Source organism: Suncus etruscus, chromosome 3, assembly GCF_024139225.1.
Source record: "Suncus etruscus isolate mSunEtr1 chromosome 3, mSunEtr1.pri.cur, whole genome shotgun sequence".
Lineage (NCBI taxonomy): Eukaryota > Metazoa > Chordata > Mammalia > Eulipotyphla > Soricidae > Suncus > Suncus etruscus.
Genome location: NC_064850.1, coordinates 120,670,133 through 120,792,028, shown reverse-complemented (window position 1 = coordinate 120,792,028; position 121,896 = coordinate 120,670,133). Strand labels below are relative to the sequence as shown.

At 48.1% G+C, this 121,896-nt stretch overlaps 3 protein-coding genes and 1 non-coding gene across 4 annotated transcripts in view; 2 read left to right on the top strand and 2 right to left on the bottom strand.

Moving 5' to 3' along the window:
* Positions 1-828: 828 nt before the first annotated feature.
* On the bottom strand, positions 829-33,727 carry SETD7 (SET domain containing 7, histone lysine methyltransferase). The gene is made up of 8 exons (XM_049770105.1): positions 33,459-33,727; positions 27,002-27,131; positions 20,129-20,330; positions 17,530-17,719; positions 14,890-14,971; positions 12,652-12,769; positions 10,505-10,662; positions 829-5,676 (listed from the first exon to the last, which is right to left on the bottom strand). The coding sequence occupies exons 1-8, from the start codon at positions 33,496-33,498 to the stop codon at positions 5,496-5,498; spliced, it is 1,101 nt and encodes a 366-aa protein (XP_049626062.1). The 5' UTR covers positions 33,499-33,727; the 3' UTR covers positions 829-5,495.
* Positions 33,728-59,059: 25,332 nt separating this feature from the next.
* Positions 59,060-59,167, top strand: LOC126005683 (U6 spliceosomal RNA). Its single transcript, XR_007494723.1, has one exon. It is a non-coding gene; the product is annotated as a U6 spliceosomal RNA (small nuclear RNA).
* Positions 59,168-88,181: 29,014 nt separating this feature from the next.
* On the top strand, positions 88,182-108,924 carry MGST2 (microsomal glutathione S-transferase 2). The gene is made up of 5 exons (XM_049770873.1): positions 88,182-88,236; positions 91,830-91,929; positions 98,983-99,053; positions 108,271-108,352; positions 108,792-108,924. Exons 1-5 carry the CDS (start codon positions 88,182-88,184, stop codon positions 108,922-108,924), a joined length of 441 nt encoding a protein of 146 aa, XP_049626830.1.
* A 5,058-nt stretch (positions 108,925-113,982) lies between these two features.
* MAML3 (mastermind like transcriptional coactivator 3) overlaps positions 113,983-121,896 on the bottom strand; it is a 219,232-nt gene continuing 211,318 nt past the window's right edge. The window contains exons 3-5 of the mRNA XM_049769993.1: positions 119,223-119,414; positions 118,979-119,051; positions 113,983-115,552 (exon numbers count right to left, since the gene is read on the bottom strand). Coding sequence (XP_049625950.1) covers positions 114,522-115,552; positions 118,979-119,051; positions 119,223-119,414 — 1,296 coding nt within the window. The 3' untranslated portion in view covers positions 113,983-114,521. The remainder of the gene's footprint in view (positions 115,553-118,978; positions 119,052-119,222; positions 119,415-121,896) is intronic.

Below are 121,896 nucleotides of genomic sequence, written 5' to 3'. Positions count from 1 at the left end.
GACCCTTGCCTCACCCAGTGGCTTCCATAGCTTCCTAGTCTGTGGTGCCTGCTCGGGCCTTTTCTCTTCCCTTCCTCAGTACATCTGAAGGCAGTGGGGTGTAACTGCGGCTCCGTGAGGGAAGTCGGAGGGGGGCACCGAGGGTGAAAGCCCACCATGCCCCTGCCCTGTCACAAGCCCCCAATGCAGCCCCGCTCCCAGGGCGCCCCCCACGCAGCAGGACTTGGAGAGACCCCACCCTGCCTTTGTCCTCCATGCCTGGCTCTTCCTGCGGGTCCTTGCAGGAAGCTGTGCTGGTGAGATTGGGGAATCCTGCACACATGTCTTATGGGGGATATGTGTGAGGTAGTCTAAAAAATTTCTTTTTCATGAGAGGCCACAGCTGGCCTTGTTCTGTGGTTACTACTGACTGTATTAGGCATCACTCTTGGTGGGGTCAGGGTACCCTAGGGGAAGTGCTGGGAGTTGAATCTGGGTCAGCACCATCTAAGGCAAACATCTTTCTGCTATACTATTACTCAGGCTCTCATTAATGATAACTTTTTTTGGGGGGGGTCACAGCTGGTGGTGGTGTTTAGGGGTTACTCCTGGCTCTGTGCTCAGAAATTGCTCCTGGCTGCTCGGGGGACCATATGGGATACCAGAATTTGAACCACTGTCATGGGTCAGCTCTGAGCAAGGCAACCACTCTACCACTATGCTATCTCTCTGGTCCGGATAACTTTTTTTTTTTTTAAATTGCTTAGTGATTTGAACCTAAGTATATAGGACAATAGCAAAGTTGACCTGCCTTTCACCCTGGGCCCCCCCCAAAAAAGACAAAGACAAGATGGTCTATTTTGTTTAATACTTGCGTTGTTTCTATAGCGCAATTAGAGCAATCTTTAAATTTACTTTTCATTACAAATATTTGTCAAGTTTTGTTTCAGAAACAGTTTTCCCTGCTCTCTTGCACATGCACCCAGACACACTACAAAAAAAAACTCATTCATAACACAGTAAGGGCAAACAGCATCCATGTAAACATCTTTCATAAATTCTCCATAATTTAAAAAACCATAGACTTAGAGATATTGAGTAAGGCTCAAGATTTAGTTCAAATTGCACAAGAGACCAATTGGAGATGCTCGTTAACTGAGATGGGGTTAACTTTGGGTTAACTGAAAGAAATGCTGAAAGCGTACCCCAGGCTTCCCCTCCTTAAAACAGTCTTCATCACCTCACGAATGCGTTTCAGGAGAGAAAGAGGACATAGGAAACTCAGAAGGGAAACATTTTGAATTGGGAGCATAGAGCCCTGACCCTACTTGTAGGACAAATGAGCCTCTCCCTGGAGAGGGGATCCGAGTGACCCCAGAGACCCAGAGCAAGCCAACAGCTCCCCATGAATTGGCCTGTGTACGTATTGCTAGTATCCACAGTGAACATTTGTCTTCATGTGTGTCATGACACCCAGGGGCCGAGCAGAAAGAAGCCGCATTGAGGTGCAATATTGTAAAGGGGTGTACTGGGAAAAGAGGGGTATAGGAAGTAAGGAGGCTTGTCCTAGGGATGATGTGCTTGCTCTGGCTAAGAAAACAGCTCAGAAGCTGGGACATGACATCACACAGGAGGTGTGACATCACACCAGCAGCGCTCTCCATGGATGTATGTCTTGGGCTGGAAGTTTGCGGGGGGAAGGGTGTGTGGTGTCAGTCCCAGAGCTGAGATGGGAAATGACTGTGCTGAAAATTGGGCCCCTGGCCAGCTGCTCTCTGCTCCATCCTCTCAGGCGGGGTGGGGAGGGCAGAAGGCAGGGGCTGCTGGCAGAAAGGTGAAGTCGTGTGTGTGTGTGTGTGTGTGTGTGTGTGTGTGTGTGTGTGTGTGGTCGGGGGAAGATAGGGGACTGAACCCCAATTCCACTGAGGCTGGCCTCCCTGACGAATGAGGCTAGGCAGTCAGGGTGGCGGGGTATGGTGGCCTTGGCCACCTCTGGCTTCTGATTCTGCTGCCCTGCAAAGAAAGTGACACTCGCTCCGGAAAACTGCACCCGCATCTGGAATGCACTCTCCGGCCTGAGGACCCAGAGCGAGGTCCCAGGATGCACCTCCGTGAGCACCTGACTTATACCAGGAGGCACTGGGGGAGCCTACGGAACTCTCCACTGCAAGGCTGCCAGGAGGGTTGCTGGTAGGCTTGGTTTGGATTTGTACAAATCAAAGCTTGATCTGCATCGTATCTCCATAGACTCCAAGAATTCTCACCCGGAATTGTGAAGTTAGTTTAAATAGCACTGGAGTGATTCCACTTCCTTGAAGTAGAGTCATCCTAACCAGGAAAAAGTTTCATACAAACATCTATTTACATACAAGGGCGTTAAAATTGGTGAAAAGGCTCGCAGCCCCCTGTGGTCATATGGCTTGAAATCTGTTCATTGCTTTGACTATGTACGTGCACACGGCTGGCAAAGCAAAACTATTAGAAATGAGTAGTAAAAAAAAAAAATACCAAAAAACAATGTGGCATCGAGGCTCCAAAATCCAGAAGAAAAGCTCAAAATCAAAATCAGAGTCTCTCGAGGTACCTTAAGACAATGTCAAGTTAATGTTTAGATAACCTTTGATCTGTGGCTTCAAAACTTCCTAACTACCAGTCTTGCAACATATTTTTTACTTATATTTTGGAAGCAAAATTTTTTTTATTTTTCAAAAACCAACAAAACAATAACTCAGGATTCTAACTCATTACTGTAACTCCTAAAATAAGCTGGAGGCAAGTCTTCCAACAAAGCCCCACAGGAAAGAGAGATACCTTCTTGGAAGATCCTAAGTGCATTCTGAAGGGAAGTGATTTGCAATTTTATACATAAAAGGGGAATTTCTCAAGTTACCACTCAGGTCTTATTGAGGAGACCCTGGGTTCTCAGTTGGGTAGGGGATCAATCACTTCCTGCTCTTTGGAGAATACAAAGGAATTAGGGACACCAGGCTCTCCCCTGAGTCTTTGCAGGACTGTGAAGAACCTTGGGCCCAAAGGAATCCAAAGAGAGGCTGGAGAAGGAAGGTTTTCTCCCAGGTCCATCAGGGCTGCCTGGCCTATGGCTTTGGCCCCTTCTCCCTGGCCTCTAAGACCTTGTGGGTGTTTTTCTGAGTGCATTCAAAGGCATTCAAAGTTCATTCAAGGACACTTCTTCGGATGAACCTATTCCTGATTAGCAGAAGGCAGTATTTGTTGTAGAAAAGCTGCTAGGAAAAGGTGGAGTCATGCAGGGTAGGGCAGAGACAACTCAGAGTGAATATTCCTGTGACCTCAGCCTTTTCCACCACCTGGGAAAATTTCTGTGATCTCCCTGCGGGCCACCAGGGAGAGAGGAGGATCAGAGGGGGCTACCTTCCCGACTTGGGCTCCCTGTAATGGAACTAAGTAGGCTGCCACGGGAAGAAGTCCCTGGGCAATGAAGGCCAGGAAGTCATCAGAACAGTAATGCTCTGGAATTATCCAGCCCTGTAAGAGGCTAAGACTGAGGTTGCCTGCTAAAGCCAGAGTAGGACCCTCTCAGAGATAGCACAGCCTTGATAGCCAAGGCTTGAGGAGCCAGAATGAAGAGGACCACGAGGGCTACGCCCTTTTCCTTGACATGATCCTAGTAATGATTTTTACCTGCACAGAAAAGAGAACTTCTAGCTAAGGTAGCTTGGAAAGGCCTAGAGACTCCAGGCAACTGGTGGTACTTCAACTCAAGGTGGGGTGCCTTTTTTTTTCCCCATTGGTCACACACAGTGGTATTCTGGACTCCCTCCTGGCTCTTTGCTCAGGGATCCTCCAGGTGGGGCTTGGGGACCATATAGGATGCCTGAGGATCGAACATGGGTCCACTTTGTGCAAGGCAAGCACCTTGGTTGTTGTATTCTCTAGCTGCTGGGCTGTGTCCTATATGCTGGCCCCTTCTCTCCCAGCCTGTTCTCTGGAGAAGCACTCATGCTTCCTTGGATACATTTCATTTACCTCAATCATTTTCAAGAGTCTACTTCACTCTCCTTCACTTCATTTCTGTGAGACATACATGAGCCTATAAGATCCAGGCAGAGGTCAGGACTGATTCCTCCTCTCCCTGAGAAGAGCATCACCTCATTTCAGCTCCCCAAGAACCCAGGTGCTAGGGGCCTGCTCCTACCCCATCAGAGGGTGTCAGGGACAGCCTGATTTTGCCTCAATGAAGCTGGCAGGGCTTCGGGAGCACTGCCATGTGGGAGCCGGCACCAGTTCCCTTGGTCAGTTCCCTTGATGCTTCCTGGAAGCTTGAACACTCAGAATTCACCCGGAGCTGTCCTGTGATAGTCTATTCCTAGTGAGCTAAACTCAAAACAGGGTGAGGTGGGGTGTGTTTCTCCTTATTTCTGCGTGCTGATTACACATGGCTAGCAAAATGGCAGGAAAGGCTATTGCATTGTTGCCTTTCAACTATATAGGTGTTAACTTGGAACTCACAATGAACTCACAAAGCAGGTAAGAGCTCTAAAATTATAATGGCCAAAGAGTGCACATTAAGGTTTGGTTCATAAAGTATGTCTCTCTTGACAGTAGCAATGAAAAACAAAACAGGACAACTTCTAAATTCTGGGTTAGAATTCAAGTTTGCCATTTGGCTTTGAATTCAGTGCACGGTGCTGGCAGGCCAGATGACTCTATGCTATGTACATTTAATGTGCACCAAGGAGAAAAAATTCCTACCAAGGCAAAATCTCCATAGACACTGCTTCAAAAGGCTAATTTTCCCTCTCTTCTTCAAGTATATATTACAACTCTACCATAAATGAATGCAAACAAATTAAAGGTATGTCTTCTCACATCTTAAAGCAAAGGTATCTTTGTTTCCATGCGAGAATAAAAATGCTATAATAATGCCCTGGCTGTAGGAGCCAGTTCCTTATATTAGACATGATAATGAAACAATCATCTAAAAAGTCAGCGAGATCCACTCTCTAGCTTGAAGCCCCAATTCTTTTGGAGGTTCTCGCTTGTAAAAGAGAATCTAAGATATAGAGCAGGACTGGTGTGGGGTAGAAAAGACCCCCCCAAAACAGGGATTTGTTCACAAGGAATAATAAAAAAAAAAAGCCATTCTATTGCAAGATACAGACCAAAGGTTAAAAGGCAAATGATACTAGCTCTAGAAAATGAAAATAGATTTTTCTCCTGACAGGGCGCGTGCGCAAGTGAGATCACACCAATCTGGCATTTGCGGTGTGAAAAAAATATCAAGGGGGAAAATTGCCAAAAATGATCCTCCCGCCCCACCCCATCTTGGCGCTGTTGTATGTGGCCGGCTGTAGGGGGCAGGCTGACTACTTTTGAATCTGGTCTGAGTAATGCAATCAAACCTAGTTAGGAGGTGAGAATGTTGTGGCTAGTGCAGGGTGAAGGATGGGGGACGCGGGGTCTCAGTGGGGCGTTCCTGGTTGTCCAGCGCTGTCGGATGAACACGGTGCATAGATGCGGGTCAAGATGTAGGCCCCTCACTTCTGCTGAGCAGCCTGGAAGGCCTTCAGCTCCACCTGGTACCACTCGGGGGCCTCGGGCCCGCTCTTCCCCGGGGGGCTGTGATCATAGCCATAGGCCACTGTCAGCTCCTCATCGGCCTCCACAGCTCGCAATGTGCGGATGCACTTGATGGGCCCGAAACGGGGATGCACAAACCTGCATCAGGATGCACAGTCACTCGGGGTTAAGGGCAGGTCAGAGACAAAATAGGAGCTGGTGTGAGCACTGACCTGTGACCTCCCCCAGACCTGCAGGATTTGGCATCTTCCTGTATAGGAGATCCCATGAGCCCTGGGATCACCTGATGTTTAAGTCTAAAAAGCTTGGAAGCTGGAGAGACAGTACCATGGGGAGGGAGGGCACTTGCCTTGAACACACCCAACCAGGTTTGATCCCCTGCATCCCATATGGTCCCCTGAGCATCACCAGAAGTGATATTTGAGTGCAGAGCCAGAAGTAACCTCAGAACATCAGCAGGTATGGCTCCTTCAAACTCTAAAATGCAAGAGCCTGCTCTGCCTATAGTCCTGTGACCCTGGCCAGCACCAAGTGACATGCAGCCCCATATAGCTGGCCAGCATGTGGACACAAGAGCCCTTCACCTCAGGTCTTCATCCACACAGAAGCATCTTCCGAACACTGAGAATTGTATGAAAGAGCCCCAGGCACCCCAGAGCACCCTCAATGAGAAGCCCTTCTCTTGCATCAAAGGTGAAGAGTCTGTCTCCAGAATGTTCTCTCACAGTCCTTGGAACCATCACTCCAGTCCCAGGAAAGTAGCCTTGTTTCTGCCATATTTGTTTTGGGGGCCACATTTGGTAGTGATCAGGGGTTACTACAGGCCCTGTGCTCAGAAATTACTTTTGGCAGACTAGGGGGACCAAATGGGGTGCTAGGGATCGAACTGGTTCAGCTGTGTGCAAGGCAAAAACCCTATCTGCTGTGCTCTGGCCCCTTGTCTTTGCTTTTGGCATCTCAAAACTGTTTACAGGGCCTGGAGAGATAGCACAGCGACGTTTGCCTTGCAAGCAGCCGATCCAGGACCAAAGGTGGTTGGTTCGAATCCCGGTGTCCCATATCGTCCCCCGTGCCTGCCAGGAGCTATTTCTGAGCAGACAGCCAGGAGTAACCCCTGAGCAACGCCGGGTGTGGCCCAAAAACAAACAAAAAAAAAAAAACAAAAACAAAAAAAACCTGCTTACAGCCTATGACCCAGCGATCCCATTTCTGGGTATTTACCCTAGGACACAGATATTCACTCAGAAAAAAGTATACACCACAGTGTTCACTGCAGCACTTAGTACAAGTGCCAAGGTATGGACTCGACTTGGGTCCAGAGATAGGTAAGTGGATGAGGAAGACATACACACAGTGGAATGGTTGATGGCTGCTAGGGATGATGCAAGTGTACAATTGGCTGTGACATGGCTAGAACCAGAAGATATCTTGTTAGACGAAGAAAGGCAGAAGGACAAACAGGGTGGTCTCACTTATGAGTGAACTGCAGAGTAACTGGACAAGGGATGCCCTATCATACTTGGTCCCAGAGTACAAGAGGAGAAGGACAGAAATTGAGGTGGGGAGTAGAGATAGTGGGAAACAATGGGGAGCAGGGTCGAGGGGATCCAAGTATATCATTGATCTAAAGGAGTGGGAGAGCTAAACCACCAAACCACAGATACAACATGTAAAAACAAGTCCCAAACCTCAGCAATCAAATTTAAACATGACCCCATCATGGTGGCAGGCTGGGGCTGTGGGAGCCTGGGAAACCGATAGAGGGAGGCGGATATGTGGTGTGATTGGTGTCTAAAACCCAACTAGAAATGACTGATAATTTAAAAAGAAAGCAACAGGGGCCGGAGCGAAGGTGCAAGCTGTAAGGCATCTGCCTTACATGCTAGCCTAGGACAGACCGAAGTTCAGTCCCCCAAGCCAGGAACAATTTCTGAGCGCATCGCCAGGAGTAACCCCTGAGCAACACTGGGTGTGGCCAAAAAACCAAAAATAAAGAAATAAAGCAACAAACAAAACCAGCTGCTTACAAAGAGTATGTTACAGCATACATGGATGGCTGTGTAGATCATTTAGATCATTCCAGAAACAAAATAAGATCGTGAAATTGGGACCTGACTTTTGTATTTAGTTTATTTCATACTCTTCAAGTCTATCATGGTGGGCTAGAAACTATCCCAGGAGGGCTCAGACTTGATTTTGCATGACTGATCCCTGATCTGGCTCTTGGTCTCTCTTTTTTTAGTGGGGAGGGATATGGAGGAAAATCATGTCCTCGCCAGAAAAGCACAGAGCAGCCATTGGAAGAGAGGAGCCAAAATAGCAGTTCCTCCAGTTTCAGCTGTGCATGATGACAGGGGGGACTCGAGGTGCAGTTGGGGACCTGCTCCAGCCCCCTTCGCACAGGCTGCAGGAGCCTTGGCATGGTGTGAATGCTGTCGGCTTCATTTCCATGACACATGGCCTTTGCCATTTCCACCCACCCTTCAACAGAAGCTGCAGCCTCAGTACATGGCCTGGCTGCCAAGAAGAGCGCGTCCCTGCCAGAACCAGTCAGGAGCCCTCTCAGAACACAGGAAGGGACCTGCTCATCCTGGCAGCGTGCCTGCCACTGACTGAGGCCTGAGCTGATGCAGCTTCTGGGGAGGGGGGGAGGGGGGAGGGGGGAAACGAGATGCATGGGAAGAGGCCATGCACAGCGTTGGCAGCATTCCCAGGAGGTACTGAGGAGCGAAGGGATGGTGGCCCAGGAATCCTACTATCTCCTTTCAGGAAAGGTCAGCTCTTCTGGGCTTTGGAAAGACCACATGCAGAGGCTCAAGAAACAAATGCTTTTGTGGGCTACTGTGTAAAAGAGTGAGAGAACTGTCTGAGAGAAAGAGAAGGAGGTAATAGGGCTCCAGACGGTTAGTTAAAGTGCTCCTCTTGTACAGGGCTGACCAGTGCTCCAAACCTGGCACCACCCCAAGCACTGCCAAGAGTGATCCCTGAGCACAGTTCCAGGAATAAGCCTGAGTACAACCCTCTCCCCAAACTAACAAGAACATTAACCAAGGCCAAGGAGGAGACATGATGAAGAAAACCAGCTGGGCTGCAAAGAAAGAACTTTTGAATCACCAGAACCCAGAGACTGAGTTCCAAAGAGCCATTTCTGTCTGCCTGGACAGACAGAAAGACAGATGTCTTTGTGGATAAGGAAGCCCCATTCACAAAGGTGGCCTGGAGATCCCAAGAGCTGGGTTCGTTTGAACCCCTGGAGGGCAGTAGGATAACCTAATTTCGATTGAGTCCAAATTTATTATTATTTTTTTATTTGGTTTTTGGGCCACAGTCGGCAGTACTCAGGGGTTTCTCCTGGCTCTGCACTCAGAAATCACTCCTAGTAGGCTCATAGAACATAAAGGATGCTGGGGTTCAAGCCCAGGTCAGCCGTGTGCAAGGCAAATGCCTCCCTAACTTTGTTCTGGCCCTCATGATCTAGTAAGAATTTTGGTAGGATGTGGTTCTCCATGTGCAGTCCATCTGTTTAAAGTGATAATCCATTTGTATAGCTTACTTAACTGTCTAGTTTTTTTTTTTTTTTTGGTTTTCGAGTCACACCTGGCAGCACTCAGGGGCAGCACTCCTGGCTCTATGCTCAGAAATTGCTCCTGGCAGGCTCAGGGGACCATATGGAATGCCGGGATTCGAACCATTGTCCTTCTGCATGCAAGGCAAATGCCCTACCTTCTTGCTATCTCTCTGGCCCCAACAGTCTAGTTTTAATACGTTTTGCCCTAAAATCACCTAGTCTGCATTACATCTCCCCAACCTCCCAGTACGTGCACCCCTCTGAGATCAGCCACAGAAGGGGGGAATCCATGCAGAGGCTCAGACAGGGCATCTGGCCTTAGTCCTTGGTTCAATGTGTTCCGGGATCCCTCATGCTGGGCAGTGTCAGACCGACCATCTTTTATAATAAGATAATCAGGTCTTATTTGATTGCTTACTTGATTAGGTTTATTTGATGGCTGAGTGGTGAATACTTGTCGGTGCTCAGGGCGTTTCTATGGGGGGGAAGGGGTGGCAGTGCTCAGAGGTTACTCCTGGCTCTGTGCTCAAAAATCGCCCCTGGCAGGCTCAGGAGACCATATGGGATACAAGGGATCGAACCCAGGTCAGTCCCAGGTTGGAAGCATGTAGGAGAAACACCCTAGCACTGTGCTATCACTCAAGCCCCAAGGTCTATTTCTGACTTTGCACCGGGTCACTTTTGGTGGGGGGTTTGGGCCATACCCAACAGCACTCATGTTCCTCCTGGCTCTGCAGTCAGAAATCACTCCTGATGGTGCTTGGGAAACCATATGGGATGCTGAAGATGAAACCTGGGTCAGCAGGTTAGGCAAACACACTGCTCTGACCCATCGGGGCCCACTTTTTTTTTTTTTTTTATCTTCTTCTATCTTTTTCTTTTAGGGCCCACTTCTGACTGAGCTCAGGGGACCATATGTGATGCCCAGACTGCTTCTAGGAGTCAATTGTGTGTAGGACAAGCTCTACAACCACTCCAGCCCAGGGCCTTGGGTTTAAGAAGCTGTTTCCAGCCCATGTACCCCTCATGCCTGGGCTGAGAGGATCACTACACTCCTTTTCTTCATCAGACGAGGTTCCCTGAGCTCCTCCGTGCAGAGCAGGGTCAGTTTGGACTGAGATTCTCGAGAATAGAAATTTGCTCCTTCCAGAAGGAGGCCAGGGAAGGAAGAGCTGAAGCCCAGCGCTGAGGGTGGTGGTGGAGTCAGTGGCTGAGCACAGTATGGTTTGGGCTCTGTCCAGACCCCTAGATAAGCCTGAGACAATCTGCAGGGAGGCCGAAAACCAAACCTCTGGCAGGTTACTGTAGCATCTTTTTACAGCTCAGCTAGCCATGCTGGAAGAGGGGCTGTCCTGGAGACCAACCCCCTCCACCTTCCTCAGGCCTGTTCCTACTTACATGTCATAGGCGCAGTTGGGTGTGAAGGAGTGATTGGCCTTGTGACCCAGGGAGGCGCAGTACTGAGTCACGTGGTTGTAGGGCTCTGGCACATCGATGACTGTGTCCTCATCTAGTGAGAGTGTATTTCCGTTCAGGGCCCAGTCTCTGCTGTCCACCTGCGGGAGAACACTGCACTCAGAGACCCCTGCCCCTGGGTCATCCCTGTCCCCACCTCCCTCTTCCACAGGCATTTGCCTAGCTTTGACCCCCACATCCTGGGGCCCCTCCTTGTCCCAGACCAGCAGAGGAAGGCAAAGCACTAGGGAATGTTGCAGAATTCCTGTCTCCTTTTTCTGTCCACCCATGTTCTAGGTAGGTAAGTATCCAGGACCTCATGACCCGTCTTCCTTCCCCTGCCCTTTCCCTCCTTTTATCGTCATTGGTCCAGGGCTCAGACATTTTTTTTTTTTTTTTTTAGTTTTTGGGCCACACCCAGCGATGCGCAGGGGTTACTCCTGGCTGTCCGTTCAGAAATAGCTCCTGGCAGACACGGGGGACCATATGGGACACTGGGATTCGAACCAACCACCTTTGGTCCTGGATCGGCTGCTTGCAAGGCAAACGCCGCTGTGCCATCTCTCCAGGCCCAGGGCTCAGACATTTGAAGTGACATGGGGGACTAGGGAAAGCAGCCACCAGGATCACAGCCATCGTGCGGATTGGGATGTCCCTCAAAAATGGGGTGGGCTTAGCCATGGCCAGCACCGCAGCTCCATTCCCTGTGCTAGCTCACCAGCCATGTCAGTGAATCATCATCACTCAAGTCTGACTGGGTCAGCTTTTCAGACACCAGGTGCTGCCTAGGACAAGATAATGAGGATCTCATTGAAGGAATCACCTTCTTTGTGTAAAAGTGTTGTGGAACTTAAAAAACAAAGTCAGACTAGGGGTCAGAAGAAAGAGGAAAGTAAAGAGGAAAGTGGGAGGCAGAGCTTATCCCCCCACCAGAATCTATGTCAGATCTAAATCAGGATAGGGTGCCTGGGAGAGGTGTTGTGAAGCCTAGAGCAGAAGGGACTCCATTTTGTCAACCCAATGTGAAGTTTACACTTAAGGCTAATAAGGTAAATTTCTATCCCAACAATAATGACACAAACCTCAAGCCCCTCTAAAATACAATATACCACCTTAAACACCTAGCCATAAAAGGACACAGTGAAACACTCTAGAAACACCCCAGACAACAGCCAATTAACTTAAAGACCAAGACTTCCTGCTTCCTGTCCTATAAGACCTGGCCTGTGACCCCTCCAGAGGGGTCAACTCCTGGGGTCAACACCCCAAGGCAGGTGGTGGCCTTGACCAGTCAGTTTGTAGCTTGTTGGTAAATGGAATGAAGCTTTGCTTTGCTTGATTTCAATTGTGTGGTCTTGCCCTTTGACTTTGGACCCTAACTGTCTTTGGGGATCAGGATTGGAGTCCTAACAGAAGAATTCCCAGAAACTCCTCATTCCAGGGCTACTGTGGTTTATAATCTACCCTCAGATTTGTTGCAGAGCAAGGAGAAAACATTTTATTTTTTGCTTTCTTTTGGTTTTGTTTTGGGGCACACCCAATGGCACACAGGGTTCTGTGCTCAGGAATCACTCCGGCAGGCTTGGGTGGGGGGTCGACCATATGGAGTACTGGGGATCAAACCCAGGTCAGCTGTGTATAAGGCAAATGTCCTCCCTGCTGTGCTATCACTCCAGGTACAAGAAATCATTTTCGGGACTGGAGAGATAGCATGGAGGTAGGGCATTTGCCTTTCATGCAGAAGGTCATTGGTTCGAATCCTGGCATCCCATATGGTCCCCAGAGCCTGCCAGGAGTGATTTCTGAGCATAGATCCAGGAGTAACCTCTGAGCACTGAGGTGTGACCCAAAAACCAAAAAAAAAAAAAATCATTTTCTCCCTGTGGTTTACACGCCTTCCAAGTGCTAGTATTTTCATTCCAGCAACAGGATCCTTTGCAAAGACCAGATACCACCCAGCTCACAAAACTTCCAGCTGTCTGATGGTGTCTGATGGTTCCTAAAGTGAGAGGGATAAAGTGACAAGGAAGGGGGATTAGAGCAAAGCCCTTTATCCAGTGAAGTCAGTTGCCCACAGCTCCCTCACTCACCTCTTGGTGTGTAATCCGGACTCCGTTATAAAAAGACATAATGGTGCTAGGTTCCACCGCCACCTTTGCAAACAGCCCTTGGCCAGCACTGGAGATGAGCGACTCTGCCACATAGACCCTAGAGAGCGAAGCAGACAGTGAGCTCTGCAGCCTTTTCTTGTCAGACCCCAGAATAGCACCAGGGCTCCTGCAAGTGGAATAGCAGTTCACAATCCAGCCAAGAGGGATAGATGGAAGGGCGAACAGCAAAACCACAGTATGTGGCACTGGGAAGGATCAAAAAGGTACTTCTGGGGCCAGAGAGATAGCACAGTAGTAGGGCATTTGCCTTGCACGCAGTTGACCTAGGATAGATGGTGGTTCGAATCCCGGCACCCCATATGGTCCCCTGAGCAAGCCAAGAGCAATTTCTGCACCAAGAACCAGAAATAATCCCTGAGCATATTTGGCTGTGAACCAAAAACCAAAAAAAAAAAAAAAAAGGTACTTCTGTCTCTTTAAAGAGCATCGCTTGGAGCCGGGTGTGGCTCGGGGTTGATACAGGCCATGTGTCTACATCCACACTTGGCCTAGACTGCCAGGTGAGGCACTTACAGAAATGGATAAAAGGCACTGCCACAGGTGCTTTTTATTTGGGGGTCACACCCAGCAGTACTCAGGGCTTACACCTCACTCTACACTCAGGGATCACTCCTGGCAATAATCAGGGATTCCGAGGATAGAATCCGGAACAGCCGTATGCAAGGCAAGCTCCCTTCCTGCTGTACTATCTCTTTGGGCCCTGTAATGTTTTAGTTTGTTTTTTTTTTTTTGTTGTTGTTTTTTTGGCCACACCTGGCAATGCTCAGGGGTTTCTCTTGGCTATCTGCTCAGAAGTAGTTCCTGGCAGGCACAGGGGACCATATGGGATGCTGGGATTCAAACCAACTACCTTAGGTCCTGGATCAGCTGCTTGCAAGGCAAACGCCACTGTGCTATATCTCCGGCCGATTAGTTTGTTTTCTGGGTCATCATATACATTGGTGTTCAGGGCATACTTCTGGCTGTGGGATCACTCCTGAAGTGGAGGACATGAGGGGTGACAGAGATCAAACCCAGATTGGCCACATGCAAGGCCAGAGTCCTACCCACTGTGCTGTCACTCCCAGGGGTCCTCAAACTTTTTAAACAGGGGGCCAGTTCACTGTCCCTCAGACCATTGGAGGGTCTGACTATAGTAAAAACAAAACTTATGAACGAATTCTTATGCACACTGCATATATCTTATTTTGCAATGAAGAAACAAAACAAATACAAATACAATATGTGGCCTGTGGGCCATAGTTTGAGGACCACTCCACATTTGCTTTCTGATGAGGAAGAAAATGGAGTTTTTGTATGACAACACAGTACTTGGAATAATGTTTGAAAATGTTTAAAGGTAGCTGGGGAAGATGCTACAGGGATTAAGACACTTGCTTTTTAGCATGTGGTGGATTCCAATTTGATCCCTGGCAATACATACATTTCCCTGAGCACCTCCCAAGGTCACTCCTGAGCACACTGCTGGATGTGACCCCAAATCTCAAAAAAAAAAAAATCCATAAAATAAAGTTTTTAATTAGGGGCCAGGGAGACAGTACTGTGAATAAGGTGTTTTCTTCGCTTATAGTAGATCCAGGTTCCACCCCGAGCACCCCATATGGTCCTCTGGGCTTACCAGGAGTGATCCCTGAGTGCAGAACCAGGAATAAGCCTTGAGCACAGATGGATGTGGGCCAATAAAATAAAATAAAATAAAATAAATTTTTTAATTAATGACAACATTTTCACTGCCTTCCAATAAAAATTTTCCACTGCTAACTAATATTATTCTCAAACTTATAGAGACCAATAGGAGAAAATAAATTTTTGGAGGGAAGGTATTGAGCCACAAACAGTAATGCTGAGTGCTCACTCCTCACTCTGAGCTGCCAAGGATCGAACCCAGGGCCAGCTTCATGCAAGGCTTCATGCAACCCACTGAGTTATCTCTCTAGTACTATGCTTCTGACTCTTGACCTGGGTTCAATTCCCAGCATCTCACAGTTTTCCACCTCTACTGGACATGGTACCAAGACCCTGAGCACGGCCAGCATGACCTAGCTGGTCTTGATATCTCAGGGCCAAAGAAATCCCATGGCTGAGAATTGCCCATGTGGCCTCTAAGCCTCCTGAGCACTGCTTGAGGCTGCCCCCTCCCATCCCCTGAAAAATTACCTTTCTGATTCATAAGGGTCTGGAAGAAGAGCATTGGTAGAAATACAAGATGAAGTTGACTTGTCAAAATGGTACACAGCACCTGGAAAGGATCCACATAGGGTCAGTAGGTCAGAGCTCAGGATTTTTTTTTTTTTTTTTTTTTGGTTTTTGGGCCACACTCGGTGGTGCTCAGGGGTTACTCCTGGCTGTCTGCTCAGAAATAGCTCCTGGCAGGCACGGGGGACCATATGGGATACCGGGATTCAAACCAACCACCTTAGGTCCTGGATCAGCTGCTTGTAAAGCAAACGCCGCTGTGCTATCTCTCCAGGCCCAGAGCTCAGGATTTGAGTTGGAGTTTGGAGCTGGGGATCCACCCAAGCTTCTGGCAGTGAAAGCAAAGACTGGGTTTCTCTGGCCCAGGCCCCGAATTTCAGCCCATCTTCTTTCCCCTGTAATCAGAGTTCCAAAGAAGCAAATTCAAGCATGGAAAAGAGTCACTTGGGTGATACTCCTTTGCGGCTGTCAGCTGGGCCTTGCCCCCCTTTTTGCTGTTCTTTTCTCCTGGGGTCCCCATGAAGCCCGAATAATTGGGACATTTTGAACAAGAAAATGCTTTGTCACGCATTTGTGTGCTCGCTCGGGTTGTCTCTGGCTGAATAATGGTTTTTACACTTTTGCCCTCAATAAAAAAAAAAAAAAAAAAAAAAAACAAGAACGAAAGTTTCAGTCTCCAGAATGAAGAACAGAAGCGCTTTTGAGGAAGTGGGAACAAAGTCGGCTTCTTTCTGAAAGGGCCTTCAGAAGCCTGGCAGGCACTTATGCCTGATGCTATCATGTTATAAGTTCTGGGGGTCCCAAGATGAAGCTGCTCTTCTGCTCAGGGTCAGCCTCAGATGCCAGCAGTGGAAACGGGCCTTGCCCTCAATACTAGGACACCCACACTATCTTATTTATTTATTTATTTATTTATTTATTTATTTTTGCCACAACTTACAGTGGTGCTTAGGGGTTACTTCTAGTTCTGTGCTCAGAAATAACTCCTGGCAGGCCAGAGGGCCATATGGGATGCCGAGAATCAAATTTGGGTTGGCCATCATTGGCTGCGTTCAAGGCAAACATCCTACCTGCTGTGCTATTGCACTCCCCACTATCTTTGTCCCTCAAAATCTTCAGTCCCTGGAGGAGGGGTCATGTCTGACTGGGTCTGGGAGGAAGGGGGTCATGGACCCTCCTGGTTGCTCTGCGGAGCTACACATGTCTGCTCGTCACTAGAGGAAGTAGCTTCTTTGAGGTCCACTAACCCATCCAAGGCTGCTGGCACAGTGGCTGAACCTCAGGGCTGGACTTCGGTCACACAGGAGGGTCCAGCACCTCCAGGGACCCGCCTCAGCTGTGTCTCCTTGCTGCCACACATGAGAGTACATAGAACTGAGTGTGTCCTTTGGAAATATAGTTTTCCTCAGGAAAGTGAAAACCCTTCAGAGGCTGGAGAGACAGGACAGTGGGGAAGTCACTTGGCTTACACATAGCCAACACAGGTTTGGTCCCCAATACTCCATAAGGTCCCTCAGACTCCATCAGAAGTTATTCCTGGGCCCAGAGAGATAGCACAGCGGTGTTTGCCTTGCAAGCAGCCAATCCAGGACCTAAGGTGGTTGGTTCGAATCCCGGTGTCCCATATGGTTCCCCGTGCCTGCCAGGAGCTATTTCTGAGCAGACAGCCAGGAGTAACCCCTGAGCACCGAGCAGATGTGGCCCAAAAACCAAAAAAAAAAAAAAAAAAAAAAAAAGAAGTTATTCCTAAGTGCAAAGCCAGGAGGAAGCCCTCGCACTGCCAGGTGTGGTCCCCCAAACAAAAACCAAACAAAAGGAATAAGTAAGCCAGGGCCAGAGTCATAATACAGCAGGCAGGATGCTTGTCTTGCACACAGCTGACCCATATTTGATCCCTGGTATCCCATATGGTCCCTCAAGCCACTTCTAAGAGAAGAGCCAGGAGTAAGCCTGAGTACAGTTGGGTATAATCCAAAATCCAATGCCTCCCCCAAATAAATAAAATCACCCTTCAGGGACAGGGAGATGGTGCATGTCAGAGCAAATGACATTGAGCTTGGTCTCTGCTTTCAGAGCTTATACAAGGCTATCACCAGTGTCAGACATTACTCTTTGTAGGTTTCCCCTTTTATGTCCCTTCTTCTTCCAGGACCCACTTGGATTCTCATAAAGCATCTGGATGGGCTCAATTTTAACTTAATTAAAAAAATAAAAACAAAAAAACAAAAACAACACATAAAAACAAACTTCAAAGTGGGACATTGAAAACTACCCCCAAATTGGACCTAAATATAAAAGTCCAATTTCTTGGTTTGGACCACTGCCCTTTCCTCAGAGCCCAAATAGCTGCACAATGTTGGCTTCTTCACACCTACATCTATTAGCTTTTCTCTCTCCAGCCTAACTGGGAAAGAAATTCAGTGCATATGCTGTTTTCAAAGGGTCATACCAATACTTTTTGCCATGCAAAAGGAAAATCTTGGCTCTTCCTCGCTCCCTTCTTCCCTGTGTCTGAGTCAAGTTGCCACCGTCTCTGTGGACACGAAGGCACTGAGAGCCTGGACAAGCAGGTGTCCATCGAGCCACAGAGCCGGCACTCACCTCCAGGAACCAGCTGGAAGAGGGGTCGCCCTTCCTCCTCGACCAGTAGAGTGGCCAGCTGCCCTTCTAGCATCTCCCCATCCACGAACTTGCCATACAGCGCCGTCCTGCCGTCAGGGTAGACGTAGGCAATCTTCTCCCCAGTCATCTCCCCATCTTCATTCACTTCTCCTACGAGGCTGCCGCCATCCTGACAGAAGAAACCAGGTTCTGGTTATATTACATTGTTGGAGACAGTGTCCTGTCAGAGATCAATTTTTCTGTCTTCTGTCTTTTATGCAGCCTTTCACCTAAGGCTGCCTACCTGCAGACTTTGCTGTAAGCTTTTGAGCTAACAGGAAAGGTATTTCGCAGCTGAAGGAGATTTTCTTTGAAGCCAAAGAGAAAAGTGAACACCCCAATGCCAGTTCCAGATTTAGGCCATTCCCTTTAGCTTCTTTCCGGAGTTAATAGCTACGCTTCAAAAACCTGCCCCTTCACAGACTGATGTTAGCTCCAGATAAGCGAGCTGCAGATCCCACTTTGGAGACATAAGGTCTCCCTCCCCTCTGGAATATTTTACTGCCTTTGTTCTATAGCCTTCGCGCCAAAAAGTATGATTGACATGTCCTTTTTACCTGCCCATTTCTCCTCCTCTATATAAGAGATGCTGGACCAATAAATTTTACCTCTGACCGGATATTTCGCCTGAGGTCTTCATTACTAACCTCTCTCAGATTTTTTACAGGTGTGGTTGTTCTTTTAACCCAGCCAAATAAAGGTGCGGACGTCCAAGAGCCTCCCAGCCGCTTCCCCGCTGGCCGGGCCCCTCCGGGGGGCTTTAGGACCCCGCATTACATTATATTATATTATGTATTACATATTTAAATTTCATACAGAGCCTTTCTCAAGGGCCCACAGCCTTCCTAAGGGAGGGAGGCTGCCCCCTTCTCCCTTTCCAGCTTTGTCCAGAGAAATTTTTAGATGCTGGAGGCAAAGCAGGCAACATGCCATGAGTTGGCAGTAGAGCTGGGCACTATGATTCTGATGAATCACTGATCCTCGATTTGGCTCTGAGACCTGAGGAGCTAATATCCAGTGTCTAGGATCTTGGTTGCAAGATCTGAGGTGGTCAGAGATGTGCTTGGGGCTGCTATGCAGGACACTATGCACTGGTTTTGCTTATTCTTGCTTATTGCTTATTCTTCTGCCTCTCATGTGCAGTCTGTGTTCTGGGCTACTGAGCAAATCTGGGACTGGGACTGAGCAGAGCTGCATATGTGTGTGTGTATGCATATATACATATATATATATATATATATATATATACACACACATACATTTTTTGAAGGAAGGGGCCCGAGTTTATTCTTCTTTTTATTTTTTTTTCTTTGCGCCCGCCCCCTCCCTCCCCGAGTTTATTCTTGACCCTGAATTCAGAGATCCCTCCTAGCATGATTGGAGGGACCATATACATATGTGGTACCTAGACTCCAACCCATGTTGGCTGCATGTTAGGCAAGCATCATAACCTCTGAACTACTTCTCTGGCCCCTGTATTATTATTTTTTATTTCAACTACTACTTCACGTAACACAACATGATGGTTGGGAGGGGAAAACTTATGAATCATATTCTGGAGGGGAGGTAGGGTCCTACCTGGTGAGGCTCAGGGCTTATTTCTGGCTCTGTGCTCAGGAATCACTCCTGGTGGGCTTAGAGAGACTATGTTCAGTGCCAGGGGATTAAACTAGTGTTGGCTGCATGCAAGGTACTCTGTACTATTTCTCACGTCCTTTTGCAATTTTTGTTTTGTTTTGTTTGTACCATACCCAGTGGTGCTCAATAGCAGTATATTAATTTTGTCCATGAGAAGCAGTGAAACCTTTTTGCTCCTCTTTGTTATGACATGGAATCATTCCTTTCTCACACCACACTAGAACAGGGCCCAACCTCTCTGCATCCCTGGGAAAAGGGCTGGGAGCACCCACTGTCAGGTTGTTGGGCCCGCGGTGCCCCAAACATGGCTTCACTTTTTTTTTTTTTTTTATTTAAACGTTGAGATTACAAAGCTGTTTAGGATTAAGTTTCAGTTTTACAGGGTACACCACCCTTCACCTATGAATATTTCTCACTTATCAATGGGCCCGGTTAAACCCCCTGCCTGCCTCCAAGGCACATCACTTTATCTCCTGTCAACAGTTAGTTCTTGTCCCAAGTGATCATCCCCAACTATCACTGTCACAGTGGTCCCTTCGCTGCCCTGACTGCACTTTGTGGCAAGCTTTCTACCTTAGACCTATTATCTCTGGATATTACCACACTAGCTTCACCTGCTTTTAAAATAAATTAATTAAATTATAATTAAATAATTAAAATAATTTTAATTTTGGTTTCTGGGTCACATCTGGCTATGTTCAGGGCTTATTCCTGGCTCTGCACTCAGGTATTACTCCTGGTGGAGCTTGGGGAACCCTTTGGGATACCAGAAATTGAACCTGGGTCTGACATATGCAAGGCAAACACCTTCCCTGCTCCACTATGGCTCCAGCCTACAGCTTCACTCCTCTGCCCAAGAAGCCATGGACAGGCGTGGGGGTACCACCAAGGCTGTACTTACTGGGTAGTAGACCCAGCACACCCCATGCCGGATGTTGTCCTTGTACTGGCCCTGGAAGACTCGCCTTCCATCGGGATCATACTCTTGCGCTGGCCCGTTCAGCTCGCCGTCCACGTAGGTGCCCTGCAGAACGCCCCCATCCTCGTACGTGTAAACGCCCTGGCCCTGCAGCGCGTCGTCCACATAGTAGCCCTCCAGGGTGCTGCAGAGGTTGGGGACACAGGGAGCACTTCAGGCAGGGCCCTGCCCCCACCCTCTCCAAAGCCAGGCCCCCACCCCAGCCATCTGTGCTGCCCAGGCATCTAAGGGGGCAGCAGTGCATTAGGCCAGCACCTTCCCCACCAGTACTGTCTCCAGCTCAGCAATGGTATGTCTGAAGGGCCTTTCTGAGGCCTTGTTTCTATTGGTGTTTTCTCTGCAGCAGATATAGTGATGTGCCCATCTCAGTCACAATCATTGTTGACTAGTTCATCACCAAGTAAATCCGGAGCAAGAGTCCCCTTCCATCTCTTTGGAAAATAGTTAAAGATTTGCTCAAGTAAATACAGGGCTAGCACATGTGCATGCATGTATCTATAAACATATATGTACATGTAAGTATGTGCATATGAAGGTGTGGATGGGTCATCATGAAAATTTTGGCAAGGAAGACTGTAGACCAAACCCCACCAATCTTACCAGAACCTTGATAAAATGTGCTCAAGTTACAGAACACAAGGAGGCTTGGGGTGGGTTTTGCAGCTTAGATAATTCCTAAAGGGGCCAGAACCTTGCATGTGGTGAATGAGGTTTGATCTCCAATATCCTATATGGTCCCCCAAGTACCACCAGGTATGATCTCTGAGCACACAGCTGAGCACATCTGGTGTGGCCCAAAAATGAAAGAAGGGCGTTTGCCTTTCATGCAGAAGGTCATTGGTTCAAATCTCAGCATCCCATGTGGTACCCCGAGTCTGCCAGGAGCGATTTCTGAGTGTAGAGCCAGGAGTAACCCCTGAGTGATGCCGGGTGTGACCCAAACACTAAGAAAAAAAAAAATGGGAGGTTTGCATGTGGAAATTTCTGAACCTGTTTTATCCCCTTAACTATGTGTGGATTATTTCCTGTGTCAACATTTGCTTTCAGACATACGTCCCTCCAATTCCCTGAAATTGGAGCATGAGTTGTTAGACTCTCATAATATGGGTGGGGGGAATGTGGGTGTGTGTGTGTGTGTGAGAGAGAGAGAGAGAGAGAGAGAGAGAGAGAGAGAGAGAGAGAGAGAGAGAGAGAGAGAGAGAGAGAGAGAACACAAGAGGCAGTCTCAATGGAAGATAAGCAACCCACCTATGACGTAACCCCGTGCAAGAAACCTTGTCTTCCTTGTCTGCCTCTCCAGGGTGGCCACATCAAAGGCAAGATCACAGCTCAGTTTCCCTTTTAGATTCGTGGCACAAGAACCTTTTGGGCACACAGCCTGAATATGGTGGATCTGAAATGCCAAGTTACCTGGTGCCCTGCTTTTCTATTTGCTCAGCCTGAACTCTGTTGACTTTGGATTCGCAACAGCTCTCAAAATGTCACAGTGCATGTTTGGGGAGGATTATCCCCATCAGGCTGGCCTGGCAAGTCTCTCCGATTTATGATTGAACTTACAAGGCAGGGTTCTTTGAACCAGGCTCACATTCCTAAGGACATGCTGCTCATGAACCCAGGGGACAGCTTATCTGAGAGCCCCCTTTCATGGAACCAACCCTGGGAACATGAAATTAACACATGAGATCACTCTCTGTTAGCTGGACAGACCTAAGATGTGTGGGGACACACATACACACACACACACACACACACACACACACACACACACAGATGCACTTGTAAGATGCACAACACAGCCACAGAAAACTTCCTACATTATTTGAAATTGATTTTTAGCGTCTGCTGGAGGAAACACTTTCTCTTTCTAGGTGGTTGGCTATAACTTGCACGAAATCCAGTGAGGAGAGGAAATTTTTATCGTTAGCACTGGATTCTCCAGACAATCCAAAGAATCTGCCTTGAGACTGTCTTGAAGGAAATCAGCTGCAAGCTTGAAGTGTGTGAGAGCTGCAGTCTTTCTCCCGCTTAGACCTTCGTTCCTTTCTGTGGCTTCTTTATTTTTTCTTCTTTCTGTGGCTTCTAACTGTTGCCTTCCTGCTAAAGCAGCTGAGTTGTTACTGAAGAGACCAGATGTGTCCTGAAAAATTCTAAAATATTGACTACCTCACCCTCTCCAAAAAAAAGCTTTGCTGTCGTGTTCCTGCTGCTTGCACAGAGAGGACTCTCTCTGTAGACCTTTCTGGATTTCACCCCCCCCAGGAGCTTTTCTTGAATCTCACTTGGGCACTACCAGTCCCAAGGTTATATATATAGGCAGGGGCAAAACCTTTTCCTTTCCCATCCCTCATTTCAAACAAAACCCATCTTGGAATACTAATGAATATCCTAAATTAAACTACACCTTATCTTACCCAAAACAAAGATCATCCCTGGTTCCTGTTTGTTTACAACTTGGATTTACCCCAAAACAGAGATTGTCTTACTTGTAAACCTCAGTAGAACTGGCTCAGGATAGCCTGAGCTATAATATGTCCTTACTGCCCCACTCAGGGGTGGTCCCTGTATTAAAAAAAAAAGGCAGTTCTGGCTAGCAGCTGGGGGAGATAAGAGGTAAAAGACTGCCAGACTACACATGTTTCACCCTCAGTCTGTTTTGAATTATTTCATTAATTATTTCATGAACCCAGATTCAGACTCGTTCACCTGGGGTTGGAGATACTGCCCATGGGGTGATTTTACACTAAATATGACATAGCCCCATTTAAGAAAATAAGAAAACGGGAGCTGGAGAGATAGCATGGAGGTAGGGCGTTTGCCTTGCATGCAGAAGGATGGTGGTTCGAATCCCGGCATCCTATATGGTCCCCCAAGCCTGCCAGGAGCAATTTCTGAGCATAGAGTCAGGAGGAACCCCTGAGCGCTGCCGGTGTGATCCAAAAACCAACCAACCAACCAACAAACACACACACACACACACACACACACAAAAATGAGAAAATGGCACTACTTTATAGCCACTGAAACGTTTCTATTGGAGAAGTTGCTATAGAGAAGTAACTTTCTAGCCCTAAGGACCCACAGGGAAGCCTCAAAGGAGGCCTTACGGGAAGTATCACAGGCTAGGAAGACATGGTTAGAAAGGCTATCCCATCTCTTGTGTATCCTTCACAGCACTAAAGCACACACCAACCTAGATGTTCAGAACAGGTGACTGGGGAAAGAAGAGCGGCATTGACTGTCACTAAGAACTGGGCCTTGGGAATAAAATTGTTATGTCCTGGGGCCGGAGAGATAGCAAGGAGGTAAGGCGTTTGCCTTTCATGCAGAAGGTCATTGGTTCAAATCCCGGCGTCCCATATGGTCCCCCGTGCCTGCCAGGAGCAATTTCTGAGCATGAAGCCAGGAGTAACCCCTGAGCACTGCCGGGTATGACCCAAAAACCACACACACACACACAAAAAAAAGTTGTTATGTCCTCAGGATAAGGTGATTCATGCTCAGGCCCATCAATCAGAAAGGGAACCAGAAGGATCAGCGCCTTCACTCCTCCGTGGGATCTGAGTAACTGACAAACCAAAACCACCCAAACAAAACCAACCAGGACACCAAGCAAGGTGCCCTCGTAGACTTCAAAAACTCTAGAGGTTGCAAGGTTGGGAGGGATTGGTTTGTTGGTGGAGGGGTCACGGTCACATACATAAGGGAAAAGGGAAAAGAAAAAAGAAAAGAAAAGAAAAGAAAAGAAAAGAAAAGAAAAGAAAAGAAAAGAAAAGAAAAGAAAAGAAAAGGAAAGAAAAGGAAAGGAAAAGAAAAGAAAAAAGAAAAGAAAAGAAAAAAAAAGAAAGTCGTCATCAGGTCCCAAAGCTCCCTAAGTTTTTCCTGCTGAAATTGATGGAGAGTCTGAATGCATCTGGGGGAGCCATTATAGGCCTGGCAGTGACCCAAACTCACTGCAAAGAACACCCTGACTTCTGATCTTTGTGCCGTTGCTCCCTCCAGGGTAGCCCACAGGCCCTTCTACCTTCCTGACTAACCTGAAAACCCTTCCAGAAGCTGAGAATGACTGTTTCCACCATGCAATCGCCCCAGTCAGAAAATATGCCTCCTTCCAGGGATGTTTCTTTGAGAACAAGTGGGATGGGAACCAGGAGAAACAGTGTGATAGCTCGTGCTCTGGGAGAGAAGTGCTGGAGTGAGCAGCCTGCATGGGGGTCCATGTGCACAATGTGGACATCTCTGAGCTGCAGCTGGAGCCCCATGTCTGAGGGATTCAATGGGTTTCCCAGAGATCGCGAGCTGGGGTGGTTTGGTGGCAAGTGGCCCATCTTTCTCTCTCCTGAAGGATTGGGCACTCTTATCATCACGTATGCTCGCCTGTGAATATGCCCTGAGCTTCCCTCTGAGGACCGATCGCACACCGGGGAAGTGAGGAGACCTAAACAGAGTCTGGGAGATTCCATGGCTGCTTTTGGTGGATCTCTGAGAAACAAGCCAGAAAGATTCTCCCCTAGAATAATTTGCCAGTGGCCCACGGATGAGGGACTGGCGGGTAAAGGCTGTTTGAAGCAAGGGGAGTCAAATGTATTCATGGAGATGCAAACAAGCCAAAGCTCAGCTGGCATCGCTAAAGCTGGAGATCCCTGGGCTCCAACCTGATATGGCATTTCCCAATGAAGGTGTTTTCCTGCTTTTGCAGCAGGGATTCTCCTACCCTTCTTGCTGCTCTAATAGAAATGAAATCACATGAGACACCATAGCCTGGGCTCATCTTTTCTTTAAGTCCTCGGGAACATCTTGGCAGCTTCCTAAGCATATTAGATGTCTACAAAAATGGTCTCTCATGTTGTGACTGATTCCCTGATACCCAGTCTCTGAACCCAATAATGGGACAATGTAGAGGAACTGACATAGACTTTAATGAAATCCCTTTTCTGTACATACACCTGGGCCATGTTTCTCTGTTCTATTGAAGTGTTTGTTCTGAATTAAATTTCTAGTAATAAAATAAATGAGGGAACTTAATGGACAAAGAAATGAAGAATCTCTCATAATTGCTTACACAAATACACCTGCTTTGAATCCCAGTATGATTGTAATTTAGAAACTGAAAACACAAAAGGAAATGGTCTTGTCTTCCCTGATAGTGTCATGTCTACAAGGCTTTGAGTTTTGCACTAAAATGAGTCAGAAACTGCTCCCTCCTTTCTGCCAGGAAGAGAAATGTCAACTTGCCTGCTCAGAACTCTTCTGAGTGAATTCCTGAGCTAAACCTTCCTTTCTTCCATCTGCCAAGCTCCTACCACACTGTTCAAGGTTCTTCAAGGAGGCAATGGACCAAGGACACTTCTGAACTTTTCTTTAGAGACAGTTAATGAGGGAACTCAAACTGTTAGATTGCACCTTGTTTTACCCAAAATCAAAGATCAGGGGCCAGAGAGATAGCACAGTAATAGGGCATTTGCCTTGCATGCAGCTAATCCAGGAGATGGTGGTTCGATTCCCAGCATCCCATATGATCCCTGAGCCTGTCAGGGGTGATTTCTGAGCTCAGAGCCAGGTATAACACCTGAGCATCGCTGGTGTGACCCAAAACCCAAAAGAAAAACCCAAACAAAGATCATCCCTGGTTTCTTTGTATATGTATATTTACAATTTGGTTTTACCCAAAATAGAGATGTTCCTACTTACCATCTTGTTTTACATGACTTAAGCATACCTGAGCAGGATTGGCTCAGGATAGGCCTTTTGGCCTCACTCTCCTGCCTGGGGGTGGTCTCTGTACTCAATAAAAATGACAGTTCTGGCAGGCAGCTATCTCTAACTATGGGGCAGAAGATTGCCAGACTACACATGTTTCACCCTCAGTCTAGTTTGGATTATTTCTTTTTTTTTTTTTTCGGGCCACACCCGTATGATGCTCAGGGTTTACTCCTGGCTAAGCACTCAGACATTGCCCCTGGTTTGAGGGGACCATATGGGACGCCAGGGGATCGAACCGTGGTCCTTCCTTGGCTAGCGCTTGCAAGGCAGACACCTTACCTCTAGCGCCACCTCGCTGGCCCCTGGTTTGGATTATTTCATGCAGTGACCCTGCTCCAGACCTGCTTTCTTCTGGGTGGAAATATGGTGTTTCAGGCCTTACACTCAAACAACATGGCAGCCCAGAAACAGTCACCTTGGCCTATTTCCTCACATAGCACCCCAGAAACAGCACTTGGGCCTCTTTTCTTGCTTCCTATCTAAGAATGGCAGGCGACCCTGGGGGAGAGGAACTGGAACAAACACTGGCTTGACTGTCAGTTTCTGCTCTGACTCTCCGAGTCACCCTGTGGCCATTATCCCATGATTTAACCTCCTTGTGCTTCCAGAGTGGTGGGACTCCAAGACCTGCTTCTCAACAAATGATTCAAAGGCCGCAGCCAGCACTGATGCTGGTTGGTATTCAGGGAACTGTTTCTTTACTGCCTCCTCCTGAGTCACATCAGGGTTGTCTGAATCAAGCTGCCTAGTACCTCTCGCCCTCGATCTGAAATCTTTCTCTTTTTGTTTTTTGTTTTGGGGTTACAACTAGGGATGCTCTGTGCTCAGTCCTGGCGCTGCTCAGGGATCACTTCTGGCAGAGCTCAGGGATGCTGGGGATGGAACCCAGTCAGATGTGTGTAAGGCACACATAATGTGAATACCCTGAACCCCCTGTGCCACCTCATAGCTCAGAGCCTGAAACCATCTGTTGGAATCATTCACTGGGTTTCGGCCATTGGACCGTTTGCTCCATTCCACACCTAGCCGTGCTACCTGCCATCGAAGAAGAAAAACTTCCCCCGGCCATTCTTCTCGCCGTGGATGAAGCTGCCCTCGAACCTGTCTGTGGAGGAGTAGGTGACGGTGCAGAAGCCATGCGGGAGGCCATCATCATCGAGCTGCCCTGTAGAGCGGGGGGGGGGGGGGGAGAGAGAGAGAGATCCATTTATCCCTGTCCCACAGACTCGACCCTTGGGTTCACACCCTCTGGCCAAGAGGGGCTTCCCTGCTGGGACTGGAGCCACATAAGGGTGCTCTGGGAATCTAAGTGCGAGGCTGGGTCTGTGAGGACCCAAGGCTTTCGTTAACCTGGGGGCCCTAGTATGTCAGCCCTGCAGCACACACAGGCACATCCAGCCAGTGTTCCCCACACAGCTGTCCCCACTTTTGGGGGACAGTGAAAGGTGGGGAGCCTGCCCATCACCAGAGAGATGGCCAGATGGGTCACTAGGTGGCACTGGAAACACGCTGCTCTTCCCTTCACTAAGTCTCTAGTTCCCAGAGCAATAGCACAGCGGGTAGGGCATTTGACTTGCATGTGGCCAACCTGGGTTTGACCCAGCATCCCATAGGATCCCAGAGCCTGCCAGGAGTGATTCCTGGGTGCAGAACCAGGAGTAACTCCTAAGTGCAGCTGGCTGTGGCCCAAATAGAAAAAACAAAACAAAACAAAATAAAAAGAGTCATTAGTTCTGCCTCAGCATAGGTTCCCTCACACATAATCAGTGTGAGGTGACTCTCCCGGCTAGAGGTCCTGTTATACTCACAAAGGCTCAAGATGTTCCTTAGAACTGAGCACCACCCTCCAATGAGGTCTGACACATGGCCCCATGCCAGCTGCTACCAATGGCTACAATCATACTGTTATCTAAACTGTGGGGCTGGCTGGTGTATCTTAGGTTTATCATTATCCTCAATAGATCACTTTCTCTGTGGCCTATGTGTGTCACAAAACCCCAGAGGCTCCTCTGAGCGACTCCCCCATGTCCTGATGAGATGACCCTGCAGAGAAATGCAGGCAGCCATGACTGCTTTCCTGAAGAACATCCAGGACTGGCTTTCTTGGAAAACATCAGTGGGTTTAGAACACAACTGAGATAAATGCATCAAACACGGCCTGACACATTAGACAATGTCCACCTGCCAATGAGCCTCCCAGGTGGATCAGATGGGAAAGGGATCATGGACCAGCTCTCCATTAAGGCCTTAACCCCCCAAACGAACTCTCCTAAAGTGATCAAAGACTTTTTTTTTCTGATCAAAGACTTTTATCGTACAGAAGAGTTGGCAAGTAAGCACTGTCCTAAAGAACAAAAACTCTCGACTTGTATTATTGATTGTATGAACACAGAACACCAGAACAAACCTGTTTTCTCTCTCACTACTGACCCTGGAGAGAATGAACATAGAGAGTGATGGCTTAAGTGAGCACAGTCAAATACAGTTTTGGTTTTTTTACCCTAAAAGGGCAGGAAATGAGTATGTATGGGGGTTGTATTTCCTTTTCCTCAGACAGTAAAAAGACCCATATTAATGGAAATGAGGATAAACAAGTGAAGCTGATGGATTTTGTGATGTTTTTGTGCCCACTCGGCAATGTTTGGTGGATCCAGCTGGCTCTGGGCTCAGCAGTTGCTCTCAGCCATGGCCTGGGATCCATGTGGTAGGGCTGGAACCTGGGCCTCCTGCATGCAGACCAGCAGTCGGTCCATCCAGTCCCCTCTCTGACCCTAGCCCATTGGGTTTTCAAACTGTAAAAGCTGTTCTCTAAGGATCAGCACTAGAAGAAGTGTATCTTTTTCTGGGGAAAGGGGGAGGGACACATCCAGTGATGCTCAGAGGTTTACTCTTGGTGATGCTGAGGGGACTACAGGGGATAACGGAGATTGAACCCAGGTTGGCTGTGTGCAAGTCAAGTGACCTCCTCACTGTCCTATCACTCTAGCCCCCTAAGAGATGAGTCTTTTGGTTATTTAGTAAAAGCCATAAACCTCTTTCCCTGGATTCTTCTTTTTTGTTTGTTTGTTTGTTTGTTTGTTTGGGTCACACCCGGCATCGCTCAGGGGTTACTCCTGGCTCTATGCTCAGAAATCGCTCCTGGCAGGTTCGGGGGACCATATGGGATGCCGGGATTTGAACCGATGACCTTCTGCATGAAAGGCAAATGCCTTACCCTCCATGCTATCTCTCTGGCCCCTTTTCCTCTTAGTCACAGGGATAGTTAGGTCTAGAACTTTCTACCAGTGATATCTGTTTCATTGAAACTAGATCTACTTATCTGTTGTTTTCATAAGAAAAATAAACAATAAACTCAAGAGCTAAAGAGACAGTACAAGGTAAAGTGCTCTGTTGAACATGGCAAACCCATATTCAATCCCAGCTATGCATGTGGTCCCCTAATCCCCTCCAGAGCAATTCCATGAGTAACACCTGAGTGTCCCCGGGTGTGCCCCCCCCAAAGCCATATGGGCTGAGATGACCTGCATCACCCTGCAGCCCTGCTAAGAGAGCTTCTGAAGTTCCCTCAACAACATCCAGAATGGTGGCTGGTGGCTGGCAGCACAGTTCCATGTCTTCCTCTGCCTTTCTTTTTTTTTTTTTGGTTTTTGGGTCACACTCAGCAGCGCTCAGGGGTTACTCCTGGCTCTACACTCAAAAATCACTCCTGGCAGGCTCGGGGGACCATATGGGATGCTGGGATTCAAACCACTGTCCTTCTGCATGCAAAGCAAATGCCTTACCTCCATGCTATATCTCCGGCCCCTCCCTCTGCCTTTCTAAGGTGGGGGTAAGAGTCTCTCCTGTTACATCCTCTGAGAGTTGCTCAGATCTCACAGCCCACCTCTGCATAACCCCAGTCCTCAATAAAGAGGGGTTCTCTTCTGACTTAGTATTTAGCTGTTGCTTTCAAATTCGGTGTTCCAGGGTCAGAGACATAGCACATCAGAAAGGGTGTTTGCCTTGGCTGTGGGCCAACCTGGGTTCAATCTCCAGCATCCCATATGGTCATATTCCATATGCCAGGAGCGATCCCTGAATGTAGAACCAGGAGTCAATCCTGAGCACGGCCAGGTGTAGTCCAAAAAAAAACAAAACCAACCAACCAAACTCAATGTTCCAGGGCTGGAGAGATACTATAATGGGTAGGGGGCTTGCTTTGCACATGCCAATGCCAGTTTGACCCCCGTCATTCCATATGGTTTGCTAAGCTCACAAAGAGCATGTCCTGAGCATTGCCAGGTGTAGCTAAAAAACTAAAAGCTAAAAACAACAAACAACTTGGGTGTTCCTGTATTGCAAATACTTCATAGATCTGACTGAAATGTGACATGTAAATAAGAAGCATTCTGTGTGTACATGTATGTGTGTTTAGGTGGCAGTAAGGTTCATTCGTACTGTGTCTTTGGGTCTGTTCTCGCCTTTCTCGGCCTCTGTAAATTGGAGAAACCAGCTTACCCTCCTCCCGGGGCTGAGTGGACAATGCCCATAGCAAACAGTGCATGGAGCCTGCATGTACTAGGACCTAAAGTGGATCAAGGACATGTGGAGCCAAGCCAGGAACACAGAGACTCTGGGGAGGGAGAAGACAGAAAGCTGATGAGCTGTAATTGGGGTTTAAGGGAAATTCCTTCACCCTGGAGGGCACTAAAGCCAGATAAACAAATTCATGTAAGACAGGTGGCAGGTGAAAGCAATCTACTTAGTCATATTTGTGGAGAGCACACTCACAGTAAATGAGGCAAAAGGGCTTAAATCCTGGGCCAAAGGGCACAGGGCACTAAGGAAAGAAAATAGGGTGCCACCAAATCCTTGTCCCTGGATGCTGGCTGTGCCGAGAATGACTGCTTTTGGAGGCACTCCTGCAAGGTGACTGTCGTTCTTTTAAGTCCAGGTAATAGTTTCTCCCAGAAGGGCCCTTGGCTTTAGTCCCACATGTTGAAGAGAACAGGGATCTGAACAGGCCTCCTCTGGGCATCTTGTGGAGATCTAACACTTTGGGGAGACTGAAAATTTCACTGGTCTTAAGCAGCAAGTCAGCCTCGCTTTCTGCTAGAGCGTCTATGTGTTAGATGGACGTTCAGACCATCCCTGATGTACTGAAACTCAGAAAGGGCTGGAGGCCCCCAGGGGTGCAGCTTAACGTGGACACCACCCTGAGTGGTTTGCACATGAAAGCCTGAGCAGCCCCTAAAGACTCAGAGGGATTCTGCTCCATTAACTCCTGACTTAAGTGCTGCCGAGCTGCCAGTCACATGTCCCAAGCTGCCCCTGCGGCTCCAGGTTTCAGCGGGTGGTTCCAGCACAGCGAGCACTGTGGGTCATGATGAACTCCTGCTTCTGTGCTCAGGAGTGGCCCTTGATAGGGCTCTTGGGATTATATACGGTTGCCAGGGTTCAAGCCACTTGAAGCTGCACACAAGGCCTTCCCTCCTCCATCTCTAGCCTGGTATATTAAGTGAGTTTGGACAATCAGGTATACAGTCACCCCATGAAACAGAAAGGTTCTTGTTTGGATAAAGAACTTTCTGTGCTTCGGTACTGCCACATGGGTGGAACCAGAAGATCCTAAGCTGAATGAAGTCAGAAGGAAAGCGACGGAGAAACAGTGATCGCTCCAGTGGAATATAAAGAGACCTCGTGAGGGAGCAACAGATGGCTAAAAGGAGCAGGGCTGGAGACATGATCTACGATACTGAGCTCACCCGAGGGGGTGTGGGTCAGAGGGAAGTGGGTACAGGTGGTGGGGATGACATTGAACAAAGCTTGCAACTGTCATCCACAGTATTATCAATAATAGTAAAATAGTAATACTAGCAATATAGTAATAATATAAATTATCTGCTTCAACATTACTATATTTCAAACTCTGCCCATTCTAGTAGGAGTCTTGGACCAGACACCTCCAGGGTCTTTTGTTGAGAAGCAAGGAACAGGGCTGGCATTGCGTCCTGGCAGTACTAGTGAGATTGGGAGTAGGGCAGCCTGCGAGGCCTCGTCAGCAGAGTGGGCTCCCAGGAGCATTCCCCAGCGCTGTGGCCGCTGTCATAGGGGGCTCTGAGAGACAGAGCACCCTGCAGAAAGCCTAGTTCCCTTTCAGAGTACCCTGCAGAAAGCCCAGTGCCCATGGTGCCCAGAACACCCAGCCCTAGTTCTATTTATCAGGTAGCGAACCTTCCTGGGAGTTCACCGCACGATGGTGAACAGAAAACATCAACATGAGCCCAACAGTCACTGACAGCTGGGCAGAGAAATGTTCTGACCCTTTCAGCCGGGCCTGATGTTGTGCAGAAAAGGTGAACTGCCTCGGTGGAAGGAGGCCTGGGTTTGTGCAACCATGAAAAATCATTCTCTTCCCTCTCCATAGACCCGCTATCTGCTTTAGAGAAACAGCTCTGCTTCCCCCCTTCTCTCTCTCTTTCTCAGTCTAGCAGAGATCCATGAAGATAGAAATGAGCCCAGATCCGTCCCCCAAGCTCCACACTCTCCACACTCTCGCTGGATCGAGAATAGCATCGTCCAGGCGGGCAGAACAGCTCGGCCGCTGTGGGGGGCGCAGAGTGTTTTCCAGAGTCCTCGGCTACAGACACCCAACAACACCTCACGCTTCGAACAACCGGATTGTGTAACGTCGCCGCCGCCTTTCTCTCTAGAACCCAGGGGGAAGGGAAGGGAAGGGAAGGAGAGGGGAGGGGAGGGGAGGAGAGGGAAGGGAAGGGAAGGGAAGTCAGGGAAGGGAAGGGGTCGGAAGGGAAGGGGGCGAAAACAAACACACAAAAACAAGAGGTGGAGAAAGTCGGCAAAACAAAGTGGGGAGCAGCCGGGGGAGGGCGCCAGCGCCGAGGGGCGGAGAAACACGACACCAGGGTGAGATCACCGGCTACGGCCGATCGGGCTGCAGAAAGTTCCGTGTCACCCCACGATTTGGGTCCGGCGCGCGGCAAGCTCGCGGCCGAAGGGAAGGCCCCGTGCCCAGCGCCCCACGCTCCGCGCGTTCGAGCCCCGGCTCCGGAGCGTGAGAAAGGGCCCCGCGGTGCCTGTATCCATCGCGGAGCCTTCTTGGGGCTGCGAGGCCACAGGCCCGCCCCGATCGCGGGGAGCCCGGCGGCCGCGCCGCGGTCACTGCGGGTCAGCGCGTGGTGCCGCGGCGGGCGGGCAGGTGCGCAGAAGGCCGGGGTCGGGGCGCCCGGTCTGCGCGCGCGAGGGGAGAGTGTCTCCAGCGATCGCGGGGTTCGGGGCGGCTGTTTTCCCCCGCGGGTCCCCCCTGAAGGGAAAGGGGAGGCCGGACCGCGTGGCTGCTCGCTCTGACAACTCCGAGCACCACGGCAACCCCCCGATCCGGCCTGCGCCGCGCGCGCCCCGGGCCTCTGCCCGAGCCCGGAGCGGGGCCCTGAGCTCAGGGGCACAGCCCGTCACGGCCACGGCTTCCGCGGCCCCCCGAGTCGGTCGGTACCTTCCACCGCCTCCTCCACCGTCTCGTCATCGCTGTCCATGGCGCCGCTCGCGCCGCGCTGCCTCCGGTCCCTGCGGGCGCTGCCGGGGCTGCTCGCTCCGACTTTGGAGGAGGAGGACGAGGAGGAGGAGGAGGAGGAAGAGGAGGAGCCCTCGGTGGCTGGCGCTGCCTCCCCACGCAGTCCTGGCAATCCCGCGGCCTGCCTGCGGCGGTGGCGGCCGCCGTCCCCTCGCGCCCCCGCGGATCCAGGCTGCCGCGGCCCCGGCAACTTTGTGCCGCGGTCCCCCCCGCTTTGGGGCCGAGCAGCTGATCCGCTGACATCACCCCGCGCCGGTGCGCTCCCTCCCTCGCTGATTGGCACTTCCCTGTCCCTTCCCAGAAGTGGGGCTCCAGCCAGGCACGGGCGTTGCGGGGGCCTCGCGGGGACCCCACGGTCCGGCCGGTGCCTCCGGGGCTTCGGTGCGCAACACCCGGTCCCGGGCGCCGGCCACTTGGGGCCGAGGAATGTTCCGGGCTATGGGCACTGAGCTCCCGATCGACCCCCCCCCCCAGGGTGGCCGGGGAAATTTTGGGGAGCCAGTGGAAGCGGCGTGCAAGCGCCCCCGGAGACCACTCTCGCCAGAGCCCCCGCGTAACCCCGATTTCCACCAGGGGCTGCGCGAACGCTGCGCGCACGGGAGCAGGTGTCCCCGCATCACCCGCTGCTTTCCCTTCCCCAGGAGGGTTCCGAGGGGCACCCCAGCCCCCAACCTCATGGGGCGACCCAACCTGTTTCGGGGTGCTCGAAGAGGGAAGGGAATGGTCCGCCCGCTGCCCGGCCTGCCCCCACCTGCCCCCGCCCCCGGGTGGCGCGTCCCCAGCTGTCTCCTGTCTCGCCAAGTGCCAGCCGCGCCGGGTTCCTGCCGTTCGAGTGAGCGCACTTGGTCTCTGGCTCCTGCTTGCTGGCGGGTCACCGAGGGTCACCGTGGGCGGCCACTTTTAGGGGCCCTAGGCAGGAGCGCCGGGGGGGGGGTTGTTGAGAGTGATGACCTCTCCATTCTCTTGTAAACTCTGAAAATCCATCACCGACTGTTCCAGCGCCCAGAATCTCTATTTGCATTTCGGCTTCATGCTGAAATGCTGTTTCTTGCATCCGGAGCAAGGCATTTCTTAAAACGCAGAATTTGCTGCTGAGGCCTGTGTTATTGCCTGGTGCCAGCCCTGCCAGCCCCTTCACACCGTCTCAGAGGACAGGGAAGGAGATCCTGACTGTTCGCCGTGCCATGGGGCTGAACCTGGGCGGCTGTGTCCCAGCCCACCCAGAGATTCCAGACTATACAGAGACCACTCAGCTCAGGAGACACACTCAGAGCCTCAGAGCGCCCCCACCCCCCGTCAGATGACCCTCTCTAGTGTGCTCATCTTCTTCCCAGACTCCCTGAAGTGCATGCAGAAGATCCCAGGCTGCCCAATGACCGGCAAACTGACCCTAGGCAAGGGGTTCTCCAAGGTGAGCCCAGAATTATGTCTGTTCCTCAGAAACCTTCAGTGCCCCAACCCTTCCATGATCTCATCATTTCCTTTTAGCCCCTCATCACTGTTTGATAAACACACACATGCAACCTCTCTTCTGCACACTTTCCCCGCTTGTTTTCAGGGCACCCAACGACCAGGTAAGCTCCAGGAAATAAAGAGAGCTGATTTATTACTGGACAGGCAGCCTGAAAGCGGGGCTCCCCTCAAAGACCAGAGCTCAAGATAGAGAATCTCACAAGGCAGCAGATTCCAGCTCCAGGGTCCTTCTGGCAGGTCGACAGGCCCAGCCAGAGGAAGTGTACAACTGTCCTCTAGAGCTGCAGTTGCTCTCACCAGAGACACCCCCAATGCCTTCATATGGCCCAATTGCTGAGTATCACCTCTGGCCTCCAAGGGGCAGTATGCAGGGAAGCTGCTAGAATCTTCTTCCAAAAAGGGCAGGTGGGGGTGGGGGGCGGCTAAGCAGTTGCGAAAGCGGTAAGGCATCTGCAGGACGAACCACAGTTCAATCCCCTCGTGTTCCATATGGTACCCTAAGCCAGGAGCGACTTCTGAGCACATAGCTAGGAGTAACCCCTGAGCGTCACAGGGTGTGACCCCAAAAAAGAAAAAAAAAAGGCAGATGATGTGGGGGGGAACCCACTCTATCAAGGTGGCAGCTGAAAAGCAACTCCTCCAGCTTGTCCATCCATCATCTATCCTTTCGTCTACCCACCCACTCATTTACCCCTCCCCATCTATTGACCCATCCACCCACCTACCCACCCATCCATTTATTTAGTCCATCCATCCATTCCTCTCATCCATCTTCCTGCCCACCTATCTATTGTTCATTCTATATGTCCATATATCCATCCATTCATCCTTCTATCTATACACCCACTCACCTACCCATCCATTTGTTTGCCTGCCCATCTACTCATCCACTCATCTATCCATTTACCTATCCATACATCCTTTCATCCATCTGCCTGCTTACCCATCTACCTATTCACATACCCACCATCTATCCACTCATCATCATCCATTCCATCCATCCATCTGCCTACCCATCTACCCATTCACCCGTTCACCTATCCATTATTCATCCATCCATCCCTATACCTGTCCACCCATCTATCTATCCATCCATTCCATCAATCTACCTACCCACCTGTCTATTCCATTAATCCATCCACCTATCTATCATCCACTCATCCATCTACCTGCCCACCTAGCCACCTACCCACCATCCATCCACTCACCATCATCCATTCTATTCATCCTTCTACATCCACCACCAATCTACCTATCCACCTACCCACCATCCAACCACCCACTATCATCCATTCCATCATCCATCCTTCCAGCCATTCATCGTTTCGCTTATCCACCTGCTCATCCATCTCCCCATCATCTATCCATCCACTCACCCATTCATCCAGCCAGCAAGACACTCACTCATCCATTCACTTATCCATTCCATTCATACATCCACCTATCCCATCCAATAATTTGTCCATTCCTCCATCCATCTATTCTACTCATCTGTCCCTCCATTCCACCTGCCTGCTGTTTATGGGCCCCAAGTTCCAGTGGCCACTCTCTTGATCACCTTCAGCTATTTGTCCCCAGTCATTTTCTTACATTTTTCTCTCTCCTTCTTTGGATAAATCAACTTTTCTCAATGGCACCAGATGAATTCAGGACCTGGCTCAGCCAACTCAGAGTCTGGCTCAGAGCAAAGGTATCCTGGGCATCCCGACCTGTGACTTACCAGCAGAATTTCTTTCTCAGTCCCTCAGAGCTGGCCTTTGTTCGCAGGTCTCTCTCACTCTGACTGAAGAGGTTTTGAATCTTTCTGCTTCTCACATCTGTGCACATAATTCTGCTGCCCTCCCAGCCTGGCCCACTTTTTGCTGTTCATCATATCAACCTGATTTTCCCGTGTTTTCCTGCCAGGGTCCTTGATAGCTCTGTGATCATGGGTTCAACAATAAATGCTGCTCTTACCCAACTTACCCAGGGTGTCCCAACCTGGATGGCATCTGAGGGCATCCAGCAGCCAGGCAGGGTGGGGGACTTTCTGGCATCTCAGACAGGCTTGTCTTAGCTGCCCTTGTCTCTCTCTGTACATGCAGTGATCTGGCCAGCTCTTGCATTCACCTGCAATCCTAAGTACTCTTCCCTGGCAGCAGGCAGTGGAAATGCCAGGGGACTTGGATTTTACCAGTCTTATCTTACTCCAGCCTCAGTTAGGTGGCATTTTTGCAACACGCTTATTTTCAGAGGAGTCTTTTGTTTGTTAGTTCTGTTTTGGGTCCACACCTGGCAGCACTCGGGTTACTCTTGGCTCTGCTCTCAGAAATCTCACCTGGCACACTTGGGGACCATATGGGATGCCGGGAATCAGCCAAGTTGGCCACGTACAAGGCAAACCTCCTACCGGCTATGCTATCGCTCTGCCTCTCCCCACCCCAGGCATCTTGTACTTCTATACCTCCCTCCACTCGGGAAGCAGTTTTGTCGTCAATTTCTTTTCTTTCTTTTTTTTTTTTTGGGGGGGGGGGTGGTTCACTCCTGGCTATCTGCTCAGAAATCGCTCCTGGCAAGCATGGGGGACCATATGGGACACTGGGATTCGGAACCAACCACCTTAGGTTCTGGATCGGCTGCTTGCAAGGCAAACGCCCCTGTGCTATCTCTCCTGGCCCAGTATTGTCAATTTCACCCACTCACCACTACACATGCAGGGGAACTCATATGCTGCTGAGCCCACAGCTGGCTTTTGGATAGGATGGAGTGTTGGTTCCAGAGCCCTGGGATCCTGGCTGTCCTGGCTCAGACTCGCTGTATTACTGACATTGTCAGTGTGGAGGAGACAGACCAGGCCAAAGATGCCTTAAAGAATCAAGTTTCTTGGGCCGGGTGGTGGCGCTAAAGGTAATGTGCCTGCCTTGCCTGCGCTAGCCTTGGACGGACCGCGGTTCGATCCCCCGGTGTCCCATATGGTCCCCCAAGCCAGGAGCAACTTCTGAGCGCATAGCCAGGAGTAACACCTGAGCGTTACCGGGTGTGGCCCAAAAAAAATAACAAAAAAAAAAAAAAAAAGAATCAAGTTTCTTATGGACATTGCTCAGCCTGGAAAGAATCTACCTTCCCAACCATACTACCAATTTGATTGCATATTCACTGTATTTATTTTGGCTTCTCCGAGAATTAACAGCGTCACAAGCGAATTCAACCACCCCAAACTTACTTTTCTAGCCAGCATGTCAGTCAGCAGAGGGGACTGCAAAATATCCAAGTTCCTGGCTCCTTCTGCAAAAAAAAAAAAAAAATTCTACAAAAATTCAAGTTCCTGGCTTCTTTTTAGAAAAGCCATGGAGAGCAAGCAGGACTGCAGGGCCATGCCCAGGAACAGGGGAAGGACCTGGTCAAGGCCTTGAGCAACATGCCAAGTGGCCTGGGCGGAATGGCCAGGCCAGCTGGGGTGGACAGGGTTGGGGAGGGGGGGGTCTGTGTGGATCTCTTGTGGCAGCCTAGTGACTCACTAATCCAGTGCTAACTGTGGTCAGAGGAGAAGGGAAAGGCAGGGAGGAGAGAGGAGAGCCGAGCTGTGTGGAAGCGAAGATGCCACAGGCCACATCGGGCCCTCCCTGAAGCTCTGGCCAAGACTGAGAAGGAAAATTCCTTCTGCTGGAAATTGGAGTGGCAGGGCTGCAGAGGAGTGGGATTCTGGGTGACCTGATTTAGTGACAGCCGCAGGGTGCAGGGAGCATGGGGTAGGGCAGCCCGCTTGACCCAGGACTTGAAGGCAGTTGCCATGGTGCTCAGATTCCTCTCGCCACAGGAGGCTGCTTTGCTCACTCCTTGATTCAGTTGCTTGTGACCTGTTTGTGGTGTCATTGCTTGCTACCAGGGAGGCTTAATTTAGATCTTCAGGGATGGGGGTAGGCGGAGGGGAATGACACAACCCAGATTTCTTTGTTGGGGTCCACTTTCGGCAGCTGTTCTGACTCTGTAGAGAGCCCGCCTGCTGGTCTGGTGAAGATGCTGAACAATGTTTGAAATGTCCACCAACTTTGTATGTATGTATATATGTATGTATGTATATATGTATGTATGTATATATGTATATATGTATGTATGTGTCTGTCTGTCTCTCTCTCTCCTCAATCATTTATCTGTCACCTATCTTGGAGAAGGAACGATAGCACAATGGGGAAGGCACTTGCCTCACACTCAGTCAACCTGGGTTCCATCCCCGGCAATTCCATAGGGTCTATACACACACCCCCAGCACCACCAGAGTAATTCTTAAGTTCAGAACCAGAATTATACTCTGAGCATCGCCAGTGTGGCCCCCAAAAAACAAATGTTTACATACAAATGCACATGTGGCCTTTTATCAAAGCAGCAGTTGCTTTAGAAATTGCTCCAGGAAAAAACGATGGGATGTAGACATTTGAACACTACACCATCATCAAAAAAAGAGTATTTCTAGAGCCAGTGCGATAGCGCAGTGGTAGGGCATTTGCCTTGCATTCAGCAGATCCAGGACTGACCTGGTTTGATCTCCGGCGTCCCTTATGGTCCCCCTAGCCAGGAGAGATTTCTGAGTGCATAGCTATAGGCCCCTGAGCATCACCAGGTGTGGCCCAAAAACCAAACCCCCCAAAAAAATAAGTATATATGTTGGGAAAAAACTGGGAGGAGTCAGTCTACAGGTTATAAATATCAATTTAAAAGAAGAAAGGGAAAAACAACAAAACAAAATAAAACTAGCAACAAGGGCCCGGAGAGATAGCACAGCGGCCTTTGCCTTGCAAGCAGCCGATCCAGGACCAAAGGTGGTTGGTTCGAATCCCGGTGTCCCATATGGTCCCCCCGTGCCTGTCAGGAGCTATTTCTGAGCAGACAGCCAGGAGTAACCCCTGAGCATCGCCGGGTGTGGCCCAAAAACCAAAAACCAAAAAAAAAAAAAAGAAAAACTAGCAACAAATAAAAACAACAAAATAACAACCATAAGAAAAAAAGAAGAGGAAGGAGGGCTGGTGTGGCAAGGTTTTGTGCCTTTTTTTTTTTTCCATAGGCACAGTAAGCATTAGGGAAATTAAAAAGGGAATTCCAGGGGCTGGAGCAATAGTGCAGTGGTAGCGTGTTTGCCTTGCATGCAGCTGACCCAGGACTGACCTCGGTTCGATCCCCCGTGTTCCATATGGTCTCCCAATCCAGGGAGATCCTGAGCTCATAGGCAGGAGTAACCCCTGAGCATCAATGGGTGTGGCTGAAAAAAAAAAAAGAAGGAGGAATTCCCTTGGCCTAAGAGATTCAGGGTTTCTCTGCCTTTGAAGCATACTGTCATGAAAACAACTACAGGCTCTGTATATGCCAGTTATTGAACCTCAAGGTCCTTTTATGGTGTCAGAAAACTTTTAACTCAGTTGTGGTTGATAAAATCAGGCCCCTGTAGTTAGAGATCTTGGTATTTACACAGGTCATAGGACGAAATCTAGGATAGAGTCTTTATGGTTCTAGAAGTTCTGTTCCATCATGGTTGTTGTAATCAGTCTTCTGTAACTAGTGGTCTTGGTTTTTGCACAGATCCTAGGACAAAGCCTAGGATAGTCTTTTATTATGGTTCCAGAAGTTCTTCTCAATGTGGTTGTTAAAGTCAGACCTCTGGAATTAGAGATCTGGCTTGAACAAGTCCTAGGCTGGGGTATTTCTTATTGGTCCCAGGATAAATTCTGCACAATCATGGTTGTCCAAGTCAGTCTTCTGTAATTAGTGATCTCAGTTTTTGCACAGATAAAAGAATGACATGTCTTCTGATTTCAGCTTACCATTAGGTGATGAGGTAGGGCAACCAGCTCTTAGATTAAGTTATTGGTATTTCTTCATTGTCTGGATGTCATATCAAAACTGGAACAAGTTGGTGCCAGAGCGGTATTAAGAAATCCCCAGGGGAAGTTTGATTTCTGGTGCTATTACAGGGAACTGTGTTCATTCTATGTTTGGGACCTACATTGCAGGGTTGGACGGTCTCTGTCTTATCACATGGAGTCTAAGTTTGGTCTACATGACACATGTTTAGGGTGGGAGGCACCCCTTTATTATAACAATGTTGGATTCTTATCCCTAGCAGATAAGAGCTTGTTTCTATACATAAAATTTCCCCCTTTTTAGTATGCCTTTGGAAAAGGGAATAGTGCTGTATTATATTGCTGGTGCATTTGGGGGTAAGAATGACAGGCTACACAATCTCTGTGCCCTGTTTTCGACCAGAGCTTTTATCCCAAGCAAAACTTTTACTTCGGGCCTGGAGAGATAGCACAGCGGCGTTTGCCTTGCAAGCAGCCGATCCAGGACCAAAGGTGGTTGGTTTGAATCCCGGTGTCCCATATGGTCCCCCGTGCCTGCCAGGAGCTATTTCTGAGCAGACAGCCAGGAGTAACCTCTGAGCACCGCTGGATGTGGCCCAAAAACTAAAAACAAACAAACAAACAAAAAAAAACTTTTCTTCTAGATTTTTGTACCAAGCAGAACCAAAACAGATGAAGTTAAGAATATATATAAAATAGAAGAAATAAATAAAAATAAATTTTGGGGCTGGAGAGATAGCATGGAGGTAAAGCGTTTGCCTTGAATGCAGAAGGTCAGTGGTTCTAATCCCGGCATCCCATATGGTCCCCTGAGCCTGCCAGGAACGATTTCTGAGCATAGAGCCAGGAGTAACCTCTGAGCGCTGCCGTGTGACCCAAAAACCAAAAATAAATAAATAAATTTTTAAAAAGTAATTAAAGAAAAATTATGGAGGAGGCTACCTTTACATTTGGGAATAAACACATTGAGAGGTATTATTATAAAGGCATTAAACATACAAAGGAAATATAGGCATCCTCATTAAGTCTTTTGAGATATTCTTGTGGTGGGTGAAATCCAGGGCACAGTTTCATCCCACACCATGAACTTATTGAGTTTGAGAAATGATTTGCAGCAGTAAGGGATCAGGTAGTGTCCTTGAGCTGGGGGTCCTTCTGGAGCATACAACTGTCCACATTTGGTGGGTGGGTGAGAAGAAAGGCCACATAGAATGAGTCAGCAGCAGTGTTGGTTGCAGTTTCTTGTCAGGGCCTGAGATGTGGAACTGAGAGGGTGTCCTTTCACTTTAGGAGCTGAGTGGTGGCTTATTGGGGCAGGAGGTTGGTCTTGGTACCTGGTACCTAATGAGTTAAGAACTGATGGGGCTGGAGAGATAGCATGGAGGTAGAGCGTTTGCCTTGCATGCAGAAGAATGGTGGTTAAAATTCCAGCATCCCATATGGTCCCAGGAGCGATTGCTGAGCCAGGAGCAACCCCTGAGTGCTACTGGATATGAACCCCCCCCCACCCAAAAAAAAACAAAACTGAGGGTAAAGAGGGTTAAATAAGGAGGGATGAAATAAAGAGGGATCAGGATTGGGGGATGAGAGGATAGAAGGATTTCTGAAGGGGGGAGGAGGGATAATATATAAGAGGGGCTATAAGAGAGGCTCTATACACTATAGGCATGGATTGTTTACAATTGTTTTTTTTTTCCCCAATAGGACCACATAACTTGAATCATCTGTTCTGCCTCATAAATTGAGGAGGGAAACTGGATGGTACAGGGACCAAACAGATGTATGAACATTGAGTGGAAATAAAAAATCAGACTTATGGTGGCGGTAGGGCATTTGTCTTGCTACACGCTAACCTAGGACGGCAGACCACAGTTCGATTCCCCGGCATCCCATATGGTCCCCAAGCCAGGAGTGATTTCTGAGCGTATAGGCAAGAGTAATTCCTGAGTGTCACCGGGTGTGCCCCCCCCCAACCCGCAAAACAAAAAGATCAGACTTAAACATCAAACCCAAAGTCAGTGACAATAGAATCGATACCCAATCTACAGCAAGTTATACACAGAGAGGACCAGTTACACTAGCAGTCCAGGGTGGCAAATGAGGGAGATGTGGAATGCATGCTGAAAATAGGGGTGAAGGGAGGACAACATTGGGATGGGAATAGTCCTGATTCATTGTTACTATGTACCTTAAATATTACTGTAAAAGATTCATAATTCACTTTGGTCAAACAAAGAGTATTTCCTCAAGTGTCCTATTGGTTTGTTTTGTTTTTGGGTCACACCCAACAGTGCTTAGGGCTTCTTTCCTCCTGGCTCTGCATTCAGCAATCACTCCTGGAGGTGCTTGGGGGATCCTGGGGAGTGCTGGGGTAGGAACCTTGTTGGTTGCATACAAGGCAAATGCCCTCCCCACTGTGCTGCTGTTCCAGGCCTCCATGTAGAGCATATTCTAAAGTCAGTAGTAAAGGGGCTGGAGTGATAGCACAGAGGGTAGGGTGTTTGCCATGCATGGAGCTGACCTGAGACCTATCCCGACATCCCATATTGCCCCAAGCCTGCAAAGAGTGATTTCTTTTTTTTCTTTTTTTTTTTTTTTTTTTGGTTTTTGGGCCACACCCAGCGGTGCTCAGAGGTTACTCCTAGCTGTCTGCTCAGAAATAGCTCCTGGCAGGCACGGGGGACCATATGGGACACCGGGATTCGAACCAACCACCTTTGGTCCTGGGTCGGCTGCTTGCAAGGCAAAGGCCGCTGTGCTATCTCTCCGGGCCCAAAGAGTGATTTCTGAGTGTAGTAGTCAGGAGTAACCCCTGAACATCACCGGGAGTGGTCCAAAAAAACAAACCAAACAAAAACAAAAAGTCAATAGTTGGGGCCTGAGTGATAGCATAGCAGTAGGGCGTTGCATGCAGCCAACCTAGGAAGGACCGGGGTTCAATCTTTGGCATCCCGTATGATCCCCTGAGCCAGCCAGAGGTGATTTCTGAGTGCAGAGCCAAGAGTAATACCTGAGCACTGCCGGTTGTGACTCAAAACAACAAACAAACAAAAGTCAGTAATAAAACATAGAAGGCCAAAGTCTAGGGCACTGTGGAATCTGCCTGTCCCTCTTCTCCAGCAGCTGCTCCTGCCTGCCTCCATGTTGGCAGAGAAATACTAGCTGCCTTCAGATTGGGCCTTGCCCTGTAGGTTGCTGTTGGTTTTTCCTAGAATTCTCTGTCCTGTGTTTTCTCAGAACCAGTTTGGGCACAGTTAAAACACTGCAGCCTGTATGCAGGTCCTTTCTGTTTCATGTCTCTCCTGGTTCATTTTAACTCCTCCCAACTCCCCTTGATCTTGTGTGTTCATTAATTTTGTTGTTTTATTTGGGTGCCACACCTGGCAGTGCTCAGGGCTTACTCCTGGCCCTGCAATCAGGAATTATATGGGGGAAGGGGAAAACCATTTGGGATTTTGGGGATTGAGCCAAGTCTGCCAAAATGATTACACAGTGGTATGGCTTTTGCCTTGCATGTAGCCCACCTGGGACAGAATCCCGGCATCCCATATGGTCCCTGAGCCAGCCAGGAATGATTTCTGACCGAAGAGCCAGGAGTATGTCCTGAGCGCAGTGAGGTGTGGCCCTACAAACAAACAAACAAACAAACCCCCCCCCCAAAAAAAAAACAGTCTGCCATATGCAAGGCCATGACCCTCCCTGCTGTACTATTGCTATGGCCCCTAGTTTGGCCATTCTAATCCCTGGGGCTGTCTCTGTCATAGAGAAAGTGAAGGCTCGAGTGCCTCTAATTATGTCCTCTGAGTGGTTTCTGCGGAAAGGAACCTCTTCCTCCCGGCTTGGTTTTTATCTGTCACTCTGATGAATTCTTTTGTAATCAGAGCAACCAGAATTTCAAAATCTCTTTTACTTGGGGGCATGATCGGTCAGACTGAGGAGAAGCAGTCAGGATGGGATATGGAGTTTCTGGGAGGGTGTTACGGGGTCTCTGCCCTGAGTACAGAGACCACGCTTTAGGCTTGAGAACCATCAATAAAGATCTGCCCCACTGAGGACTGCTGGTGGCCGTGAATGATTCTTACTCGCTGTCCCCTGGAACCCAGACGGTCCATTTATTCTATGTGTAGCAGGACAGCCCCTGAAGAGGTTGACTGATGGAGGGATGGAGAATGAGGCCCTTTTCTTCCAGCTCGGAGCACGTGTCTGCCACCCTGTCTAGCCCACAGTTCTGAGGTGAAACGGCGGGTAAACAGCTCGCAGACAATCAGGCTCGTGGAAATATTTGCTTTATTCGGATGGACAAAACTGAAGTCCAAAGACTCCGATTCAGTTCCATCCAGCAAAAGCCTCTCGCCTTCCACAGGCCCTTGCTCTTATAGTCCAGAGTCAGGTCCCACCCAATGGTGGGATCAGATACCAACCAATGGTGGAAGCAGAATCAGGTCCTACCCTAGGGTGGGGGCAGAATGCCAGGTCACACCCTAGGGTAGGGCACAATCACCTAATCAGATTAGGGTGAGCAACATAGTAATCCCCCAAAATATTTACATACACAACAATTCCCCCTTTTGTTTTTAGTAAACAAACAATATTGTCTACAATTATTAAAAGAAAAATTAGTCAATAATAAAAGAGCGGCTGTTTGCATAAGCGCATCACAGGAAAATGTAAAGAAAAACTTCTAACCTAAGCACAGGGTGTCTAAAACCAGAAACATGTATCAAGGAATCAACTACAAGCTCCTGAGAAGATAAATCTAAGACGTACATAGATCTTTCGAAGAGACACCAGAAAGGTTGTGTAGCAGGCAAGAAGAAGCACCTTTTCTTTATTTGTTGTTGTTGTAGGTGGTGGTGGTGGTCGTTTTTGGGTCACACCTGGCAGTGCTCAGGAGTTACTCCTGACTCCACGTTCAGAAATCGCTCCTGGCAGATACCGGCATTTGAACCAATGACCTTCTGCATGAAAGGCCAACGCCTCGCCTCCATGCTATCTCTCCAGCTCCATTTTTATTCAAGTTCAGGTAGACCAGAAAGCCCATCTTTGAGGGCATTGAACTAGGCCTTTATTTCGGAAGAAGTGGCACATACACCCTCTGCACAGTGGGGAGCCACTGCAATGATGATCAATAGGTATCTGAACTTAGTCCAAGTTCTTAATCCGGTCTGAAGTCCATAAGATGTCTGAAATTGATGTCGACTATTTATAGATGGGAGCTTAAGTCACAAACCAAAACAAAATGTTTAAGGCAGAGACCCTCCCTGTGTAAATAAACAACTTGAGGGCCCATCCAAAATGGATGGAACCTTCTATAAACCTAGTATTTTGCCTATGATGCGCCCACGCAAAAAACCCTGAGAACAGACAAAAATATCATTTGGGAAATTATAGACAATAATATATAACTCACAAACCTAAAGTCAAGAAAGCAAAACCTTAATGTAATACAACATTGATTCCTAATATTAAAAACTAAAATAGAAAAACATTAATTACGATAGTCAAAAGAAGCGTAGTACCAAACATAACTTCAAAGGATTACAGTTATAGGAAAAACAACAGATGTAATTTCTACAGAGTTCAATACCAATCTGTAAATATGAGGGGTCTGGAACTCCAAAAAGACCGGCAGAAGACACTTGATGGGTCTGGAAAAGCCGGTTGAAGCCTTGTACAGGAGATAACATCAAGCTGAATGAAGAAGGAAGGCCAGTACAGTCATCCATGTGTTGGGGCATCCCCAAGCGTTACATCATTACATCATAAGTTGGTTGGGCTTCTGTATTTCCTTTGGGATTGGTGCAATCTTGGGGTAGCCATTGTAGAAACGGTCAACAATAGCATTTTGTATGTGGATAGAAAACCAGAAATTCAGATAGCACAGTTTAACTGGGATCCAGAGACTGTGGGTCTTGTCCATGGATCTTTTCTCTGGTGTTACATTGTGACACAAATCCCAGGTGGCTTCATTTCCAACAAGTTTGCAGCATATATGGTGTAAAACTCCAACAGTCATGGATTTCTTCTTCCCGCCGAGATCAGGAAGCTTGTAGTTGTGGGTGAAGGAGATGGGTTGCACATGTGAAATCCTGAAAATTAAAATGTTAAGGACTAGGAAGAGAGAAGGAAGGATAAGGAAGACTAATTTGGGGAAGATAAAGTTAGGAAAAAGGAAACTATATACAAAATATGCAGAACAGACAGACACTAAACAAGACATACATACACAGACTTCACAAAAAATATGGCCATAACACTCACTCATACTAAAAAATATTTGTTGGAAAGGATCCAAAATAGAGCAAAAGAAAAGAGAATTCAGCTGAATCAATTAAAAGCTCCTTAAAATGTAATAGCCGGCAATTGTTTAGATAAATCATTTCAAATTCACAAAAAAATTTTTTTTTTTTTATGGTTTTGCCTAGCAGATCTGAAAGAGAATTTCATGCATAATACAAACATGGACAACTCTACTATACGTGTATATCAGTATATATACAAAGTTATTGTATAACAGTAACTTTATGATAATCAATCATAGGCAAGAAGCACTGTGAAGAAAGTCCACCTAAAATTATCATTATGTAAGCGTCTTAAAACCTAAATTGAGGGAAATAAAGCAATGATGTTAAAATAAAAAGAGTGAAAGTCGTTAAATGAGTATACCTAGAAAGAAAAACAACATTAATATGATGAGAAATTTCTCTTTCAGGTGAACCTTGACTAAATTAATTTGTAAAATTTCATGATTAACTGAGACCTAGAGCAATAATGAAATTAAGACATAAATCCATCCTACAAGGAAACACATTGGGGATTCATGATTTTCAATCTATATTCATTGATCATGCCTGTGGAAAGAATCCTAGAGCATTAATAGCAACTGATAAGGAAGTAAAATGATTATCTGGTGTTCATTGTAGATCTCTAAGAAGTATAAAACAGGATGTATGCTGCTGTGGATTTCACCAATGTATTAGGGACTTTTTTGATCTTCTTGTCATCAAAATTGATCCAGTGTTGTTTTGCAGCAATTTTACAGTATGAAGTACAGTGTCCATAGTGAACTTTACCATAATGGTTTGACACCGATGATAAGTTGTATTTCTTAATCTTGCTTTTATTCTCTGAAGTGAATTCCTCTAAATTGAGGTCTTCTAAAGGAAAATCTACATAAGTATGCAATTTTTTTATTTGTTTGCCATCAAAAGCAAAACGTTTCAAGTGTATTATAAGTACTGGTGGCAGTTTCCATAAATACGTTTTCTTTGAAAAATCCCTTCTATTTTTGCAACTGTTGCACAGAACTTTGTTGTCATTTCTTAATTCTTCTTCTTTAAAAAATTCAGAGAGGCATTCCTGTAATGTACATTTATCTGTAGATGTAACAGCCAAAGACAAATGAACAAATGTCTCATAAACCTCAGACTTTTGGTGGCAAGTGAGACACTGGAGTATAGATTTGAATTGTCCTTGAAAGAGATCATAAATAATAGATTTATGAGCCTTTTGGTGTTCTGGACTAAATTGTTCATAATTTTCATTTCCCATGAGATGTGTAGTTTTGTCTGTCATTAGATTTACAGTAAGCAAGTCCTGATGTAATCCCTCTATTAGGAACATCAGTAGTTCGTGAGGATCCTGCTGATTGTGTCCAGCAAACTGGTCATTAAGTAAACCAATTGTTACTTTGAAGCTTTCAGGGTTAATATATCTATGAAATCCATTTCCCATGGTTTTGATGAGCCGACCAAATTCTTCGGCTAATTTACCTTCATGCCCCATCGGATTTTTCTTGTTAATATCCTTTTTATAATGATCTTTATAAAAATACTGAGTTAAGTCTGAAATATTATACAAGCATTGCAATATTGAGTTCATGTAGCAAGAGTTTCCTATATTTTGGAGCCCAGTTAAGACAGGTTCCTGTCTTTCCTTTTGCATCTTGGAGTGTAAGGGTTTATCACTACCATCAGTCTCACTCATTGTATGGTGTGTGACAGCTAAATCGTTCCCTGCCCCAGAGACCTTAGTAATATTACTGCTGTTAGTGTCTGAAGTATTCTGTTTTTTCTCTGAAGGGGAGTTTGTAGTCTGAACCTGATCATTTGTGCTAGCCCGATTTCTAACAAGACGTAATGGAACCCAAAATTTCTTGGGAGGGTCATCATTTATAGAAACATAGGCATAACCCCTTCCTCTTAGGAGAAGATAGCCAGCTATCCATTTTTCATCCTCCTTGATCCAAATAGGTTTATGGGTTGTTTCTTGTCTCTGAATATCTTCTTTAAAATGTCTTTCTGCTGCAGTGTAGCTTTCCCCTTGGGGTAAGTTAAAGTAATTTAGTGTGATAAGAGTCAAAGATAGCAAATCCGTTGGTGGTAAACCTCTTTTTCTATTTTTTTGCAATTGAGTTTTTAAGGTTCTGTGAGTCCTTTCTACAATGGCCTGTCCCCTACAATTGTAAGGAATTCCTCTGAGATGTCTTATCTGCCATTCCTTACAAAAAAATTCAAAAGTTTTGCTAACATAGGCTGGCCCATTATCAGTTTTTATAGAATATGGAATACCCATCACAGAGAAACATTGTAAAAGAAAACTACAAGCAGCCTTAGATTTTTGAGAAGACATGGGAATTGCCCACATAAACCGAGAATAAGTGTCCACCACAACATGAAGATAAGGTTTCCTTGGAAATAAATCTGTTTGAGTTATATCCATTTGCCAAAGTTCATTAGACTGTAAGCCTCTTGGGTTTGCTCCTGCTATGTGAGTCTTTTTTGTTAACGGTGCACATACGTTGCAGTTTTCTACGATTTCTCTAGCTTGCCTCCATGGAATTTGGTAATTCACATGTAAACGGCGAGCATTTGTGTGTAGGGCTGAATGTTCCTCTACAGGTGATTTAAATATAGGCATTGCTAGCAAGTCAGCAGTTTTATTTCCTTGAGCCATAGGTCCTGGAAGACCTGAGTGGGCTCTAATATGCGTGATGAAGATGGGCTCAGTTCGTTTTTGAAGAAGCTGCTGTAATTGTTTAAGTAAGTCCTGTATGATCGGGTTATTAGCATTAAGGGATGCAGTGGCTATCACATGACATAAATTTACCACATACAAAGAATCAGAAACTATATTCATGGCTTCAGATACATTTTCTAATAGGTAAATTAACGTTGCTAATTCAACTTTCTGTGCAGATTTATATTTGGTATCTATGGTCATATTAATGTTGTCTCCAGTTATTCCTCCTTTTCCATTTTGGGATCCATCAATGTAAAAAACCTTGGCATTGGGGATAGGGGAATCCCGAACAATTGAAGAAATAACAAACTGAGTTTTCTTTAAAAAGTCCCAAATTTTTCCTGCTGGATAATGGGAGGATATTTCTCCTGTGAAATCTGAGAGGGCCCTTTGTAGAGATTCATTAATTGGCAATATTGACTCAATTTCCTTTTTTGGTACTGGCAAAACTATTATATCTGGGTCAAAACCTAGTAAAGATATAGATCTGAGTCTTGCCTTGATAATAATCTCTGAAATCAGTTGCAAGTAGGGGACAACTGAGCGAGGTTGTTTGTTATGTAAATACACCCATTCCAAAGGTCCTGACTGTTGCATCAAGGCCCCTGTGGGGGTTTCTATAGTAGGGAAGATTAACAGTAATACCTTTTCTCCTGGGATGAATCTTGAGAGAAACGATTTTTGTAATCTGCTCAAGAAGATGTCCAATTCATTTTTTGCAGCTGTTGTTAAATTTCTCGGGCTATCTAAAGCAGGATCACCCTCCAACATTTTAAACAGATTAGATAACTCTGCATTTGGGATTCCTAGTGCAGGGCGGAGCCAATTTACGTCACCTAAAAGTCTCTGAAAATCATTAAGCGTTCTGAGGTTTTCTTTTTTGATAGAAAATTTTTGTGGACGTATAGACGTCCGGTCCAAAATAAAACCCAAATATTGATACGGTGGCATTATCTGTATTTTTTCTAAAGCTATTTTCAGTCCTGATGTTTGTAAACAGTCAGTAACATAAGAGTATAATTCCTGTAAATCTGTTTCGTTGTTCATTGTGAGCAAGATATCATCTGTATAATGAAATATCATGGCTTGAGGAAATTTTTCACGAGCAGGGCTCAAAACCTTATCTACAAAAAACTGACACATGGTTGGGGAATTCAGCATGCCTTGGGGGAGAACAGTCCATTGGAAACGTCTGCAGGGATGGGTATTATTGAGAGAAGGAACTGAGAATGCAAAACGTTTTTTATCATCTGGGTGGATAGGAATATGGTAGAAGCAGTCTTTCAGATCAATTATAATTAGTGGCCATTCCTTTGGAATAACTACAGGTGATGGTAAACCAGTCTGCAATTTGCCCATAGGTATCATGGATAAATTTATAGCTCTAAGATCCATCAAAAGTCTCCATTTACCGGATTTCTTTTTTATAGTGAATATAGGTGAATTCCATTGAGAAAAAGATGGTTCAATATGTCCTAAACTTAGCTGTTCCTCCACTAATTCTGTCAGCACCTTTAATTTATCAGTTTTAAGGGGCCACTGACCTGTCCAAATTGGTTCATCAGATTTCCATTTTATTTTTATTGGTGCTGGTGTTTTTACGGTAGTGGCCCCCACTAAAAATTTTGGGTTTTTAAATCAAAAGAAGGTTCGGGCTCTTCTGGAGCTAATGGGATGTGGAATTCTGCTTTCCACTGTTTGTGTAGGTCACGGCCCCACAGGGATGGTGAAAATGGGCCCACGTGAGGTCTGATTATTGCTTTTTGATTTTCTGGGCCGTAAAATAGTATAGTCCTCGTACTCAACAGACAGGAACTCAGGCCTCCTATTCCTTCTAGGGAATACGGGATTTCCTGAAGAGGCCAATTTTCTGGCCATTCTTTATCAGAAATTACGGTAACCTGAGCACCCGTATCTATCATTCCATCAAAGGGTTTGCCTTCCAAGTGAAGTTTGATCATTGGGTGTTCATCTTTACATTTAGTAACCAGAGCCACGATTGGGTTTTGAGCAGCACCCGGATCTGTGCTTCCAAAACCTCCAATTCTAGTCTTATCTGAAGTCCCAAATTTGACATAAGGCACTATTACTATCTGGGCAATCACTTCTCCTTTTTTAAAGGTCCATGTAACTGGTACAGTAATAACTACAATGATTTCTCCCATGGAATCTGAGTCAATGACACCAGTGATTACTGATATACCCTTTATGTTGAGGGAACTTCTGCCAAGAATCAAACCCATGGTATCTGGGGGTGGCGGGCCTACAATGCCAGTTTCTAACATGTAAGGGCATGCTCCTGGGTAAATTGTAATGTCCTCTGGGCATAATATGTCTAATCCGGCACTCCCTGAAGTAGAGTGGATTAATTCCCTTATCGTGATGAATTTTCTTGGGCTGGGCTTGGAAGGATTATTGTCTGTGAACTTTGCCCCTGATTTGGAAGGGCCTGGGGGGAGGCCCTGTGGGCGTTTCCCTGCATCTTGTATGTGTGTTCTTGGGGAGCTGAATTTATAAGGAGACGACAATTTCTTTTGATATGTCCCTGTTTTCCACAATGGTAGCAGGCGATTTGCCTCCTGGGGACTGTGTTGAAACCTCTACTTAGGTTATTATTAATGAGGTTTCTGGATCTGCAATCTTTCGCCCAGTGGCGACCCCTTTTGCATTTTGGGCAAAGACCTGGTTTCCGGAAAGTGTTCTGTCCCCGAGGGGAGTAAGACATTGTTCCCTTGGTAACTGGGAAGGTTTGTACTGAGTCTGAGTGGGGTGGGGGTTGGGGTTCCACATAGACATTCCGGCAGGCATAAAGGTAATCATTCAGATCTGACTTTTCATTTAATGTATTCAATACTAATCTACAGGCTGAATTTGCATTATGATAGGCCACAGATTTTACTAGGAAGTTTCTTATCTCCTCATCTTCGACTTGTAACTTCAGAGCATCTTTAATCTTACCTACAAACTCTGCAAATGACTCATAAGGCCCTTGGGTAATTTTTAAAAAGTTTCCTCTACCAATGCTGTTAGAATCAATTTTTTCCCATGCTGACAATGCAATCTCCCTGATTAAATTTAAGATTTCCTTAGGTAAAGCTGCTTGTGTCTGAATATTTGCAAATTGATTTTCTGCCATCAATAATTCATACGATAGAGTAACACCTGCCACTTGCTTTTTCATACCATCCGGACTATATAATTTAGCTTTTACGCCTTCTGAATAGTACATTTCCCATTCAGTTCGCTGTTTAGACGACAGGCATATTTCAGCGATTCTTTTAAAATCATACAAAGTCCAAGATGAGTTATGACTCCAAAGTCTTAATAACTCCACACTGTATGGCGATTTTGGCCCATTTTCTTTACATGATCTTTTAAACCGATCTAATTCTTCCATCTGATAGGGTACATAGTTAGAAACATTTACCCCGTCTATAGGGGATAAGGCCTGATTAGCAAAATTACTCTGAATAGAGCTCTGAGACCGAGCATGTGGTTCATTTTTTGAATCTGCTCTGCTCTGCGATTCAATTTTGTGACTAGAAGGAGGCATACTTCGTGGAGTTAGCACTGGAGGTAGATCATTATCTGAGTCACTACTGTCAAGCAATTCACTAGAATCAGGCTTAACATTCTGAGTTGTTTTTCTTCCAGCAAAAATTTCTATATTGTTGATGGTGGGGCTGGATTCGTCAGCCTGCACCTTGGTCTGAGTTTTCGTCAGATAAATTTCCTTATTATCTATACTGGTTTTAGCCTCACCATTTCTACACTTTCTATTTCCTAAATAGAAATAACAGCAAATAACTATGCTCATAATAATAACGTTAGTCAACACAGAAATTCCACAAACTATGATGGCTAGAGACACTACACTTTTCATTTGAAATATAGACCACAACCATCCAACTGCAGTGATTGTCCTTAGATCAAAACCAATTAGTTTTAAACAAAATGGAATGATCCACTTGTATACTAGAGCACCAATGCGTAAGACTAAGGGTGGTAAAATCCACATGACTAACCACAGAAACCATTTGATGGTCAGCATAGGAAATTTCCAATGAAATATTTCACTTACAGTTCTGAGGGTCCAGGGTTCAGGTCCCTGTCCGGGCGTCATTATGTAGCAGGACAGCCCCTGAAGAGGTTGACTGATGGAGGGATGGAGAATGAGGCCCTTTTCTTCCAGCTCGGAGCACGTGTCTGCCACCCTGTCTAGCCCACAGTTCTGAAGTGAAACGGCGGGTAAACAGCTCGCAGACAATCAGGCTCGTGGAAATATTTGCTTTATTCGGATGGACAAAACTGAAGTCCAAAGACTCCGATTCAGTTCCATCCAGCAAAAGCCTCTCGCCTTCCACAGGCCCTTGCTCTTATAGTCCAGAGTCAGGTCCCACCCAATGGTGGGATCAGATACCAACCAATGGTGGAAGCAGAATCAGGTCCTACCCTAGGGTGGGGGCAGAATGCCAGGTCACACCCTAGGGTAGGGCACAATCACCTAATCAGATTAGGGTGAGCAACATAGTAATCCCCCAAAATATTTACATACACAACACTATGATGTTTCTTTCTGTCCTGTTTGTTTGGCATGTTCTATGGGACACCCGAACTGTTCAGCACAAGGGTGATGCTCCCACATGCTGCTCTGCTGAAGATGGTTTTTATTGTGTGTTTAGTGGTGCCAGGGAGCAACCCAGGGCTTCACACATGCCGGGCAGGTCTATTGTTAAGCTCCTCATGGCTGCTGTTGGACGATTTAACTCCAGGTTCTTGTTCTTTGTCAGGAGGTTGAAGGGTTTAATGGCCACCCACAGCCTTCCAGAAGGCTGGTGTTTTCCTAAAGAGGAAAAGGCAGTTCTCTCACTTTGTTTCTACACCTTCGCACCCAAGTAAAAAAAATGAATAATTAAAGAAAAATAAATCAAGACATTTCCATTTCTCAGGAACCTTCCATGTGGCCTTGCTCTGCACTCAGAAATCACTCCTGGCAGGCTCGGGGGACCCTGGCAGGCTTGAGATTGAACCTGGGTAGACTGCATGTGAGGCAAACACCCTCTGTACTGTGCTATGGCTCAGGCCCCAGACCCCATCCCAGTTTTGACACTGTTCAGAGCCAGCGGCTGAGGCTAAATTCTGACCTGGGATTTGCAAGGGAAAACCTTTGTAGGCTCCTCCAGGCCGGGCCAGTAGCACCGCCGCCACACAGAGGTGTCTCCAGAATTTCCTTATGTATGGTGTTTATTTCTAACATAGGAGTATTTTTTTTTTTTCACTATAAACAAGGATCCTGGATTAGCCGGCAAGTGTCTTATTTTTTTTTAACCCATGATGCCCAGTATGGGCCAAAAAAGTTGACATCGTAAGGGGGAAAAGGGAAACCGAGTAAGAAACACAGCTGAAATGGTTGCTTGTTTGGGCTGGGATGACAGAAGCTAAGGCTGAGATTTTGAGATTCAGGGGTGGAGGATGAACTTGCTAAAACCAAATTCAGCTTTCAGAGCCACACCCCAGCCCATCCCTGGGAGCACTGAGCTATCAGTGTCTCAGGGCGGGCATAAAACATTCTGGAACTTGGACATTCCACCCATTCCATCCAAAGGCCGGAGAGGAGGAATTCATGCCACAAGCCGAGATCAGAGGCCTGGTGGCAGTTGGCTTTGACTCTTCCAGGGAATTTAGGCCATTTCCTAAGTGTATTGAGAATCTTTTTAGCCCTGGAACCTGCTGCTGTGTTGTGTTAAATAATTAACAATGGGGCTGGAAGGTGGATGATGCCATCCAGCCCACATGGCTCTGCAACCTCCATGCAGCCGGCGAGTTCCAGGCCCAGGTGAAATCACTCACACGCAGGCTTCAGGAAGAATCATCTTTATTTATGCCCTAGCCACCACAGGTGTGTGGCCTATGTCAACCTTTTAAGCATTCAGCTATATTTTGCTAGCCCTGCATCTTATCTCCTGTTAGCCATCTTCCCTTTGGGCTCCATGCGGCCCAAAGATTCAAAAGCCAGGAAGCCAAGCCGGGCCAAGAGAGAAACGGCAAAAGGCAAAAGGGGCCGAATCCCTTTCGTCCCAGGCTTATCTAACTTTTTCCCGACCCCTCCCAGGAATGGGAGGTCTTGCAGGTAGGGTCACACCTATTATCCGGTTAAGACCCCTCCCAGAAATGGGTGGGTCTTAGGGTACACCACACTGCTGCTTTGAGGCTCAGCTTTTCTCTCCTCAAAGGCACCGAAGACTCTCACAGGGGAGCTCTGGAAGAGTCATTTCATTTGTTATTTTGCTGCTGCTGCTGCTGGTGTGTGTGTGTGTGTGTGTGTGTGTGTGTGTGTGTGTGTGTGTGTGTGTGTGTGTGTGTGTGTGTGTGTGTGTGTGTGTGTGTGTGTGTGTGTGTGTGTGTGTGTGTGTGTGTGTGTGTGTGTGTGCGCGCACGCGCACGCAAGCAGTGCCGGGGATGGAACCCACATTACCTCACCCTGCCAGATCAAGTGTCCCACAGAGTGATAATCCTGGTTCACTCCTAGAGTTATGTGAACAGCAATGTGCGGGAAGGACCTGCTCCCCAGAAACATCCTACCCACCCTCATTTTATTCTGTGGTGAGGGGCTTCTGATGGAAGTAGTGAAGGAGGAGGCAAAAGAACACCTGAGGTTGATTCATTAGTTCCTGGGAACTAGGGATTAGGATGCAGAGACAAAGCATCACTGGAAAGAACCTGAGGGGCTGTATCATGTACAAGGACAGTTCTTTGATTTGCGGCCACAAAGAGCTTTAGGAAAGGGCAGTCCAGTGGGGTAACTTCCCAGTGATCTTGTCCCATATGAAATCTTTCTCAGTTTCTTCATGCCCTGTCAAACTGAGTGAATAAAGTTGAGCCAACTGAATTTAACCAATAATGTCCCATGAGCTGTGAGGTGGGAAGTTGCAATATATATTTTTCTTTTTGTTTTTTCGGGCCACACCTGGTAGCACTCAGGGGTTACTCCTGGTAGACTAAGGGGACCATAAGGGATGTAGGAGACTGAGCTCAAATGGGCTGTGTGCAAGGCAAATGTCCTCCTTCCTGTGCTATTAACAGCTCAGGCCCTAATTGCAATATTTCTAAAGTAGTTCTTTGTTTTGTTTTGTTTCGTTTGCTCTTGGGTTTCTTGTTTATGTTTTTGGTCTACACCCAGCAGTGCTCAGGTGTTATTCCAGGGATAACACCTAGCAGGCTTGGGATCCTGTGGATGCTGGGAATGGAAAGGGGGCCCTCCCCTCTGTACTATGGCTCCAGTCCCTGAGTTTATTGTTTTGAATTAATTTTTGATAGTTATGCATTCAGAAATAGTTTACTATCAAGAAAGTTTTTTGTTTGTTTGTTTTTTGTTTGTTTGTTTGTTTTGTTTTTTAATTTTGGGCCATGTCTGATGTGTTAGTCTTGACTCTGTGCTCAGGAATGACTCCTGGCAGACTCAGGAGATCATATGGGATACCAGGGATTAAACCCAGGTTGGCTGAGTGTAAAACAAACACCCTCCCCACTGTGCTATTGCTCCAACCTAACAAAAATAAAATTTTGTGACCCTCCACCCTATATGGGTTTGCAAATACCTTTAATTGTTCCACAGTGTAAGAAGTGAGGCAGTAGGCCAGTTGCTTAGTATTATAGGCCTGAAAGTCGAAGACATAGTGAGCTCAGTCCGAAGGATTTATAGGAAGCTAGTGTTCAGCCTTAAAATTTATTTCACAGTGGCATCGATTTGTTTTAGTTTGGTTTGGAGACCACACCCGGCAGTGCTCGGGGCTTCCTCTCTGTTCTGCAGTCAGGAATCATTCCTGGCAATGTGGAGGATGGGACCCAGTTTGGCTACATGCAGGCCAAGTGCCTTAACCCAAGGAGCAATCTCTGGGGCCTCAGCATAAGTTTGCCCCATGGGCTGGAACCCATCTTCGGTGCCCTGCACACAGTGATGGCTTCTGGGTTGAGTAGAGGCCCCCTCCTGGCCATTTTCTGCTAGGGGGACAGTGTGTGTTGTCCAGGGGGCATGAAGGATCTCAGCCCTCACAGTTTATCTGGGGTGCTGGTAGAAAGGTATAATGACTTTGAGTCCACCGATTCTGGTTCCCCACATCTGGTGAATTCATTTGGGAGTTCTCTGCTTGGTGGGTGGAAAGAGCTTTCAGCCCTGCTGCATGGTGAAGTGTACCTATGCAGGATTGTATTTTTTGGGGGGTCACTGAGGACTTTGTCATCACCTGTTGGAGACTTTCCACACCTCTTACAATAGCAAAATTTTTATATTGATTATAAAAAAGTATCATAGCTTAAAAATAAAAAAAAATAAGCAAAGAAACCCAAAATAATTATAGTCCCTAGGACACTAGGAGGTACAGTGAGAGTTAAATGTATTTCATTTGGCCCCATGCAATTTCTCCACAATAAGGCATCGATATTTTATGACATTGTGTATTTGAGTCAGTGAAGAAAATAGGACTTTTAGATCCAGAGAGAATTTCTGTTTACACTAAAATATATCAACCTATAGCCCAAGACTTACTCTAACACAATATTCATTGTGACTTTTATGCTCCTAGAATGATTTCTTTGCATTGTGCCAGGAGTATCCACATTCTGATGAAATAAGAACCATTCTGGGAGCCGGAAAGATAGCACAGCGGTAGGGCGTTTGCCTTGTACACAGCTGATTCAAACAGATGGTGGTTCAGCTGGGACTTAATACAAATAATTGTACTGCATTTAAAGTTCAAGTCAATTGCTAGCTGAAGTTCAGTGTCAATTCAGGTGAAGTCTTTTTTTTTTTTTTAATGTAGGATTGGCTCTTACCTTTATTTATTTATTTTTGATTTAGGGGCCACACCCAGCAGTGCTCAGGGGTTATTCCTGGCTCTGTGCTCAGAAATCACTCCTGAAAGGCTAAGGGGATCATAGGGATGCCAGGGATCGACCCGGGTCAGTCCTGGGTCAGCAGCAAGCAAAGTAAACACCCTACTGCTGTGCTATCTCTCCAGCTTGTCTTTTTTGTTTTCTGTTTTATTTTGAGGGTGCCACAACCAGCAGTGCTCAAGGGTTACTCCTGATGGGACTCAAGGGACTGTATGGGATGCCAGGGATCAAACCTAAGTCAGCAACATGCAAGGCAAGTGCCCTCTTTGCTGTACTATTGCTCTGGCCCCTGAAAGGTGAAGTTTAGTGCTCGCTTTGGCAGCACATATACTAAAAATTGGAACGATACAGAGAAGATTAGCATGGCCCCTGCACAAGGATGACACGCAAATTCGTGAAGCGTTCCATATTTAAAAAAAAAAAAAAGAAAGGTGAAGTTTAAGGTCAGCAGTCAATCCCTAAGAGAGACTATAAAAAGGCTGGGCCTGTCTTTCTTTAATCTGTGGGTCTATTCGCTCCCTCATTTCATTAGGGTTAGGGATTTGGGACTGGGGATAAATTTCTTCTTAGCTTTCCTCCCTAAAAACAAAAAGGGAGTTCTGGGGAGATAGGACAGGGCTAAGGCACTTGCCTTGCACCCCTGTTGAATCCCAGCCCCAAAGAGGGTCCCCTGAGCACCGCCAGGGGTGACCTCTGAACATGGGGCCAAGACTAGGCACTGCAAGGTGTGGGGCAAAATCTAGATAAATACAAGTGTCGCTTCACATGTGCTGTTCCTTTTCTCAGAAATAATCGCTGTGACAGAAGGCGGTAGAAATTTCCCCAAGTGGGCACCCTTGTTCCCTGGGCCATTGGTATTCCGTGGCAGCTGTCTTGGGAGCCGGAACCCCAGCAGTTGTTGAGCAAGTGCTATTTATAGCGTGGGGGGTGCAGGGAGGTGGGGCTTAAAAGAATGGAATTTTCCCCTCTCACTTGGGAAGCAACAACAGGAACTGGGAGGCCACTGATTGTGGTGACAGAGTGCACTGGAATACTTGCCAATGTCTAAGGATTTACTGGGCCATGGTTTGTGCTGGTAGAGCTTTTGAGTTACTGTGTAGGTTCACTGAGCTTGGGAGATTTCTATGGAATGTTTCCATTAGAATGCCACTGGGTTGTTTCTATGATGAAATTATGAGGTGTCGAGGGGCTGCATAGTCCAGGATTTATAGAATTGATCTGAAACAAATTTAGTAACTTGGAAGTTTGATAATGTTAAGTTGAGGTATTTGGCTGCTCCTGTGGGAGGGTGTGTAGGGGGTGGTGCTGGGCTGCTGCTGTTCATGCAGGAAGGGGACTCTTTCATTCCCCCTCCCCCCCCCTTCCTGAGTAGGCCCCAGAGAGATCAGCATGGACCAATGGCTATTATTTTCTTATGAGCTTGGTGGAGGATCAGGGCTGTCTTTCTGCTGGAAAAGATGGAAGCTGTATGCAGGGTCCTTTTATGTTATAACTCAAGTATTCCATTATCTGTATGTACAGTCATCTCTTTAGTTACTCATCTGTTCTGGGATACTCTGCCTGCTTCCGACTCTGGCAATTGTGAATATGCTGCAATGAACACAGGAGTGCAGCAGGACTTTCTGAAAAGTGTGTTTTGGCCCTTGTAGTTGATGCCAAGAAGTGGACTGCTGGGTCACATGGGAGCCCAATTCCTAGTGTTTTGAGAAGTGCCCATATTGTTATTCCAAAAGGTCAGAAAAGTTGACAGATGATCCCGATCTCTCTGTCACAGGGTCTGAGATATCTCCCTGTCAGCTAATAGGCTGGTGCACTGTGGAACACACAGGGCCTGTAGGGCTACCTTCTAGGATCTGCAGTCTGGGCTCTCCCAGCAGTGCTCTTACTCCATCTCCCACAGGATGTGTGTTAGAGTCTCAAGCCATGCTGGGGACCCAGACCCTCCTGTAATGCAAACACTCCTTTTCCCGAAGTTGTTTGCAGCTCAAAATGACTGGTCCAAGTCAAGGCAGCTGGTCCCTAAACCTCAAAGATCGAAGAGCTGCACAGAGATGTACAGAGACACACAGAGATATACAGAGACACACAGAGATACATAGAGAGGTCAGACTCTGTTCACTGCTTCCCCAACTGAGCATATTCAGCCCTGGCTCCAGCAAGCAAGGGCTTGCACTTTCCTGCATTTCTTGAGGCCAGTTCTCAGAGGAGAGACAGGTTCATGTCCACACCAAGCCACAAGCCATGAGCCTGCTCTGCTGGTCTGAGCTTGAGAAGGCAGGCGAAGAGGACTTTCTCTTTTCTGGCATTCTCTAGAAATTTCCACACTTCTTGAAGCAGGGTAGCTAGTCCTGTTCTGGAACCTGTTTGAACTGGCTCTCATCCTGCCTCTTGGGGCACAGTGGGGCTTCCAAGCCTCATGAACATCTACTTCTTCAGTTCCTGCCAGTTATTCTCCTTGAACCCTGATTTTAGGCATCAGTGAAATAGTCGGTGTAAAGCACTTGCCTTGCAGTCAGCCATGTCCGGTTTGATCCCTAGTACAGTACCCCTCCCCACAACAGCTGTCTTCCCACCCTCCTGCTTTTTCCCTAGGCTGCTTCATCCTGAATCAGAACCCAGAAGACTAAACTATAAGGGACAAGATAGTGCATAGTTGAGAGTTTGTGGACCATGTTTTTATTTGTGTGTGTGTGTGTGTGTGTGTGTGTGTGTGTGTGTGTGTGTTCGTTCACATCCGGCAATGCTCGGAAATCACTCCTGCCTTGGTTGGGGAACCTAGATGGAGAGCAAGGAATCAAGTAAGCACCCTCCACAGTGTATCATCGCTATGGTCTCAGCCACATGTTGATTCTTTGCATGTTCTTGGAGGTGTGGCTGTGTATGTGTTTTATACTCCTTGATACTTCATTCTTAGTTAGAGGGATGTAAAAAAACAGGCTGGTCAGGATTTAGCCACACCAGCTGATTATTTGCCAAGCCATGCCAAGGTCTCAAATTAAAAAAGCAAAGCACAGCAAAACCAAACTAAACCCTGCAAATGAGCAAAACAATCCCTTTGGTGCAGCAGAAGAAAGTGCCACTTTGAATGACAGGGTCAGGTCTGAAAAGCAAGTGATTATTAAACTATCTTCGTAACAAATTCTTTTGCAAACACATTCTTTTGCAGCCGGTTTCAAATTATTTGCTCTCAACTACTGGGAAGGGAAATATAAGCATGTTTTTTTCTCCAGTAGGTCCTGATAATAAAATCACATGCCAGAACACAGGACAGTTGTCATGGCAGCATCCATGAACTAAGTGAAATTGCAATTCCAAGATTCATTCCATTTTACTTCTTAATCATGTCAATATTCCTGAGTGCTTGCCTCTATGAAAAAAGAAAGCCAGAAAGTGAATTCCTCTAAAAGGCTGTGTCATGCTACCAATAAGTGACACTAATCAAAAAGCTGCCAGTGCTGGGGCCGGAGTAATAGCACAGTGGTAGGGTGCATACCTTGCACATAGCAAACCCTGGACAGACCCGGGTTCGATTCCCGTCATCCCAAAAGGTCCCCTGAGCCTGCCAGGTGCGATTTCTGAGTGCAGAGCCAGAAGTAATCCCTGAGCACAGCAGATGTGGCCCAAAAACAAAACAAAACAAAACCAAAACCAAAACCAAAAAAAAAACTGTCAGTGCTGGGGAAAGACTCAACTGATTAAGATACACATTTCTGATGGTTTTGCTTTTCATTTTTTTTTGTTTGTTTTGTTTTGGGCCACACCCAGTAGTCCTCAGTGGTTACTCTTCCTGGCTCTGTGCTCAGGAATCGCTCCTGGCAGGCTCGGGGGACCATATGGAATGCTGGGAATCCAATCACCATCCATCCTAGGTCTGCCACTTGTAAGACACTCTACCATTGTGCTATCTCTTCAGCCCTGCTTTTCATCTTTAGTAAGCAATCACGTATGTGACTTCATTCTACTCTAGATTACTAATTGTTCTTTTTTTTTTTTGTATGTGTGTGGTTTTTTGGCCACACCCAGTAACGCTCAGGGGTTACTCTGGCTATGCGCTCAGAAATCGCTCCTGGCTTGGGGGACTATATGGGATGCCAGGGATTGAACCATAGTCCGTCTTAGGCTAGTGTGCGCTAGGCAGACACCTTATCACTTGCGCAACGGTTCCAGCCCCTACTAATTGTTCTAATAACAATACAGAATGAATGTTTAATATACCTGAAGCCATATAGTGACAGGAAATGTAAATATATTTCAACTTGTATACATAGACAAGCAAGAGATTTTTGAGTGGCGTATCAAGGAGATACTCTGGAGAATAAAATAGCGGCTCTTACGTTTGGATTCTGCTTTGTCTTGGGGGCCACGTTTAGCCCTGCTCAGGGCCCACTCAGAGTTTTTCTGAGAGACGGTGAAGGGCTGTGGATGGCACTGGGCTGTGTCCCGCCTGCCGACCTGCTCTTAGCCTGTAAATACACAGGGTCTTGGTGCACTGGCTGAGCCCTAAGCCTGGGGTTTCCTCAGTAGCAGCCCAGCCCGTTGGTACTCTGAGGAGCCATTCCGAGTTCACTTCAGTCTGTGAGGCTCAGGGTGGGGTTGGCTTCCAGAAAGGACCAGAGACTGGGGTTCACACAGCACCTCTGGGAAAACAGAGGCACTGCAAATTGGGCTCTAAAAACACTTTAAAAATTGTTCCAGGCTGGAGCGATAGTACAGCAGTAGGGCTTTTGCCTTGTACTCAGCCAACCTAGGTCTGATCTCTGGCATCCAAAAGGGTCACCAGAGCCTGTCAGGAGTGATTTCCTAGCACAGAGCCAGGAGGAACCTGAGTGCCACCAGGTGTGGCCTCCAAAAAACAACCAACCAACCAACCAAACGGAGTGATTCCTAGTGCAGAGCCAGGAGTAACCCGAATACCACCGGATATGCCCCCCAAAAACCAACCATCCGAGGCAAAGTGAGTGAACGAGTGTGTGTGTGTGTGTGTGTGTGTGTGTGTGTGTGTGTGTGTGTTCTCTCTTGTGTCTGGGGTCAAACCGGGCTCAGGCATGCGTGGTCTATGTTTGGCTACTTAAGCCTCAGCCCAGTCTGTACAAATTCTTTGCTAGCAAGCTCCATCTGCTCGTGGGCACTTGCCAGGAGCACGGACAGACAGAGGCCCACCCCTGCTTCAGGCCCTCTGGAGCTCTGCATCCCTTTGTAATGGTTGTGGGTGGTTTGTATTTTCTGTCTGTTGGACCAGACCTGGCTGTGCTCAGAACCTACTCCTGGCTCTGGGCTCAAGGATGACTCCTGGCAGGCTCAGGACAATTTATGTGGTACCAGAGATCAAATCCTGGTCAGCCCTGTGCAAGGTCCTACCCAATGTATTATGGCTTCGGCCTGAATAGTTCTTACACAGTATTTCTCTGAGTTTTCTCTGAGTTCTGTGAGCCAAAGGGCAGTGAATGGAGCCTGAGGAGGGGAGAAGGGGGCCCTCTTGGGGGAGAGCCAGTAAGTAGGTCAGAGGCTCAAGTCAAATGTCATCCTCACAAAGATCCATCTAGCTATGTCGTCACAAAGAGTCACTATAGCTATGTCATCACAAAGGGTCCCTGTAGCCGGGCCTGGCTGTCTCCAAGAAGAGGGAGTCAGAACAGAAGCACTCTGCAACCCGGCCAGCGTCGGACACGGGGTCACCTTGATATCCTGCGGCAGCTCAGTGCTCTCTGCCACTTGGCAGTTCGGACGTCCCTGCCGCCCCATAGTTGAGCACAACCCTGAGCGCTGCAAGATGTCCGGAAGTGTCCGTTGGCACGACACGGCCCGGTCCAGCCAGCTCCCGCCAGGAACCATCTTTGCTCGGCCCCAGCGGGCCGCCGGACGGAAAAGGCGGGGCGGCGCGTCGCCTCGGCCCCTCCCCTTTGGCTGGCGACCCGGGGGGCGGGGCCTTGCTAGTTGCGGACTCCTGCTGGCCCCGCCGCAGGGGCCCGCGCGCTGCCTTCCGTTTCCGTTTCCGGCCGCCCTGCCACTGACGTCACCAAGACCTGTGGGATTGGGGGAGCTCAACTCGGACCGCCCCTTTAAGCGGCTGGAGTCTGTCATGCAGTATGCATGAGTATCCTGGGCCTTGGAAGGTGGATGCAAATGAGTCGTTCTGTCCTGGAATTTGGGGTTAGGGTTCTTGCAGGCTGCGCTGCTGCTGAGTTTTGGGGAGTCGCCTTTTCCTCTGCCATTCTTTTATCTCCAAGATTAAAAATAATTGAATTAGGGGCCGGGCGGTGGCGCAAGAGGTAAGGTGCCTGCCTTGCCTGCGCTAGCCTTGGAAGGACCGCGGTTCGATCCCCCGGTGTCCCATATGGTCCCCCAAGCCAGAAGCGACTTCTGAGCACATAGCCAGGAGTAACCCCTGAGCGTCAACGGGTGTGGCCCAAAAACCAAAAAAAAAAAATAATAATAATAATTGAATTTGGGCCCGGAGAGATAGCACAGCGGCTTTTGCCTTGCAAGCAGCCGATCCAGGACCTAAGGTGGTTGGTTCGAATCCCAGTGTCCCCGTGCCTGCCAGGAGCTGTTTCTGAGCAGACAGCCAGGAGTAACCCCTGAGCACCGCCGGGTGTGGCCCCCACCAAAAAATTTGAATTGTACCCCCCCTTCAAGTGACAGCTGATAATATTGGAGAAAAGATGGAAATCGTCCCAATTTCTTTTCTCCGGACTTGAGTTCGAGGTTCCTTCTGAGAAGAAACTGGAGTAAATGCATCCCTCATTGGGGCAGCCAAAAGGACCTGATTCTGAAGTGAATTTTTACTTCATCAAACAGCCCCATCCCTTTGATAAAAACAAGAAGTAAACAATAACCCTCTCTCCAGGACTTGCTGCTTAACATAGCCCCTGGGCCTGTACTAACAGCCTTTAAAACCCATTTTTTAATTTTTGCTCTGAGTTCATTTTTAGTGAAATTGTTTCCTGGGAAATTGAATCAGGAAGGATCTGGGAAAATGATGAAAATTAGCTATATCTGGACACTCAGACACTTTTTTTTTAGAGGGTGGAGGTAGGGGAGGCACACCTGGTGGCATTCAGGGCTTATTCCTGGCTCTGCACTCACGGATTACTCCCGATAGGGTTTGAGTTATCATATGTGGTGCAGGGGATAGAAAGTGGGTCAGCCACAGGTAAGGCAAGTTCCCCCTTCTGTACTCTCTCTGATCCAAGGCTTTTTTGTTTGTTTTGTTTTTTGGGGTTACACCCGGCAGCGCTCAGGGGTTACTCCGATCTATGCTCAGAAATTGCTCCTGGCAGGCTCGGGGGACCATATGGGATGCCGGGATTCGAACCACCGTCCTTCTGCATGAAAGGCAAGCGCCTTACCTCCATACTATCTCTCCGGCCCCAAGGCTTACTTTTTTAATTAAGTATTTTTGTGACTAGGACTTTTGGCCTTCCTATATTCACTTACATTGAGGCAGTGCTTCTCAATTATTTTTTGTTATGCCCCCCCTAGGGACATGATGTAACCTGTACACATCTGATTCCAGCATCACATAGATTAAAAAGTGCTAACGATGGAGTTGAGCTCCCCTTGCTGCATAAACCCACAGCTTGCCTCACCTGTTGTGTCTCTTGGTTTCTTAAATGTGTTTCCTGAATGCTCCTCTACACCCATAATTATAATGGTTCTCCAATTTCCCCACCTCACCACTTCCAGCACTGCCAGCTTTGTGTCTGATCTCCCCCCACTACCCCTTATACCCTGAGCTCAAGGTTCAATCACCCACACCCCTGGAGTTCAGAGCCAGCCCAGTGCCTTGACAAAGTAAGGGGGTGGGCACCCAAGAAGGTGCTTTCTAATTGGTCAATTCTGCAGCTTGTTTTCTAGTCCAGGATGCCTGGGCTTCACTTTTATACTTAGCTAAAATACTCTCATCTCTCAAGTTTTAAAATCCTCATTGGCTGGGCCCGGAGAGATAGCACAGCGGTGTTTGCCTTGCAGACAGCCGATCCAGGACCTAAGGTGGTTGGTTCGAATCCCGGTGTCCCATATGGTCCCCCGTGCCTGCCAGGAGCTATTTCTGAGCGTGGAGCCAGGAGTAACCTCTGAGTGCTGCCGGGTGTGACCCAAAAACCAAAAAAAAAAAAAAAAAAAAAAAAAAACTCATTGGCTACCATGCTCTCTCTCCCTTCTCTATCTTCTTCTCTTCCTCCCTTTTTACCTCCCCCCGCCACCCCCGCCACCCCTCCCCCCGTGTCTGTGTCTGTGTTTCTCTCACATTAACACAGGAGTTTTTGGGCCATACCTGGTTGGTGCTTGAAAGACCACATGATGCTAGGGATCAAGCCCAGTTCTCACCCATGACATTCTCCCAGCCTTGGCATGGCTGTTCTCTCATCCCTGGAGAGTCACCTCCTCACTGTTACATCTCCCAAAGAGCAGTTTCATCATAGGGATGAGTCTGGCTCTCCATGAAAGGTTCACTGGGGACCTCGGTGTACTGTGCCACCACCACTCCCAAACCCCCAGAGGTCTGAGCACAAAAAGGCAAAGAAAACTGCACCTGTGAACAAACACCACCAGCCGGTGCCTGTTGAATTTCAAAAGGGAGCTTGAATTTAGCAAAGAAACTAGGGTTGAGCGCCTATGAATAGCAGCCGCCTGGCACACAGATGGTCTCTGGGGCTCCGCGGGGAGGCCAGAGGGAGCTCAGCTGCGGTGCTAGCAGGGGCAGCACGCCCCTTTGAAAATGAGTCACATCTGAGGACGCATCCCGGCTGGCAAGATACCGAACCTGGTAAGAAAGCGCTTGGCCTTATGTAACCTTTCTCTCGCTGTCCTAATGCGACCTCGAGGAAGCTCATATTTGCAGGGACGCCGTGCCTCTCTCTCTCGATTGCTGCCCTGAGCTGTCCTCACTGCTGGCAGAGGACTGAAAGTGGAGCAGAGCGACTGTCAATGCAGAAAGTGCCTGAAGACAGTGCGTAGCTTCTCTTTGCCAGTAGCATCTCCTGTCTACATTCCTGAGAACAGAGCTGCTGGGACCCGTTCCCTGGAAGGTTTCAGGGTCTCAAAGAGCCCCTAAAGCTCTAGCTGGTCAGCAGCCACTTTACCACATGACACCAGCTTTGCAGCTGACCATGACTGAAGTTCAGTGGTTGGAACAATTTGGGCTTCTTAATCTTGTCAAAACACCGGGAGTTTTGAGATTCTCCATCTGCCAAACATTCAAGACCCTGCGAAGATTTCAACTCAGCTTGAAGGGCTTGGTAATGACGAGCCTGACCCCTGTCCCAATGGCTTTTTACTAACGACAGGAGAAAACTGTCCCTGAGCAGATTTCCAGGTAGTGCAGCTGATCTAGGTCCCGCTGGACAGATGAAGGAGAACACCCAGTTTCTGTCACCAGGGGGCACCCGTGCTCCAGTTGCTGAGAAGTGCTCCACAGGGTGCTGGCAGGTGGGCTGAGGGCTGTGGTAAGTCGCCTCAGTGGTTGTGACAGGCTGCTGGCCTCTCTGATTTCCCAGACAAGACTCACCTTACGGGCCCGGAGAGATAGCACAGCGGCGTTTGCCTTGCAAGCAGCCGATCCAGGACCAAAGGTGGTTGGTTCGAATCCCGTTGTCCCATATGGTCCCCCGTGCCTGCCAGGAGCTGTTTCTGAGCAGAGAGCCAGGAGTAACCCCTGAGCACTGCCGGGTGTGGCCCAAAAACCAAAAAAAAAAAAAAAAAAAAAGACTCACCTTACTTGCTCATACCCCCCTCTCTCAGACAGTCCTGTTTTTCAGTTTAGTTCAGCCGACATGGTTACAATAGTGTCCACCTTGGGCCAGAGCGATAGTACAGTATGAAGGGTGTTGGCCTAGCATACAACTGACCCAGTTTCGAGCCCAGACACCCTACATCAGGGGTCTCAAACTCGAGGCCCGTGGGCCATTTGCGGCCCTCCGTACAACGTTTTGTGGCCCTGCCCTAGAGGAATCTTTGTTTTGTTTTAGTTGTTTGGGTCACACCCCCAATGTTCAAGGCTTACTACTGACTTTGCACTCAAGGATCACCCTGACTTTGCCTCCTGTGGCCCCCAGGTAAATTGAGTTTGAGACCCCTGCACATGGTCCCCTGAGCACCGCCACCAGAAGTGATCCCTGAGTGCAAAGCCAGAAATAACCCCTGAGCACCTTAGGGTGTGGGCCCTAAAACAAACAAAACCCCACAAAATTAGTGTCAACCTTAGTTTGATAAACAATGTCACAGCACCTTTACCACCACAGTGTGCCCCAGACCACTCACCCTTGTCCTTGGTCATCTCCTATCAACCTCCCTGCTTCCTCCTCCCTCTGCCCGATCATCTCAGCTGTGCTCCAAGGCCCAGGCATGTCAGCACTGAGCACTTTTATCCCATGTTTGAGTATCTGTAGAGCAGAGTAAAAGAGAGCACCTGGTATTCATTCTCCTCCCTCTGTCCCATCTCACGCAGCACTGTGCCTCCCATTGCCATGCTTGCTGTTGTCAATCACAAGCTTTCCTCTTCCCTGTGGCTGCATTGGACTCACTCCACAATAGGCCTCATTCCTATCTTCCTCATTCCCCTGGAATTGCCCACCTAACTTGTTTTCATGTCCTGCAATGAATTTAGCTGTGCTTCAATCTTTTCAAAATCATGTGTTTATGTGGGGGCTGGAGCTAATGGCCAGAAGTGGAATTGCCACTTAGGGTCTCAGAGAAGTTTGGTTCTTACGTTTTTTTTTTTTTGGTTTGGGCCACACCAGGTGACACTCAGGGGTTACTTCTGGCTATGCACTCAGAAATCGTTCCTGGTTTGGGAGACCATATGGGATACTGGGAATCAAACTGCGGTCCGTCCTAGGTCAGGCGAGTGCATGCAAGGCAAATACCCTACTGCTGCACCACCTCTTCAGCCCCTGGTTCTTACTTGTGTGTGTGTGTGTGTGGTTTTTGGGACACACCCGGCAGTGCTCAGGGGTTACTCCTGGCTCCATGCTCAGAAATTGCTTCTGGCAGGCATGGGGACCATATGGGATGCCGGGATTCGAACTGATGACCTTCTGCATGAAAGGCAAACGTCTTACCTCCATGCTATCTCTCGGCACCCCGGTTCTTACTTTTACCAGACATTTCCAGAAGATTTTCCATAGGGGTTGATGTGGGTGCTGTTCCCAGTGGCAGAGATAGATGAAGGGTTCCTTTTAATCCCACCCAACGAGGCGCTGATGCTGGATTCCAGTCTGTAGGTTCTGAGCCTTTCTCGCAGGTTCTACTTGGATGTTGACTGAATCTGAGCAGGCTTCAGCATTGCTAAAGCCTCATCCGCAGGAGCCTGCACCCTGCAAGCCAGCTGTCAGAACCCAGAGCTAGGTGGGAGCCTGTTGTCCACTGAGTCTCTGTGGATCCAGTGACTGTCTTCCCATCAGCAGCTCCAATCCACTGAGGTTTCTTTGTGGCTCCTACAGATCTGGAGTAGAGCCAGACCCTCTAGCCCTCACTGCCAACTGTAGTGTTCTCTGGCTGCATCACCCCATTCTCTGCCTGTGTGACCACAGCTCCCCACTTTGCTGTCTGCCCATCCCTATGTCTATTTGGCAGTGCAGAACAGTCTTGCAGTTTGGTCCTGTCTGGACCCAGTGAGTCTCCCTGGTCACACTGAGCCCGTATGTTGGAGTCTGTCTCTGTACCTATACTGTGTGGTTGCATTTCAAGAGCCTTTGAGGTGGTTCAGGTGGATGAGATCCTGCACATGGGCCACACCTGAGGGTGCTTCCTTCCAGGGTAAGAGGTTTTACTGATGGGGTTGCAGAGGGTGAAATCATGTATTGCCGTGAGTGAGTTACACTCAACCTGTTTACCTCATATTTCAGGTCAGAATGAGTCATGGCACCTCCAGTGGCAGGGGTAGTGTACTCCTGATACTACTGGCTCTGTTCTCAGAGAGCACATCTGGTAGTTCTTTTTTTTTTTTTTTTTTTTTTTTTTGGTTTTTGGGTCACACCCAGCAGCGCTCAGGGGTTACTCCTGGCTCTGTGCTCAGAAATCTCTCCTGGCAGGCTCGGGGGACCATATGGGATGCTGGGATTTGAATCACCATCTTTCTGCATGCAAGGCAAATGCCCTACCTCCATGCTCTCTCTCCAGCCCTCAGGAGTGATTTTTTTTGTTTTGTTTTGTTTTTTTTTTTTTGGTTTTTGGGCCACAGCCGGTGACGCTCAGGGGTTACTCCTGGCTATGCGCTCAGAAGTCGCTCCTGGCTTGGGGGACCATATGGGACGCCGGGGGATCGCGAACTGCTGTCCGTCCAAGGCTAGCGCAGGCAAGGCAGGCACCTTACCTCTAGCGCCACCGCCCGGCCCAGGAGTGATTTTTTTAATATTTTATTTAAACACCTTGATTACATACATGATTGTGTTTGGGTTTCAGTCATGTAAAGAACACCACCCATCACCAGTGCAACATTCCCATCACCAATGTCCCAAATCTCCCTCCTTCCCACCCGACCCCCGCCTGTACTCTAAACAGGCTTTCCATTTCCCTCATACATTCTCATTATTAGGACAGTTCAAAATGTAGTTATTTCTCTAACTAAACTCATCACTCTTTGTGGTGAGCTTCCTGAGGTGAGCTGGAACTTCCAGCTCTTTTCTCTTTTGTGTCTGAAAATTATTATTGCAAGAATGTCTTTCAATTTTCTTAAAACCCATAGATGAGTGAGACCATTCTGCATTTCTTTCTCTCTCTCTGACTTATTTCACTCAGCATAATAGATTCCATGTACATCCATGTATAGGAAAATTTCATGACTTCATCTCTCCTGACAGCTGCATATATTCCATAGTGTATATGTACCACAGTTTCTTTAGCCATTCGTCTGTTGAAGGGCATGTTGGTTGTTTCCAGAGTCTTGCTATGGTAAATAGTGCTTCAATGAATATAGGTGTAAGGAAGGAATTTTTGTATTTTTGTGTTCCTAGGGTATATTCCTAGGGGTGGTATAGCTGGATTGAATGGGAGCTCGATTTCCAGTTTTTGGAGGAATCACCATATCGTTTTCCATAAAGGTTGGACTAGACAGCATTCCCACCAGCAGTGGATAAGAGTTCCTTTCTCTCCACATCCCTGCCAACACTGTTTATTCTTATTCTTTGTGATGTGTGCCATTCTCTGTGGAGTGAGGTGGTATCTCATTGTTGTTTTGATTTGCATCTCCCTGATGATTAGTGATGTGGAGCATTTTCTCATGTGTCTTTTGGCCATTTGTATTTCTTCTTTGTCAAAGTGTCTGTTCATTTCTTCTTCCTATTTTCTGATGGGATTAGATGTTTTTTTCTTGTAAAGTTCTGTCAGTGCCTTGTATATTTTGGAGATTAGCCCCTTATCTGATGGGTATTGGGTGAATAGTTTCTCCCACTCAGTGGGTGGCTCTTGTATCCTGGGCACTATTTCCTTTGAGGTGCAGAAGCTTCTCAGTTTAATATATTCCCATCTGTTAATCTCTGCTTTCACTTGCTTGGAGAGTGCAGTTTCCTCCTAGAATATGCCTGTAGTCTCAATGTCCTGGAGTGTTCAGGAGTGATTTCTGAGTGCAGATCCAGGAGTAACCTCTGAGCATCACCAGGTGTGACCCTAAAAAAACAAAAACAAAAAAACAAAAGAAAGAAAGAAAGAAGGAAGGAAGGAAGGAAGGAAGGAAGGAAGGAAGGAAGGAAGGAAGGAAGGAAGGAAGGAAGGAAGGAAGGAAGGAAGGAAAGGGAATTTCCTTGGTCTAAGAGATACAGGGTTTCTCCACCCTTGAAGCATACTGTCATGCAAACAGCTACAGGCTCCGGACATGCTCATTGTTGAACCCCAAGGTCTTTTTATGATGCTAGGAAATGTTCTGCTCAGTTATGGCTGTCAAAATTAATTTTCTGCAATTAGAGATCTTGGTATTTGCACAGGTCATAGGATAAAGTCTAGGATAGAGTTTTACTTTATGGTTCCAGAAGTTCTGCTCAGTCGTGGTTGTCAAAGTCAGACCTCTGGAGTTAGAGATCTCGGTTTTTACACAAATCCTAGGCCGAAGTCTAGAAAAGGACCTTTCTTTTTGGTTCCAGGAAAAGTTCTGCTCAGTCGTGGTTGTCAAACTCAGTCTTTTGTAGTTAGTGATCTTGGTTTTTGCACAGATCAAAGGATGGCACATCTGGTAGTTCTTAGGACTTGCTCCAGGAAGAATTTTTGACAGTGCTCAGAGCTTATTCTGGCTCTGAATTCAAGGAGCACTTATGACATTTCTCAGGGCTTACCGTTGTCTCTATGCTCAGAAAGCACTTCTGGGAGTGACCAGGACTATGTGGTGCAGGGAGCAAAGTCAGGTCAGCTGCATTCAGGCCAAGTGCTCTCCTCCAGTCCCAAGATACATTTTGTTTTGTTGTTTTGTTTTGTTTTGGACCATGCCAAGCAGCACTCAGGTGTTACTCCTGATTCTGCACTCAAAAATTACTCCTGGCAGGCTAGGGGGACCCAATGGGCTGCTGGGGATTGAATCTGGGCTGGCTGTACACAAGGCAAATAACCTCCCTTCTGAACTATTGCTCTGGCCCTTCATATAAATATTTTTAACTGGGCACATTTGCTACCCCATGAAAACTGGAGGTTCCATTGAAATGAAAGAGGGGTGAATGGGTATTGGTGATGTCATATAATGTCTACTGATTTGTATTAAACAATAAGAATCAAAGTCTCAAAAAATGGCTTTGGTCCCAAAAGGATTCTTCTCAGGGTTCAGGAATTCACATTCTTGGTGAACCCATGCATATTTTCAGGGTTGGTTTTTTCATAGTGATTCACAGTTTGGTGTTTCTGAGAAGTAGCTATGGAGTCTGGATTGTGCCTTAAAGTGAAACACGGGATGCCAGGGTGTTGGTTGTTGTGGGATGTGGGGCACGAGGACACTGTATCTGAGGGTGCGTTCTGACTCCCTCACCTTCAGGAGCAGGTTGCAGGACAGCAGGAGGAATGACCAGGATCCAGAGGATCTCTCTCTATTGCGGGACACCCAAGGCCCTACTGTGCACTTTCCACTCTCAATAACCACTCACCTCTCTTCCTCTGATCAATCAGATGCCCCATAAATAGGTGTTTATCATGGCCAACTCTTGTGATATTCGAGGTTTACTCTCCAGCAGGGATGGAGTGGGGCAGAACTGATGTTCTTGAGGATCATAAACTTGACCATGAACTACAGGCCTCCTGGAAGTCACCCAGTACATGTTGGAAAAGGGGCAGCACAGCAGAAACCAGAGCAGGGCTGTGGGGGTGAGGATTGGGGTTCAGGGAGTGCTCTTAGGGTGCCTCCACCTTGCAGGGCACATTGCCACTCCCTGGTGGGAGCCATTGTGATGTCACACCAGCTGGAAATGATCATAGAGTGGAGGATCAAGTGATTGGCTGGTTTCTTGAACATTCTTGTTCTCTTGCATTTTGTTTACTTCTCTTTTATTTGTGTATGTGTTGTGTGTGTGTGTACATGTGTGTGCGTGCCTGCATGCAATTATTATTATTTTTTTTGTTTGTTTGTTTTTGGGCCACACCTGGCGGTGCTCAGGGGTTACTCCTGGCTGTCTGCTCAGAAATAGCTCCTGGCAGGCACAGGGGACCATATGGGACACTGGGATTTGAACCAACCACCTTAGGTCCTGGATTGGCTGCTTGCAAGGCAAACACCGCTGTGCTATCTCTCCGGGCCCGCATGCAATTATTTTTCATGCTCCCTTCTCCATATTGTTATGATGGCTGGGGCTGGGAAGGGAAAAGTTCGCACTTTGTTATGATGTCAGAGATGATAACCAGCAAAGCCACTGAGGTCAAGTGGGGTATGTGGGCTCATGCTGGAGACTGAACTCAGGGCCTCATGCAGAAAAGGTCAGTGAACCACCACTGAGGCTTCCTTGAAATCCTGCAGAAGTCTTGCCTTTATTTTCACTGTAAATGCTTGGGTAGGGGCCAGATAGTGATAACATAGCAGGGAGAGTGTTTGTCTTGCCTGTGGCTGACCAGGGTTCAATCCCCAGCATCCTATATAGTCCTGAGTCCCTCCAGGAGCAATCCCTTAATGCAGAGCTGGCAGTAACCCCTTAGCATTGCCAAGTGTGGCTCAAAAATAAATAACTAAATAAAGAAGTAAATAAATTCCTGGGGTCTTGATATAAAAATATTCACTGAACTGCTTTTGAGAAATGTTTGGTTCTGTTTATTTTCACACACAAAAAAAAAATACAAGGGCATCCAGCTGGCACTGATGAATGTGTCCTGGCTGTGTAGCCGTTTGATTGGTTCATTCCCCATCCAGCACATGCCCTGAGGAATGAGATGTGAGTGCCTTGGCAGATTTTAGCACCTGGAATGGACCCACTGCAGAAAACCTGAAAGGGTGTTGATGGTTTCGGGTGGGACCAAGGGCCAACCAAGGCTGCCAGGACTGCATGCTGCAAAGGCCCAAGGCTGCCAGGGCCTAGTGCTGCAAGGCTCTCAGGAGCCCGTGGGACCCACCTGTCAGGTGGAGCCAAGAGACCACTCAGTGTAGAATTAAAATATAAAATATAGGGGCCGGGCGGTGGCGCTGGAGGTAAGGTGCCTGCCTTGCCTGCGCTAGCCTAGGACGGACCGGACCGCGGTTCGATCCCCCGGTGTCCCATATGGTCCCCCAAGAAGCCAGGAGCAATTTCTGAGCGCATAGCCAGGAGTAACCCCTGAGCGTCACAGGGTGTGGCCCAAAAACCAAAAATAAATAAATAAATAAATAAATAAAATAAAATATAAAGTCCACGGTGAGGTGAAGCCGCCATGGGCACTATGTTTCTAACCCCTCAGCTCGAGGGTATGGTGGAGAAATAATTCTCAGTCAGTTAACTTGATTTTATTCCATGGCTCTGTCCACCATATACTTTCCTCACATCTGCTTTCTCAGCTAAGCTTTTTGCTGCCCCTCTCTTTGCCTTATGCTGCTTCTCTTACCTCTCAAACCCCTCCCCCTAGCCAAACTTCTTTTCTTTATTTAAAACAATTGGCCCCGGGCCCAGAGAGATAGCACAGCAGCATTTGCCTTGCAAGCAGCCGATCCAGGACCAAAGGTGGTTGGTTCAAATCCCGGTGTCCCATATGGTCCCCCGTGCCTGCCAGGAGCTATTTCTGAGCAGACAGCCAGGAGTAACCCCTGAGCAACGCCGGGTGTGGCCCCCCCCCCCAAAAAAAATTGGCCCCATCCCAGTTGTGGGTGGGTCTGATCATCCACGTGGGATTAACATCTCAAAAGAAAGTTTAGGTAAAAGGGCCTTGGGGGGCCGGCGAGGTGGCGGTAGAGGTAAGGTGCCTGCCTTACAAGCACTAGCCAAGGAAAGGACCACGGTTCGATCCCCCGGTGTCCCATATGGTCCCCCAAGCCAGGGGCAATTTCTGAGCGCGTAGCCAGGAGTAACCCCTGAGCATCTAACGGGTGTGGCCCAAAAACAACAACAACAAAAAAAAAGGGCCTTGGGGGAAGAGTTACAACCCAGGCATGCCAACATGTAGCAACCACCCACTTGGAAGAAAGAGAGGAGAGGAGAGGAGAGGAGAGGAGAGGAGAGGAGAGGAGAGGAGAGGAGAGGAGAGGAGAGGAGAGGAGAGGAGAGGAGAGAGGAGAGAAGAGAGGAGGGGGAGGGGAGGAGGGAGGGAAAAGGGAGGGGTGAGGGGAGGAGCGAGGGGAGGGGAGGGTGAGGGAGGAGGAGGGGAGGAGTGAGGAAAGGAGAGGAGAGGAAAGGAGAGGGAGAAGAGAGGGAGGGGATAGAGGAAGAGAGAGAAGGAAAGAAGGGAGAGAAGGAAGGAAGGAAGGAAGGAAGGAAGGAAGGAAGGAAGGAAGGAAGGAAGGAAGGAAGGAAGGAAGGAAGGAAGGAAGGAAGGAAGGAAGGAAGGAAGGAAGGAAGGAAGGAAGGAAGGAAAAAAGATAGATACAAAGCAGGCAGCATCTCTCTAATGCGTTATTTCTGCCCACCCCCTCGACCAGCAGGCGCTGCTTTGATCACTATCCTGGGCCACCCTACCAGCTGTCCAAGTTTTTTCATACTTTGCATGACAAGGAGGTGTGTCCAAGGGAGCGTGCCAAGGATGTATCCAGGTTCAACTGCCATCACAATGGGATTAGCCAAGGGGCATGTCCAAGTCCAACTGCCATACATCAACACGTGTGTACCAATGAGATTAGGGTCAGGGGAAGCTAAGGAGTGAGCAGGTCAATGGTCTGAGTTCAAGTCATCTGTGGTCCAGCTTTGGAGATTGGTTTTAAGTTCATCTATTTATCCATACCGGTGGATGAAGTTGCCACAGCTCATCAGCAAAGGATCCCCTTGTTTTCAGAGTCCCTTAAGGCTGAGACAAGTGTCTGAATTTTCCCCTACAGTCTCCAGGTGGCATCTGAGAGACAGGCCAAAGTCTGGTGAACCCAAAGCTCACTCCATAATGAATATTTGGTCAAGTTAAGGGACAAGGGAAAAGGAGAAAGAAAAAACGGCAGCAGGGAGAGAAGGATGGAGGGATGGATATAGGGAGACATCAGATTGGGGACAGAGAATTGTCCTGAGTGTCAGTTTGGACAGAAGAGCCTGTTGTCTGCCAGACACCAAGATACATGTGTCTTTCTAGATTCTAGAACAATGTGTATTTTGAGCTCTCAGATTCTTTTTTGTTTGTTTTTGGGCCAGACCCAGCAGTGTTCTGAGTTGCTCCTCACTCAGAAATTACTCCTGGCAAGCTTGGGGGACAATATGGGATGCCAGGGATCGAACCTGGATTGGCAGTGTGGAAAGCAAATGCCCTAATTGCTGTGCTGTCACTCTGACCCTGCTCTGGAATTCTTTTTTCTTTTTTTTTTTGGGGGGGGGGGAGTTGGACCACACCCAGTGATGCTCAGGGGTTACTCCTGGCTATGTGCTCAGAAATAACTCCTGGCTTTGGGGACCATATGGGATGCAGGAGCTCAAACAGAGCTAAGTCTTGGATCAGCCGCATACAAGGCAAATGCCCTACCATTTCACTATCACTCCAGCCCCTGCACTGGAATTCTTTTTTTTTTTTTTTTTTGTTCGTTTTGTTTTTTGTTTTTGGGCCACACCCAGCAGTGCTCAGGGGTTACCCCTGGCTCTAGGCTCAGAAATCGCCCCTGGCAGGCACAAAGGACCATATGGGATGCTGGGATTTGAACCATCATCCTTCAGCATGAAAGGCAAATGCCTTACCTCCATGCTATCTCTCCGGACCCTTTGCTCTGGAATTCTTAACCCGGCAAGTAGAGGTGGCTCCATGACTCTACTGCAACCTAGAATATAATAAAATATAGCCAGGCCATAAAACCTTAGGGGTGTGTGTGTGTGTGTGTGTGTGTGTGTGTGTGTGTGTGTGTGTGTGTGTGTGTGTGGTGGGGGAGCATACCAAGTGGGGCTCAGGTGTTCTTCTGCACTCAGAAATTAATTCTGGAAGGCTCAGGGGACCATATTAGATGCCAGAAATCAGACCCTGGTCTATCATGTGCAAGGCAAATGCCCTACCTGCTTTAACTTAGCTAATCATGGTCTTGAATAAAGATGCAGTATTGTCAGGAAAGTCAGCAACCTGGAGAAGGCTAGTGAGCTCCATCCTCAGGCTAGTCAATTCATGGACTGTTCTTGCCAGTAGCATGGAGCATGGTGAGCATGAGCTATGGACCATCAGCTGCCGGCTGCCCAGACTGAGACCGTCAGAATCTGTACAGATGGGAAGGTTGTAGATTTTATGAATATCACCCAGGCACACAGAGAGCAGTCTTCTGGGTCATCTGGTAGTTGAACTTTCATTTGTCTTGGTCATCCCCATGGAGAACAACTGTCATTTTACTTAGAGCTGCACTGAACCACTCAGTGTCCATAGTTTCCTCAATGGCAATCAGAGTCACAGAGGAGGGAAAAAAAAAAACATCCCCAAATTCAGCCTGAATAATGGCAGCATGAGACATCCCCGGGTACAGCCCACTCAGATATTTTTGATCTAAGATCAGGTGGAGAGGAAGTGGAAGAAACTTCCTGTTGAGCTTTCATTTATAGCACGTGTCTGGAAATCTCTACATGTAACATCTGAGTGTAAAATCAACTGCAGAAATCTGGGATGTGTCAGTCTGCTTGATGTTTATCGGAGCCTTTCTTTTGAAGCCGTAGTGTTGTAAAATTATAGAGTGGAGTTAACAGCCACAATTAGCTCAACAGACAGGAGCGCGTTCCTCCATTGAAGAGCTGTCAAGTCTTCTATAGTCCCATACAAAAAAGGATCCGGGAGAGGTAGAGAGAAAGGGATTCTGGTACCTTGTCGGAGGAATGTACACTGTGCAGTTTTTTTTTGTTTTTGTTTTTGTTTTTGTTTTTGGGCCACACCCGGTAACGCTCAGGGGTTACTCCTGGCTATGCGCTCAGAAGTTGCTCCTGGCTTGGGGGACCATATGGGACACCGGGGAATCGAACCGCGGTCCGTCCAAGGCTAGCGCAGACAAGGCAGGCACCTTACCTTTAGCGCCACTGCCCGGCCCCTACTGTGCAGTTTTTATAAAAGTTAAGGTATGGAAATTTCCTAGAAATATGGGACGGGGGGGGGGGGGGGCGGCGAGGTGGCACTAGAGGTAAGGTGTTTGCCTTGCAAGCACTAGCCAAGGAAAGATCGTGACAGCAGTTGGATCCCCCGGCGTCCCCTATGGTCCCCCCAAGCCAGGGGCAATTTCTGAACACTTAGCCAAGAGTAACCCCTGAGCATCAAATGGGTGTGGCCCTAAAAACCAAAAAATATGGGGCCGGAGAGATAGCATGGAGGTAAGGCGTTTGCCTTTCATGCAGAAGAATGGTGGTTCGAATCCTGGCATCCCTGTGCCTGCCAGGGGCAATTTCTGAGCATAGAGCCAGGAGTAACCCCTGAGTGCTGCCAGGTGTGACCCAAAAACAAAACAAAACAGAAATATATTTATACTACCTTAGGCACTATGCAAAGACTATAAACACATCAACTCAAAAGTATACTTGAATCCCTACATTCACCACAGCAGTGTTCACAATAGTGAAACACAGAGTCAGCGTATATGCCCATTGACTGATGGCTGAGAAAGACACTGCAGTTCAACAGACTCAGTGGGACCCTCATCCTCCATGAGAAGACAGCAAGGTAGAGCTCACAAACTATTTCGATGACCTGAGGTCTTTACTGGGAAATGTAGGACCAATCCCCATGGGTGGTGAATAGTTAAGGGTAGGGAGCCAATCCAGAGGAACTTCCAGTTCATGAGTAACAAGCACAAGCAAGGAATAATTATCCTGAATAGAGTAAAAACCGGTTACTCCAACAGGAGGAGGATGACACTAGGTGAACTAAGTTGGAAGTTGAATACAGCTAAGTGGGTGATTTCATTCCCCGGCAGAATAGAATGACTAAGGAAGCCCAGTGTGGATAAAAAGTCCCAATGGAACTTGGGCTTAGTGCAAACCAAGGTAGTTAATGGAAGGCAGGGATGGGGCTGGAGGAAGGGTCGAGGGTCACAGCAAGACGGCAGACTGCAGTTGGTGTCCTGTATGCGTGTAGAGACATGAAGCCGCTGCCTAGAAAGCCTGAGGACTGTCAGCCAATAATTAATTCATGAAGGCATCAGCAGAGATGTAGAATTGGGCATCTGGGCAGTGGTAGGTTTTTATTCTTGGTAACCACACTAATTTTCATGGTAATTGAACACGGTTTTCCCAGTCTCACTGCAAAGCTCCCCCTTTGACTAAGAAGTGAACTTCCCCCATTTTTTTCCTCTTCCCTCCTTTTCCCAGTCTCTGATGCCTTTCAGGGCTGCTTGAAATGGGGCTGTGATACTTCAGTCCTGCCGGATCTGGATCTCCCATCATCTGCAGCCTGGGGCAGCCACATCTCCTGTGATTAGCTCCAATCTCTGACTCATCCTGAGCCCCAACCAGTGGCTCCAGGAACATGTGGAGAAGGAACAAAGGAGCCTGCAGCCTCAGAGAACAGCTTCTTTCCGGAGGCCCTTTGTTGGTGGGGAGACTAAGCCCCTTTGGAAGTTTTTTTTTTTTTTTTTTTGGTTTTTGGGCCACACCCAGTAACGCTCAGGGGTTACTCCTGGCTATGTGCTCAGAAGTCGCTCCTGGCTTGGGGGACCATATGGGACACCGGGGGATCGAACCGCGGTCCGTCCAAGGCTACCGCAGGCAAGGCAGGCACCTTACCTTTAGCGCCACCGCCCGGCCCCCTCTAACCAGGCCCGACCCTGCTTAGCTTCCGAGATCAGACGAGATCGGGCGCGTTCAGGGTGGTATGGCCGTAGACCCCTTTGGAAGTTTAACTAGAAGATGGAGAGAAGCAGAAAACATGTGTGCGGGGCAGCCGATATCACCCACCCCCTCCAGCCCCGCTGTGAAAAGTTGTTCCAGCTTCCCCTTATAAAGGAGAATCCTGTTGGTGAGAAGGATAAGTCTGGGATTCTAGCACCAGCCCTGCAACCCAGGAACTTAACAGGGGGAGTAAAGGTTGCTTTATGGGGCAGGGGTGTGAGGGTGTGAGATCACAGAGCTAAAGGCCTGAAAGGCTCTGCCTAGAAGGGCCCAGGCAGAGAAAGGGACAGAGAGGTACCACTATTGGATGGTGCTGAGGGCTGAGTATCCTTGTTGCTAGGTAACCCCAGAGAAGGGGAAGACGGGGAGAGAATGGATGATGGCTCAGAATGGACACTGAACTCCTCTCCCAAGATGGAGGTGACCCCAGAACTCAGCACTAGGATCCTGAGACCCCAGAGAGGGATCTCAAAGCCAAGAGATTGAGGGCCCAGGTTGGGGGGTCAGGTTGGCAGACCTGAAGTGGGTGAGGGGTAGTGTGTGCACAGCAGGTGGACTGGTGTTGATGGAACCACTAGACCCAGCATGGGAAATGGTCTCAAAAATGGCCATGTCACAGAAGTGGGGTCTCCCCAATCCCCCCACCCCAATTCTCCAGAAAGACATTTTTGGGGCCTGAGAGTTTCCATAGGAATTAAGGCATCACGTAGGGTCCTCGAGAAAGGTGGTGGTGAGATAGAAGTTCTGAGGCAGAAATGGATTCGACCCACTGGAGTCTTTACTGGGGGCCCTCTGGGGTGAGGTTGATGGTCTCCAGAGTCACACCACTCCTTCCTGCATTTTATAGTGGGATTAGCCAGTTGGCATCTGGTGGGCACGGGTGTAGGCTCGGGAAGAGACTTTTGCTGACTGTCCTTAGGGTAAAGACTTTCCATGAAGCCTGTAGTCAGGCTGGACTGGGGCTCATCCAGTCAGTCTCAGGGCTTAGGATCTGGGCCGACCTCCTGCTGTTCTTTCTCCAACCATCTGGGTCATGACCTGTCCTTCTTCTGGTGGGGGTGGGGACTGCCTGATTTTAAACCCCACAAGATATATACCCTAGGCATGTGGGGAGTAACCCAAGCACAGAACTAGCCCCAAACATAGAGTGACCCACCCTTCAGGTTTTTTTCTGTGCTACAAAGAGGTGCCCAGGGGGTCTTAGAACTGGGGGTTCTGAGAGAAGGGGATGAACCCTACCAGTGGGGAGGGCACAGGCCTAGTGAATGATCATGTGGGGTTGGAGTGATAGCTCAGTGGGTAGGGTATTGGCTTTGCATACTGTCAACCCAGGTTCCATTCCCGGCAACCCATAAGTTCTCTGAGCCTGCCAGGAGTAATTTCTTTTCTTGGGTGGGAGGGAACACCTGTTGACACCAGGGGTTACTCCTGGCTTTGTGCTCAGAGATCGCCCCTGGCTTGGGGGACCGTATGGGATGCCGGGGAATCGAACCACGGTTCGTCCTAGGCTAGTGCTTGCAAGGCAGATAGATGCCTTACCTCTAGCGCCACATCTCTGGCCCCAGTAATTTCTTTCTTTTCTTTTTGATTTTTGGGCTACACCCGGTGACACTCAGGGGTTACTCATATGCGCTCAGAAATCGCTCCTGGCTTGGGGGACCATATGGGATACCAGGGGATAGAACCACGGTCCGTCCTAGTTTAGTGTGGGCAAAGCAGACACCTTACTGCTTGTGCCACTATTCCAGCCTCAATTTCTGAGTGAAGAGTCAAAGAGTAACCTTGAGCACTGCCGGGTATGGCCTAAAAACAAATGATAAAACAAAAACAACACCCAACCTGAGTTCAATTCCTGGCACCACGTGGTCCTCAAGATTGTGAGGGTGACCTGGGGCTCCCCTCACCATCCTGAATGTGAACATTTCTCTTCATCCTGCCTGGTGTTGGGTCTGAACATGGTGATGTGTGATTGCTGTTGAGTACATCATTGTGAGCTGTGTAACTGTTGTGGGGTGTGTCCCTGTTATGTGTGAATGTCATGACTTATGTGCACACGTGGATGCATATGTATGTGTGTTTATGTGGTGGATATGTGGAACTACCCACTGGATTAGACCGCCTCTCCTCTCTTGCCTTGGGCTCCCCTTAGGACACTGTCCCCTGGGTGTGCATGTGGCACCCCTTGTGTGAGGCCAGAGCCAACAGGGCTGTGTTAGCAGGGCAGGGAGAAAAAGGCCGGTTCCTCACAGGAAGGTGACAGGCCCAGGTCTCCGGGGAAGTTCCCAGAACTTTTTTTTAAATGCTTTATTTTAATTTATTTTGGGTTTTTGGTTCACACCTGGAGGCGGTGCTCAGGGGTTAATCCTGGCTCAGAAATCGCTCCTGGCAGGCTCAGGGGACTATATGGGATGCCCGAAACCAAACCCGGGTTCGTTCCGGTCCCGTTCCAGGTCAGCTGCTTGCAAGACAAACGGCCTGGCGCTGTGCTATCTCTCAAGCCCCAGTTCCCAGATAGGAAGTTCCCACAGTGGCTCTGGGTCGGTCAGTAACTGCCCCAGAGGGACAAACGCCACGTTTGACCGCGCGCTGCGCCACCTGGTGGCGCTCAGGAAGAGATGCAGGGTCTCCGGAGGGATGGAAGATGAAAAGGAAAGAGGAGGGTGGACAGCAGGGAGGAAGAAGGTGGGAGGGGGGCCGGGCGGTGGCGCTGGAGGTAAGGTGCCTGCCTTGCCTGCGCTAGCCTAGGACGGACCGCGGTTCGATCCTCCGGCGTCCCATATGGTCCCCCAAGCCAGGAGCAACTTCTGAGCGCATAGCCAGGAGTAACCCCTGAGCGTCACAGGGTGTGGCCCAAAAACCAAAAAAAAAAAAAAAAAAAAAAGAAGGTGGGAGGGAGAATAGGGAAAAGGAAGGACAGGGAGGAGTGGGGGGGGATGTAAAATCACCCCCATGTGCAGTATCTTCAACTCCAGGTGCACGAGTCTGAATCAGGGTCTTGTATAAAATAATCGAGACCTGGCGGAGGGTGAAACACATGTAGTCTGGCAGCTTTCTACCTCATATTTAGAGCAAGCTTTCTGCCAGAACTCCCAATTTTATTGAGTACAGAGACCACCCCTGGGTGGGGCAGTAAGGACAGATAGCTCAGGCTTTCCAAGCAAGACAATCTCTGTTTGGGGGTAAATCCAAGTTGTAAACAAACATACAAAGGAATCAGGGATGATCTTTGTTTTAGGTAAAATAAGGTGTAACCCTAGGCAAACAGCAACACTTGCCACTTCTCACACCTTTATTGCTGTATTTTTTAAATTCCTATCCTTTTTTTTTTTTTTGGTTTTAGGCTCACACCTGGCAGCGCTCAGCAGTTACTCCTGGCTCCATGCTCAGAAATCGCTTCTGGCAGGCTCGGGGGTCTATATGGGATACCGGGATTCGAAGCGATGATGACCTAATGCATGAAAGGCAAACGCCTACTTCCATGCTATCTCTCCAGCCCCAACTCCTACCTTTTTTTTTTTTTTGAAAAAAAGGAAGAGCTTACTAAACTTTCTGCTGGTGCTTCAATGAATTCATTATGAGTAAATAGTGTTCAAAAATATTCTTTCCTTTCTCTTCCAGCTCTTTAGTTTTTCTTTCCACTTTCTATTTAAAACAAACAAACAAACAAACAAACATAGGGGGCCCGGAGAGATAGCATGGAGGTAAAGCGTTTGCCTTACATGCAGAAGGACGGTGATTAGAATCCCAGCATCCCATATGGTCCCCTGAGCCTGCCAGGAGCGATTTCTGAGCGTAGAGCCAGAAATAATCCCAGGTGTGACCCAAAAAACAAAAAACAAACAAACAAAAAAACCATGTTGCTTTTGGTCTTCCTAAAAAATGTATGTCAGTTATGTCAACTATGTAATGCATTTTCTTTAAATAAATTAAACTAAAAAAGTTGAAAGGGCAAATTAAATGAGGGACAGGAAAGAAAAAAAACTAGGTGCATCTTATGGTCAGGTGCATCTTATAGAGCGAAAAATACGGTAACTTGTGTTGATCTAAGATTGTTCCAGTTGTCTTTGTGTTATAATAAGCAATATGAAGTAAATTTGTGCCTGCTGGTAGTGGGTGGGTGACTGGGGATATTGGTGATATTGGTGGTTGGATTGATGCTTGAACATTTAATGCCTGAAATGACTGTATTATAGCAATTTGCTAAATCACAGTGTTATCGTAAAGATTAGAAACACACACACACACACACACACACACACAAAATAAGGTATAACCTAATGAGGGAGGAGGGCGGAAGGACAAGGAGGGGGGTGGATCAAGGAGGGGGAGAGGCCATCTGAGGGCTCAGCTGAGAGCCACCTGCTATGTCTCTTGTGGGGTGAAGAGATAAGATAGCTCAGTGGCAGGGCGTTTGCCTTGCACAGGCCAACCTAGATTCACTCTCCAGGACTACAGATGGTCTTTGGAGCCCATCAAGAGTAATCCCTGATGGGGCCGGGTAGGTGGCGCTGGAGGTAAGGTGTCTGCCTTGCAAGCGCTAGCCAAGGAAGGACCGCGGTTCGATCCCCCGGCGTCCCATATGGTCCCTCCAAGCCAGGGGCGATTTCTGAGCACATAGCCAGGAGTAACCCCTGAGCGTCAAACGGGTGTGGCCCAAAAACCAAAAAAAAAAAAAAGAGTAATCCCTGAATGCAGAGTCAGGAGTCAGCCGTGAGCACTGCCAGATGTGGGTACCCCTACAGAAGTTGCTAACCCTAGGGGGTTCTGAGAGATTCAGGCCCCAGAATTGCTGGGTGTGGTCCCTGAGCACACGACCCCTCCCCCCACCAACTTTGTGAGAATTTCCACATAACCAAGTAGGTGCAGCTGTAGCCACTGTCTGAGCTGAACACAGGAGCCCGGGAGCATCCAGGGGGTCAAGGGATCTGCCCTGGCTAGACTCAGCGGCCCTGCAGTGCCCTGACTTGGCTCTAGGCTCAGAGGAGGACCAGGTGCCCTGGGCTGGGGGAAGGGAGCAGGCAGAAAGCCTTGAGCAGAGACTCTGGGCATATGCGGGGGCGGGGGTATACATTGGAAGGGGGGTTGGGGGGGTAGTCTGAGCTGTTATCTAAGCAGTACAAGCATATGTGTATGAGAAAGATACTCTGTTTTCTTGAAAGTAAGACAGTGTCTTATATTAATTTTTGCTCCCAAAGATGCGCTAGGTCTTATATTCAGGGGATGTCTTATTTTCCCATGAAGAATATGGTACACACTTATTGTTGAATGAAAATAAAGGAAATTTGGGCCCGGAGAGATAGCACAGCGGCGTTTGCCTTGCAAGCAGCTGATCCAGGACCAAAGGTGGTTGGTTCGAATCCCGGTGTCCCATGTGGTCCCCCGTGCCTGCCGGGAGCTATTTCTGAGCAGACAGCCAGGAGTAACCCCTGAGCAACGCCGGATGTGACCCAAAAACTAAAATAAATAAATAAATAAATAAAGGAAATTTATTACCTGTATACAGTATGGTAGTAAGGTAGTTGTCAACACAAACCAGACAAATGGTGAATCCTACAGTACCAAGAATTTACTCACCACCTTTGCCTCATCCCGTCTGCTCTGATCCTCCTACATGCCTCTGTGAAAGTCTCCTCTGCTCTCCTGCCCCAAGCTCACTCTGCCTCCACACAGCAGTGACGTTGCTAGATGCCATTTGAGGCGGCCCTAGCAAAATTAATTTTTGTTTTGAGACAGAGCATAGAGGGGCCTTATTTTCGAAGGGAATGCCTATTTCACCTAGAAGGAAACCTGTAAGTAGGTCTTATTTTTGGAGAATGTTTTAATTTCGGGGAAACACAGTAGCACAGTGGGGAGGGTACTTGGCCTTGCGCACAGCCAACCCAGTTCAATCATTGGCATTGATCCCACTGGGTGTGGCCCCCAAACAACAAAAGCCACATAAATCTGGTCAATGGGTCCATGCACATGGGGGAGGGTCCGGATGCATAGTGAATGTTGCAGACTGAGTTCTCCAGCCCCCTCCTCCTCCCACACAGACTTTGCCCCTCCAGGCATGCATGTAGGCCCAGGCACCCCCAGGATTTGCTCTGAGCTAGCAGACCAGCTGCAAAGCTGATTCCCAGGGTCCTGGCTGGTGCTCATACTGGGATGCAGGGGACCCGCCCAGTGGTCATCTGTTGGCTTGTTCCCACCACTAGTTTTCTTTCTTTGGGGGGGGGGGTCTTCCAACTTGCAGCAGGTGTCAGCTTACTTGCTTCTAGTTCTCTAATTGGGGTACCTAAGGTCACCTGAAGGTCGAATTCCCATCTTCAAACAACCGGCTTTACATTCTGTAGAACAACTTCAATTCCTGCTGAGAATTCCTGTCAGCATGGCTGCAGGAAGTACCTGAGATCCTGCAATACTCGAGGTCTCCTCCCACCTCACCTCACCCCAGTCCTGCTCTGCTCAGCTGGAAGTGGCCTTATCAGTACTGACCACACTCTGTGGCACTCAGGGGTTTTTCCTGGCTCTGTACTCAGGAATCACTCTTGGCAGGCTTGGGAGACCCTATGGATGCTGGAGTTCAAACTCAGGTCTGCTGTGTGCAAGGCAAATGCCCTCCTGGCTGTGATATCGCTCTGGATTGCACCTGCATGTTCTACCTGGCACGAGGCACCTGGGCACAACCACTTCATGGCCCCTTGTTTTCTCCAACTGGCCTCTCCCCTTCATTGTGCAGTTGGTGGTGCAGGTTTCCAGGGTGTCAAGTCTGCTGGACTGGGGTTCCAATCCCAGGCCTGCACTCACTGGGAAAAAAAGTCAGAATCAGGGAAGCAAGGGGAGCAGCTAACACTGCCAACTACTCACCCTTCTGGGGTCCCAGAAAGGACTTAACTGGGCTGCAGGTCCAGGACAATGGGGAAGAGATGGAGGTATGGGGGAACAGAAGCACCTTCTGGCACTTCAGAGCAAAGGTTCTCAGCTGCCTGGGCGGTTCCTCACCCCCAGCCTTTGTTTACCTTGAAGGAGCCATAGCCACGTTGACTGAAAGCACTTGGGTGAGCCTTGCCTTGTTTCCACCTGCAGTCTGGGACCAGAACATTCCAGCAAAGATGGCCGCGGTGGTCCTGCTGGCTGCTGTCTCAGTCCTCTCTGCTTGGCAGCAAAGTAAGAGCCCCAGAGGGCAGGTGTGTGTATGTCTGAGTATGAGCATCGTGAGTGTATGCATTTGTCAGCATTTGCATATGGGTATTGTTGGTGTGTGTGAAAATGAGTTCATGTGTGAGTGTGAGTATGAGCACTGTGTGTAATATATATGAGTATGCATGTGTGAGTCTGTGTAATTATGAGCATTGTGTGAGTTGTGTGTTGAGGAGGTTAGTGGTGGGATTGACCAGGTTTGGGTTGAGACAGACCTGCTGATGGTGGTGGGACCCATGGGAGCAGCAGTACAGGGTGGTCAGTCCCTTCAGGGTTTGGAACATTCCAGAGAAGGCAAAGGTGGTCTCAGCAAGTCCAGTTTTCCTCCTCTGGACCATGACTTGGGGTTGGGGACATGGAGGCTGGAACCACGTCTAGGAGAGTTTGTGATTGTAGCTGTGTGGTCTTAAGCCCGGGACAAAATCAACATGCTTTCTTTACTTTTTTTTTTTCCTTTTAATTTTGGGGCCACACCCATAAGTACTCAGGGTTTACTCCTGGCAGTTCTAGGGCATTATGGGATACCAGAGATTGAATCCTGAGTAGCTGCATGTAAAGCAAACGCCCTTCCCACTGTGCTCCCAGAATCAAGGTGTTTTCTTAAACAAGTTAATGTAGGTAGAGAAGCAAGTTAAAAATAGTCTTGGGGCCGGAGAGATAGCACAGTGGTGTTTGCCTTGCAAACACCCAATCCAGGACCTAAGGTGGTTGTTTCGAATCCTGGTGTCCCATATGGTCCCTTGTGCCTGCCAGGAGCTATTTCTGAGCAGATAGCCAGGAGTAAACCCTGAGCACTGCTGGGTGTGGCCCAAAAAAACAAAGAGTCTTGAGGGTAGCAGAGGGGAGGGTGTTTGCCTGGTACACAGCACAACCAAGTTTGGTTCTCAGTATCCCATGTGGTCCCCCACCACCACCAGGAGTGATCCCTGAAAGCAGAGCCAGGAGTAACCCCTGAGCATCACAGGGTATGACCTCCCAAACCAAACCAACAACCCCCCAAACAGTCTTGGAGTTAGACAAAGTGGTTCAATATTGAAAAGTCTCTTCCCACTTTCCTGTGCGGCTGAATGAGCAGGGAAAGGGGCTTCTCCCACTGGACCCACAGCCTCCTGGGGGTGGGATAGGTAACCAGAGAAGTGTCCCCCTCCCAATGGCTCTGTTGTTGCTTCCCAGGGACCACCAAGAGCCTTGGAGCCTGGCAGAGATGCAGCACCAGGCCCCGACTCAGAACTGTCTGGAAACCCTGAGTTCTTGCCTCAGTGCCTGCTTCCTTCCTGTTTCCTCTACAGTCAGTGGGGGGGGGGGAGGGGGAGTCAGAGGAAGAGGAGTAGCAGGTTGGTTCCCCTCCTTGGAAACCCCCTTTTTGCTTATTTGGGACCACACCACACCACTCCCAGCAGGCAGCACTCGGGGAACCAAGTGTGGTGCTGGGGATAAACCTGACTTGGCTCTGTACAGGGCAAGTGCTTGACCCTCTGCCTTTTCTTTCAGTGCATTTGTTTTGCAGCATTGGCTGGTGCTCAGGGGCTGCTCCTGCCTCTGTGCTCAGGAGTGAGCCCTGCTAATGCTTGGGGGCCCTAGGTAGTGCTGGGATTCAAACCAGGGGCCCCTCACCAGCCCTGCACCCCTTTTTGGTCCCACGAGGCCCATCAACCACTAGCCTCTCTAGGTTTGCTCTGCTGGGTCAGCTCAGGTGGCCAAGCAGCCACAAGCTCTGATGTTAAGCTGTGGTTGGAAAATCCTGGACATCAGTTTGGCTGTAGGCCAGAGTGCCAAGGCTGGAGGAAGGCGGGTTCAGTATTAATCTTGTCAGTAGGGTGATGGTATCAACCCCCAGGAAGACATGAATCCTTGCTCTAATATGGGAAAGATGGAAGCCACAAACTGGTGTGGAATTTTTTGTTTGTTTGTTTGTTTTTGGGTCACACCCAGCAGCGCTCAGGGTTTACTCCTGGCTCTACACTCAGAAATCACTCCTGGCAGGCTCTGGGGACCATATGGGATGCCGGGATTCGAAACCGTCCTTCTGCTTGGAAGGCAAATGCTATTTCTCCCTGCTATCTCTCCGGCCCCTGGTGTGGAATTTTTGAGAAAAACTCTGACACATCAGCTTGTAGGACAGGACTGGAGGAGTTGCTGAGGGGCAACAGTGTGGGGGAGACCAGCCTGGAGCAGAACTTGGAAGAAATCATCTGAAGGGTATTAACAGACCCCAGAAGTAAACCACGAGGTAAAGGTGAGGGCGAGGAGATGAGGGTCCTATACAGAAGAGTTCACGATGCAGGTGGTCCCAGCAAATATGCAACCGGAAAGTCCTAAGCCTTTTTAACCAGGATACTGAGGCAGCAAGCCTTCACCTCCAGTTTCCTTGTGGCCCTTTCTCCTGGATCCTCTTCCCAGTGTGCTTTCTAGCCCTGAGATTCAGTTGTATTTTTGAGATTATTTTCTCCCAGTGCTGAGAGTCCACCCAAGTGCTTCACTTCTGAGCCACATCCTAGCCTCGAGATTTTAATTTTTTTTTTTGTGTGTGTGTGTGGTTTTTGGGTCACACCCGGCAGTGCTCAGGGGTTATTCCTGGCTCCAGGCTCAGAAATTGCTCCTGGCAGGCACGGGAGACCATATGGTACACAGGGATTCAAACCGATGACCTCCTGCATGAAAGGCAAACGCCTTACCTCCATGCTATCTCTCCGGCCCCTAATTTTATATTTTTTTGTATTATTTATTATGATTATTTTAGGTTGAGGCTACCTATGACAGTGCTCAGGGCCAACTCCTGACTCTGTGCTCAGAGATATTTTCACTTTAAGAAGGGCCATCAAGGGGCCGAAGAGATAGCATGGAGGTAAGGCGTTTGCCTTTCATGCAGAAGGTCATCGGTTTGAATCCCTGCGTCCCATATGGTCCCCCGTGCCTGCCAGGAGCAATTTCTGAGCATGGAGCCAGGAGTAACCCCTGAGCACTACCAGGTGTGACCCAAAAACCACACACACACACACACACACACACACACACACACACACACACACACACACACACACACACACAAAGAAGGGCCATCAACCAGCCTGAAGCCAGATCTGTGTTGTGTGGCAAATGTTAACCTCACCTGAAAAATGGCACAGCAGCCTCTAACTTAGTATTTGGCCCAACAGCTGAGCACCATGACTTTGCCTAGATGAGACAGGAAAGTTAACTTCCCTGCTAGGTGATATGGAACTGCTCCTTTGACTGTGGTGTGAGGAAAGCAGCTGTCTGCACCTGTGTCTGTGTCTGCCTAGACAGGGATCTTGGCTTCTCTTAGGGGACATAAGGAGGGTCTAGCCGTGAGACTCCCTTCTAGGTGGATGACTTGAGTGGACCGTTGGGTGCATCCCTCCAGCTGTGTGCAGAGGAGCTTGTCCATCTGTCCTCATCTGTCAGTCTGTCTGTCTGCATGGAATGGCTGGTGTTCCCACTGTGAGGCTTTTTACTCTGTATCCAGCAGTATATGTAGCTCTCCTTGGCCCTCCTGCTAGTGGAAGCTGAACTTAAATGGTGCTTTTCCTCTCACCACACAGGCTACTTTGCTCTGGAGGTTGGAAAGGCCAGACAGAAGTACAGAGTGACGCCCCCTGCTGTCTCCGGGTCCCCAGAGTTTGAGAGGGTCTTTCGAGCACAGTAAGTAGCCCCCGCCTTGCCCCAGCTGCTGGCCCTGACTATACTTCTGGCTGGGCTGGATGCATCAAACTTTCCCTTCCCAGCACTATCCCTCACAGCCATGGCCTTGCAACTCTTGAAGCTGGAAGAGTCCACAGATTGGGGGGTGTCCACCTGCTTGGGGAACAGGCAGGAGGAGGATTTCCAGAAAGGCCTGGGGGTGGAGACAGGTCTCAGAAACCTTGTGTTGTGACCCTAGAGTTTTCTCTGTCTACCAAGAGCTCCATCGACTCCCATTGGGTTCTAAATCCTTCCTTTCCTTCCCAGACCCCTCACAGACATGGTGAATGTCTGTGCAGGAGAATTAGGACTCTGGTCTCTTGCACCCCAGCCTCAGTACTTCAGGACACACCACCCTGACCAGCAGTTACATGGGGCTGGGAGCTGAGCTCATCCTAGAGCCTTGCCCACTGTGCTTGAGTGACATTGGCCCATCTTAAACTCTCTCTGATGGGCCAGATCTTGTTTTGAGGCCAAGAAGAATACTTTGATGTGAAGAATTGTTTTAGAGATTATGTCCTCACAGAGTCACTGAACGGAAGAGCCTGTTTATTTCAGAGTTTGGAATGACCTGTAGCAGGGTTGAGAGCTAATATTTTTCATAATGAAAAATGTAAAGGGCCAGAGCAATAGCACAGCAGTAGGGCATTTGCCTTGCATGTGACCAAACTGGGACAGACTTGGGGTTCAATCCCCAGCATCCCATATATTCCCCCAAGCCTGCCAGGAGTAACTGAGCTGGGTGTGGCCCAAAAACAAAACACAAAATAACTAAATCATCAGGAATTCATTTCTGTAATGACCATGAGGGATTGATGTGTGATTATGTCCCTTGTTTGCATGGATGTCTGGTGTCTGGAGCTGAGGTGGATCTCAGGACCATCTGCTTGAAGGAGATGCACAGACTCTCTGCAGAGGGGAGAGTAGATAATTCTGTTGGTGGAGCAAAAGTTTATTTTCAGAGGTTCCTAGACATAATTAAAAAATATATTTATGGGGGCCGGAGGGATAGCATGGAGGTCAGGCGTTTGCCTTTCATGCAGAAGGTCATTGGTTCGAATCCCAGCATCCCATATGGTCCCCTGAGCCTGCCATGAGCGATTTCTGAGCATAGAGCCAGGAGTAACCCTTGAACGCTGCCAGGTGTGACCCAAAAAAACCAAAAAACAAACAAACAAACAAAAAGATCTTTATGGTGGTAAAAACTTGTAACAATTTTTTTACTATAATAAGATGGTAAACATATTCTGTTTGGTGTATTATAATTGACAAGAGGACAATACTTTAGTGCATATTTAGTTTATAAATATAATTTATATTTTTTTATTTTGATTTTGTGTCATACTCAGCAGTACCCAGGGTTTACTACTCTTGGCTCTGCACTCAGGGATCATGCTTGGTAGGGCTTGGGGGACCATCTGGATGCTGGGGATTGTACTCCAGTTGACTGTATGCAGAGTGAGTGCCCTACATGTTGTAGTATGGCTCCTGCCCCTTAAATTTAGTTTATCTTCAACAGAGTAATTCATATACATGATCAGAACTGTAGTGAGGTGACAAGCTTTATAACAGAGAATCCCACAACTGCCAGCCCAGCCCCAGCTTAGCCATTGACCCCCCAAATACACCCCCGCCCTTGGAACTTTCTACTCCCAATATCATCCTTTGTTGCTTTGTGTGGTTGGTTTCAAAAATCAAATGTTGGGCCCGGAGAGATAGCACAGCGGCATTTGCCTTGCAAGCAGCTGATCCAGGACCAAAGGTGGTTGGTTCGCATCCCGGTGTCCCATATAGTCCCCAGTGCCTGCCAGGAGCTATTTCTGAGCAGACAGCCAGGAGTAACCCCTGAGCACCGCTGGGTGTGACCCCCTCCCCCCCCAAAAAAAAAACTAAAAAAAAAAAATCAGATGTTACTCTTTGGCTTTCTTCTCTGAGAGAATGTCACTCTCTTCCTCTTTCCCTTCCTCCTGCCAGTCACATGAAATCTTTTCATTTAGTTAAACCAATAGCTAATGTTTATATTCTAGTAATTAAGTCAATATTATTTAGCTGATCAAATAGTACACTGTGATTTTATTTCTGTGTGTGTCTGAGCCATTTGTGTGTGTGTGTGTGTGTGTGTGTGTGTATGTGTGTATGTGTGTGTTTAATGATCTCCTCTTTGTTGGCTTAAATCTCTAGACCTTCACTATAACCACCAGCCACCAGCCTCATTAACTCCCAGTACTGGAAATAACTTCAACCCACCATTTGTTGCTTCCTTCCAGGCTCCTCTGACTTAGTCCTTCATCTCTGTTTCTGTTTAACTGCATGTGGTTGTTAGTTTTTGTGGGGCCACATCCTGAGGTTACACCTGGCCCTGAGCTCAGGATCCTTCCTGGTGGTGCTCAGGGAACTCTATGTGGTGTTGGGGATCAAACCTGGGTCAGCTGAGTGCAAGGATAATGCCCTTTACTCTCCCCTATTCCTTCTCTCTAGTCCCTAATGCTTCTGGGCTCTCACACATCTGCCACTGTGGGACCTTCCTCTCCCCCTTGAAATCTCCTTTCTGCACTCTGCTTGGATGACTTATTTCCTGGACTTTTCATTTTCCTTTGGATGTACCTCTTGTCTAATGCATGGCACATCCTCTCCAGAAACTTCCCCTGACAGTAGATGAGATGGTATAAGTCTTAGTCCTTTCCTGGACTCATCCTCACAGTCTGTGGCTTGCTCAGGCAGCCATTTCTTTTCCTTTTTTTTTTTTTTACCTTATTTATTTATTTATTGATTGGTTGATTGGTATATGGGCCACACCCAGCAGTGGTCAGGGCCTACTCCTAGCTCTGCATTCAGAGAATGCCCCTGGCAGGCTGGGGGACCACATGGGACTCTGGGAATTGGGTCCCTCCTCAGTCGGCTGCATGCAAAGCAAATGCCCTACCGCAGTGCTATCTTCCTGCCTCTATGGCAGCCGTTTCTGTGATCTAAGATCTTCTAACTTGGAGAAGGGTCACTGTGGTTCTAGTCCCCATGATGGGAGATGCCTTCATTGTTCTGACTAAAGCTTTAAGGGCCTTTTCTTCTTCTTGTGTCCTGTGATGTTACCATATTGGGCTCCTCATGGGTGGCTCCCTTTGCTTCGATGAACCCAAACAAGGTTTTTGCACAGCCCAGAGCTCATGGCCATCTGTTCTGGAATGGTTCAGAATGTTACTTTTCTTCTGATGTGCTTTTATATACCCTCTGTCTTGTCTTCTCATTCTGGGAACTATTTCTTTTCTTTTCTTTTTTTTTTTTTTCGGGCCACACCCATTTGATGCTCAGGGGTTATTCCTGGCTAATCGCTCAGAAATAGCCCCTGGCTTGGGGGGACCATATGGGATGCCGGGGATCGAACCGCGGTCCGTCCTACACTAGCGCTTGCAAGGCAGACACCTTACCTCTAGCGCCACCTCGCAGGCCCCATGTCTTCTCATTCTGAAAACACATGTTCATTGTGTACAGACCCTGGAGGGATCATTTGCTTTCTTTGATCTTCATCTTTTCAACTTGCACTTCAAAACTTCATGAACTTTTACTTTCTCCTGATGAAAGTATAAATTCTCAGAATTACAATTTAGGTGTGAGTTCCTAAGCATGCCTCTGTGTTCTCAAACTCTTTTGCTGTTGCTGCTGTTGTGAATTCATTCCTTTCTGTCTCAGCTGCACTTCCTTTTCTCGTGTCTGAGAATTATGTGCCTACCTGAGTGCCTGTGTATTTGTGCATCCCAAGGTCCTTCTTAGAGCATCTGTTTCTTCCATTTGCCTCCTCCTTTGTTTGAGCCTTGCTAACTTCACATCTATTCTGAGTCCATTATGTGCTTTCTTCATGAGGTTTTAGGAGGGGAAAGATGCCCAGCTGATCTTGCATGGTAAGGAGGCCTTCCTTAGAATGTGGTCTACACCCCATGAACATGCTTTTGTTAGTTTACAGTGCGACTCTGATTCTCCAGCAATTGGCAGCAGTGAAAGGGGGATCATTTTGCTTTTCTGGGGGTTTCTTTCTTTCTTTCTTTCTTTCTTTCTTTCTTTCTTTCTTTCTTTCTTTCTTCTTTTTTTTCTTTCTTTCTTTTTTTCTTTCTTTCTTTCTTTCTTTTTCTTTCTTTCTTTTTCTTCTTTCTTTCTTTCTTTCTTTCTTTCTTCCTTCTTTCTTTCTTTCTTTTTTTTCTTTCCTTTCCTTCTTTCTTCTTCCTTCCTTCCTTCCTTCCTTCTTTCTTCTTTCTTCCTTCCTTCCTTCCTTCCTTCCTTCCTTCCTTCCTTCCTTCCTTCCTTCCTCCTTCCTTCCTTCCTTCCTTCCTTCCTTCCTTCTTCCTTCCTTCCTTCCTTCCTTCCTCCTTCCTTCCTTCCTTCCTTCCTTCCTCTTTTCCTTCCTTCCTTCCTTTTTCTCTTTTCTTTCTTTCTTTCTTTTCTTTTTTCTTTTGTGGTTTTTGGGTCACACCCGGCAGTGCTCAGGGGTTATTCCTGGCTCCAGGCTCAGAAATTGCTCCTGGCAGGCACGGGGAACCATATGGGACGCTGGGATTCGAACCGATGACCTCCTGCATGAAAGGCAAACGCCTTACCTCCATGCTATCTCTCCGGCCCCTCTTTTTTTTTTTTTTGTGGTTTTTGGGTCACACCCGGCAGTGCTCAGGGGTTACTCCTGGCTCCATGCTCAGAAATTGCTCCTGGCAGGCACGGGGGACCATATGGGATGCCGGGATTCGAACCGATGACCTTCTGCATGAAAGTCAAACGCCTTACCGCCATGCTATCTCTCCGGCCCCTCTTTCTTTCTTCCTTTCTTCCTTCCTTCTTCCTTCCTCCTTCCTTCCTTCCTTCCTTCCTTCCTTCCTTCCTTCCTTCCTTCCTTCCTTCCTTCCTTCCTTCCTTCCTTCCTTCCTTCCTTCCTTCCTTCCTTTCTTTCTTTCTTTCTTCCTTCCTTCCTTCCTTCCTTCCTTCCTTCCTTCCTTACCTTCCTTCCTTCCTTCCTTCCTTCCTTCCTTCCTTCCTTCCTTCCTTCCTTCCTTCCTTCCTTCCTTCCTTCCTTTTTTTGGTTTTTGGGTCACACCCAGCAGTGCTCAGGGGTTACTCCTGGCTCTACACTCAGAAATCACTCCTGGCAGGCACAGGGGACCATATGGGATGCCGGGATTCAAACTACCATTCTTCTGCATGCAAGGCAAATGTCCTATCTCAATGCTATCTCTCTGGCCCCTCTGTTTTTTTTTATTTATTTATTTATTTATTTATTTATTTATTTATTTATTTATTTATTTTTGGATGTTGGTTCTTGGGCCATACTTGGTCGGGATTACTCCTATTTCTTTGTTTGGAATCTCCTGGCAGGCTCAGGGGACCATATGAGATGCCGGGGATTGAATCCAGGTCTATCCCGGCTTGGCAGCATGCAAGGCAAACACCTTACCATTGTGCTATCACTCCAGCCCTCTGGGGGTTTCTTTCTATACTTATCATTTCTCTAGAAGGCATTTATTTTTCCCTACTTGTGGTAGGAACATAGAATTTCATTTTCCTTGATTTCCTCAAGTTGAGAAATCTAGTCGGTAGCATCAAAAGAGGCTAGAATGTACAGAGATATATAGGGATGCTTGACCATTAGCAGACAGCCCACTATTGTTGTTGTTGTTGTTGTTGTTGTTGTTGTTGTTTTTGAGTCGCACCTGGCAGCACTCAGGGGTCACTCCTGGCTTCATGCTCAGAAATCTCTCCTGGCAGGCTCAGGGGACCGTATGGGATGTCGGGATTTGAACCACTGTCCTTCTGCATGCAAGGCAAATACCTTACCTCCATGCTATCTCTCTGGCCTGACAGCCCACTATTTATAAAGATCAGCCTAGGAGGGAATTCACATCTTCTTACCTTCCTTCATGGTTCATGAACTTCCTGAAAGAAAGGTTGGGCTCCCAGCTTCTTCTTTTTTTTTTTTTTTTTTTTTTTTTGGTTTTTTGAGCCACACCCTGCGGTGCTCAGGGGTGACTCCTGGCTGTCTGCTCAGAAATAGCTTCTGGCAGGCACGGGGGACCATATGGGGCACCGGGATTTGAACCAACCACCTTTGGTCCTGGATTGTCTGCTTGCAAGGCAAACGCCACTGTGCTATCTCTCCGGGCCTTTTTTTTTGTGTGTGTGTGTGTGATTTTTGGGTCACACCCGGCCATGCTCAGGGGTTATTCTTGGCTCCATGTTCAGAAATTGCTCCTGGCAGGCACGGGGGACACCGGGATTCGAACCGATGACCACCTTACCTCCATGCTATCTCTCCGCCCCCAGCTTCTTTTTTTTTTTAACTTTATTTATTTTATTGATTGATTGGTTTTTGGACCACACCCAGACGTGCTCAGGGGTTAATCCTAGCTCTGAGCATGGAGTTATTCCTGGCTCTGCACTCAGAAATCTACCCTGGCAGGCTGGGGGACCATATAAGATGCCGTGTATCGAACCAGGTCCCTCCCAGGTTGGCCCCATGCAAGGCAAATGCCCTTCCACTGTGCTATCTCTCTGGCCCCAGGCTCCCAGCTTCTTAAGTCTCAGACACTTTCAGTTCTGTGATGGCTCAAGTTGTGATTTTCTTCTAAGGAATTTTTCTTTCTCCTTTTTGCTGGAATCAAACCCAAGTTGGCTGTGTGCAAAGCATGCAACTTTAACCCTGTACTATTTCTTTGGCCCACTCTCTGTACTGACTATTCACTGCATTATTTTATTTTTATTTTATTTTTTTGTTTTTGGGCCACACCCAGCGGTGCTCAGGGGTTATTCCTGGCTGTCTGCTCAGAAATAGCTCCTGGCAGGCACGGGGGACCATATGGGACACCGGGATTCGAACCAACCACCTTTGGTCCTGGATCGGCTGCTTGCAAGGCAAACGCCGCTGTGCTATCTCTCCGGGCCCCACTGCATTATTTTTATAAAGGACTGAGTGTAGGTGAAAACTCAATGTTCTAATGCAGTTTTCTCATAAATAGCTCATTTCTCTTTTGTTTTATCCTATAGACAAAACTGTGTGGAGTTCTATCCCATATTCCTGATTATGCTGTGGATGGCTGGTTGGTACTCTAATGAAGGTAATTCTCAAACACACCAGCTCTGTGCCATCTGGCCCATGACCATTTAAACTTGTTATGCTCACCAGCCTATGCACCTGAGAAATACAGCATAGATGAGCCTTGCTGTATTGCTCCTTGCACATACTGAAATATTTTACTGTGGTCACATCCTCTCCCCTCTCAAATATTCATCCTGTGACTTGCAGCTTATTCTAGATAAAGCTGAGCTCTGGATAACACAGTGATGCTCATGCCTGTAGAACTACTCAGGGACAGGTACGTGAGTGCCCAATGACTGATTTTGTAAGCTGCTTCAAGTGCATCTGAGCTCAGATGTAGACTCACTTTGAGTCCAATTCATTTCAGCCATTTGTTTAGAAAACTGCCTGCTGTGTAGGCCAGGATGGAATGATGTTAATGAAGGAAATTAAAGTGCTAGAGGCTTAGCAAGAGGAGGTAGGGGCCAGATCTCTGAGAGATCACATTATACACTTTAATTTACATATGTGGTCTGATCGGTCATCCAGCAGATCTTAGTTGCCAATAGGTCATCTCACATGTCTATATATGGCCATATATGAGATCTGATTGATTGATTTACATTTACCTTAACTCTCATTTGCATATGGGCCACAGCAGGAGTTTTCCATAATGACATACACCATCCCAACTGCAACACCTGTAAAGTGTTGACATGCATTTATGCAACACAAAATATGTTTGCACACCGCTCTCCATAACTGGAATGGGCAGTATGTATTTTGGGGATGCGCTGTGTGGCTGTGTCTCTCTGTCTTCAAGACCAAGTGACTTCCACTGTATCAAGTTCACAACCAGCCCACTGTAGATGGACACACACTTCTGTGTCTGGAGTGTATGAATAGGAAGGGATGCCAGGAATCAAACCGGGGTCTGTCCTGGGTTGGCCATGTGCAAGGCAAATGCCCTACCTCTGTTCTATTGCTCTGGTCCAGTTGCTTATTTTGTAAGTAAACTCATTCTAGACGCCCAGACAGCTGAGTAATAGCACCTGTAGGGAAATGAGAGGCTGTAAAAATATAAAAGATACACCTCTCCAGAAAGATAGAACTTTTGGAGCTGGTCCATGAAAAAAATCTAATTCCTGTTGGGCCATTTTGTGTTAAACACCTGGGGCTATTCAAATCCAGACTTCCTTCTAAAGTACTAAATAAGTTGCTGAGTTCTGAGTTTGGAATCCCAAGGGAGGGACGAATCTAATTTATATCACTTTAAGAGTTTTTGAAAGTCTTAAGAATCCTTAATTTTTCTGATAAATTTAAATCTTTTGGGAGCACACTGATGTACTATCCAATACAAAGCCCAATTATTGAGATGAATTTTTCTGTGGCTATTGTTAAACCAGCATCCCACAAACAGCTGACAATAAATTAATAAACACATTGCAATTTTTTGTGTTTGAGCCAACAGTAATATGTCATCCATGTGATGTACCAAATATATCTGGGGAAACTTTGTACAAGCTGGACATAAAGCTGCATCAACAAAATATTGATGCATGGTGGATGAATTTGCCATGTCCTGCAACAAAACAGCTCATTGAAATCTTTACAGAGGGGCGCTGTTCTTAAGAGAAGGTACTGAACAGGCAAATCTTTTTCTGTCTTTTGGATGTGTAGAAATATTATAAAAAACAGTCCTTTAAGTCAATTACTATCAAAGACCAGTGGTGACTGGTGAAGGTAAGCCATTCTGCATCTTGCCCATCAAAACAATCTAAGAATTTACAAACCTTAAATCAGTTAAAAAGTCTCCAGCTACTTGATGGTTTCTTAATAATAAATACAGGAGAGTTCCAATTAGAAAGAGATTTCAATGTGTCCTAATCTCAACTGTTCATTGACTAAGTTTCTAAGCGCCTCTAATTTTGTGCTGTAAATGGGCCATTGTGGAATCCAGATTGGAACATCAGATTTCCATTGAGTAAGAAAGGTTCTGGGTGCTTTAACCCAGTGGCCCCATTTAAAAAGGCGAAACCTCTGAATTAGCACATTGGGAGGTATTTTGGCAAGGGATATGATATTATGCTCCCCATTACTTATGCAAATATGTCCCCAGAGGTTTAAAGAAACCGGAAATACATAAGGCATGAATATCTATTGCCTATTAATTTTCAGTCCTATGCATTTTAAATACCTAGTGCTCTGGTGAACAGAATTTGGAGGCAAGACCCTTCTTATCCCTTCCAAACTGTTTTGAATTTCTTTTTTAAAAATATCTTTATTTAAGCACCATGATTACAAACATGTTTGTAGATGAGTTTCAGTTGTAAAAGAAAAAAGAACACCTCCTTTCATCAGTGCAACCTTCCCACCACCAATGCCCCATCTCCCTCCTACCCAACCCCTGCCTGTACTCGAGACAGGTTAAGGGATCTACTTCTCTTACCCACTACCATTGTCATGATAGTTATTAGTATAGTTATTTAAATAAACTCACCACTCTTTGTGGTAAGCTTCATATTGTGGCTGGTCTTTTCAACCCTCATCTCTATCATCTCTGTGTATTACAATGATGCCTTTTTTCTTAAATCCCACATATGAGTGAGATTATTCTATTTTATCTATCTCCCTCTGAGTTATTTCACTCAGCATAATGGTTTCCATGTCCATACATGTATAGGGAAATTTCATGACTTAATTTTTCTTGATGGCTGCATGGTATTCCATTGTGTATATGTGCCACAGTTTCTTTAGCCACTCATCTGTTGTTGCCATCTGGGTTGTTTCCAGATTCTGGATATTGTAAATAGCACTACACTGTATATAGGTGTGCAGAAGGCATTTTTGTATTGTGATTTTGTGTTCCTAGGGCATATCCTTAGGAGTGATATAGCTGAATTACATGGGAGATTATTTTCCAGTTTTTTGTTTTGTTTTGTTTTGATTTGGTTTTTGGTGTTTGGGTCACATCCAGTGGTGCTCAGAGGTTACTCCTGGCTTTGTGCTCAGAAGTGGCTCCTGACAGGCTCGGGGGACTATATGAGATGCTAGGATTTTAACTGGGGTCCATCATGTGTTGGCCACATGCAAGGCAAATGCCTTACCACTGTGCTATCACTCCAGTCCCCAATTTCCAGTTTTTTTTGAGGAATCTCCAGATTGTTTTCATAAATGCTGGACTAGACAGCAATCCCACCAGCAGTGAATGAGAGTTCCTTTCTCTCCACATCCCTGCCAGCACTGATTGTTCTTGTTCTTTATGATGTATGCCAGTTTCTGTTGCAAAAGATGGTACCTCATTGTGTTTTGATTGGCATCTCCCTATTTTGAATTTCTTGTAGAGCTCAATTTCAGGCCAATCTCGTAAAAACAAACAAACAAAAACCACAGACACTTCTGCCCTCGAATCAAACATACCATCTAAGTTTTTGCCTTGAATTTCAAGAATTAACATTGAATTTTCCTCCTTAAGCTTAGCAGTAAAAGCTATAAATGCAGAGCTTCAGAATTAGTATTTCCAAAGCCTCCTTTCCTGATGCGTTCTGATTTTCCAGGCATAACAGAAGAATGTAATACTATTTAAGCTATATTTTCACCCTCTTAAAGGTTCAGACTGTGAGTACTGAAACAAGAACTATTATTTCCCCTACGTGGTCAGAACCTAAAATTCACTGGTGAATTACTATGCCTTTGAGTGTTAAACTGTTTCTTCCTAAAATCATCCCCACAGTTCCTTGAGGGAGTGGCCCTGTTATGCCAGACATAATCTTATAAGGGCATTGAGCTGGAAGGACAGTCAAGTCCTCTGAGCAGGGAATATTTAAACCACAGCTTTCTGAAGTAGCAGGCTTTAATGAGCTTAAACTGTAAAGTTCTCTTGGTGTGGTCTGGGAAGCTGGACTACTACTGATGAAAAAGTTCCCTTATTTTGAGGGTCCCAGGACTGGCCCCAACCCAGTTTCCTGAGACAGGTTGGTCTGGAGGGGGTGTGTCCTTGAGCAGGTTCAAAAAGAGGCTATGACCTACATAGCTTTTATAAATATCCCATATTTCCACACATAAAGCTTATAACCTGACCACTTGAGATAGACTTTGGATCCTTCCCCTGATTTCTTTTTTGTTTGTTCGTTTGTTTGTTTTTGTTTTTGGTCACACCCAGCAGTGCTCAGGGGTTACTCCTGGCTTTATGCTCAGAAACCACTCCTGGCAGGCTCGGGGGAACCATATGGTATGTTGGGATTCAAATCACCATACTTCTGCATGCAAGGCAAATGCCCTACCCCCATGCTATCTCTCTGGCCCTCCCTCCCCCGATTTCTTTTTTTTTTTTTTTTTTTTTTTTTGGTTTTTGGGTCACACCTGGCAGTGCTCAGGGGTTATTCCTGGCTCCAGGCTCAGAAATTGCTCCTGGCAGGCACAGGGGACCATATGGGGCGCCGGGATTCGAACCGATGACCTCCTGCATGAAAGGCAAACGCCTTACCTCCATGCTATCTCTCCGGCCCCCCCTCCCCCGATTTCTGGGGAGATGGTTACGTACTGAACAATAGTCACTTGTCCAATGAAATCCCTTCCCACACATCGGTCAAAGAACAGTTGGTTTCCTTGAGTAAAAGTCATTGATCTGACTTCCAGGAGTTTTCCTCTGAGCAGCATGTGTTGTTAGAGGTGGGGCAATTGGGGCAGAGGGGGATAATTGTAAGTACCAGTATTTTTACAAGCAAGTAGAAATTTCACGACATCTCTTTCCCTAATTTGGTGTAAGAGAGCCTGACAATATTCATTGGCATTGTCAAAGTCTAAGGCTTTTGTCAAGATATTTTGAATTTTCGTGGGTTTTTTTTTGTTTGTTTGTTTGTTTTTTGGGCCACACCTGGTGACGTTCATGGCTATGTGCTCAGAAATCACTCCTGGCTTGGGGAACCATATGGGATACTGGGGGATCAAACTGCAGTCTGTCCTAGGCTAGAGCTGTCAAGACAGACGCCTTACTATTTGTGCCACCATCTGGCTCCAGAATTTTTGTATTTCTAACCTGACCTTTAACTACCTCTATCAATTTCCCTACAAATTCTGTATATATTTCTGTAGCTCCCTAAATAATCTTTGTATAGCTACCCTTGAACTTGGTATCTGAGTCAATTTTTTTTCAAGACTTCAATGCAAGTTTCCTGACAAGCTTTAAAAACAGACGGGGTAGTCTTGCCTGCCCATTTACTTCTGCATACTGTCCTTCTCCCATAAGCTTTTCATAAGATAATGTGATTCTTGCAACCCTCCTTCTAGAGTGATCTAGAATATTAATTTTTTTCTTTTGGTTTTTGGGTCACATCTGGTGGCGCTCAGAGTTTACTCCTGGCTCTGTGCTCAGAAATTACTCCCAGGGGCCGGAGAGATAGCATGGAGGTAAGGCGTTTGCCTTTCATGCAGAAGGTCATCGGTTTGAATCCCGGCAGCCCATATCGTCCCCCGTGCCTGCCAGGAGCAATTTCTGAGCATGGAGCCAGGAGTAGCCCCTGAGCACTGCCAGGTGTGACCCAAAAACCACAAAAAAAAAAAAAAAAGAAAGAAAGAAAGAAATTACTCCCAGCAGGCTCGGGGAACCATATTGTATGTCGGGATTCCAACCACTGTCTGCCCTGGATCAGTTGCATGCAAGGCAAACGTCCTGTGATATATCTCCGGCCCCTAGAATATAAATTTTACTCTTAGAATTTTCTGCAAACCACATCTTCTATTATAAATATTGAGAAGCACTCAAACAGGTTTTTGCTATGGTGTTAAAGTCCGGCTGGGTCCAATATCCACCATCACTTCAACACAAAACGGAGAAAGAAGACCATACTCTGAGCACACTTTATCTATCAAAGTAATCCATATTCAAACCCTCAAAGTTAAAGTTTGATTATTTTCCTGATGGGGAGAATTCATTTCTGATACTATATTATTAGTACGGTATTTATTCGTGTATAATGCGCACTCATGTATAACACACACCCCTAATTTTTTATTAAAATTGGTATAAAATTGGGGCTGTCGAGGTGGCACTAGAGGTAAGGTGTCTGCCTTGCAAGCACTAGCCAAGGTAGGACCGCTGTTCAATCCCCTGGCATCCCATATGGTTCCCCCAAGCCAGGGGAAATTTCTGAGCACTTAGCCAGGAGTAACCCCTGAGCATCAAATGGGTGTGGCCTGAAAAACCAAAAAATAATTGGTATAAAATTTTGTTTCACACCAACCATTGTAATTGACAAAAAACGTTGTTGAACGTGTGCGGACATGATAAAAATCATTTATTGACAATGTAAACTGGTATAAACACAATACCGAAATAAAATTACTGGTAACAATATTTATTTAAAATGCTTCAAAGTCAGATTCAGCATCAAATACAGTAAAGAGTTGTTCCCATTCTTCTCAAGTTAATTTTTTCATCAGTGTCCCAGTTGGCAGGAACATCTGTTTCTCCAGTTTCTTCACTTTCTTCTGAGTCTGAATTCCACAGCAAGTCATCTTCTGTGCCGTCCATTTTATGGCTGATGCCTATCTTCAAAAAACTCTTGATGATCATTTTTTTTGGTATTTCTTCCCATGATATTTTAACCAGGATGTCACGAGAGCTAGGCCAGTTTCTTGAGGTTTTAATTTTCTTCACTCTCGAGTACAGTGCGCAGCTGCAGCCCGGAAAAGGTGCAGTGCAAACTCACAATTCGCCTGCACCCTCATTGGACCAGCCACCACTGCCACCCCACCCCAGCCCTCGTTTATAACGCGTATCCATACTTCGATTTCTTTTTCTGGTAGAAAAGTTTGCACGTTATACTCAAATAAATACGGTAACTTCCCTAAGAAAATTCTCTTGTGGGGGAAGTGTGTTTGTTTCACAATCTCTAAAAGGCTGAGGTAGAGGGTGGGTGGGTGAGAATTCTACAGATCTGCCTTCTTATTGAGTCATTTCAAAATCATTTGCTTTGCTTTGTAAGCCAGTATTTCTTTTTTTTTTTTTTTTTTTGGTTTTTGGGCCACACCCGGCGTTGCTCAGGGATTACTCCTGGCTGTCTGCTCAGAAATAGCTCCTGGCAGGCACGGGGGACCATATGGGACACTGGGATTCGAACCAACCGCCTTTGGTCCTGGATCGGCTGCTTGCAAGGCAGATAGCCGCTGTGCTATCTCTCCGGGCCCGTAAGCCAGTATTTCTAAGAAACTGCTAGATGCTCTACTGGCCTTGCTTCTTCAGAGGGTGCCAGAAAACCAACTTCAGGGCTTTGGGCTTGATGACATGTTATCACTATGAAATGCCTTTCTAATATTTAACTTTACATAAACTATTAGAAAATTTTTCAGAAACTTTTTTTTTTTTTTTGGTTTTTGGGTCACACCCAGCAGCACTCAGGGGTTACTCTATGCTCAGAAATCGCTCCTGGCACGCTTGGGGGACCATATGAGATGCCGGGATTTGAACCACCGGCATTCTGCATGAAAGGCAAACGCCTTACCTCCATGCTATCTCTCCAGCCCCCATTTTTTTTCCTTCAGAAACTTTCAAAACAAGGCTAGAATAACCTGCCTATGACTCAGCAAATTTTAATGCTAAGCTAGAGAATTCAGCCCAAATGTTTTGATTCTCACGATACATAAAAACATGAAAAAACAAGGAAAACCACCACCACTAATGCAAATAGCACGGGTAGAAGCCAGGTCCCTTCAATCAAAACCCAAACAAATGACATCACCTTGAACCAAAGAGTCGTAAACTTAAAAATCTAGAACAGTGAAAACCACCTGAAAAGCAATGAAATGAACATCTCACCAATCAGTGGCAGAGTCCTTGTTTGATTCCCTGTTACAGTTTCAGGTCCGAGTTCAGGCTCCAAAACAAGTATCTGGTGGTGGGTCTTGAAGCAAATGTTGATGCAAGAAATAATGTACACATTGAAAAGGTACAAGGATGAGTTCAGGAAATCCAGAACTCAAGCAAGGAATCCCACTACACAAGACTTCTGCTACTAAGAAGGAAAGCAGTTTAGAAGAAGAAGTCCAAAGAATGAGAGCCTGCTTTCCTCAGACCCCTGCTTTTATTGACAAGAACCAGGTCACACTCTAGGGTGAGAGAGGAATACCAAGGAGTAAATAATCCAATAATCCCATCACCAGGTCACACCCTAGGATGGAGTATAAATATTGATTAGGGTGGGACCAGTAATCTAACAGGGTGTGACGTTGGCTGCTGGGGTTTCTGGAAGTACCAGGTGCAGTGATATTAGGTCACAATTTGACAAATGTTTCATGGGCTGGTCTATTCATTTGTACCTCTTTCTGTGCCACTGATCCACTCAAGTATTTCGGCCATGTGAAAAATAGTCATTTCTTTTGCATCTCCATCTTCCTTCCTTTAGTTGTTTTTTTCCTTGTTACAGTGACTGGATGTGGTGGTCACAGGTTTGGCTTGGAGCTTATGAGCGGTTGTGCATTTGCCCCAAGTGATGGCCAGAACTCAGCTCCTCAACTGTGGTGGTCAGACCCATGTCGACTGGGGCTGGAATTCTAGTCTTGGTGCTTGCTGTTGTACACTTTGGTTATAGGGTGCACACAGGATGGTATGGCATAGATCAGGTCACACACACACTTTTGGGACCTCAAAAATTGCAGACAGCAGAGTCCCAAACACCTTAGCATGCATATCTTGTGTTGAACCCAAAGCCTTATGCTTGCTTGGCAGATATTTTGTTCCTCAGAGTCATCTTCCAGGTCCTTTATCACATAATTATATGGTCATAGTTCTCTGTCTGTGGAGGACAAGGCTTTTTGTTGTTTTGGGGTTATATCTGATAGTGTTCAAAGCTTACTCCTGTTTCTGTGCTCAGGGAAAATGGTGGGAGACCGGGGCTTTGCATAATGCTGGGGTTGAACCCAACTTGGCCACATGCAAAGGCAAGTGATTTCCTCATTGTATTTTGCTCATTTCTTCTTGCCTCCAAATATAGCCTTTTTTGTTTTGTTTTGTTTTTGGGTCATACCCGGCAGTGTTCAGGGGTTACTCCTGACTCTGAGCTCAGAAATCATTTCTGACAGGCTCAGGGGACCATATGGGATGTTGGGATTTGAACCACCATCTGTCCAGGATTGTGTGCAAGGCCAATACCCTACTGCTATGCTATCTCTTGGTCCCTCCCGACTATAGTTTTTTATCTTCACCCTGGTCCCTTATTTCATGCCATTTCATGCCCTCTTTGTTTTGCTCCCTCTTGTAGCGGGTGCTGCTTGTCTGGGTCTGATGTACATGTTTGCCCGTCACAAGTATTTCTGGGGCTATGCAGAAGCTGCCCATCAAAGGTAAGCAGAGCTCATCCTTGATCTTTGGCCACAGGGGCAGGATGGAGGCAGGGTTACTTCCTGGGTGGAGCGAATTTAGGAAGAGCTGGGAGGTTCCTACCCACATGGTGACCTGAGCAGCTTGTAGCTGGGTCTCTCCAGGAGAGATGGTGAAATGCAGGGTGAAACTGTGCCCAGCTCATGCCACCCTCTAAGTCCCTACTTGGGTCTAGAGAGCAAGCAAGGGGTGGAGGCCCTGCTGGTACTATTTTACTTTCTGCCATGGTGCAGGGTCCACAGAACAGCGCCAGGTGTGGGCTCACCTCTATCACTCAAAGTTCTTTCCTGTTTCCAAAAATGTTACCCAGGAAATAATCTTGCCTGGCTTTGGTAATGCTCTGGCTGTTCAGTGGCATACCCTGGTTGCCTTTCCCTCACCATGTGCCCGGTTTCCATGCAGGCTGGCAGGTTTTAGGGTGAGTCTGAGTGCACTGGCCCTGCTGACCGTCCTGGGCACCCTGGGGGTAGCCAACTGCATGCTGGATGAATTCCTGGACATCAACTTTGTGGAGAAACTGAGGCAGCACCTCTGAGAAGTGCATGGGTCCAACTGCCCACAGAATCACTTTCATGACATGGATTTTGTGAGGGTCCTTCGTGAAATGGATGGAAAATAAACCTTTGCTCTTGTTTCCAGCCTTCCAAGCAGTGCTCAGATTTGGGGTTCCTAGCCCACTGGGCTCTCTATAGTTCTGAGGATGCATAGCTGCTGTCCAGTGGTGCTGGGGATACAGACCCCTCCTTCTGGTGGTATGTGGGGACCATAGGTGCTAGGAGTCTAACCTGGATTGAGTGCTTGGAGGCCTGTGCCTAGTTGGGGGTTTGGATTTAGATGCTGTGTTGTTTGTGTTCATTTAAAGCCATGATCATGTGTGAGCCACCAGTGGGGCACACTTTCATGAGTGAAGAACCAGGGTTTGCCGGGAGAGGCAGACCGTGGCCCTAGTGGAGCTGTGGGCCCCACTTGGAAGGGCGCTGGTCTGATTGAGGGGGGCCATGTAGACTGACGTCTGGGTCAGAGAGGGTGGTTGCTAATAAAAAGAATCCAGACAGACGTTGTTCTGGGAAAAGGAGGGAAGAGGTAATGGGGGGTGGGGAGGGTGGGAGAGAGAATGAGAAAAACAGTGAGCCGGAGAGATAGCACGGAGGTAAGGCATTTGCCTTGCATGCAGAAGGTCATTGGTTCAAATCCCAGTATCCTGTATGGTCCCCCGAGCCTGCCAGGAGCAATTTCTGAGTGTAGAGCCAGGAGTAATCCCTGAGCGCTGCCGGGTGTAACCCAACCCCCCCAAAAAAACAAACAAACAAAAAAACCCAAAACAATAGCAAAAAAAACCAAAATAAAGAGCATGCATGAGTGGGCCTGGTGGGATCATGTGGAGAAGGCAGATGTGTCCAAGGGAAATGAGGGATCACACACTCCATTTCCTTTATTTTAATTCTATTGTCACCAAGGTAACCACTTCCCCTCTTGGCTGTGGGGGGCAAATGTGCTTGCCACAGAGATATGAGTCTGATCCGATAGCTGATAGCTGCTTGATCCACACACAGTACTGTAACAGACAGACACACACGTGTGCAGTAATATGTCGAATGATTTTATTTTTAGAACTTCGATTCAGTGCCTTCGAAAAGCAGTGTGATGCAAGGACTGGAGAAGAGCTTTTCTTTTCTTTTTTTTTTTTTTGGGCCACACCCATTTGATGCTCAGGGGTTACTCCTGGCTAAGCGCTCAGAAATCACCCCTGGCTTGGGGGAACCATATGGGACGCCAGGGGATCGAACTGAGGTTGTGATCCTTTCTTGGCTAGCGCTTGCAAGGCAGACACCTTACCTCTAGTGCCACCTCACCGGCCCCATAGAAGAGCTTTTCTATGAAAGAGTTTATTCCCTTTTTGTTGCTGCTGTTTGATTCACACCCACAGTAACCCTGCTCCCCACAGCCAGGAATTGTGTTAGAGATAGGGCAGTGGTCGGAAACCATTTTTTTTAAACTGAGCCAAATCTCTACAAAACCATGATTGAAATTTATTTTGAGAGCCACACAGGGCACACAGAGTCCTTACTCCTGGATCGGCCACCCAGCACACAGACGAGCCAAATTAAAAGTGTAAAGAGCCACATGTGGCTCGAGAGTCACAGGTTGCTGACCACTGAGAAAGGGTCATGGGGATAGGATTCATGGTCTCGAGCTTTCCAGCTGGGAAATTTTTCCACCATCAAGGCATCCTCAGGGACCTCTGAAAGAGTTCAAAGAGGTGAATAAAAAGAAATTAAATTGGGACTGGAGAGGGGCCGGGCGGTGGCACTAGAGGTAAGGTGCCTGCCTTGCCTGCACTAGCCGTGGACGGACCACGGTTTGATCCCCTGGTGTCCCATATGGTCCCCCAAGCCAGGAGGAACTTCTGAGCGCATAGCCAGGAGTAACCCCTGTGTGTCACCGGGTGTGGCCCAAAAACAAAAACAAAAACCAAAAAAAAATTGGGACCGGAGAGATAGCATGGAGGTCGGGTGTTTGCCTTGCATGCAGAAGGATGGTGGTTCGAATCCTGGCATCCCATATGGTCCCCTGTGCCTGCCAGGAGCGATTTCTGAGTGTAGAGCCAAGAGTAACCCCTGAGCGCTGCCAGATGTGGCCCCAAAAACAAAAACAAAAAAATAAAATAAAAAAATGTTGAGACATAATGACAGGCATAATTAAACAACTATGTCACATGGTGCTTCTGCCAGTCTTGCAGGCAAATGCATGGCTGTTCACTGAGTATGATTTTAACTTTTGCTGTCATCGTTTTTGGGCCACACCCGGTAGTGCTTAGGGCTTACTCCTGGCTCTGCACTCAAAACTTCTGGCAGGGCTTGGGGAACCACATAGGACTGCTGAAGATCCAATCCTGTTTAGCTGTGTGTAAGGCAAGCTCTCTGCCCACTGTGCTCTCTACAACCAGCCCTACAACTTACCCTTTGCTTTAAAGTACTCATCACAAAATGGTGACTGAAAAGGTAAAAACAAAACAAATAGTGATGTGACCCCAGGTCACATCCTGGTCAGAGAAATGCCTTAGTGCAGAGGCTGGATGGGGGGCTGGCTCCTGGGAACTGCGTGCAGGGTGAGGCAGAGTGTACGTCCCTGTATCGGCCAATGTAGACTGAATAATCCTCATGGATTCTCAGCTGGTGTGAAGGCTCTGAAGACATTGAAGAGCTAAGGCTGGTTCGTGGGCACTGCAGTTTCTCCTCTCATTGGGGTGCTGGTGAGATGCGCCATGGCCAGGTTTGAAAGATGCAGCCGGGCAACCCAGAAGGGCTTGGGACACAGTACAGAGGCTTTCAGGCTCATGTTGTTTGGGGTTCCTGCTTCAATAAAAATAAGTTACCCAGCATCTTCCTCTAGAAATCCACTTTAGTTTTGGTTTTTGGTCACTCCCAGCAGATTACTACTGGTTCTGTGCTCAGGGATCATGCCTAGTGGGCTCTGAGGACCATATGAGTGTAAGGATCAGCCCCCAAGTTGGCTGTGTGCAGGGCGAGAGCCTTGACCACTCTGTTCTCTCTTCTGTCCTGATATATAGTGTCACTGAGAGGTCCATCTCCTGGATGCCAAGCTGGGTGGCCGTGTGGGACAGGTGACCAGCTCCAGGAGAACAGCAAGGGGTCTGTGTCAGGCCTGGCCCTGCCTCTGGATAGTAGGGTCCTTGAGCCCAAGAGGCCAGTTCTATTAGTGTGTGTGTTTGTGTTTATGTATCCATAACATGGAGAGCAACAATGATTGTTTACTCCTGCCCACCGCTCACCCCCATGTATTCCTGGAGTTTTCTTCCTATTTAGTTTTTTTTTTGGGGGGGGGTGTTTGGGTCACACCAGGCAGTGCTCAGGTTACTCCTGGCTCTGCACTCAGAAATTGCTCCTGGCAGGCATAGGAGACTATTTGGGATGCTGGGATTTGAACCAATGTCAGTCAGCTGTGTGTAAGGCAAATGCCCTACTGCTGTGCTATCTCTCCTGCTTTTCTTCCTATTTAAAAAGCAATAATTGCACCCACATTCTCCTTGATTCGACCTTTACCTTTTCCATACCTTTTCCAAGTGTTGGCAGCTGCTAGGTGGTCCTGGTACAGCCACGCTCTGCTCAGGCTTAGTCTGCCTTTCCCAGTGCAGTTCTGATAAATTGCTTTGTTTTCTCTCTCCCCCTCCCTCTTCCTCTCCACATTTGGCAGTGCTCAGGACTCTCTCCTGGCTCCACACTTTAGGGATCACTACTGATGTGCTCAGGAGACCAAACAGAATACTGCCCATCGAATCTGGGTCAGCCTTATTCAAGGCAAGTACTGTCTCTGCTGTTGCTCCGGACCCCAAGTTTGGTAAATAGCACTTGTGGCCTGTTGGATCCCTGGGTTTAAGCCAAAACTCTGATTCCAAGCTCTGGGCCAGGAAGTGCTGGGAGGGAGGGAGAGGTGAACTGTGAGCCTGGACCAGCCTGGAAGGAACTGTACTTGGACAGACTCAGACAGACTCTGACATATTCAGACCAGCATCTTTTATTTGATTTTCATTTTTGTTTTCTTTTAAAAGGTGGGATGTCAACATCACTTCATTTCTACATTTTTTTTTTTTTGGTTCTGTACATTTCTTAAAAGGAAATAAGTAATGCTCAATGTACAAAGTAAAAACAGAAAGCTAGAAAAACCGTAAGAGAAGGGAGCAGTGATGAATGTGGGGCTGGACAGAGGAATCCGCAGCCAGGGTCCACCCGAAGTGCAGGATGCGTCCAGGTGTGAAATAAAAATACTCTATTTTAAACAAACAGTATATATATATATTTATATGTATATATATTTTTACAGATAGTAGACCCAGTGATAATCTGCAGTATTGTAAAAACTTATTTACAAATAACTTTTTATCCCCCCCGACATTACATATACATCAGCACCGTTGTAAAAACAAAACCCAAACAAAACGACCTCAGTAAGATCTACTTATTTTGTTGGTCCCAGTACTGAGCAGCTGGAGGGAGGCCTGAAAAGATAACAGCCATACCCCACCTGGGGGTCACCCCATTTTCCTACTACTGCCTAGAGATTGATTTCCTGCCCCTCTCTGGAAAAGGGGTATAGTAGGTAACTTCTGACCACCCCTCCTTTTCTAATTTTTGGTTTTCCCATTTCCTGGTGGTGTCGGGAGTGTGCTGGAGCTGGGACGGGGTCAGTGTTCACCTGTGCCTGACATTCAGCCCAGTGCCCATCCCAGCACCCCTATAAGGGAGTCCCCATGGCCCTGCTCCAGACTGAGCAGAGAAAGAGGCCCTGGGAGAGACGCAGGGCACGGAATTCACTCACGGGAAAGGGTGCCCCAGCCCCCCAACTCCCGAAGCAGTGGGCAGGAGTGACTGGACGGTGGGCAGTAGATTTCATGGTCTATTTCGCGCTCGTTTGGGGCTGGAGTGAGTCGCATCCAGGCCTGAGCAGCGCTGGGTCTGCCCGTGGCCATGGTAAGCAGCGTGCACAATGGACTCTCCCGTCCCAGGGCAGGGGACGCCACACCCGTGTGGTTACGGGTTCCTATACCCGGAGGCAGGTAGTCCTCCTGCCTCCTGGGCCACATCAGGGCCATCCACTCAGGGTCACCGTCCCCTGGACGACAAGCTCAGGGCCCACCATTGCATCTCTGGCTCCGCTCCAGACCCCAGCTTGGCTGTGTCGCTTCCAGTGTCTATGAGAAGCTGGGGGGTCAGTGTGCCTTCCATGGGGGCTAATGCGCTCTTGGTGGTCACCTCGGTCCCTGCACAGGGCTGTCTTGCGATGGAGCCTTGTCCAGGAGACTTGGGTCTCGTCCTGGACGCCTTGGGGCCCCTGCAGCCTCTTCTCGTGCCAGACCCCTCCTCCCAGTGCAGCTGGGGTGTGTGCTCTCCTGCTGACTCCGAGCTGTGCCCCCCTGTGCCCACTCTGTGAGGGCATCTGGGGCCCCGTGGGCAGCACCTGGCGCTCCCTCTGTAATTCTGCTTAGTTCACGATGTGAGTGCCCCATCCAAAACAGGGCTGGCACTGTGGGGAGCGGGTGGGGGGGGCACCTCCTGTCTCCTCTTCGCTCTGAGTTTCCCCCACCAGAGCTTTGGCTCTGGGAGACTCCCGAGACTAGGGGTTCCCGAACAGTTCATCCAGCTCCTGCATCCACTCATCCCCTGGCCCGCCTTTAACGATGGAGTCCACCAGGTCAGCGCCATCAGCCAGGCCTGGGAAAGGTGGCCCCGCACTGTCCCCGCCGTAGCTGTAGGTCACATCCTGCGCCGGGGGTGCGCGCTCATAGCCTTGGTTCTGGCCCCCGGCCCCAGCAAAACCCCCCGTGGGCATCTGCTGCTGGCCCGGGGCCTGGCCGAAGGCGGGCAGGCCGGGCACACCCTGGTTCAGGCTGGACATGACCAGCGGCCGGGCCTGTGCGCCACCCTGCTGCGCAGCGAGTCCGGGCATCATCTGGCGCCCCATGGCTGCGGGATTGAGGGTCCTCACGGTGCCTGTGCCAGCGTCCACCACCTGGCCCAGGGCGCCCTGGAAAGGCGGTTTGCCCAGGCGCGGCTGGCCGGCGGGTATCGGGTAGCCGGCCCCGTTGTTGAACGCCCCCAAGTCGCCACTAGTCCTGACTGGCATGGCCTGCAAGCTGCGCTGGGGCCAACCTGGGGCACCCTGCTGGACGGCCCCCACCATGCTCTGCAATCGGGGCGGTGCCTGCGACCGGGCCAGCGAGGGCCCCTGTGGGCCCACCGGCCCTTTCATCTGTGGGTGCTGGGGGGTCAGCGCCGAGTTCACCAGCAGGTTCTGCCCAAAGCCGCTCATCAGGCCAGCGCCCTGCCCGGAGCCGGGCTGCCTGGGCCCCGCTGCAGCCGCCGCTGCCGCTGCTGCTGCTGCGCCGTGTGTCATGGCCATGCCACTTTGGTTCGGGTGCTGCAGCATCGAGCTCAGCCCCGGGCTCAGGCTGTACATTCCCGGCTGGCTGGCAGGCGCTGAGCTGTAGAGGCCCATGTCCGACGGCGCGGCCGTGCTTGCCAGGCTACCGGGGCTCTGGGCCGGTCCCATAGCCATCATGCCCGCGTTCTGCGCCAGCATCCTCGGAGGGCGCATGGGCTGCAGTGCTGTCTGGCCCCTCGCGGCCGCCAAATCCTGGGGAGACCCTGCAGGGACAGAAGGATACAGAGGCTCGTTCTTCTCCACGGGCCCAATCACAGAGCAGGAAGAGGCACTTCCACCTCTGCAGAGTGGAGCGGGAATGAAATGGGAATCATTCACTTACAGAAAGTGGGATTGGAGATCAGACACTCGGGACTCAAACCAACATTAATAAAGGGTTTCCTGAGCCCATCAGGAGTAATCCTTGAGCGCAGAGCTCAAGGTCTAAGCCCTAAGCACTAAGCAGCCTCCCCACCAAAATCCTTGAAAATTATTGCAAATCATAGCAGTGCAATAAAAATGAAAGAAGGGAAACATAAAAGTAAACATGGAAGAGGCCCAAATTCTCCTTACTCAGAGAGGTTCCCAGTATTTACACAAAACGCACACAAAAACATTGTGTGCACAGACTAGGGTGGGTGGGCGGGCTTCTGCATGTGTCCTGTCTTGATGTCACTTCTGTCTACGTTTTGGTTTTCTCTTTTTTTCAGAAATGCTCCCACGGCCTCTGGCATTCGGTGGCATGGGTGGCATTTGCTCAGGAGGTGGCCACTCTCCCCTTCTGGGCTGCCCTGCCCAGCCCAGGGCTTTGCCTCATTTGTGGGTTCAGCAGAGAAGCCCAAAGACTGTTTCAGTAGCTGCTCAGGTTATGGGCCAGTGCTTCTGCTAAGCAGCTATTTCCACACTGGGGCACATTTTTGGGGTCTGCACTGCACATTCCACATGTCAGTGGCGGCTGGCCAGCTGCCCGAGCTCCAAGAAGTAACTCTGCTCTGCTCCTGGCAGTGAGTGCTAAGTCCTGGACTCCTTGCTTTAAGGAAATGGGACCAGAGCAGTCTGGCCAAAGCATTGGCTCTTCAGAGACAGCAGTCAGGCAGAGTCAGGCCCACAGGTTCTGCCAGCTCCCTGCAGCCAAGGGCACAGACTCCCAACCAGTGACCCAGGTCCAGAAAAACAGCTCCACATGCACAGACGCTGTGGCTTGGGGCTGGGCAGTATCAGGAGCAAACGGGGGTCCCAATAGGAGCTGTGGGAAGAGACCAGATAGCGAAGAGGCAGAGCTTCCTGGGCTGAGCGGGGAAGGGGGCATTTATCTTCCTAACGTCCTTGTTGAGTTCAGGGTAGCAAAACCAGCTCCATCTATAGATTTTGTTTTATCTTGTTTTGGGTGACAGTGCTCAGGGGTTACTCTTGGCTCTACGCTCAGAAATCATTCCTGGTGGTGCTCCGGGGACCATGTGGGATGTGGGGATAGAACCCAGGTCGGCCACATGCAAGGCAAGCATTTTATTAAAGGGACTATCACTCTGGCTTCATATTTTATTTCTCAAAGAAAAAAGACTGGAGAGAATTTTGATCATGCAAGCGATCAAATATTTTGCCTTGGGAGATGGGGTGGGAACTCTGGGGAGTCAGAGAGACCTGGCAGAGATCCCCAGAAAGGTGCCTATTTTTTAAATTTCATTTTTTAGCTTTTAGTGATAAGTGATTGAGAGAGAACAGTGCCCTGACTAAGCATGGAGCAGTAGCACACACACCGCCTCAGTGGCCAGGGGTTCCAAAACCTTCCCAGCTAAATCAGTCTTGACCAGAGCTGAGCTGATTCTTTTGGTAAATGGATTATTGAGTTATTAAAAAAATAAAAATATTGGGATTAGGGCCGGAGAGAAAGCATGGAGGTAGGGATTTTGCCTTGCATGCAGAAGGATGGTGGTTCAAATCCCAGCATCCCATATGGTCCTCTGAGCCTGCCAGGAGCGATTTCTGAGCCAGGAGTAACCTCTGAGTGCTGCCGGGTGTGACCTTCCCTCCTCCCCAAATATTGTATGATAGCACAATTGGTGCAAGCACACGGGTCTTGCACGTGGTTGACCTGGGTTCCATCCTTGGCATCTTATATGGACCAGAGCCTGCCAGGAGCAATTTCTGAGCGCAGAGCCAGGAGTAACCCTGAGAGCTGCTGCATGTGGCCCCAAACAAACAAACAAACAAATAAAAATATTGCTGACTTCGAGGCTACACCGTGAGAGGTCCAAGTTATGAAACCGTCTGCAGGGTGCTAGAAATGGGGATCAGCCTTCAGAGTTGGTGTCTAAGATGGACCAGCTGAGGGGCAGCCAGGTCTGGGCTCATTCTTTGAAGGAGAAATTGCTCCCTTCTTCGGGACTAAGATCACAGCCAGGAGGCTTTTGAGGAGAAACCTCCCTTTAACTTTGCTCTCTCAGAGCACCGGGGCATTGAAGACCCGCACGCTCTTTTCATATTTACATAACTTCACGCCTCCAAGTAAGCAAAAATATACAAAGGAAAAAATGTCCAATGCAGCTGCGGTTAAGGCACCAGGTCAAGGGTGGACATGTTCCAGGCCTTGCCCCATACCTCTCTGCCCTGCCAGCACCCCAGTCAGTGGTCTTGGGCCCTGGAGTAATGTGATGCCGGCCATGGACCCCAGTAAAAAAAAAGTCAAGGAGATCGGAGTGATAGCACAGTGGGTAGGGCATTTGTCTTACATGCAGCCAACCTGGGTTCGATTCTGGGCATCCCATATGGTCCCCTGAGCCTTCCAGGAGTAATTTCTGAGTGGAGACAGGAGTAACCCCTGAGGGCTGCTGAGTGTGGCCCCCAAACAAAAAGAAAAGAAAACAAAACAGAACAAAAAGACTCAAGAAAAAATGACTTCTTTGGTTGCTAAATGTTAAGCCACAGATTGCTTTGCTTTGCTTTGCCTTTTCTGGCGGGGAGGCACGTTGAGCCACACTTGGTGGTGCTCAGGACTCACTCCAGGCTCTGTGCTCAGAGATCAAAGCAGGCCTGGGTGCATGGCGCATGTATTGCAAGTGCCTTAACCACTGTCCTGTTCTTTGGCCATCAGTACCTAAGGCAACAGGTAACCCCAGAGTTGAAGCCTGTAAGGATTGCCACGGGAGAAGGCAGGAAGCCAAAATGCGGGGTTTCTGATGCAGGGCCCCTTGGTGCTCTATAACGCCTGTGAGGGAGCTTAGGATGGCTCAGGCCCCCCAACTCGAAGCTCCCCTTTGGAGACAGAAGCACTTGCTATTCCACTGCCCTTCCCCTTCATCTCCCATGGGCAGGTCCCTGGGCAATGGAGGGAAAGGGAGGGAAGGTGGAGTGTCCCCTCCACCCTAGAGGGTGGTATAGACACACTAGCTGGTCGAGTCACTGCCAATTCAGGTTGCCTCTTCCTTCCACAGTGTGGGGCCATGGTTGTGCGGTACAGGAGACAAATGGCGGACCTCAGTGCTAGAGGTGCCCTCCAGTGCCCACTCCCAGACTCTGTAGATCCCATCTTGTGTCTCCTGGACACCCCTCAGGAACCCAGCATGCACAAGGCAGCGTCTGGCACGGCTGGGACACGCCCAGAGGGGATCCCTGAGCTGGGGGCAATTCTAGGTTGGGGGGCAGAGGCTCACCTTGGAACTGGCCGAGCTGCTGCACCGGGTATGGGCTCCGTTGCTGGGCCTGCTGTCTGGCTACGTGCGGCTGCTGTGGAGACAGGGCAAGGCTGGGGCACGCCGGGACCCCGGAGACCAGCACCACACACCCCACTGCACCAGGGTGGGATTCACCCGTGCCTCGCCCCACTCCCCATGCTCCCAATCCCAAGCCCACCAGCCCGCCATTTGCCCCGACCACCTGCTTCCACCCTGGGCTCACCTGCCCGGCCAGGTGCTGCCGCTGCTCTCGCAGGAACTGCTGCTTCTGCTGCTCCAGGAGCTGCTTCACCAGCGCTGGCGGCTGCGAGCCCAGGAAGCCGCCCGCGGGCCCCGCTGAGCCCAGCCCGCTTGACTGGGGTGCCGATGGCTGCAGAGGGCCCGCGGTGCGGGGGAGGCCCACGGGGTGCTGCTCCTGTGGGGAGAGCAGAGAGGACGGTCCCATTCAGTGCCTCTGCGGGGATTCGATGGGGTTGGGGGGCAAGAAGGGGTGAAGAGGGCGTCCTCCACCTTAGGCCAAGGGCAGGATCAGGCTTCAGCTTACACTCTGGGATCCCCAGAAGAAAGCTGATCAATGCAGGGTAAGTGGGGGCTCCCCGGCCCCACCTCACCACAGGCGAACCATCTGGAAGGCTCCCGGATAGGATGGAGTCAACAACAAATCTGGGGCCTAGAGTCATAGCACAGCGGGGAGGGCCCTTGCTTTTCACTTGCAAGTGTTCAACCTGGGTTCTATCCCATATGGTCCCCTGAGTCTGCCAGAAATGATTCTGAGAACAGAGCCAGGAGTAATCTGAGTACAGTCAAGTGTGGCCCCCAAACCAAAAAACCTGGAAAGCTAAGGAGAGAGAAAATGAGAGGAAAGAGAAGGCAAAGGAGAGAGGAGTGGGAAATGCCTATTGAGCCTATTGAATGAGTCTCCCATGGAAAGGTGTCCCTGATCTTTGGGTAACTAAGACTGAGCTGGGTTTTCGGAGGGACGGGCTCTAGAACGATGGGTCGGAGCATCTCTAGCTGTCGAGAGTGATGGCAAGTTGTGCTGTTGTTATGGGTTCCTGACCAGATGCTGGTCTCCTGCATCACTGCTTCCTGTCCTACAGAGGAGCTGATGCTGGGTTGGGGTCCTCTTACCAGGGGCCCATGGAAAGACATGTTCTTGTGGGGCTCCATGATGAGACAAATCAGCCATGATTTGGAAATTTGGGCCACAGCTGGAGGAGCTCAGGGTTCACCCTTGTCAGGGCTCAGGGGACCACAAGGGTTGGCAGGGATAGAACCCAGGTGTGTGCAGGTAAACCTCTGCCTCTATGCTCCAACACAGATACAGACCAAAGCACTCAGCTCTGCCAAGGCATTTTGGACACAAGCCCCCAGCTGGACCTCTGCCAGAAGGTGTGGTCAACCTGCGTTTTTCCTGTGTCTCAGTCACAAATACGAGGCATCTAGAGGGGCCCAGGCCTGGCCCCCAGGGTCACCACAGGCACAGCCTGGCTGAGCCTGCTCTGTACCCTTCCTCAGACCCTGCGCAGCTGTAGGGCTGCAGGCTGGACTGGGCTCTCTACAGACCTTCTCAGTACACAGAGCAGAACACGGTGAGTTTGAAGCATGATGCACCATTGACAGTAAGGCTTCACTTAGCGGCCCCAGGGGTCTAGTGAGCTAAGCATCTCCCTATTGCCCCCAGACAGCAGCACTGCGAACATTTTGGGTTGTAAGGCACACCCAGCTGTGCTCAGAACAGAGTCCAGTTCTGTGCTCAGGAAACACTCAGGAGACCCTATACAGTGCCAACAACTGAGCCAAAGATGGCAGGTGCAAGTTGAGTGCCTTCACCCCTGCATGTCTCCATGGCTGTTTTGTTGTTCTGTGGGTCCACAACCCCCACCCTGAAATCCATGGGGCTCCTCTCCAAGCCTGGTTTAATTATTATCCACAGGTGCCTCACCATGGTGGCCTTGACTTTGGGTCTAGCCAGAGCTAGCAGCCTCCTTCCAGAGTATTCAGTGGATTTTTGTAGCCTGAGGGACCAAGGACTTAACTCTTGGATTAACTCACAGGAGGCTTTGAGGTCCCAGTGACTGTTTAAGACAGAGCTGAGGGTTCTGACCTCATGTGCCTTGAACACTTTCCAGCTCTGAGCCGAGGAAGAGGAAGGACTCCTGTCTTCTGTCTCTGCTCTCCTTTCCCCTTCTCTCCCCTCTCCTGTCTTCTTTCCTGTCTCCTCTGTCCACTCTCCTCTTTTTTCTCTCCTTTGAGGAATTCACCGAGGCTGCTGGAAATGTACACAGGTTCTTCATTTTTTTGAGGGGGGCTTCTAATTAGAGTTGGTGCCTAGGGGCCACTCCTGGATGTGTTGAGTCTGATGGAGCCAAGCAGCAGAGACTCAGGCCCAGAGGTGTGGTTTGGGTTTCTTCAGAGGGCCAAGGTGGTACAGATGCCAGGGACTGACTGACTCATGGGGCCTGGCCAGCATGTGCCCCAACCCCGAGCACACTACATGACTCCTGATATGGATTCTGGTCTCTGAAGCTGGAGGAAATTTGCCCAGAAGGGCAACAGAACAGAACATGGCCTCCCAGGAAGGAAAGCAGCAGGTGCAGGGGTTATGGGTGTGCCAGGGTCTCACTCCCCAGCATGGCCCATTTCTTCCCATAGTCCTCACTGCTCTGGTTCTTGTTCTCTCGAGTCCTGGGGACCCAACCTAGGGCCTCATATGTGCAAGGCAAGAGTTCCCTGGCTCAGGATCCTAAACCTCTAGGGCTGCTGCATCCAGAGGGGAGTGGACAGACACCCACAGTGGCGGGGGTGCCAAGGTATGAAAGGCCTTACCAGCTGCTGGACCATTTACCATGCACTGGGGCCTTTTAGCTTCCAGCCTTGGAGCCTTAATGAGTAAC

Bases quoted from the DNA above. Each gene is read 5' to 3' on its own strand.
- SETD7 (XM_049770105.1), bottom strand. From the start codon at position 33,498: ATGGACAGCGATGACGAGACGGTGGAGGAGGCGGTGGAAG. The intron at 20,331-27,001 runs GTAGCACGGCTA...CAACCTCTGCAG, and splicing joins TTTTTCTTCTTCGATGGCAG to CACCCTGGAGGGCTACTATG. The intron at 5,677-10,504 runs GTAAGTAGGAAC...ATCCTGATGCAG, and splicing joins CCCAACTGCGCCTATGACAT to GTTTGTGCATCCCCGTTTCG.
- MGST2 (XM_049770873.1), top strand. From the start codon at position 88,182: ATGGCCGCGGTGGTCCTGCTGGCTGCTGTCTCAGTCCTCTCTGCTTGG. The intron at 91,930-98,982 runs GTAAGTAGCCCC...TTTATCCTATAG, and splicing joins GAGAGGGTCTTTCGAGCACA to ACAAAACTGTGTGGAGTTCT. The intron at 108,353-108,791 runs GTAAGCAGAGCT...GTTTCCATGCAG, and splicing joins GCAGAAGCTGCCCATCAAAG to GCTGGCAGGTTTTAGGGTGA.